We start from the raw sequence: 127541 nt of genomic DNA on the forward strand, positions 1-127541 counted from the left end.
ATGCCGGGAATCCGCTACAGGTGGCGCTCGATGGAAGCGAGTTATTTCCCAAGTCAATTACAAATTCTGACCGTTTTCGATAATAACAGGCACAATTCGCTTTGTTTTAATGTAATTTCGTTTAAGATTAAGAAATCGGTATATTTTGGCAATCATCGGGGGAAGGACCGAAAGAAACTCGCGACATTACCAAGGCCAATGCGATTGCGCCCAGCGTACTTTTTGCAACAACGGGCAAGGTCTCGCAAAACTTGCGAAACTTGAGCGCCGTTTTTTTTCTCTCTTCCATTTTACGTGAAAGGAACTGCGCGAGCGGACAGCGTGAAATCGTTTTCTAAATTAATTCGATGCGGTCTACGAATTTAGATAATTTAATTACGCTCTTTACCGTTGACGCGCGGTGACGTACACGAACGTACACGCGGAATCAAAAGTGTCGTCAGATTTGGCGTCGGCGGCCCGTGGTTCCGCAATGGAGATGCCACCCACGTGTCGGAAAACTTTTATTTAAAGAAATTCGGAACCCAGAAGTGTGGTAACGTTGTTTGGGCGTCGAAATCGTACGGTTCGTTGCGCCATTTTGGGGGATTGGTAAACCATTCAATGTCGGTCAGCGCAAGAAACGCGAAGTCTTGAATGTTTTGTATTTTATTGGAAAAGTGCCTTGAAAAAATTGCTAGTAAAATCAAATGTATAGACCCCAGATAGCACACAATCTCCCCAGTCAATGTCCCATTTGAGTCGCTTGTTCCTATAGATTGTAAAATACATCCCAGGGATATCCTCTGAATAGATGCTTTGCAGATTTACTGTACACGATATGCCACAGATATCCTCCAAATAGATGGCCTGAGGATATCTCCTTGCGTCATAATGGGAATATTAGAATAGAAACCTAAAAACTAAAAATTTTGAACAACTGAGAAGGAAAATATTTAGTTTTTTTAGATTTATTGTGTGTTTTGGGAGACATTTTATGTAGGATGTAAACGTAATATAAATAAAGTATAAGAAATATAATTTAATATACATTATGGTGATTGCTTAGTTGATACTTTCTTTAAGGAGCGATTGCTGGACCGAGTTAAGATAAAACTGACTTTTTTGTAACCTATACGTTTTTGGATTACATATGTTTTTTGATTCTAGAGTTCTTTTCGTATCTTATTGCTTAGTTCTTGAAAACAAAAATGAAATCCACTTTCTCTTCATGTTTTTTGAGCAGTTAAATTTAGGCATACAAAACTAAACTTATTTTTTATTTTATTTTATTTAAGAGAAAATCCCCCAGAGCAAAATTATGTTTTTAGTTATATAGTATACTTAGTATATTTTTTCTTAAAATGGATACAAGAATGACCTGTCAAAAAAAATATTAATTTTGGGAATTATCCTTCATAAAGTACAATTTTCACATTAAAATGTTTGCTGTGTTAATGCATGAAATTGTTTTTCCTATTTTTTTAAGGCTTGCTTTCATGGTGATAGTAGGTACCATACAAGCAAAAAAAAACTAGGAAAATTTTTAGGTAGTACATTTTTTTCTTAAAATGGATATAAGAATGACCTGTCAAAAAAAATATTAATTTTGGGAATTATCCTTCATAAAGTACAATTTTCACATTAAAATGTTTGCTGTGTTAATGCATGAAATTGTTTTTCCTATTTCTTTAAGGCTTGCTTTCATGGTGATAGTAGATAGTAACAAAAAATGTTGCATGAAAATTGGCCTTTACTGTCAAACTTATAAAAGTCATAGAGAGTTGGATAATATCATATATGAAACAGAGGGAAATAAGGGTCAAAGTGAATGGAATATACTCGGAACCGTTCAACTTGGGCACGCCCCAGGGAGGAATCTTAGGTCCACTATTTTTTCTTCTGTATGTGAATGACCTTCCTGAGTTCCTCAATAGCAACTGCCGCGTTTTTATGTACGCGGATGATACATCCATCTTCGTCTCCGGAAGTGGGACTACGACATAGATAGTGTTTGTAATAAACTGAACAAAACGTTTTTTGCAATGTTAATAATCAGAGATTCTTTCTTTGAAAGATCCTTGTTGACTTTCTATTACGCCTCAGCATACTAGTCTATTTCATATAAAATCGCAAACTGGGGACAAGCGAGTGATGCGGAGACGGTGCTCATTCAGCAAAAAAGGATACTTAGGTTGATTTTCAGACTGCCCCCGAGGCTATCCTGCAAAGATATATTTGTAAAGTATAAAATACTAACAGTGCCTTGCATATATTTATTTAAATTATTCATCATCGTTCATAAAAATAAAGGCTCTCACAAGAAACACACGGATGTCCACGGTCATAACACCCGAAACTGAGAGTACCTTCTAAAGCCCAGACTGAACCCCATGTTCTACAAAAAGTCGCTAAATTACGCAGGAACTTATTACTATAATTTGCTTCCTACAAGAATAGAAGCATTATCTACAAGACAATTTAAAAATTTCATCAGAAAGCTTCTGTCAACCAATGCTTTCTACGATCTGAAAGAACTTGAAACATATATTACTGGAGTGCCCTGATGAGTTTAGTAATATTTTCTCTACATTTTGTCCATATGTTTGTACTGTTTGTATATCCGTTTGTAACTGTTCTATACTGTACTGTTAAATGTGTTATCGTATTGCTTATATACATAATTCCATGTATTTTTATACTACTCTATAATGTACTCGTTTCCTGACGAAACATCCCCTGTATACATACTGGGCTTTGTGAATAAAACTATTTATCTATCTATCTATCATATTTGTTTTAGTTTTTTTTTTGCGCCCGATAGTACCTACTCGCATGAAAGAGATCTTACTGATGAGAGTTTAATGAGGTGTGTATTTAATGAAATGAAATACATAAATGTATACCCACATCATCGTGGAGATTAGCATCTAAGATCACTTTCTTGATCCACTATCAGCGTCAAATCAAGCCTTTACTGAAAAGGCGGATGTAGGCATTTTTTAAATCTGTTGTTTAAACATATAGGATAACAGTCTCGTTCTTTCTATTTTTTTTATAGAGTACAGATATATAAAACCTGTCTTTCTTAAAACTAATACATTTTCAGATGCGGATAAGAAGGCAAACTCATCATAAACATCAAAAGAATTTGAGAATTCAATGGCTGCTTGGCTGAAAAAAGCTACTTTCATCAAAGAACGACAGAAAACCTGTAAAACATTAGATATTCTTTTAGTTCGAGATATCTTACACTATTTTTTGGACACTTTAGGTCAGGTTGTTCTATATTTTTGCTACATCCTTAGTATGTCCTAACAAACATCCTACGGACATACGTATCTGATATACTGTGACATCGTATATCCTTGAGACGTCTTAAGGATGTTTTGTTTTTGTGCTATTTGGGACGTTTCGTCATTTTATCTTTACTTTGTCTTATTAATTGATAATTTTGTACTGCATACGCTGTAAAGACCCTTGCATACTTAAAATTTTTGATATTAATTTGTGAACTGGTATGTATGTTTTCCTTCAGGCTTCAATTACGATTACTTAATCATATAATTACGAAATTGGCGCCAAGATTTTGAGGGCAAAGCTGTCAAAGACCATTGATAAGTAACCGTGGCTATTACGTAAATTTTTATCATCTCTTATTATATAATAATCACATTTTTCAAACTTGTAGAAGAAATACGGAGAAATATGGTATGAAACGTTTGGACTACATTTGTTTTGCCTACGAATCGGCAACTATTATTTGACTCAGGAAGTGGGTTTTGCGTCTATATCTAATGCTTTCAAAAGGTTTTCGTTACTATAATGCCCGAAGACGCCAATTTTGGCCAGTGTTTGAAAGATATTGACATCAATATGTAACTTTTTGGATCAAAAAATGATAGTTTAAGCTGATAATTGCAGTTTTAGGTACGATATGTGTCGAAAAAGCCGATTTTGACTGGAATCTGTTTGAAGTGAGAATGAAAAACCTACTCTCAATCCTAGAAAGTGAGTTTTTAAGTAGTTACCTGTAGTTTTAATGTTCTTGAGTTGCGAGGTGATTCTCAAAAATATGAATTTAGAAATAGTCCTCCTGAAAATTCCGCTTCCTATGACTTGATATTTTCATTCGTCATAAATTTTCCTTTAAGATGATGCAGTACCATCAATATTTTGATTTATAGTTTTTGCGATATTTAACTTTTTAAAAAATTACCACAGTGACAATGTCTTTGTGTGCATATTCAGCAAGCCGTACCAACTGATACCAATAATTTGTTTCATCCTAGTGGATTTCGTTTTTTAATTATCATTTTCTTTGTTTTTGAAAATATTTCCCCGATTCAAAAAGGCCCTTATTCGTTTTATTATTCTCGATAACCGTTGAAGTATCTGTGATTTTTTATTTTTAATAGTCTTAGCCACTCTAACAAACATTCGGTACAGCGAATGAGCCAACAGTGGCACTTGTTAAATCACTGAGAAAATAGCAAATAATACCAAAACTATCACATTTATATTACCTAACACAAAAGACATAGGATCCATATCTATAATAAATAAAAAACCCAATAAAATTTTAACGATGTTGTTACCTATTGTTATGGGGTGAAGCCATTTTTACTATGTGTTTCGAAAGAGTTGTTTTACGAGAACATAACAATGTCGCATCGAAATTATTTATCGCTTGCTGGAATACAGGTTGTGAAAAATATATACGAAGCTTTAGTCAGCAGTGGACTTATTCCTCAAGAAGCTTTAAAACAAACGTATCTACTAACAAAAACGCCAATAGGAATAAACCTTGAACAAACTGAAAAAGAAGCTAGAAGAAGACGAAACCAATATAAGCCGTGTCACCCTCCATTAAGTTCTTTGTAAAATGGGATTTAAGTACTGCAAAATAGTCAAAAGGCAGGTATTAGTAAAGGAATCACACTTGAAGATTTAATTACCTTCAAGCAATTAAAAGATATAGGTTAGAGAAGAATATTAAGGATTCTAGCTCGGATTATCATGAGGATACAAGTGCCGAACTTTTCGAAAATTGGTTTCAAAAGAATCTTTTAAATAATATTCGCATTAACAGTGTGGTCATGTAGCGCAAGCTGCCACAGTCGTGGAAAAAAATTAACAACGAATACTGTAAAAACGAATATAATACAAGCAAGACATGAAATAAATAACTTAAGAACAACGCTTCAGAAACAATACGCTGAAAAGAAGTATAATGAGGCAAAAGAGAACTCTAAGAAGATCTGGAAGATTTTAAACGAAATAACGAACACCAAGGAAAACAAAACCAAAAAATTACGTCAAATAATTAATGCAACTGTATAACCGACTAACGACGATAAAGAAATAGCTAAAGAATTTAATATACAGTTTTAAAAAATTGGAGAAACTTTTGCCAACAAAATAAAGCAACATTCCAATACGAATTTTGAAGAAGAAGAAGTTGTGGCTAGCATATTTTTGGAACCAATAACGATCCTAGAAATAAAGGAAAAAAATATTTGTGCCCAGACATTGATGGTGTGACTTGGTGGTGGTAACATACAAATTGACAGCTGAAAAAATTCAGTACAGGACATTGTAAAAATTGAGGACTCGTACATTTCTATACAAAACAACTTAAACACAAACACAAAACGGCCATGGTGTTGGTTGGCGAGGCCAGGCTTCATTATGCGCCTAATCGCACTGACAAGTTATATTCACTCCTTCAAGAGGGACCAGAACCAAGTCCGCTGAACAAAGCCAGGTTGACCTCCATCCTTAGGGTTTTCAGGTGTAGGTACATCACCCTCTCGCACTAGCCCCTGCTCTGGTGGCTATCCTTGGGACCTAAACGCCTAGCGGATGCAGTGGGTGGTTAGACCACACTCGAGCTTATAACCAGAGCTCCGTTAGTCACCGGAGTCCAGCAGTTACCACGAGGAGGAGGGGTTGGCACTTGCATGGGGGAAAAGGAGTCTCGGATACTAGTTAAAACCGACACCTCAAGCGACCTTACAAAAGAGGGAGAGTCCAAGTCTCGGATACTGGTACCGATCGCGCCCCCACTCAAGCTAGTGGCTTAATAAGCCCCCACACTTTGTGAGTACCTACTTCTCCCCAACTAAAAAGCCTTTAAGAGAGTCATAGTTAGTCCAGCCTGGGAGCGTACTTGGTAGAGAAATATCAAAAACTCACAAAAAAGAGGCTTTGACCGACTAGAGTACGCATAAATTTAATCGCGAAGATTGTGAGCTAAATAAACTTTTGGTTGTTAAAAATTTGGTAGGAAATTATTGTTGGAATTTTTAGGTAAAGCTAGTTATAAATATTTCAAGGAACACCCGAGCTGGTCTGGTGATGGTTGAAAGAGGATCTAAAAGTGTACCTTCAATAAGTCCTAGCGAAAAAAAAGGCGAAACGATTACTATAATTGCCTGCTGTAACGCAGAAGGGGTTTATCTGCCTCCTTACTGCGCGTTCAAGGGAAAAAATTCTTGTCTGATGAAATGCCACCAGGCTCACGTGTACGTATGTCAGAAAAGTAAGCAAATCCAGACATTTTCTTGGATTCGCTGCAAAATCACTTCTACCCAAGGAAAAGGTTTTACTCATTGTAGACGGACACACTTCTCACACGACTAACCTCGAGACCTTACAATTCGCAGAGGACAATGACATTTTATTTTACTTGTCCAGTCACACTACGCATTATTCTTCTTCAAGAGCCTTAAATGGCATTATTACGATTCATGCAGGAGAGTGATCAAATGTAACCCCAATATTGGGTTAAATCGGTTGTAGTTCGGCAAATTATTAGGGGAGGCCTGTATGTACGTAAAATGCTTTATCGGCCATTCGGGCAATAGGAATTTGGCCTCACCATCCGGATCAAATACCCGATCATGCTTTTTTAACGCAAGCACCAGGTGAGGCTGCGGTACATCGCACAAAATGTATCCCTCCTCGGGGACGTGGTTCCTCTCAACCACACCCTTCCAAAATGCAGTTAGAAAGTAAGGTTTCCAAAGAACCTCCTAAAGGAAAACTAACACCTGCAAAACTACTTCTAACCAACACACATGACTCGTATTCGCTAGAAGAAGCAAAGACAAAATCAAGCACCTCAGTCATCTAACCAGAAGAAAGGAAAACCTTCCAAAAAGAAAGTGGTTCATCTCTCCTTCACGTTCTAGGAGAGGTGGGCCAATTTAAATTTTTATTATATTATTTTTTATAATTATTCTTTGTGTTAGATTAGCCAAATAAATAACCAAAGCTTATGTTATGCTTTTTTGCAGAGCCTGATTCGAATAAATAAAAAACTTTGTTGACTGCGTAGCGCGGAGCAGTCGCCTCGCGCAGCGACGAGATTGCGAAAGCAATCTTGTTACTTTCGCAAAATGAATGAAATTATATACGCGCCAGTCAACTTTTTCCAGATCTCGGAAACGGTTGGTCCTAGGGGACCGCCATTGGTACAGATCGACTCAGGGTCAAAAAAATTTTTTTTTGTCTGTTTCTCCGTTCTCCGTTCTCTGTATCCGCTAAAACCGCTATAACTCGGCAACCGTTTGAGCTAGAGGGCTGAAATTTTGACCCTTTTATCCTGAAAAAACAATATTCTGAAAACGAAATATGAACCTATACAAACAAAAAAAAATTATATCAACACGAAAACCTTTGAGAGTCCGTCCCCAACGTTCTGTCCTTTAATACCTACCGGACCTGAGCCAGCACGATGAACATTGAGACAGACCATACCAGAGGGGCAAAAACTTTCTTTACGGGTACAAAAAGAGGAAAATTAAAGCGAATAAAAAATTAAACAAATAAGCGATGATATTTTTTACGTTTTGTTAATAAATTTAAATTATTTTACGAGTCATATTTTTATTTTCCCATTCGTCGGAGAGTAAACAAACTGCGGCTAGGTGAAAGCTCGTCGAAGACGTTCCCCAAGAGGGACGGGTCAGAGGTTAACAAACACGAAAATAATTCCATTTTCGCGCCACTCTCGCGGAGTATCATAATGACCGTTAGGTAACCGATTTTCGGTGAGCTCGATCGGTGGATTACCAATCCGGGTTAATCCCGCGAAAGATGTTCGACGGTTGCGTTAGAAAAATTTTCTTTTCTGCGTTTCCGCGTTTCGGAAGACGCGTAAACAAATCACGAGTCCACAATAAAGCGAGACGTCTCCGTACGCGACTTCTCCGATTATGTAAGGCATTTTTTACGCGTAGGATAATATATACGCGGTTGAGAAACGCCGCGCGGCCTTAGGGTGCGTTTACATTGGCGTTACATATGCTACCGGCAAAGTCCGTTATCAGAAACCACAGACTAACGGACGTGTTTATCCAATTACACAGATTCCATCTTTATCAACGGAACGAGATCAACGAATTTGCAATTGTTTAAAATCATCACGTGCAGTTAGAAAACAAAAATGTTTTTTTTCAACTCCCGTGTGTAAAATACCTAATTACACATCGATCTAGCGTGCGGGAAGCGTCACTTTACACGTCAGTTTCGGATGTTACCGCATGGGTTTGGGAGCAATCGGATATTTTCGGAGATATTTTGACGTTCGTCAATTCTGACGGTCATGTCAGTGAATTTATTCTTGTTGTTTTGCGAAAATGTACCCCAAAACTAACGGTCGTAGAAAAAGTATAGTATCCAACACGTTCGGTAAACGTTTTAACTCACTCGTTTATTAAAAACTCGCGAATCAAATGCCGTTTGCCGCACTTGTTGCACAATATATTATTCTTTAATATATATAATAATGTACTTCAAATGTTATTAATTATAAATTACTATAATTTAACTCACGAGTTTATTTGACACGAGCAGAACGCAGCGGAGCGATCGTTTAATAAACGAATGACTTACACACTATACTTTTTCTGCAACAGTTAGTTTTTGCCTACATTTTTGCAAAACAGCCGTGCGGTAAAATCCCGGAAATGTCTAAAGCGGCTCGGATCAGTGCGACAAGAAAAGGGACAATAAAATCACGTGGTAGGGTGACGCTTTCCGCACAACAGATCCGTGAATGATTGGGTATTTATTATATTATATATTTTCTGTAATTGAGTGTAAACCTGTTGAAATAAATTTGCTTATAATTATTATCTATTATTTTATTATTTTACGTTCTGGAACATAAACGTTTTGCTATGGAGAAATTATGCAAAAATGATGAAGTTCCAATGCTTCTTTTTCTGGTTTTGGTTCTAAAGAAATGAATAAGTTTGGAGATGGGTTTGAGCTTCCATAATCTAAAAATTTGAAATGAAATAATCAAAACACACAAAAAAATGTCGCATATAGCAAAACTTTCGACTATCACATTTTCTAAAAGAATAAATAGTAAAATAATAAAAGTAGTAGAAAGGGGTATGGATAATTGCCGTATATTTTGCAAAACATTTAAAATATGAACAACGCTTGCAAATAGTGCAATTTTATTTCGAAAATAATGGTTCTGTGCGGAATACATATCGCCATTTTATCGTCGACAAAATCGTCCATCAGAGCAGTTAATTCGATTAACCATGGAACGTTTTCGCACCACGTTTACTCTTATTGATAACTCGCATCCCCAGAGACGCAGTACGGTGCGTACAGAAGAAGCTATTGCTGCTGTAGAGCATAGCATTGAGGAAGACCCGAATGAGTCCATCCGCCATCGAGCACAGGAATTGGATCTGTGTCCATCCACTTTATGGAAGATTTTGCGGAAGGATCTTGGTTTACGTGCTTACAAAATCCAACTCGTGCAAGAATTGAAGCCAAACGATCATCAAGTAAGGCGTAGATTCGTCGAATGGGCCCAAAACGAGATTGCCGTTGTTCCCGATTTTCATAAGCGAATTTTGTTTAGCGACGAAGCGCACTTCTGGTTGAATGGCTACGTCAACAAACAAAACTGCCGCATTTGGAGCGAAGCTAATCCTCAAGTGTATGTCGAAACACCGTTACATCCAGAAAAACCGACTGTTTGGTGCGCTTTATGGGTTGGTGGAATCATTGGTCCGTACTTTTTCAAAAACGATGGTGGCCAGAACGTTACAGTCAATGGTGATCGGTATAGAGATATGATTACTAACTCTTTCATTCCTGAATTGAATAACTATGATGTCCAGGAGATGTGGTTTCAACAAGACGGAGCAACATGTCACACAGCTCGTGCCACAATCGATTTATTGAAAGACACGTTTGGTGGCCGCCTAATTTCACGTTTTGGACCTGTGAATTGGTCTCCAAGATCTTGTGATTTAACACCGCTAGACTACTTTCTGTGGGGCTATGTAAAGTCATTGGTGTGTGCGGATAAGCCACAAACGCTTGACCATTTCGAAGACAACATTCGCCGTGTTATTGCCGATATACGGTCACAAATGTTGGAAAAAGTAATCGAAAATTGGACGTCCAGATTGGACTACATCCGCGCCAACCGTGGTGGTCATATGCCAGAAATCATATTTAAAATGTAATTCCGCAAGACTATCTTTCGAATAAAAAATATTCATGTCAATCGAATAATCCATCGTTGTTTTATTGCAACGTAAAGTTCAATATATCGAAAAAAAACACCTCTTATAAAAATCTGGAGTCTACAATTTGAAATTAGGATCTTGTCCCAAAATGTATATCATTCAAACAGGTAGAACATTTAGGAAACTCATTAACGAACATAAAAGGGCGTTTAAAAATAAAAGTTCGGATTCTAACTATGGCATTAATTTAAATTCAGAAATGCACAACTTTGACGATAATTTTGATACTTTACGCAATCATTCAAAAAGCATAAAACTAATTTTGTTGCAAGTTATGGAATTTATTACTTAATGACCAATTGGATTTAAATGCGTCGTTGGTAAATTTAAATTTATAACGCTGGTATTAAAAAGCTATTACTACCTGTTTTTATATATGAATATCGGAATATAGTCATATTTTGTATTTGATAAAGACACAGTGTTGCGGAAACAGCTGTCAAACTATTAAAAACTGTGAAAATCTGAACATTTTTTGTTCTAATTTAATTTGTATAAGAAGTTTTGTTGCATTCAATAAGAAAAAGTATTTGAATGATTGTATAGATAACGAACATTTTTCTGTCCACTACCATCGAAATCCAGCGATGCATTGCTTATCTCCGGAGTACCGCCGGAATTCGTGGTACCACCGCCGCGTTAAAGCCTGTAGAAAGTGATCATGCACCTACAGTCGACTGCGGACGTCAGTTGCGACTGGTACACTCTCGAGTACGTCAAGTAGTACCGGAGCAGCGGTACGACCGTCGATCATTCGCAGGTTTTTTTTTCATTAAAGAAAGCGATACGAATCATGGAGTACGGGTGGTTGCGGGGTTTGGTGTACGTCGCGGCTATTTGCAGCGTCGCCGCGACGGACAACAGCGAAGGGCAAGGTGAGTCAAGTCTGGCGGATACGGCGGCCGCGCCACTAACCAATTAGGCGGTTTCGGTAGTTTTTTAGAGAATGTTGAGGAGTTGAAAATATTAATATGAATGAAAAAATTGGGAAACTTGATTTTCGTTTTAATTAGATTTAGTTGGCCACTTCGGAATTGATTGGCACGCATTCGTGCTAATTTACCGCAACCCGATTATGTTTTCGGCATTTATGCAGATTTTGGATACCACAATCTCGAGTTGCATTGGCGTCCGTTGGAAATTTCAAACGGGCGTTTTAAGTTTCCATTGCCTATTTTATCGTCAAATTTCGGTAATGAACCAAGGACTAAAAAATATATGTCAACAATTATCTTTGTTGTTTTTTTTATGTAATTATGAAGCAAAACTTAAGAAAAATAATTAAAAAATAAATTTAATTGGACATTTCAGAGACGTGCTCGGTCAAAGGGATATAACATTATTTTATCCGCATTTTGAAATATCTAGATATATATCTTAATTATCTACAACAAATAGGCTCGCCACTGTTGTTGGACCTCATATAATACTAACTAACGAAATATGCCTCTAGAATATTGCATAAAACCTGAAGGTAGGTGTCAAAACAAGGCTGGACACTCCTGTACAATTTACAATGCTATATGGTATTCCTCATCTGAAGAAGTGTGTTCTTATTGTTGTTAAAGGATATACTATTTGATTAACTGTTAACAAGATCTTTCATTTTTTCTTCTTTGCTAACATGATGGGCTTAATCGAACAGTGAAAGCAATTTTTTGCCTTTGGGTGTAATTCACGGTTATATGGTGCATATTTTGTGACATCATCAACGACTCTGGTTTTCCTGAACTTTTTTCCTGAGGTTCCATTTCACTTGCTGTTCTGTTTTCATGCATTGATGTAATTAAAGTGGTCTTTCCATTTCCCGTCATCCTGCATACACTAAATTTCTAACATATCATTATGTATACTATATACAGGGAGGAAAATATACCAGGCAGTTAGTGAGAAACTTATCGCACTGGCTACGTTAAACACTTCCAATCGATCTTTATTGATCTATAAGGCTTCGTCCTCGAGCGCTCTATCACGATTTTCCTTTGTTTAAATTTAAATAAGCGAGTTTCTCGACCGCGCGGCATTTTTGGAAAAAACCCGCGGATCTTGAGGATAAACGTGTGAAACTATCCGCTCTGAAATGTCAGCGCATTCAAGGCGGAACAAGCGAATACCCCAAAGCGACAGGCTGGTTCGGCCTAGGTCAATGTCTCTCGCCGTTTACCAACAATTGCGAACGTTTTTCCGAAAAACGCAACCCGAATCGTGTGCACCAAGTCGAAAATAGTCCAAAAGTTAATCATTGTGACTACGGTTTAAATCAAAATAAAAAATACATTGAAGAAACAAAGTATTGATTATTAATGAACAGATCTAATGTTAATATTCCTCAAACCATAACATTTTATAAATAGTGTATTATAGATAAATAATATTAATATCAGTTTATTTATTAAAGCATAATGATACAATAAATTACCTTAATCATTTAAACTAAAACTAAAACACATACATACAAATTCTGAGCGAGCTGGCAGATAAGGTAGTAAATAAGAAAAAAATACAAAAAGTTTGCCACAAAGAATGATCCTAAAACCTCACATGCTGTGAACTTTTTTCAAGCTTCTTATGTAGTGTTTTTGAATTATCTAGCAACCCAATTCCATGTCAAGAATATTTTCATATTAATCATATATGGAAAGCAAATGTAAAGACATCTTTATGCTCTGTAAATCCCCAAAACTGACCTGGGTCCGATGGTTTCCTTTCGATATTTTTAAAAGCATGCCCCGATCTCCGTGAGACCCTCGCGTTGCTATCCTGGACTTTGGAAAATCGCCCAAGTCGTTACATAGTATTTACTCCAGAGCAGATTTTTTGTTAATCCTGAGAAATGTCATAAATTACCACAACTGCAAATTAAAAGTTATCTCTACTTAGATAATTATGTACAACTATGCTCTCGTACTCTTCTAACTCTTCAATTATCAGGTGTACCCGTACTTATAACACGGTAGAGGACGCGTTTCTGGATCTTAAACTATTTGCTCTGAGCTTTGAAGTCGTTAAACCACACTTAAGGTGGTATACCAATTAATACACTGTAGTAAAAAGCTCTAATTAGTTGTTCATCTCATTTACCTTGTGAAAAATAATTTAAACTGGTCCACTAAGTATCTTTTTTTATAATAAATAGCACATATTAAAATGTTAATTATTGATTAACAAAGTAAAGTTGGTTATAAATGTTTCGAATTCTTCAAAGGGATCCATTTCCGCACGTTCCATCTTGTGCCTTTATGGCAATTTATTGCAAATAATACTAATACTAATGTGCAATTTATTTTATATACGAATATGCTTTATTGCAGATGGTTTTATTGCAGATTGACTTGATTTTTGAAATAATTTTCCTGTGTTGTTTTCCCACTTTTTCTATGGTGTAAAAATTTAAACCTTTAACCCAATTTGACACTCAACGCGCTCTTTGTTTTATATCCGCTTTATTGCAGATTGCCCAATAATTAGTCATTGGTTAGTTTTCGCAATGTTACTGGAAATAACATTAAATTAACAATTTGTTATATATCCGTTTTATTTTGGATTGGCTAATGCTAAGTGCCTTTACTAATTTTTGAAAGGGGCTCGTTTCTGTTGTTTTCTTGACGTCTCTTTGGTTTGGCAAATAACAACAAATTCTGCAATTTGTGTTATATCGGCTTTATTGAATACTGTCCGATAAATAGACGCCGTCTTATTGCGTATTGCCTAATAAATATTCAGTGCCTTTACTAGCATTACCAGTTATATAATGATGATACAGGTCTACAGTGATTATGATGTTTGAAAGCTGTTTGCTTATTTGCATAATTTTGGGGGCCTTTTTTACAAAAAAATTATTACGTCTTTTTTTTATACGACTGTATATAATAAAAATGTTATTTTATTAATATACATTTTTATGACATAAATATTTTTGTTCCATGATTTTTAGGAAATTAAATATAATTTGGCAACACTGTATAATAAATTCCTCTGGAAGCAACTGAGTTGGCGCAGAAGCGTCAATACAGCCTGCTTATGCGCAGTTTGGTTGTATTGGTTGGCGTGCTAGTGTGTTCGCGGCTGTTGTTGCGTATTTCTAGTGTTGTAGAGCGTGTAAATAAGGAAACAAGACATTGTGTGAACAATCCAAATAAGAAACAAACTGTGTATCCCAATCTTACCTCTGCTATTCAGATGTACCGATACCTACCGCCCCAAAAGGACTAGAAAACGTCATATCGAACGGAATCTGCGGAATCTAATTCCTACCCAGATGGCCCAGGTTTCACAGAGAGTACGAAGTGTTTAACCAAGTTTATTGCACAATGCTAAAGAACTGGCCTCGGTTCCCGTTGCACATTCGGTACATTTAAAAGGAAAAAATTTAGAACTCCTTTTGAAGAAAATCAACTACCAAGAACAAAGTGCAAACTGCTGTAGATGCTCCTAGGACAACAGGGGGGTTATACAAAATTGCAATGCTTTATTTGTGAGTGGGATAGTCGGGAATCAAACAGAATGGCCGTCTAGAACAAGCTTTACACATGGAACCAAAAATGTACTAAGAGATAGCTTAGTTGGACCCCAAAAAAGTTCTACTGCCTTTTCTTCATATCGGACTCGACTTGATGGAGCAGTTTGTTAAAGCTCAAGACAAAAACCGTTATTCCGATATTGGTGCGAGAAATTTCCAGCCATATCTGATGCCGCAGATAAGAACCTTATAGATGTGCCCTTAAAAGCACACAGCCGACAGTCCGGACGACGCAGCTTTCTGGCAAAAAGACGAATATTTCACTCAAAGAAGTCAGAGTAAAGTTTTTTTTTCATAAAAAATTATTTTAGAAATGTTGTTTTCTTTTTCGTTTAATATTTTTAAATCAGCCTTCCAAAATTATGTAAAATCAGTTTTCAAAACGAAAACATCTGTCAAAAACTTTCATTGCATAGACCTGTGTAATTAGCGACTGACTATATTAATTTGTATAAAGGTTTTCTTATATGGTTTTCGTAATTTTTCCATTTTTCATGTCAATCAATTTGCTTGATCAACGTCTTATTGCAGATTGCCTTGTCAGTGGCTAATTTTTCTAATTTTTGTCATTACTTTTTGCTTACGCATCGCAAATTCAAATTAAAATTTGTTATTGACTGCACTAACTTTCTCTGCCTATTGGATACAAAATATACAATTTGTTTTATAAAAATGTATTTCCTTCTATGGTTAGGGTCCTTTCCCTTCTACCGAAGCGACACTATTCTGACGTCACCGCATTAACGTCGAATAGCTCGTGGTCTTCCAAGTAACCGCTCACGTATCACCTTGTTGCTCAACCGACGATTCACAACGCAACCGCGATTTTTTCTCCCTGTCAAATGTAAACAATCGACGATCGAAAGCCGACCGTGATCTGCCCGGAGTCCCGTACCACGTTGAGAAATTATCGTTTTTTTTTCCGGGATCGTGCAACTTAATCGCTACCTATACAACAATCGATTGTGTAAAATAATAGACGAGCGAGCGGTCCTCGAGACGACCGGATCTACGTTCCCTTCGAAAAATTTCGTCGACTGCGACAAACTTTCGAATCCGCCGCCTAAAAAAAAATCTAATCAGCCACCCGAAATATCAAAGCGCCGTTTTTGTCATACTCATTACCCGCAACCGTATGTTAATTTGCTTTCGCCGCCATTTTTCTATTAACAATTTTTAGAATCAGCGCACCAGAACGTGTTGCAACGCGCGCGTTTTTTTTTCTATTAAGAAAATTGCGTTCTTTATTACATTGACCTCGTTTGCGAGCGATCGATTGTTATCAAAATGGCGGTATTGTTTGGGAAGCGGTTTGATCGATATTGTATACCCGGTATACGAAATTACCTGTCGCGTTTCATACGTAGATGTCTTGTCGTTGATAAACGCCATCTTAGATGCCCGAAAACTTTATTCCTCAAACAGCGCGTACGAGGTGTGTTGAAAAAGTAAGGTGACTTTTGTAATCGGACAGGCTACGTAATTTCGATATTTTTTTTATGTTTTCCCTAACATATGTTCGTACTTAGGACAACAATATCAGGTCGAAATTTCAGAAAGAAAAAATCCCAGAAATTTTAGTGCAGAGACTAGTAATTCAGCATAACATAAGTATAAAACACAGAATAAGAGAAATAAAAATATAAAAAAAGGGCAACAACAACTATCATTATAAAAATAGATTAATTCACTTACGAATGTATAAGGAATAAAGAAACAATATACATTGGTTAGAGAACCAACTTCGATAGAGACTGCTTAAATGTAAGAAAGTGTTTGAAACAAACTCCAACATGTCAGATATGTGCGGGTGAACAAGGATTGCACATCGGGTGACGAGCATTCCTGCGTTAACTACAAATATGCTGCAATTAAAAATACCAAATGTAAACTACAAACATAGGGCGTACGATAGAAACTGTGAAGCATATAGAAGAGTGGTCGTAATGCTATGTTAATAAATTAACAGACATTAGATGTGTTTTGCGTGCTCGGCGATTTTCTGCTTTCAGAAAAAAAGAATTTGCACAAAAATTTTGTGTAAAAAATGGAGTATACTGCTGCAAAATGCTTAAAATGCTTGAACAAAAAAAACGTTTATAAGTAATACAAGGTGTTTCAAGATGGCCGAGATGTTGAAGAAGTGAAACAAATGATGTCGAAAAATCGTGGAATCACTATTAGGGAAGTGGCTGGAGATGTCAGCATCTCCACTGGATGTTGCAATGCAATTTTTTATCGAAGTTTTGGGCATTGAACGTGTAGGAGCAAAATTTGTTCCCATACCGATTAATTTTGAACAAAAGGACCGTCGAATGAGCATCACTCAAGAGCTGTTGAACGACGTCATGGCTGATTCTGATATGCTCAAAATTGTCATAACTGGTGACGAATCATGAATATATGGTTATGGATTATTATTGTTATATGGTTCTTATTATGGTTATGGTTATGGATATAAATATCAAGGGTTTGCTTACTGTTTTCTTTAATTATCGTGGCGTAGTACATCAAGAGTTCTTACCGTAAGGTCGTACGATGAATAAACAGAAGCAATACGAAGAAAACTTCCGGAATTGTGGGAAAACAATTCATGGGTAATCATGTCTCAGCCACCATATTCACCGGATATGGCCCCCTGCGACTTTTTCCTGTCTCCAAAACTCAAGAAATCCATGAAAAAAAGGAGGTTTGGAACGATTGAGGAGATAAAGAAATAGTCCCTGGAAGAACTCAAGGCTATGCCAGAAAGTGCTTCGAGGATTGGGGAAAACGTTGGCACAAGGAGGGGATCACTTTGAACCGGGCAACATTAATTTAGATAAATAAATAAATACTTTTTGATAAAACTTAAAAGTCACTTTAGTTTTTGAACACACCTCGCACATATCGATATAATATAAGGTTGTTCGGAAAGTCATTTCGTTTTTTCCCGTCAGAGGACTTAATTACGTTTTTTCGAAACCAACTTCACACTTAAGCCGCATAACCATTATATGTCTTGAGAGCTGATATTGCAAGGCTTGTGTGTGAAAAAGTTCTATTAATTCTACGCAGTAGTTTTTGGTTGGTGCCCTTTTAAATATGGAGAGCAATAAGCAACATTTTCGTCATATTTTACTTTTTTACTTCAGAAAAGGTAAAAATGCTGTCCAAGCGAGAAAAAAATTGACGGATGTGTATGGAGGCGTGTTAACAGTACGCCAGTGCCAGAACTGGTTTGCAAAATTTCGATCCGGCAATTTTGATTTCGAAGATGCACCACGGTCTGGAAGGCCGGTCGAAGCTGACAAAGATGCGATAAAGGCATTAGTTGATGCAAATCGGCGAATAACCACACGAGAGATCGGTGAGAGATTAAATTTGTCGAATTCGACTGTTTATGGCCATTTGAAAGGCATGGGCTTAACCTCGAAGCTCGATGTGTGGGTGCCCCATGTCCTTACGGAGCGAAATTTGTGTCGTCGCGTTGACGTGTGTGATTCGCTCCTCAAACGTCAAGAAAATGATCCATTTTTGAAGCGGATTATTACTGGGGACGAAAAATGGGTTGTATACAACAATGTTAAACACAAGAGGTCATGGAGCAGAAAAGATGAACCGACTCAAAGCGTGTCAAAAGCCAACATTCACCAAAAAAAGGTGATGCTCTCCGTTTGGTGGGATGTCAAAGGAATCGTTTTTTTTTGAGCTTTTGCCGGACAATACAACGATTAATTCAGAAGTCTATTGTCATCAACTGGACAAATTGAATGATTCACTTAAAGAGAAGAGGCCCGAATTAATCAACAGGAAGGGTGTAGTGTTCCACCAGGATAATGCGAGACCTCACACAAGTTTGGTCACTCGCCAAAAACTTTTACAGCTTGAACGGGGCGTACTGCAACATCCACCATATTCTCCAGATCTGGCGCCTTCCAACTACTATTTGTTCCGGTCCCTGCAAAATTTTTTGGATGGCAAAACCTTTACCTCAAATGAAGATGTCAAAAACCACCTGAACCAGTTTTTTGCCAGCAAGGACCAAAACTTTTATGAGAGGGGAATTATGTCACTGCCAGAAAGATGGCAAAAGGTGTTGGACCAGAATGGCCAATATATAATTTAATAAAATATTTATTCATTATACGAAAACTGTCTTTCATGTTCCCCAAAAAAAACGAAATGACTTTCCGAACAACCCAATAGAAAATTGAAAACATGTTTATTACCATATACTGGTTGTTTGGCGGAGGGTTCCCAAAACTTTTATTTGCTAAATACTGTTAGCAATTTGTCTTTATTACCGGGTGAAAGAACATTTAGGAGTGAAATTCTCTGGTTTGCTTTATAACAAGCCATTTTGCGTCACACATAAGCTATTTATGAATCCGGTAAGTAAAGCGAAGACAGGATTTCTGCACTTTCTGGATACGCAGTTGATCTTTTTCTACAATACGCGATCCGTATATTGCATCGCAGCGATGACCAAATAATCTTTAAAAAGAAGTTTTCTTTTCTTAAGGATTAAGATCAAAGTTTCTCCCACAGTGGATTTCAAATACAGGATTGCAAGAATTATCGTTAAGTTGTGCTTATTTAAAATTAAATTGTTTTAATCTTCTTTCGTCTTTTGCGTGAACCCAATTTTCGTCGGAAATGAGTATGAGTATCGGTGATCATCTCACCAAAACTAACCAAAACTAACCAGAACTAACCAACGCTATATAACTCGTCAAATTACCGGTGGTACGTGGAGAAGAATAATTTTCCGCCCAAAACAACAAAATTTTTATTATAGCCATATTTGAATTGAATTGAAATGATATATAACGTTCCTAAAATGGTCGCCATTAGCTTCTAAATATTTTAAAATTCGTATTCTCGTGAAACGCAACATGTTGCTCTTGAATGCTATTGTTATGCAGCTGCTTTTAATATTCTGTTCAACCTTAGAAATTATCCATTTCTTTGAGCACGCAGTATTATAATTAAGTTTCGGATGAAATTAAAGAACAACGGGCGACCAGAAATCGGCATAATAAATGTTAAAATGCAAACCAAGCCGGAGGCGCTACCAAAATATCTTATACTTGAGAAACATAAAAAAAATGCCTTTCGCATGTTCTTGGAAATAAAACACCTAAAAAGTTATGTTCAATTCGGTTTAATGTCCGACTTGATATTTTTTGCGCGGGAATTAGATATTTGCGAAACTCATGCGGAGTATAATTACTAGCATTACAATCGAGTTTGTGCATCTGGCATAATTTATCTCAGGCTGGGATAAAATTTAAATTAAAATTTATAGCAACTTTTACTTCTTGACGGCTGTTGTCATCGTCACACACTGAACATAACGCAACCATATAGTCCGGATTTAAACCCGATCGAATGCACATATTCGATGAGCGTCAACGCATACAATAGAAGAGCTTCGGTGCGGTTGGCAGGAAGAGCAAGAATATATTCACACAGAGTAGCACGCCAAGAAAAGTGCGGGCAGTGGATCTCTATTTTAATTAAAGGGCATGTGTTTGGCGTCCCAGTAATATTGAATAATATACGTGTGTTCAAAAAGTAAGGACACTTTTAGGTTTTACCTCCATCCTTGTCGTCGCAGGGGGGCATATCCGGTGAATATGGTAGCTGATTGTGATTTTTTTCTCTAAAAAGTTAAATACAAGCAACGATGAGTGAGCAGGTGCATTTTCGTTATGCAAAATCCATGATTTGCTTTCCCATAATTACGGACGTTGGTAAGGTTTTGGCGATTCTGGGTTCTTCCATGCTTCTAAACATTTTTAATCGTTTCTTCAATTTTTATGACAGCAGAAAATCGCCGAGCACAAAAAACACGTCAAACGCTTCTGTCTCACAAAAAAAATGAACATGCACACCGGCTTGAACTGTGTACGTATGTTAGGAACGTGTGTACCAACATAACAAAAAAAATATCGAATGTACGTATGCCCGCCCTATTACAAATGTCACCTTACTTTTTGAACACTTAAATTTGTTAAAAAAAGGGTTTTTGTTAGGAAAGGGTTGGCCAAATTGGAGACTGCTAAACTAATGTAGGTGTCTGGAGCTCCAAAGTTATAAGGTGTTTTTTAAAAAATGTGCATTTTTAAAAATTCGGTGTGACTTTTTGAGAATTTAATGGTTTCAATATATTTTTAAAACTGAAACATAATATATTAGATATTTTGCTCTAGTAGAGTAGCAGTAGCCTTTGGAAGAGGCGACCATAATATCGAAAACAACTGAATACTGGTAGTTTGGGTTAGTTTTCAAATAAATGGGATTTTATCATTTGTTTTTTGATAACGGGGAAGAGTGCAGCAAGCAATTTGTATTGCGCCCAATATCCTAAACACCTACATGAAAATTAGAAACACCAACAAGACTACCAAGAATTAACGTTAGATTAAATTTAACTGAGCCTTTCTTAAAACTTGAAACATTCAAACAAAACCTAGCATTTTTACTACTAAAATCAGAACCGAAATTTTAATTATTCCATATTTTTTTAACGCCATTTTGGGGTCTTATTTATTCACCAAAAATATACAGGATATCCCGTAAAAAATGGGTGGGCCATCAGGGGCCGGACATGTCAGGGCCGTTCAGGTTCACGATTAGATAACGGTTCGGAAAAAAAAACCGAAAATTTGATTTTTTTAAAATTAAATGCCAGACAGCTAAACAATATAAATGTATTATGGTTAGTATAAGTTGCTTCAATAAAAAAAAATTAAGATGCATACTTTATTTGAAAATAATAAAAAAAACAAAAATAAGAACTCTTTGGTTCACAAAACATTTCTGCAAAGCCAGTACACTTACTTAAAGGGGTTTCATCGTCAAGGTCCGAGACTTCGGAGAAGGAATCTGGTTCTGATTCCGCAGCATCGCCGTCCTGGATATTCCCAATTAATTCGATATCCATTTCAGCCCGCTGCAAAAGCGGAACTGGCCTGGAATCGTAGACAAATTTGTCATTTTCTTCTAAATTTAAGGTAGACTGAGTTGCAACAAGTTTTTGTACCTTATCTTGTGTCAGTCTATTTCTTTTTTTAGTATAACACCATACAAAGACCAGTTTCTTTCTGACGAAGCGGGACGATAGAGGTCCATTTAAAATTTTGGAAGCAATTGGCATAAGTGGCTGCGAAGTACACAACCCCTGCCACCATATAACTGGACGGGCCGTTTATTTTTTACTTATGTTTCGCGGAAATGTGTGGGGGATTCACCGGCAAACAAGTTGTCAGTGTTGTTACACTGTACTTATTTTTAAAAATATGTTTGAAAATAATTGTATTGAATAATATTTAACACGTAAACCTCTCTGAATATTAAAATGGTTTTGGATTTCGTTTCCAACAAAAATTCAATTTTTCCCAAATTTTCCGTTTTTTTTCAAATTTTCCGGGAAAAACCCGTTTTTTTTTCCGACAACCAATTTTTCCGGAAATTTTGAATCACTATTCACGATGCTGTAGATTTTAAAGTATTTTTGAATTACCATAAGGACATTTTTACGTTGGCTAGGGGTAGGGGCCTATAAATGTGTGTTACCCCAAGGCTCACTTGCTGCTGGCTAGGACAAGTTGCACAGTGATTCCATTCAGTTCATAATCGGTTTCATTCCCATCAAAAGGTGTAAACCCTACATATTTTGCCAAAAAATGAATTGAATGAATGAATGAACAATAATGGATCGTATGCATGGGAATCCATGACTCGTGTGCGGAATTAGCACCCTATTTACAGGGTGGGCATTTTATTAGGGGCCTGTACCTTTACTCATGTACTACTGATTTTAGAAAAAAAGTTTATACAAAAGTTTTATGGTTCAAATTAAATTTTAAATTATTTATTTTTATATATATATATATATATATATATATATATATATATATATATATATATATATATATATATATATATATATATATATATATATATATATATATATATATATATATATATATATATATATATATATATATATATATATATATATATATATATATATATATATATACAGGGTGTCCGATAAGTGCTGGCCGACATTAGCTTTAAAATTTTAAATGGAGCACCCTATACATTTTGATATTTTTAGAATACTTACCAAAAATAAATGTAACTTTTATAGAAACTACTTATTCGAATTTTGTGTATTTTAGACAGAAATTGAGATTATATATATGTTTATGCAAAATTATGTTCTTAGCAAATATTTTAGTAAATATTTTAGAATTGCATATCTACTTTATATTTTATTTAATTTTAATGATTGTTTCAACGATTGATGGGACTATTTATTAAGGTTACGCATATTTAAATAAAATTTTCATTAATAGTAAAAATAATAGATTATACAACAAGTGCGGTAAACGGCGTTTGACTTACGAGTTTATTTGACATGAGCGGAGCGCAGCGAAGCGAGTGTTTAATAAGCGAGTGACTTTTTTTTTTTTTTACCGTACGTGTTACATACTTTTTCTACGACCGTTAGTTTTTGAATGCATTTTCGAAAATCAACACGAATACATTCACCGACACGGCCGTCAGAATTGACAAACGTCAAAATTCAAGGCGTCGGAACCCGCTCGGTAAATCCCGAAAATGTCCGAAGTGGCTCGAATCAGTGGGAAACGAAACTGACGTGGCAAAGTGACCCGCCGCACACTAGATCTGTGTGTAATTAGGTATTTTACATAAGGGAGTAGAAAAAACATATTTAAGTGATTAAATTCGTAAACAAAAGATACACGAAACTTTCCATAGCATGAAGGCTACGGCGACCTTCTTTAGCAGGGGGAGTTTATCTTAAAAAGTGTCCAATTTTTGACACTCTGGGCGTAGAGTTTAAAATTCATTCGTTAATCCAACTTTAGAAATAAAAACACGCAATACGTCCAAATCTCTCGTTGTGCAAATCCGCAACAGCCGATTGCCGTAAATGTTTTAAATAAAGTGATGTCACCAGGAGTTGTACAATATTCCTTGCGAGATCTGTTCCGCATCGCTTGGTCACTCGGGACGTATTGTTTGTCAACGTGCGCCAAAAAACGAGTCTGCGATTCAGAATTGCGTTCGATTGTTTGCTGATCGGCGGCGGCGGTCACTCCATCTTGGCGTTCGTCGAACCAACCTCTTGGTGAGCGATATGGTGAGGTGAAAGTTTTTCGAAAATTGCGTTCGCTAGACGTAATTGGCGATTACAGGATATGACAAAATGCGATTGCCAAATACGTCAAATTGGTCGCATTTATAAAAATGATCAGATAATGACTCCGACAAGCCAGAAATTTAATAGGCATGTCATGTCGTCATAATGAAGACCCATTTATTTATGTCGGTGACGGTTAAATTTAATATTTAAATATTTATAAAATTCAACTTATTCGGTACCATCAGAATACCTCCCGCGCCTGGAGCCCATCTTGAAGCCTGCTTTATTTTCTTAATTCGTTAATTCCTCTTTTTTCTTGCAGCATAATTTTTCCTCTCTTCTCTATCAGCACTTATTCATAATAATCGTCCCACTCTGGCATTTTAATCAAGTTAACATTGAGTGTATTTTTGTTTTCTTGTGTCGTGCTATTTATTGGTTGCCCGTGTGATTTTCAATTTCTGTACATTAAATGGGTCAAAAAGTGATATTAAAAACGATAGAGCTGTCAGATAGATATAAAATTATTAAACCACTTTACAGGCGAAATAGAACTATGAATGGATGTAGAAACAACAATGTACGAAGAAAAGAAACTTAAAAATGGCAAGATCTTCAGAGGAATGGATAAAATAAGTTCGGAAAAATGTAAAGAGAACAGGAAAAGAAGAACAACTTTGCATGGATAGGAAGGTCTGGAAAAGAGGATGCGAGAGACGTCCAAAAAGATGTAACATATCCATTTGTACAATTTACGTAAAACGTCCATTAAAATGTGCAAAAAGGAATGACTTTACTTCAGTTTTCATTTTGATCGACGATATGATTATGATAAGATGGTCGCCAGGGTCCGATCGCGGCCATTTTTTATTGGCTTCTGTGTCTCATGGGCTGCTTAAAAGGAGCCAAATTGGAAGGCGGTCTGTTCGAAAGTAATGGCCAATTAATGCCCCGTCTACAAAGATGCGGAGAAAAGAGAACATAGAACAAACAAACAGACAAAAAAAATGAAAACTGTTCTTCGACGCTGATTCCATTTGTACCGACTTTGTACGACGCACGAGATATGAGTTTAGTTGCCAAACGCGTATACTTTCAAAAAATTTGATTTCATAGATTTTTCGAAAATAACAAGATACTGCATTGTTTTTTTATGTACATTTGAATGCGGATCGGTACGACTAACATATTTTTTTATCCCAATCAGCTGGCTGTAGATTTAATCGTCATTTCCTTTTCTCTGACCTTAGCAGCTAGTCGACTAACGCGACCAAGGACACCAGGTTGTGGTATCGCGGCTCCCTTATGAATGGAAATAGAATAAGGATAATCTCGATGCATACCAGGTTGACCAAATGAAATATTGATATTGTTTCGGTGTCATTATTAAACGAGCCATGAATGAGAGCAACAGAAAGATTAGAAGAGGAGGGACAGTAAATACAAATAATTAATATAAACATAAAAATCCAGCAAAAAATCTGCGGCGATAATTTTTTTTACATTATCCTCAAAAACTTTGATTTTAGTTAATACGAAATATGGTCATCATAGTAGATTTTCAAGAGCTCCAAGCGACAATACTCAACCGAAACTTTCGCAACCCGAATGAAATAATCGACAAGAGATTTGAATGTATAATAAGTTGGCAAATCTGAAAGTCTGCGGTGTTTATTTTGGGCACCGAACAACCCATAAATATAAATAAATTTTACATACATAAGCATAACCTTTTATTCTCCTCGTATATGGTACTACGCGTATGGGAGGTACCGTCGTTGCATTATGCATGGAGAGTAAACGCCTCTGCGCAGTATACAAGGAGGATCAAAACACGCCCGAAATTTCGGGTTTTATGAAGTTGGCCCTTGTTATTAAATTATTTCAGAGAACGATTTTTTGGTAAAGGACAGATCTACGAAGTTTAGAAAATAAAATTTCAAAAACCAAATGAAATTGTGGAATAAATCGAAAATCATGATCTCATGTGCTCGAATGGACTCCCAAGTCACGAGGCGTACCACCTGTTTAGCGAAAACGTAACGAAATTTCAACTTGATCGCTACCAAAGGGTAGACCTTGGCTTCCGAAATATTTCGCGATTTCTGCCGCGTTTCGCCGGCTTTTTGAAACGCTCTGTCGCGGCTCGACCTTGAGCAGGCGATAATGATTGTTAAAAATGTTATAAATCGCGTGGCACACGCATTTCATGCAAATGGCAGTCGTATTTTTAGCGGCCGGCGCGTACATTGGCTTTTGGTAACAAAATATTGAAAGCTGGATGCTGCAAACTGGCATACAACAACGAGAGTATACGTACTATCTCTATGAAGATATGTTGTGAATGTGCGAAATGGTTTTTTCTTTGACAACTTTTAAAATCTTGACATAATTTAATAAACATGTAAAATGATGACCACTACTTTTTATAAAACTTCTGGATTCCTCCTGCGTCGGTTTTTGTTTACTCGAACTCTCTAACGTTTCGCCAATCATCCTGTTGGCTTCTTCAGAGTTTGACTGAAACTGGCTCGCATTTTACTCTGTACCTGCTTCAGTTTCAGTCAAGCTCTGAAGAAGCCAACAGGATGATTGGCGAAACGTTAGCTAGTTCGACTCAACAAAAACCGACGCGGGAGGCATCCAGAAGTTTTTTAAAAAGTATTACAGTAGCCTGTGGAAGTTTCTTTGAAAAAATATATTACCACTAGTTTTTAAGGATATTAGTTGAAGACCTAAACCCATACTGCTTTAACCCTCTGCATGACTAACACCTAAAAAAATACTGGGTAGCTTTAGTCATTGCCTATTTATAATGGGAGTTTTTTTTCGATGTATAGAGCTTTAAGTTGGCATTACTGTTCAAGATGGCGACCAATTTAAGAGCTGTCAAGTGATTTATTCTCAGTTTGGTTTGGCAATTCATCATGAATATACTCACGCCTGAACAACGCTTGCAAATAGTGCAATTTTATTTCGAAAATATTAGTTCTGTGCGGAATATGTATCGCGCACTACGTCCATTTTATCGTCGACAAAATCGTTCATCAGAGCAGTTAATTCGATTAACCATGGAACGTTTTCGCACCACGTTTACTCTTATTGATAACTCGCATCGCCAGAGACGCCGTACGGTGCGTACAGAAGAAGCTATTGCTGCTGCTGTAGAGCGTAGCATTGAGGAAGACCCGAATGAGTCCATCCGTCACCGAGCACAGGAATCGGATCTGTGTCCATCCACTTTATGGAAGATTTTGCGGAAGGATCTTGGTTTACGTGCTTACAAAATCCAACTCGTGCAAGAATTGAAGCCAAACGATCATCAAGTAAAGCGTAGATACGTCGAATGGGCCCGATTTTCATAAACGAATTTTATTTAGCGACGAAGTGCACTTCTGGTTGAATGGCTACGCCAACAAACAAAACTGCCGCATTTGGAGCGAAGCTAATCCTCAAGTGTATGTCGAAACCCTGTTACATCCAGAAAAACTGACTGTTTGGTGTGCTTTAAGAGCTAGTGGAATCATTGGTCCGTACTTCCTCAAAAACGATGATGGCCAGAACGTTACAGTGAATGGTGATCGGTATAGAGCTATGATTACTAACTTTTTCATTCCTGAATTGAATAACCATGATGTCCAGGACATGTGGTTTCAACAAGACAGCGCAACATGTCACACAGCTCGTGCCACAATCGATTTATTGAAAGACACGTTTGGTGACCGCCTAATTTCACGTTTTGGACCTGTGAATTGGCCTCCAAGATCTTGTGATTTAACACCGCTAGACTACTTTCCGTAGGGCTATGTAAAGTCATTGGTCTATGCGGATAAGCCAAAAAGGCTTGACCATTTGGAAGACAACTTTCGCCGTGTTGTTGTCGATATATGGCCACAAATGTTGGAAAAAATCATCGAAAATTGGACGTCCAGATTGGACTACATCCGCGCCAGCGGTGGCGGTCATATGCCAGAAATCATATTTAAAATGTAATGCCACAAGATTATCTTTCGGATAAATAAAATTCATGTCAATCGAATAATCCATCCACCCCTTATTTACAAAACTTCTGGATTGCTCCTGCTTCGGTTGTTGATGAATGGGAGATTGTTATTAATTATTACTTGTATTAGTTGTATAGAGTTTAGTTTCGACGCAGAATCAATCTTTACTAATGTTCCCATTCCTGAAACTCTCAACATTATTTCAGATATAAAAAAATCCGAAAATCTGGAACAAACCTTCTCATCTGAGCTAAAATGTGTTTTTTAAATTTTTAAAGAAATTGCAGTAATTAACATTATGCTTTTTTCTATTCCCTCCTAGGGCACTCCCACATGTTTAATAAGTACCTACACCCATGGACGTCAAAATAATTGTCCAGCTCTATATTTAATTTAGCTAAAAATCTGCTAGAAATCGTGGCTAACAAAGACAACCTTATTTAGTAGTAGCAGTTGCACTGAAAAGTTTTTGGGCACAATCTAGTAGGGTGCACAGTATTCTCACATTGCTAGGGTATGCGTGAGATGAAGATGTGGCCGCCAATTAAGTAAAAAGTTCAGGATTATCTTTGTAGTAGTTGAAAACGTAATTTGCCTGGACTAAAACGCGGGGACACCAGCACAAAAATTTGAATTTTAGTCTTTTAGTAAATAGTTTTAGTAGAAGAGTCAAATTGTAACAGTAAACAGTAATCTACACCCTAATAAACGTAACGAGGTTAAAACGCATAACCTATAACTCATATAAAGTAAACGTATGTCCATAAATTGGTTTGTCTAACCATTGAAACGTTTAATGCAACGTGAGGCCATAACCTACAACTTACATAAAGTAAACGTAAGTAAATAAATCGGTTCATCATGGTGGTAAACTTTAAGTGCCTAATTTTTACAGAATTTCACCTCAAATTTAAAATTGATGCAATATGAAATGAACCGCCAGGTATATGCAAAATATGGCGGGAACCTCGCCCACTGCATAACCTCACAGTTACGTAACTCTGTTTTCCTGTCTCGCGTACCCCGCAAAAGGCGGGTTTAATAATGACATTGCAAGTTGTCGCTCCCTTTTTTACCGGCCGCGGAAGTGTCTTTCGAAGAAAGTCGCGCGCTGCTTATATTGTTAATAATCGATTTTTTCGCGATTTATGTATTTCACGTAACTCGAGTCTATTTAATTCGTTGCCCAACGCGTGCCCCGACGTTTCGCAACGGAAAATCATCAGCGATCGCGGAGGGTTGCTGAACGGCCGCGTTGCCTCACCGCGAGTAGCACGTCGCCATCGTGATCGTATAAATAAACGACTCTCGGGTTTTTTACATAATCCGCGAGACACACGCGACAAATCGCTAATTATCGGCTCTAATTACCCGCGAAATATTCCACTCGGCCGACCGTTGTTAGGATTAATCGCTGGCACTTAAGTTTAGCTATCTTCGCGAGCGACACCTTCTCCTCATCTATCGCGTTACGTAACGCGGTAGTTTTCACCTTGTCGTTGCCCCGAAATATTTTTAACAATAAATCCGACCGAGCTTTCTTTATAAGGTCAACGAAATATTACGCGGTTATTGAAAACAGGACCGGACCGACCGATCAAGAATAGACTGGCTTTTGCCCTCAATTATGCCGACGGCAATAAAACCTTAGCATTAAAGGACAGTCTTATTAAATTACATTATGACATTAAATATATACAACCAATTCATAGACCGGAATATCTATACATTATTACGTTTTTATTCTAGACGTCTAAATCTAATTCTGTTTCACTATCTTCATTGAGATGAATTATAATATTATAATTATAATATGAATTATAAAATTGGTATGCCATTAATTACATTTTTTTAAAATTTAATAACACTGGGACTGAGCAGGAGTAACATTTTCTAAATAAATAAGAACTAACTAAGTTCAGTTCATATTTTCACGAAATTATATATATTAAGAGTGGTGTATTAAGAAGTTAAAAGAGTGAAATGCAAAGTCATTTAAAAAAGAATTCAATTGCCTGTCCGTCCCAAAAAAGCAAGCAAAGATATCATCCACGTATCTATACCACCATAGAAAACTTTTACTTGAGGATGTTCTAGCATGATATTTTCAAAATTATCCATAAAAATTTCGCGTGAAACTTTAAAATATTTGCTAATTTTTTTTGTGGGTTTCACTGCTGGAGCCGTTACATAAGACACGACTGGCCTAATGGACATATCTTGTTAATGTAATTTAACTAAAGAATATAATTTCGGCGGTTGTGAATTCATAATTGTTAAAAAATACTTGTCTTTGCCGTTAACTAGTGTGGAGTTAGTAATTACTTCCTTGACACGTCTTTGATATAACTCGGTAGGATCGTGTTTGACACATTGGACAAGTTCTGGATAAAGACACGGTGTTGTCGAAACAATTGTCATTAGGAATATATATGATTTCGTGAAAATCTGAACTTTTGGTTCTTATTTATTTTGTTAAATGGATTTTCATCAAGTAAGAGCCACCTCAATTCAATTTATAACATTTTTGTACCCAAAAACTAACGGTCGTAGAAAAAGTATATTATGCAACATAAACATAAAAAATGGGTAAACTTTTTAAGTCGTTCGTTTAATAAACACTCGCTCCGCTCGTGTCATATAAACTCGTGAGTCAAATGCCGTTTACCGCACTTGTCGCATAATATACCATTAATCGTTAATGTATTAAAATTAACAACATCTTTTATGAAATTATTTTTACGGACTGGCAACTAAATCTTCAACAGGTTTTGATTTTGCTCGCGGTTCGGGGAAAACAATTCGTGAAATTGCAACTGAATTACTAACGGAACAAATACTGCGTTCAATATAATTAAGCAATATGATGATACTGTCATTGATGTACGCTGTTTCTCAAAGAGAACGGAATAGGAAACATACTACGGTGAAATAACATATACTGAAGAGATAGTGTGGACTTCCAATGTTGGTTCAGCGCCAAAAGGTCCCTCATAGACCAGATTCTAACAATCAGACAAATTATGGAAAAATACTGGGAATTCGGCAAATGTTCATTGATTTTAAACAGGCATTCGACAGAGTAGGGAGAAACGAAGTCAGGACAACCAATGCAAGCTTTCCGAAATACATATATCTCTGATAAAATTGTGCACAGAAGATTATAAGATGTAAAGTGAGGGTAGGGCAGAACAACATTGATTCCAACTTACTCCTGGCATTCGCAGACCACGTGGTGATGATTGGACATGATTTTCTTTTCTTTTCTAAGTATCGAAAAAGAAGCATTGAAAAGAGACAGAGAACAGAGAAAATAAATGAAGAAAAAAACCACATAAATGTGTCTCAATATGATTGCCACTTTGAGCAGGTAGAACATAACATATATTATCGAAACCAAATATTGATTTTGGAATTTTGTGGAGTTCTGCATAAGTACGAAAAAAGACCCATTTGCAATACAAACTTAGGACTGACCCTCGTAATATATTGAGATTAGCGAAATTTTTAAATAAAACCCACTGAATTAACTATTGATTAGTCTAATTCGTTCAATAGCTGTATTACTTCGCACTGTAAAGCAAATTCCGCTTTTCTTATTGGTCGTACTTTACTAAACAAATATAATTCATATGTCTACGCTCAATGGAATTCTGTATTTTTCATTAGTGGAGTTTAATTTAATTGTAGAGAAAAATGCCGGTGCTCTTATATCTTCTGCCAAGGCGTAGATCTTCCAAATAAAAGCGATTAAAATTTTAAGGGTATATCCGTGATGCCGATATATCTTCAAGAAGAAGAAGATTTTGTTTGCTAACGTTTCGCCAACCATCCTGTTTACTTCTTCATAGCTTAACTAGCTCTGAAGAAGCCAACAGGATGATTGGCGAAACATTAGCAAGTACGACACAACAACAACCGGAATCCAGAAGTTTTGTAAATAGTAATTCAGAAGTCTGTGGAAGTTTCCTTGTCAAAACACCAGGTACGGTTCTGATACGGAGGGCCGTCAAGAACGTTTAGTGCGTTAACAAGGCCGCCGCCCAAGAAAAAAAGCCGAAAGTGAAACCCGAAAGAAAGTTGCTGTTCATCATCGAGCGATCTTGATAGGAATGCAAATCGGTTTTAACTTATATATTTTGTCCGCGTGCACTTATGTAATTTGTTTACACGTCCACGTGTGCCACATGTAAATGACTCCCGATATAGTTATACGATATATGATAGTCTTAGAACGAGAGGAAAATCGCTAAGCTAAAGTGGACCAACAGTCGGGTCTACGCAAAAAAATTGTGAATTTAGAGTTAATAAGAAGATGTAATTATGACCACTTAAATTCCCAGCAGCAATTACAAGTCTTGAGACTTTTTTTTTAAATGCTCTCCCTCTCTTTAAAGTTCAAGTAAGATCATTAGAGAGATTTAAGGTCGTCTAAAACAGAGATAAGCCATTTGCAGCCAGCAGACGTTTTCAGTACTCCTGTTTCGGTGAGTTTTCTAATATTAATAGTCAACAAGAATGTTTACGAAAAATCGAAGGTGGGTGGGGCAAGTAGAGGGAGAAATTGTTTTCGTTTCGTGTTCCTGTGTCTTTCAAGTCTCGCCGAACTTCAATGTTACGACAAACTTTTTTTCAAATATCTCGCGCGCCCTGTATAATTGACGAAACCTGAAACTTTTACGATACTGTTCAAATCAAATTGTCCCATCTTTCGCAGTTTTTCATTTATCCCCGACACACCCTGTATATAATTCAAACCATGTTCGAAATAGGGGTTATAGCCCTGAATCCCCCACGTTTCCTGGAATATGATTTTTTCCAATGGAGTAAGTAGTTTTCATGAAAGTACTTAATTTCTGAAACCATGCAGTACATGGGAACAGTAAATGACGTCATGGCGCATGGATTTTTTCAAATATCTCGAAGAGCGTATGTGATGAAAACCGTAAATACAAAAATTATAGTTCTCGATGTGGTCTATAACAATGTTTATACCAATTGGTCATATTTTTCACTAATTTTGATTTAATTTAATAGCGAAAAGACAGATTTTCAAGGTATTTTAGATTTTTGTCTATAATTGAAAAACCCTGTATATAATGGCATAAATGCCTGAAATAAAAGTTGTGGTCCAGGATCTCCCGCGTTTTACGGTTCACAAATTTTGCCGATCGGTTTAATAGTTTTCGAGAAAATGTTTTTTTTCTGGAAGTCAAAATATTCAAAAAAAAAATTCAAAAATTAAAAAATGCTTTGCGAGACTTATGTAAGTTCTTTTTCAACAGATAAAATGCGGACTTCAACCCTTCTGCTAAACCTGCAAATTTAAGACAGCTGTTAATTTTTGCTTAATATCTTGAACATACTGTACAACAGGTGAACAACATAAATACAAAAGTTTTAGCTATTTAGGCGGGCTATATTGCCATGTAAAACGAACGACATCCGAAGCACCGTCTTTTAGTTATAGCTAATTTTTCACCTTTTTTGAATTTTGTACATTTTTGAAAAAATTTTAAGAATAAAATTTACGAGAAATGAATTTTTTCTTAGACCCTTGCAGACGCAGTTTTGAATGTTAGCAAAGTTTTTGTCGATATAGTGCAATTCCTAAATTTGAGGAGGCGATTATTTGGCAAAGTTTGCTCGTAAAATTGAAAAATCGATCAGGTTGAAAAAATCGTGTTCGGGCAGATGTCGTTCGATAAATGCATCGTTGGTTTTGCTTTCCATGTAATTACGCCGCGAAAACGCTTCCTTATAGAGATCTGCAATAACGATTTTCATTTACCGCCGGGATGCTATAAATCTAGTCGCGTCAAACCTATATAATTAACGCAGCTGTGCTACGACGCATACCGGGTGGTGTATCGAACAAAATATTATATAAAATATTATCTTAAAGTATAATATCAAAAAAAAAATTAAAAAATTTATTTTGCCTTTCATTTTAAGTTCATTGGGTAGTCATTGCTTTGCGGATAACTAAAAAATCCAAATGGATAAACACGAAAACTAAAAATATCAAAAAAGGGAGCCGCATTTAAAACTGCGAAGGTCACATGTCTCATCGACAGCCCTGTGTTTGACTGTAATAATATAGAAAATTAAAATGTGCCAGGGATAGAGCAAATAAGAAAACATATTCTGGATAGCACGAAAAGAATGAAGAAAAAATCTTACATCTCATCCTATACCTTTCCTAATCGTTAAAATTACCTTTAGCTGGTCGAAACAGAAACAAAGATTCTGAAAGAAATATTATAATAATAATAATAATAATAATGTGCTGTAAAACCAAAAAAGCCTCTATACATAGATTACCAAAAAGCTTTCGATAGTGTGTCTCACTCGTGGCTTGCCGAGGTACTTGAACTGTATAAAATCGATAAGCTCATTATCGACTTTCTTGCTTGGTCAATGACGAGGTGGAGGACCATGCTTATGCTCAATGCGGGCGATAAATCCATCAACGCTGGGGAAATAAACATCAGTCGGGGTATCTTCCAAGGAGATTCTCTCAGCCCCCTGTGGTTCTGCCTGGCTCTCCGCCCCTTGACTGGGATGCTTAACAACCAAAGAAAAGGGGTCAAAATAGCAGAATGCGACAAACCAATATCACATCTTTGGTATATGGACGACCTCAAGCTCTTCGCCGAGTCCAGGAAACATCTAGAGGATTTACTTACATGTGTTGGTCAGTTCAGCAACAATAGCAAGATGAAATTCGGGCTAAGTAATTGTAAGGTAAGCTCTATTGAAAAGGGCAAAGTTATACAGCATGAAGGGTTTGTGGTGAGCTCGCAAAGCCTTATTGCCAGCATGGACGAGAAGGAAAGATACATGTATCTTGGGTATGCGCAGGCTTTGGGAATAGATCATCACAGAGCCAAGGAGGAAATAAGAACCATGTACCTTCGGAGATTAAGAGCTATCCCACAATCACGGCTCTCTGCTAAGAACATGTCAAAAGCTATAAATACCTACCTATAGTTTCGGAGTTGTGCGCTGGACGGAGACAGAATTGAGGGAGATCGACGTCATCACGCGGACAGAATGCCGTAAGAACCGCGTACACCACCCAAGATCCAGTTTGGAGATATTTCACCTACCTCGGTCGCAGGGAGGGAGAGGTATAATGAGCGCCCACACTTCGCACTGTAAGCAAATTGATAGCCTTAGAAAATATTTTATCGGGAGGGCCGGTAGCAGCATGATTCACCGTGGGATTGTTCGTGCTGATCGACGTTTGACCCCGATTAATTTAGCAGATAGTGTATTCGACCCGTCCTCGATAATGACAACCGTAGCCCAGTCTAAGGCAAACTGGAGAGGAAAAGCGCTACGCGGTCGGTACTTTGAGGGTGACCGGATGGATACCGTCGCCTCTACGGCTTTTCTGCGTTCGGGTGGTTTGTTCCCCGAGACTGAGGGATTTATCCTGGCTATCCTGGGATCAGGTCATGGCTACAAGATCATATAAAAGCCGAATACTTAAACAAAACGTGGAGAGTGTGGTTTGGCGTATTTGCAGAAGGGTAGAGGAAAGTTTGGACCATCTAATGGCAGGATGTAAAGTATTGAGCCCCCCATTCCCACGGATTACCATATACCAAACAATATCCCGGATATAGTACTGGAATTAAAAGATAAAAAAAAGCTTTCATCATAGACCATTGCCTAGCAACATATCGAGGAAGTATACTGAGAAAAGCAATAAATACTTGCCACAAGCGGATGAAATAAAAAAAAAATGTGACGGGGTGACGGGGTGACGGGCGAGATCCCAAAAAGCTTACACGAAGGACTTCAAACCCTGAGTTTTGGAAACCAAAAACTTTATATACCTATGAAAAAGGCAGTGCTTCTGGATACATGTAGAATAGTGCGCAGGGTTGTTGGAGATATCTGAAACCGAAAGTGGTTGCCCAAGTTCAGCCATCTTGTCTAAGGACCGAGGTTGAATATATTGATCGGAGCAATCTGACAGTAGGGGAAAATAATAATAATAATAATAATATAAGGTTGTTCGGAAAGTCATTTCGTTTTTTCCCGTCAGAGGACTTAATTATGTTTTTTCGAAACCAACTTCACACTTAAGCCGCATAACCATTATATGTCTTGAGAGCTGATATTGCAAGGCTTGTGTGTGAAAAAGTTCTATTAATTCTACGCAGTAGTTTTTGGTTGGTGCCCTTTTAAATATGGAGAGCAATAAGCAGCATTTTCGTCATATTTAACTTTTTTACTTCAGAAAAGGTAAAAATGCTGTCTAAGCGAGAAAAAAATTGACGGATGTGTATGGAGAAGGCGTGTTAACAGTACGCCAGTGCCAGAACTGGTTTGCAAAATTTCGATCCGGCAATTTTGATGTCGAAGATGCACCACGGTCTGGAAGGCCGGTCGAAGCTGACAAAGATGCGATAAAGGCATTAGTTGATGCAAATCGGCGAATAACCACATGAGGGATCGGTGAGAGATTAAATTTGTCGAATTCGACTGTTTATGGCCATTTGAAAGGCATGGGCTTAACCTCGAAGCTCGATGTGTGGGTGCCCCATGTCCTTACGGAGCGAAATTTGTGTCGTCGCGTTGACGTGTGTGATTCGCTCCTCAAACGTCAAGAAAATGATCCATTTTGGAAGCGGATTATTACTGGGGACGAAAAATGGGTTGTATACAACAATGTTAAACGCAAGAGGTCATGGAGCAGAAAAGATGAACCGGGTCAAAGCGTGTCAAAAGCCAACATTCACCAAAAAAAGGTGATGCTCTTCGTTTGGTGGGATGTCAAAGGAATCGTTTTTTTTGAGCTTTTGCCGGACAATACAACGATTAATTCAGAAGTCTATTGTCATCAACTGGACAAATTAAATGATTCACTTAAAGAGAAGAGGCCCGAATTAATCAACAAGAAGGGTGTAGTGTTCCACCAGGATAATGCGAGACCTCACACAAGTTTGGTCACTCGCCAAAAACTTTTACAGCTTGAATGGGACGTACTGCAACATCCACCATATTCTCCAGATCTGGCGCCTTCCGACTACTATTTGTTCCGGTCCCTGGAAAATTTTTTGGATGGCAAAACCTTTACCTCAAATGAAGATGTCAAAAACCACCTGAACCAGTTTTTCGCCAGCAAGCACCAAAACTTTTATGAGAGGGGAATTATGTTACTGCCAGAAAGATGGCAAAAGGTGTTGGACCAGAACAGCCAATATATAATTTAATAAAATATTTATTCATGTTCCCCAAAAAAAACGAAATGACTTTCCGAACAACCCAATAATAATAATAATGGCACAAGGTTTACACAAATTCACTTACTACAAACTAATATAATTACACATCTCAAAGAGCGAAGACTAACTTAAGATCTTAATCTCAGCTACACAACATTAACCAAATATTACAATAATAATGAAACAACACGCTATAATAACGATCAGAGTCTAGAAATTCATTATCGGTAAAATACTGATTTGTTCAGGACAGACACTTTTGTACTTCCAATAAGTGGACCTTAAATTTCTTCCTAAATACTAGAACTGAGCTGGATGCAAAATATTTATTATAAAGCTTAATGACACTATAGCTAAAACAGCGTTCAAATTTATGAAGAATGCTGGGGCATATCCAGAATGCTTTTCATCCTTACAGGAGCATCGTGAATTTCATACTTTCTTTTTTCTAGACAATCTTTCTATCTGAAAGATTGTCTAGAAAGAAGAAAGAAACAGATATTTAAGTCATTTCATAGCAAATATTTTTTCTGGTGTACGATCAAACTTTCTCGAACCATAAACGAATCGGGTACAGCTGCTCTTTTTTTTTGTAACCTGGATTTATCAGCAACGGTTAAGAATGGATAGTATAATGGAAGGCAGTATATATCCGCACTAAATTAGTGTGGTCACTATATCTCAATCGAAATTAAGAGAAAGTAGGAAAATGGTCACAAGAAAGGCCACTAAAGCTATGGCGAGCATATTTATCCATATTAGAAAGATAAAGAAGGCAAGGATAAGGATTGTGCGGAGAGAGAGAAAATCGTAAAATAGTTAAGTGAGAAGAAGAAGGGAACGAACAAGTTCTAATACTCGACACCATGACAACCTAATACATATTCTAACACAATCATTGCGAAGAAGAGTTTTTCTAGTAGGTATAACCAATGTCGTTGCGACAATCCCAATTATTGCAAAACGTATAAATGAGTGCACGCGGTTAAACAATTGAACTCATGGGGAAATATTTTTAAGCTTAGCTCGTGTGGGAAACAGCCATTCGAAGACGCTCCTAAACGTTTTATGCGCATAATCGACTTGAATGACCAATTTGGGGGTATTTGGGGATCGATTTTCGTAATCTTTTTTCGTAATTCTTTAAAACTGGTAGTTTGAGGTCTATGACACTGACCTAGAAAACATGCAATTTTTCGAGGCGCGTTTATGTCTTCTTTTGGCCTTCCAGGTGATTTTTCGCCGATTTGCGTATCCCATGAATTTGTTATTTTTTATAACGTTGAACACGCTTCCTTCCAGACAATCGAGTTCGCCATTCACATTCATTATTTCACATAAACACAAGAAAATTAAGAACAATATTATATGGTTTGCTTGGTTGCTGGCCATTTTAGAGGAGCCCACAAATCTAGCAGATAGCAGAGATCTGGAGATATTATGGATACTATAGATATAAAATATAGAGTTATGGGCGAGATTTACAGTCTCTACGAAAATATCACAGCCACCTAGCGACCGTAATCCCTACTACATTATCTAATAGCATTTTTATTAGTTCTATATCATAGAATATATAACTTTGTGCGTACTGGTAGGTTAATACTTTGAACTTTGAACGAATATTCTGTGGAAAAGACATTTTCACAAGAATGCGACACACCCAATTATTAGTGATTAGTTTGAGAAAAAAAGGTAAAAAGGCTCAACATTATACCTTGTTAATCCTGTATCAATCAAGTAAGATCTAATATATTTTCATTGATGCAGTGGGGCACTTTGTATATTTTTTAATTTTTTTGCCTTCAATTTCTGATTATTTTTGTATAGATATGAGGAAGATATGCTTTTACCTATCTTTAGTTTGATCAAACTATAGCATATTTCAATTCGCACTCTGTAATACACAGAGGAACTGAAAATCTTCGATTATGGAAACGAACTTTCGTTTTTTCTTTTCAAATGAAACACATTATACCGTCATCTATTCCGAAAGACAATTAAAAACCCTTAAAATGTTACAAGAATCCTGTTGCTAAAACATGATGCCATTTCTGCATGTGTTTCTACATGTATTTTTAGTAGATAAAAATTGCCTATAAAAATGTATGCATCTTTAAATGGATTTGATTATTTTGGTGGAATTTTGTTTTCAAAAGTCGCTTTTTAAATTTTGACAAAATAAACTATGCTTTTTAGTGTCATATGGCTAAACTTTAGGTAAAAATGTTTTTGCGGCGTGTATAAGGAAAATCCATAACCCTAACACTACAAGATATTTGTTTGAAATGCTGAATAAATTCCAATATGTACTAATTATATTAATTTCTGTATTTTCTAAAACCAATTTCTGTACAATTCTCTACATTTTTTTAAACGCATTGTCCATTGGCACTTTTTATAATCATATATTTGCAATTACTAGATTGGAAGGTGAACAGGCAAGAACGCAAATTTAGTTAGTGAACTGTCGTGAAATGAAAATACCGTTCAACCACTTTGAAGTAGAGGCACATGCGTGGTAGAAAAAAATTCACTACAGTCCACTAACTAAATTTATGTTCTTGCTTGTTCATTTTTGGTCCTTCGAGCCGGATCATCAACAGAAGGAATGAGCGTTCTGTCTGTAGAAGGTTCTACAGTTGCTTCTTGCGGATTTTACCATCACGTTATTTACGAGAACCCTTTAAAAGTGTTCAATTTGGCGCGCCCTGTAAGTCGAGAGGCCTTTCATATCCGACGCACCGGAGGAGAGAAAGTATATACAAAAGATTCGCCTCGAGGGCAAAACGAAATGAATCCGTTCCTAATATCTCAATCTTCCTCCTTTCCGCTATCGCCGTGGCGTCATTTTAGCGTGCAAAAAATTAAATTAGAGAGAAGGGGGGGGGGCGGTCAAATTAGTTTTTATCGCAATTGCGAGAGACGTTTTAAATGGCAAGTCGCGTAATTTTTTTGGTTAACATTTGGACACGTATGCTCCAGAGATTTAATTTACTTTTATCGTTTTTCTTTTCGTAACTTTTAACACGCTTCGAGGTAATGTTTGTGGCATTTTCCTTTTGCGGTCGCCAAGAACGGCCAATCTGCAACGAATAATGACGGAATCTTAAGCGTTGTGGGCCTTTCGAGAATATTTCGAAATTTTCGACGAGTTCTAGGAAAAATTGTGTACAATAAAGTTGAGGGTAGAAGCTAATCGAGTATAAAATGTGCGGTGCGACTACAGACACTTTTAATTATTAATTATTAATAATATTGAATCGGGTTTGAACAAATTAAATTAATTTAAAAGCACTAAATAAAATACAAAAATCTAACTATCATGATGTCTAACGATATGCATGGTTACGATACTAGAGCTCCAAATAATATGGGTCAAATGTATGCGCTCAATCAGGTTCCAGAATAAATAGGAAACATTAAAAAACCTACACCGTTTGTTAAGCAAATTAAGTGAATCTAACTGTAGGTATTCTTAAGCCCAGAACTATTAAGCACAGTTTAGAGAATTCGGTATCATATTGGTGTAATGATATAGAAAAATAAAATACATTAACCATAGTAATGATATTTTAAAGGTAAGAAGAAATCAAATATTTTGGTTTATTCCTTTTTATTTTCTCTAGGAATTCGTAAATGCGTAACTTGACTAACTCCTGATCAAAACTTATAACGCAATTATGGTTGCATATCTCACCATTGAGACACGCAGTACAAAATTTTCTTAAAGCAAGAATAATTCTTTTTTAATTAACCGAATGTTTTCCAATTAGGGAGTTGTACTGTACATATACCGATAAATGATTTATACGGTGCTTGTATGTGCCAAATCTCGTACCGGGTGATCCATTTACCTGTAGAAAAAGTTGTTTGGATTAACTTAAAATATTATATTGATATATATACAGGACGTTTGTATTTTGCAAATAGATTGCCTTTGTTATATATTGGAAGTCAATTTCTTCATTTGCTGTTGTTTAAAACTAAATAAATACAGAGGGGTCAAAACTAACTTTTAAAATTTTAAATGAAAAAATTGTTATAAGTAATTTCTTTCAAATAGAAACACCCCATTTTTCTATTATTGTCGTCTTTATCGGGTCTATATTAGGTTGCCTATTTGATGAAGTTATTAAGTTAATTGGCCAACTACGAAACTACTGAAATGGCACTTAGTGTTTACCCTCATTTTAATCTTTAAAATTAAGTTATTGGCACAAAAGTTATCTAAACTTGTTGAATTTCGAAAAATAGAATAAATTTTGACATTAATGGAAAAGAATGAACTAAATTTAGGGTTAGGAAATGAATAAAACATTTTTAGAGAAAACGTCGTTTTTTGTGGTGTATGGTGTTTCCAATTGAAACAAATTACGTTTAACCTAAATTTTGTATATTAGCTTTTGATCACCCTGTATTTTTTTCAATATTTTTAGATCCTAATACTTAAGAAAAGATATATGCTATTTTTTTCCCAAAAGTACCCAGTGTCTTTTTGTTATTAACTTGCTTTGCTCCATATCATTCAACATTTTCATATTTATTTTTGTTTCTTAGAGGATCCGAGCTACTTGGAACAGCTCTAGGATTATTTTTCAGCAACATCAAATCGATCTTTAGATAGACACCAAATAGACGGGCCGCTAAATTTAATGCCCTTCTGAAGGGAAAATAATTCCCAATATACAGGATGTTAAAAAAAAACGATGCCAAACTTTAAGAAACGATTCTTTCCCTGATTTTAAGACGAAAAGTTCATATAAACATAGGTTCAAAATTGCATATTTTTCAAGATTTTTCAAAAATTGTTTTTAATTTTATAACTTTTATATCACTTTCGATATTTTTATCAAATTTGGTGACCATCTTTTAATTATTGAAAGGCGGTTTTTGATACAAAAGCTATATTTTTTTTACCAGTGGCGTCCGTGCGTGGTTTGAACTGAATATTTTTCTGAAAACAAAATTTTTTTTAAGATCCCCATTCAATTTGGAGCAAATTTGGTGTACGAACTTGCTTCCGTACGACGCACGGTTTTCGCTTAAAACAATAAAAATTTCTAAATAAAATTGCACTTGGTTTGTTTGCTCGTGATTTTGAAAAGTTTGTTTAACGAATTATTACTGGTTTTCAAAATTTATTTAAAAATTACTTGTTTGTTTTGGTGAAAATGGTTCAATTCACGAACCGTGAAATGACAGATATGCGCTTGGTGTGAGGAAAGGCTCATGGTAACGCTCGCGCCGCAAGACGGATGTATGAAGAAAGATATCTTAACCGTCCGCTACCTATCGGACAACTTTTTGTTAATATTCACTCCAGACTTGGTGAAATGGGTGCTTTAAAGAGGTTTACTACTCTTTTAGGGAGACCAAGAACAGTAAGAAAGGTTCAGATAGAGGAAGCTGTCATAAGTGCTACTGAAGGAAACCCAGAAACTAGAACGAGAAAAATTACAGCCGAATTAAAAGTTACCCATATATTTGTATGACAAAATTTAAAAGATCAACAACTTTACCCTTATCATATGCAACGAGTCCAAGCCCTTTTGCCACGGAATTTTCCGCTAAGAGTGGTTTTGTGTAGATTTACACAAAATAAGTAACTGAAAAATCCAAGGTTTTTATCACAAGTAACTCAATAATAAACTTCCATAACAATTATGTGTGGACCGATAATAATCCTCACGCCGTAATTGAAAACCATTTTTAAGAACAATTTTCGGTAAATGTTTGGATTGGAGTTATAGGGGATTCCCTTATCGGGCCTCACTTTCTGCCTGGCAGACTCACCGGTGAGCAGTCCAGACAATTTATTGAACATGTATTACCTGAACTTTTGGAGGATGTCCCGCTACAGCAAAGGCGTTGTATGTAAAATTATACTCATCGCTGGATTGGGCGTGGCCACCCGGGTCCCCTGATTTAAATTCAATAGATTTCTTTCCCTGGGGACTCTTAAAAACATTAGTGTATACAATACCTGTCCAAAGTGAGGGAGATCTAACAAATCGGGTAGAAGACTGTTGTACAGTCATTAGGAACGCCCCTGGTATTTTAGAAAAGGTTCGCCAGTCCCTAATAAGTCCTACAATGGCATGTATCGAAGTGGAGGGAGGGGTCATTTCCAGCAGTTGCTCTAATTTATTTTCTTCTGGGAGAGTATTGTTTGTAAGAAAGAGTTTTTTTTTTGTTTACAGTTCTTTAATATTATTTAATAATAAACGTCTTCGTGTTAGTAGTTAATTTATTGTATTTATTAATTTTTTTAAGCAAAAACCGTGGGTCTTACGAAAGCAAGTTCATGCTGGAAATTGAATGGGGATTTTAAAAATCATTTTTGTTTTCATAAAAAGCAGTGGCGTGCCATTTTTGTGTCAAAAACCGCCTCTTGACAAAAGTCTTGTGCATAAGATGTTTTATATCAAAAATTCTATTTGAAATTGGAAGATTGCCAAATCGTGTTCGCATTCACTGGTCTGTAAAGTCTGTTCATAGATATAAGAATGTGGCTAACTCACACGAATTAAGGAAAGAAAGGGGCAAGCTGTAAGAATGAAATATGGCCGAACAGGTCCATACTTTGCTTAGGATTTAATTATTTGTGGTTTTGATAGGAAAGATACTAAAAAATATTTATTTATTTATGTATGCACTTATGTTTAAATCTAAAATAAAATTACAAATTATTTTTATTACCTACTTAAATTACTTAAAATTATTCACATAACATATCATTATCACTATTGCTATCATCTCCTGTTCTAATTATTATTTGTTCTATATTATTTGCAATATGGATATACGATTGTTCTGCTTTTTCTATATGTTTAACAGAATTTTCCATACAGTTGATGTTGAAATTTTCTTCAATGGGGGCCGTTTCTTCTAAAGACGCTTCCTTGCTGGCACCACTTTCAATGAGAGTCGAATAAACATTGTTTATAACTTCCTTAGTCTCATTTGGGCGGGAGCATCTCTTGAGATACACTAGACTCGCACATATTTCGCAAAATTACTAATAAACTTAAACTAAGTAGTATACCAAACCAAGGAATATTAAACACAGGTAGGTACAAAATTATTTTCTATTACGAACCACAATTTTACCTGAATTTAAATTCCGAAACTTTAGGTAATAATCTTGTTGCATTGTATGTTAGTGACCATCAAAAGTGGTCACTTTCTTATATCTATGAACAGACCATACCTGCCGGCAAAGCCGGAATTCGAGTGACATTTTATCAGACCTTCGGCTTTAGAAAAACGAATCACAATAGACAATTACCGTCCAAATTAGAAATTTGCACGAAAGCCGACAATTTAACGCCAATACAAATCGTTACGACAACAATAATTAATTGTCTGTTGTCATTTTAATTAAGTAGGTGCTAATGGTGTCGAAATTATCCGCGTCGGATATGTTAATACGAGCGACTGCCTAAGTGCAACGCGGAATACCGCGAATGCTTTACAATGCGAAACGAAAGGGGACCACTTTCAGACCATAAATTAACAGGCTAGTTTAAAAATAGAAGAAGGCCTGCTCAGGGACCTCGTGGAATGCCTCATCGGGCTAATAAAGCGCTGGCAACATACGACGATGAAGATTTATAGAAGCTACAGGAGACCAAGAACAGGAGAAAAAGGTATTGTTTTAAGTGCATTTAAGTGAAAATGTTGTTAGTGCTCGCCAAACCTTAGAAGATTATGCACGTTCGCAGCGAAGATTGATTCCTAAAAGAGGGTTTATTGAAATTTGAGTCCTCTCGGACGTGAAATGCTTTTCATGAAACTTCTCGATTCCTCCTGCGTCGGTTTTTGTTGACTTGAACTAGCTAACGCTTCGCCAATCATCGTGTTGGCTTCTTCAGAGCTTGATTGAAACTTTTTAAACTTTTATATTGTTTGCGGTGGGCGGAGCTAAATGAGGGCTATAAACACCGTCTCGGCTAAGCGATTCTCTTATTGGTGACAGGTAGAGACCTGAGTCGAGGTTAAAATTGTTAGGTTGTTTATAGATTTCTCATAAAATTTTGTGTCCGGTTTCATGAGTGTGTTCCGCAACAACTGATGAACTTATTTGCCTTAGTCGTAAGCCTCTTTCGTGTTCTTTGAGTCTAGTTGATATTTTTCGTCCGGGCTCTCCAATGTATTTTTTGCCGCATATGCATGGAATGGCATCTCAAACGGAATTTTGTCTTTGACGGACCGAAGATGTTGAGAGATTTTTGGACAAGTAGTAAATCTGGTTTTGACGATATACTTCTTTAGATCTTTTGATATGTGGTCCGTGATGCTTTGAATGTAAGGAAGGACCACACCGGCAAGTGTGTTTTCGGTCTCATTGCTATTAGGAGTTTGTGGTAAAGTGTATTTTTTGATGGAACGCTTGATTTAGCTCCGCCCCCTCAAACAATATATAAGCAAATACCGAGTAAAATGAGAGCCAGTTTCAGTCAAGCTCTGAAGAAACCAGCAGGATGATTGGCGAAACGTTAGCAAGTTCGAATCAACAATAACCGACCAAGGAGGAAACCAAAAGTTTTATAAAATGTAGTTATTTTTCAGAATCATTCAAATCAATCTTTGGATATACACCAAAGAGATTAGCCAGCAGGACGCGCAGATTCGGTATGTATCTGCAACGGCTACGTTTACGCAACTCATTGTTTGCGGAGAACTCAGACACTTTTCTAAATATTCTTTTTCTTTCTCTCTCCGTCGATGCGATTCGCGGTATTTCGATTTTTTTTCACGGGTCAAAACGGCCGGCTCTGTCAACCGCGAATAATGGCGTTTCGTTTCACGCGCTATTTGCCCGGTTTTTGTGGCGCCCGACTTTACATAATTCTTTTTCTTGTTGCGTTCTTCCGCGCCGCCAGTCGAGACGGAGATTTCGCAAAATCGACGCCGCGCCGGTACATCCGCCCCCGGACTAACGCTCGCGTTTTACTTTCGTCACTTCGCGAAACGTATGTATAATTTACGGCCGATTTTGTTTGTTTGAACATCTGGTTAGTATTAATAACAATTATGTCGAAGTAGTTTGCTTTAAAGCGATCGCGAAATTGGACCGACATCGTTTCACCACAAATTAAGTTTCCCGGATTTTTCCGAACTACAGCTGGTCCTCATTCCTCGGACACTAGCCGAACAATAAATTTAAATAAACAAATAGTTCATAAAGATAATAATTCTAAGGTGAGCAACTATTTTTTGTGCAAAAAAGATACACTTTTCATAGGTGAAATAAAAAAGAAGAGGAAAACTTAAACTTTATTTTCTCTTCAAAACGTATTTTTCTTGAGCGGAATTTTTTTGCTCAAAACTTTCATTTTCATTTTAAATTTGACCGTTAAGACGGCAGATAATGTTTTTAGAGACAGTTGCGACTTCTCACTGCTCCAACAATCATTCCCTAGTGCCTTATACCGCCAACAAAAACAAGGCTGAAAAGATGGCGGACGACGAGACGGAGGAGAAGCCGACGAGACTCTGGAGTAGGATCATTCGCCTGACGTTTCGCCAAAATATCACTTGGCATCTTCAGAGGCCGCGCGTCCATGTCACTCGTACGTGTCCGCACTTAAAGTTTAAGTGTGAAGATGCCAAGTGATATTTTGGCGAAACGTCAGGCGAATGATCCTACTCCAGGGTCAAACAACGAATGGATGAACACCCGGATTACCGCCAATACATATATATATATATATATATATATATATATATATATATATATATATATATATATATATATATATATATATATATATATATATATATATATATATATATATATATATATATATATATATATATATATATATATATATATATATATATATATATATATATATATATATATATATATATATATATATATATATATATATATATATATATATGATGACACTATATTCCGGGATATCATCCGTTCGCTCGTTGAACTCCGACTGGAATCCTGCATCCGACTGGAATCCTGCAAATCTTGCATCCGACTGGAATCCTGCAGACGTTTCGCCAAAATCTCACTTGGCATCTTCAATGCTCGCGTTCCGAAAACACTTCGAACACTTCGAGTGTTCGAAGTGTTTTCGGAACGCGAGCATTGAAGATGCCAAGTGAGATTTTGGCGAAACGTCTGCAGGATTCCAGTCGGATGCAAGATTTGCAGGATTCCAGTCGGATGCAGGATTCCAGTCGGAGTTCAACGAGCGAACGGATGATATCCCGGAATATAGTGTCATCACATTTTTCCATCCGTGAATCAATACGTGAGAATATATATATATATATATATATATATATATATATATATATATATATATATATATATATATATATATATATATATATATATATATATATATATATATATATATATATATATATATATATATATATATATATATATATATATATATATATATATATATATATATATATATATATATATATATATATATATATATATATATATATATATATATATATATGATGACACTATATTCCGGGATATCATCCGTTCGCTCGTTGAACTCCGACTGGAATCCTGCAAATCCTGCATCCGACTGGAATCCTGCAGACGTTTCGCCAAAATCTCACTTGGCATCTTCGATGCTCGCGCTCCGAAAACACTTCGAACACTGGGAGGTTATCGGCGGTGCGTCCGGTATTTATACTCTGCGCCGGAGATGGTAACGGTGCTGCTTGTGCGTGGGGGGAGGTGGCTCCGCCCCCTGAATTGTCGCGTTGTTAATTTCGCCCGATCGTAGTTGCGATGTCCCCGTTGGCTGCTGCGCATCGCTCTGCTGTTTGATTATCGTTCTCCACGTGTTGGATAAATGCAGAGCGTCGTCTCTCGTATTGAGGTGTCCGGACTTTTCTATTTCGATGGCCTCTCGTATAATCCTAGTCCTAAAATCAGGAATATTAGCTATTTGTTTGCAAGTGCCGAAATCAATTTTATGGCCTGTCTGATGTTGGTGCTGAAACAAAGCAGATGTTGTTTGTTTGTTTCTTATGGCTCAACGATGTTCCTCGAGCCTGGCTGAAATCCTTCTGTTGGTCTGTCCCACATACGTCAGGCTGCACGATCCGCACGCTACACTGTATACTCCTTGGTTTTCCAGAGTAATTTTTTGTTTTGGGTTTCTTAGTATTGCTCCGATGGTATGGTCAGGTTTGTATGCCGTTGGTATGTCGTGTTTCCGTAATATTGGGCCGATTTTGTCAGTAACCCCCTTGATGTATGGCAGGACAGCGATCGATCTTCGTTGGGTCTCGTCCTGCACTCTCTGCTGCGGCTGTTGTTGTTTACTGATTGCCTTGCTGATTGCCTTTGGTATCCGTTTTGTCGAAGACAGGTACTAATTTTCTTCAGTTCTTTATCTCTGTTCCTCTCGTTTGTGAGCCTGAAGGACCGAGCAATTAATGTATTTGTCACTGCCTGTATCTGTGATGGGTGGTGATGAGATTTAGCGTTCAGATATCTATTAGTGTGTGTTGGTTTTCTATAGACAGTGTGTTCCAAGTGTCCATCTTCGGTCCTTGTGATGTGCACATCTAAAAAGGGCAGAATGTTATCCTCTTCAAGTTCTATTGTAAATTGAATCCTTGGGTGAATGGAATTCAGATGATCTAGGAATTTCAAAAGCTCCTCCTTGCCAAAAGTCCATACAACAAATACGTCATCAACGTATCTTGTCCATAGTTTTGGTTTCAGATTTGCCTTCTTTATTGCTTTCTTTTCGAAGTAAATCATAAAGAGGTTGGCAATCACAGGTGAGAGAGATGATCCCATTGCTGCTCCATCTATTTGTCGGTAAATTTTCCCGTTGTACATAAAATAAACGTTTTTTAGGCAATGTCTTGACAGATCCATTATGTATGGCGGAAGATCTTCGTTTTCTTCTATAAGCAAGAGTGCCTCTTCTACTGGAATACTCGGGTAGAGGGATTTGACATCGAAACTTGCCATAATGTCGTCCTTGTCCATCCTGAGAGAACCTAAAATCTGAGTGAAATGTTCTGAGTTTTTAACATAGGAATCTGCCTTTTCCACTATAGGCTGAAGCGCACTGGCCAGATGTTTTTCCAGCTTGCATAATGGTGAGTTAAAGGCGCTTACGATTGGACGCAGGGGAACCCCGTCCTTATGGATCTTTGGGAGCCCGTAGAATTTTGGGCAACGACTCGATTTTTCCCTGGGAATAAGTTTCTTCTTTGTATCCTCGTTTATTGATGAATCGAGAATTTTGGACTTAGTTGTTTTTTCCAAATATGTCGTGGGATCTCTGGTGACTAGTTTGTATATTGGGTCGTTCAAAATATCCTCCAATTTTGCATTATAATCCGACGTAATCATGACGACAGTGGCATTTCCTTTGTCTGCTGGCATTATTAGAATGTTTTCGTTTTTGTTTAGATTCCTTAAGGCTTGCATTTCTTCTCTGCTTAAGTTTGGTTGCGGTGGTTTTTACTGTCTTAAGACTCTGGCGACATCTTGCCTAATTAACTCCGCATCTTGTTCGTCTATGGTGGAAAGACTTGCGTCCGATATATCTCTCGTTGCACGTGGTGAGTCACGCGTTCTTCTCTCGTTCGAGGCTGAGTTGCCCAAGCGCGTATACGGGGCGTTGCCAGAAGTCGGGAGCGCAATTAAAACGACGATGCTCGCAGTTAGCAAATCGGCTACCGCGGAATCGGGGCGTGAAAACTGACCGCTCGCCTCGCAATTAGAATCGATTGTTGCGATTTCTATTATTTAAATTTCGTTATTTAACGAGATTTTTGTCGGTTTGAGGCGCTCCGTTGCGAGCAAATTAGGCGGGTTGAGTGACCGAAACAAAAAAAAGAAATCTGGACTGACATTGGCCTAATTCGGGAAAGAAGCTGACGAAAACGGCATAAAACACAAGCTGAATAAAAATAAGCCATTGACCACAAAAGGAAAAGCCCCGGAACCGAAATTCCAGGGGAATTTCAACTAATTCGAGAGGAAATTCGACAAAGGATTTCAGAGACATTTGTATCGCAATTCCAAAGTACTTCACGACGAATTTCAGATCAATTTCAACTAATTAAGCGGAATTCTAAAGAATTTCACGAAGCATTCAAAACGAATTTCAATTAATTTTAGAAGAATTTCAAAGAATTTCAGAGGAATAAGATTTCATAGAATTATCTTTACAGTTTGAAGAGTATTACTCTATTATCTTATGCAAAATGACACAACATCATATTTTTAGATGGAATCCCCTATATATTATTCGCTTTAATCTTATATCTTATTTTCCTGATTTCAAAAACATATAGTTTATTTACATTTCATTGAGCAGTTTTTGAGATATTTCAGTTTTAAAATAATTATCAATCGATTTCTGGACAATAGCCATATTGTTTAAAAATGGTCAAATCTGCCTTGATGGCAACCATATTATCTATGTTTGCAACAACAACAACTAATCAAAACTGAAGATCTACAGCGTAAGTTAAGTAACTTTCAGGCTTATTATAATAAATTTTATTTTTTAAGTATAGTCACAAAAAAATGTCACAAGGATACAGGTCGGGGCTGTTGGCAGGCCATTTGATAGTTCCTTGCCTCCCAATCCAAAGTCTATTAGATAATCGGCAACCATTTGGACATTATGTGGAGGTGCGCCATTTTGATGCCAAATTAAATTTAAATAGTTCTTAGCTGTAACAACGGTTCTATTTCTGTTGCAAGGAAATTAAAATATGTTTGGCCATTCAAGGATCGTTCGTATATAATCGGTCCGACCACCATATTGTTCAACATACCACACCATACATTAACTGACATCCGTCTTTGGAGTTTCACTGCCTGCATTTTGTGTGGATTATTGGTAGACCAGAAATGTTTATTCTTCCTATTAAATAGACCTGCTGTTAAGAACGAAGCCTCATCCATGTATATTATTTTATTTAGAAAATTGCCATCTTCTTGAGATCATCTATACATTTCAGTGCAAAAAAGACACTATTATTTACTACAAATCACTTTATCAGTCTGATATGCTAGTTATTTAATAATAAATAAATATACTTTTTTTTGTTTAAAATATATTTATTTAATGTGGTTTTTGAAGTGAGCGATTCAATTAATTTTTTAATGTGTTTGGGGGAAAATTTCATGCAGAAAAAAAAACAGATAACTAACATGTTGTTTGAATTTTACGTGGAACACATAGTTACGCTGGGAGACTCTCAGATGCCTATTGTTGTTTTAAATAACGGTTCCACAGATCAGTGTGTATAATGCCGATTTCGAAATAATATTAAGTAAAACATTTCTTGAATGAGTGAATATCAACCGATCTGAGAAATGGTAAGATCTACAAAAGTTTTATTCAACATTTTCTTGTCTTCACTTAATTTTTAATGTCAATTTTCATATAAGTCTACCAAATAGACAAGTAAAGCTTGTTTTGCTTTGTGCTAAAATAGAAGACGTTTAAGTGATGAACATGGTACTGTGTTGCCACGTCTCGATTTTTGTAAATTGACTCTGTTTTTTCGCAATTATCGATCTTTATATTATATATTATAAAATAATAATAACAATCTTTATTGAGACGTAGTTTGATGCAAGGATCGGATAATAATATCGGATTTTGACACAGAAAAACAGAATGATAACAAGTTACAATTTAAATTTGAACTGGTCAATTGAAAAGTCCTTACAATAAAATGTCTCCCAAAACACCACAAATCTAAAAAAACTATTTATCTTGCTTCTCAGTTGTTCGAAATTTAACTTTTTAGGTTTCTATTCTAATGTTCCCATTATGGCGGGAAGGGATGTCCTCAGGGATATTTAGAGGATATCTGTGGTGAATCCAGTGAATCCACAGCACGAACTTCAATTTTTTATTTTGTATTTTATACCTGTTCAAAAAAAGCTAACAAAAAAACCATTCACTTAAGAACTTTAATTCAATAACAAGAACTTTTTTTTTAAACTTAGTGCCCTTAGTTTTTGTGATACCGAGTAGAAAAAATATCCTCACCCCACGTCCTTGCGGAGTAAGTGTAGCTTTTGAACAATAAAATAAACGAATCCAACGTGTCGCAACGGCGCGCCTTGTGCGTATCGTAAAAAATATCGTTTAAGCGTCGAAAAAAAAAAACGAACGTTTGTCAAGAATAATGCATCATACATCATCCGAGCGTTTCAGATAGACCGAAGGATAAGGAACATAAAACATTGACACACTTATTAAGCTGCTCTCAACCTTGTTAACACCTCTTGCCCAATATCGTCGACAATTTGACCGTTGTTAGACATTGTTTTCGCGTTTCAGACGAGTCCGACACCTACATGGAACCTTTGGACGATCACGAACCGTCTTCTACGAACCTCCACGGTAACGGGCAGTGGTTCCCTTCCTTTGCTCGATTCGATCAGCCGCCGCTCGGTCACTCGAGGCCTTTCTTCAATACGTTCCAGCAGCAAGAGGGCGCTTTCAGTCAGCGATCGGAACCGCCGTACCAGCAGCAGGTGGACAAAGAAGTTCTCCCCCAACAACAGCCTCAGGAACGTGTCGACGCTGCCGCGTCTATCTTGGGCGACGGCAACTTTGGAGTAATCGAAGGCGGTACTTTCTACCCTCAAAAAGACGGCTACGACTCTGAAGGAGGTTTCGACGACTACAGCACGTACTTCCACAATGGACACGGCAGACCTTCGTTCGTGTACGGTCGAAAACCCAACCCGAAGGCTTACACTCACAAGCAGTTCGAGAACTTTCGGGATTTCGCTGACATAAACACCACACCGGATAGGCAGTACTCCCAGTACGTCGTCGTGTACACAAACAAGAACGGCGAGGAGCAACTGGCGAAGCAGCCCAAACAGCCCAAGAATATCATCGAAAGCTTGGCGATGTTGGAAGAAGAAGCAACTAAAGGAGCCGCGCCAGTACCTACGAAGAAGCTGTCAAAGTCGAAGATGAAACTCGCGCTGCTGCTTCCCGAGAAGAAGCACCGGGCCAGACTGCTGAAGAAGGAAAAGGAGACCAGCGAGCCGCTGTTAGCGCTGAGCTGAGATCACGACGGGGTGAGTTAGAGGTTTCAAACAGGTACTGGATGTGGGAAGAATTTGTGTTTTTCAAACTCCAGTTTTTTGGGGTCGTTAAAAAAATATTAAGGGTTAAGTTTGGACGTACCGAATTGCATTTTGTTTATTCTACGGTTCGACGTTAGTGTAACTATCAAACTCACTTTTATTTTTGTCCATTTACCAAATTTGTTTTGAAAGAAATAAATTAATACACGTTCTATAATAGAAAATTAGTTACGGGTTACCGTGATTTTATTTTTGTTGAAAAATTATTTTTCCTTTTTTTTTAAGAAGCATTCTTATTATTGAATAGAAATGATGAAGATTTTTCAAATCTATGTTGCTTTAAATCGCGCAAATGTAGTGGTCATAAGATCGGCCATCGTAATACCCTCTATAAACCTGATGAATTTATAAGCACCCACCCTTATCCCCAATGTCTTGGATATTTTCATTGTTATTTGTGCCTAGGCACACGTCGCAAACTATAGCGTAGAAAAAAGCGTTTGCTTCCTAGTTTTAGTTAGCCTAGTTATTACGGAGAAAGAAAATTGTTGTTTTTTTTATATTCAGATTTTATCGGTAGACATCTAATTTACATTACGAATGAATAATTACCTCCAAGTTTGTATTAGCGATGAGTTTTTTTGACTGAATTTTAGGCTAAGTACTCTTAGTTTTAAGTAAATAATTTCTCTCGTCCCGCATGTATGAAATCAACCCTATTTTTGTAAAAATAAATGATATTTTAAAACGACGTTTTTGTTTTATTTCGGACACAGCATAGATGGCCGGCGTCATAGTTTCCTTCTGGCAAATATTAGCCGAGAGGCAAACGGCATTTCCACTCGCCCGGAGACACAAACTTTTCCTACCGTCCGACAGATGGCCCTCCTTGCCACATTAAAGATTCGTGTAATACTTTTTGTCTAAAGAACGGCCTTTTTTATAGTTTTATTATCAAAACTAGCTTTAGTATTTTGTGATTATTTTATTATTATTCGCGCCCTGAAGAGCCGGTTATACATTTTTGTCCCCTCCGGAAGTAAGGGACTAAATAGCGGAAACAAAAAGTGCGGAAGGCGACATTTTCCGCGGGGCAAATTAGATTTTCGTCCCCGTAAAAATGAAAAACAACCCCCGGAAGAATTAAAACCGGAATTGAAGCCGTATTTATTCGTTAGCGCGGGTATAGATGGCGGCCGGGTTATGACGTCTTTGCCGCCGAGGGAATCCCTTGTTAATTACGACGTACAAGGGCGCTTCCGACGGACGGCGTCCCTCGACGGCGTCGCGGCGACTGACCATATTACGGGGCTCTTATTTTCGCGTATATCGCGCGGGACCTTAAAAGGGTTTAGCCGTTAATACGGTCCCGAGGGATGACGATTTCGTCGCACGTCCGATTTCGCGTCTGGATTAACCCGCGTTTAGTCTTCGTATTTGTACCTGAATTTTTCTACCAATAAAATTTTTTCTGTATTTTTGAAAAAATTTGAAGAAAGTATCACGTGCTTTTTTCTGGATTATTAATTGAAATAAAAAAACATGAATAGCGATATACTCTCTCCAGACAATCTTATTTGAAAAAGATAATTTTTTTAAAAATCAAATGTACCCAGCGCATCCGCCAAAATTAAAGAAGGTATCGGTTGTCTAGTGTTATTGGTTCTTTATACTTACTGAGGTGCCACCTCTAATCACGCCATTTCTTATTTTTTTAGTAATGATTAAACACCATAAAACAAAATCATTTAAAGTTTTTAGATTTTTTTTTGTATCTCAGGCGCGTTAGTTGAGAACTTGATAGAAAAAGTCAATTTTTACCAGCCCGCTCGAAGTTTGAAGTTTCATTCAATCAATAAGTTAATTTTTTGAAAAAAAAATGGAAAATTTGAGAAATTGGTATGCGAATGCGCATCTACCATAGCACCAATTTGAAATACAAGAAAAAATCGGCAATTTATGTTGCGTGGGGATTTTCTATAAAAATATTTCGAACAAAAAGGGCTGCAAGAAAGATTTAGTTTGGTGCCTTTTCGCTAAATCTTATATTCGTGCACCGGAAATGTCTCACAGAGATTGGTTTAAAAGGAAGTAATGAATATAATGAAAATATTAGAAGAATTAGAATGGAATTCGATAACAGCAGAATCATGTTTCTTGTCCACTTAAAACTGCTTTCTTTTCTTTTCTTCGTTTGTAGCAGTTTTCGGGAATACGCAAATGTTTATTTTACCAGCAAATAAGGAAACTTACGTGGAAATTGTAAAATAAATTCTCTATGCGAGACTCGCAATGCAAAATAAATAATTAGAATTAATACACAAAAACAATTTTATCGCTACCCATCCACATAAACACTTCATTGGATAAAAATTTTTGTATTATAGTAATTAAATAAATAAAAAAGTGAGGCTTTGCTCTCCAGAAATCGGCTGATAGTTGTGTAGACTGTTTTGAAGCACAAGATCAGGACGCTTCCGTCGGTATACCTGTTCGAGATCCTAGTAGAACTTAGAACTTGATAGTTAAAATATTACGAATTCGTCAGAGTGCTGTTAATAAACAATATATACTAGATTTTAGCGAATCGCTTTAGTAAAATCGACATTGAAATATGAATGTAAATATTGCTCACTAGAACTTATTTTATGTGTTTGCTACTTAGGTGTTTTTGCAAATATATAAGTACTCTATGCAAAATTTATATTTATAAAAAAAAAGCATTTATCTTTATCTTTATTGGATTTTCGGAAAATTCTATTAAACAAATATACAAAACTTTCCCACTTTTATCGAAACCTGTTAACATTCTCTTTAATAAATATCTAGGTCTCTCTTACGTCATTTTGCCAAGGTTTTTGTGGCTGCAATTTTTTCACTGCTGTTTTTTCTAGTAAAAAATTACGCAGATCCAAATCGACATGGTTTTTACAAAAAAAAATTCCATGCATATTGGTTGTGAGATCCAACGCTGTTACCTCGGATGTTCCCCAGAGATCTCATCTGGGCCCTTTATCCTGTAATATTTTCATTTGCGATGCTGGTTTGCCGATGATTTAAACGTAGAACAACAGATTTGTTCGCGCGTAACACACTCCAAACCTAAAATCTTACCTCGAAACGATTGGATTATAATCTATCATATTGTTGGCTAGCAGCGTTCAATTGCTTACAAACAAACAAAAATCTAACCGATGGAACATATTAGATCGTTCCAAGTATTAAAACGTACTGTCATGAGAAACGATTACTGATTTGAATACAGCATTTTAAACTGCTTCCTCCTTTATAAAATTTTGTGTTCGTTACGCAGATTGTTGGTTATTTTCGTCCCGCCATAAGGAAAATTACCGTCGAGTGAGCTGGAGCCGTAGGATGCTGCGGCAATGCGAAAAATGATTTTATGTTACAGGCATTGGGGACACTTCAAGTGTAATTAAATGAAAACACTTAAAAAACACCTGTAAAATAACAATTTTAAATTCTTACACTGGTTATATATTTAATTAATTACTACGACTCTGTCAATGTGTCATTTCATTTTTTTAAATTTTATTTATTTTATTTATATACAAGTCTTTCCTACAAACTGAAAAGGAAATACTTTGTCAGTGGATCAGTTTTTACCAGTTAAATCTAATTAAATAGTAATTACAGCTTTTTATTCGAGAATGTTAATTGGTACACCATCTTAAAAGTAAAGAAAAATGCTTTTTCCCTCCGAAATTACTTATTTTGTTGCACGTAAGAATGCATTACATGTGTCAAAAAAAAAAAAAAAACTCGAAACATACAAAAATATACTGGTGCGTAAACGAACCATCTGACCTTTCTTCCATTTGACAGTAGAAGCAAGCCCGTTGTTTGCAGAAAGCATACGTCTTCTTTTGAATTCCAGGGTTTCATCATCTGATGAGTTTCATTCAGGTTCAGTAGTTGATGAATTAGAGGACTCTTGAAGGACAGCTTTATCATTCGGTGTATCTAACTCGAAAGTTCCAACTATATCAGTTGGTTCCCCAAACTCTTGTAGATTTATGTTATCGTTCATATCTTCTTCGTCAGTCAAGGTATCCACGTCGGGTGTATGTTCTATAAATATTTTTTCACGCCATTTTTGACGTAAATTTACAAGGAATCGAATGTTACAATACATATGAATACGTAAATCGAAATAATACTTGCGACTTTCATTGTTATTGTCCTCATCCATCACGATCTCCTCCACAGCCGTCTCTAATTCATTTTGAGTCAAATACTTTGGAAATGCCATATTTTAAGAACAAATACTAAAGAACACGCTAATTGTTGGATGTTTCTTTTACATGCGCTGACTTGTCTAGACTTGCAATAACAAAGTTTTGTTTGACAGATAAAACCAGTGGTGCATTCACGCACCAGTAATATTTTCAAAAAATAAAGCATAATCAATATATTATTTCCAGTGAATGTTTTCTGCGATGTAATCTACATACTATAAACTTAACACAAATGGCAATATTTTTTTTCTATTTTGGATTTACTTGAAAATGTAACACACATACACATAAATTAACGATTTCTACGGTTTTATGTCCTTTAGTAGTTACAGTAAAAAAAATTCTAAATGGATGTGCAAAAATATTTCCTGGATGTGACAAAAAAAAATCATAGAATATGTGTTGCATTAACGCACCACTTGGAAAAAATGGGTTAAGTGTCATTTAAAGCTTTCAAAACTCAGAGCAAATAGATCAATATAAGGAAACGCGTTCTCTACCCTGTTAGAATTACGGGTACATCTGATAGTTGGAGTGTTAAAAGAGTACTTTGAATGATACAGCTAACATTTGCCTGTTTCAAAAAATGTAGGTATTACAACTAAAGTGTGTTAAGGGGATTCAATCAAATTATTTCGAACTTTATAAAGAAACAGTAAATCAAAATTTGGTATACGATTTTCCAAAAATAGGCTTTCACTCTAACTAAAAAAATGTGCCTGTCTAGTAAATATATAATATTTAAATTAGATTGGATTTCAGACTTTCGTAGCATATTCCACACGGGTCTGACAAGACTGTAAAAAAGTCTTATCAGTAGTAGAATAAAATCAAAACTCTTTAGAGTCTTTTTAACATTTTTTTCTACGTGTACTTAAAAAAGAAGCCCCGAATTCACTGTAATCTGAAAAGTCCAGTTTGTGTTCAATTGCGGTAATTTTTTTGTTAACAAAATACATTTCCCAGGGTAACAAACAATCTTGTCTTCCACAAAACTTTGACAAATCTCTCTGCAACAATACGTAATATGCCACAGAGTAAACCAATTTTAAAATTTTTAGATCATCTGCGTCTGCTTTCCTACCCAGTACGATCGCAATTATTTTCTAAGCGTCGAACTTCAGCTATTTAGTATCAGACTGTACCTACCTTTAATTAAAAATTGGCTTCTTAATTTAAGTAAACGATTTTTTTAAGCCAGGCCTAAAAAGAGTGCTTTTTTTCGATCCTATCAAAGACCCGCTTTAGCACTCGCGTTTAACCGCCCCCTCCCCGTCGCGTTCTACGCCACGTCGTTGGAAATCCGATTTTAACTTACCCGATTAATTTAACTTATTCGGCGGAAGGGGTGGGGCCACAACCGCGTCCCATCGTGCGACGTACGTCTTAAACGGCAGGTGAAATTTTGATTAATTAATACGCATCCGGTATGTACGCGCGGGAGATGACGTCTTCCCTAATTATTCAAGGGATAGACAGTCACCCCCTTCTGCAGGGTGGTGGCGGGATGTTGATAACCCGATTACGTCGTCGTCGAGGTTGCGTTTTAACGTTGTTTACCGACGATTTAATTTATAATACTTCAGGCGAGCGTTTTTCGCTTTTTGGTAGGGGGTCGGGGGTACAATTTACGCGTTCCGGTTCTATTGTTGTTCGACCGATGTTGCATTAAAAGAACGAGGAGGGGGAGAGTCGCTTACCGTGGGGGAGGACCCGCGGGAGGCGTCACGACACCCACGAGATCACCGTCGAACATCTTCTGTTAATGCGATGTTTTGCGATATATATATGTGTACGCGTTATCGATTACAATGGGGGTTTCTTATCCCTTATCGACCTCCTTGGAAGCCCGGTTTGACGAAATTATTATAGTGAAACCTTTGGGATGGTATAAAAGAAGTGAATTATAATTAAAAGGAAATTTGTTAGAGCTCTGTTGTTGTTTCAGGAATTAGAAATTGCGGATTGAATCTGATCTTCGATCGTAACGACGTGTGGCCATCCTACTTAAAGACTTTGTCACCATTTTTGTAATAAAAATGTTATCAAGCCTAGAGGGATCGATCTAAAACCTAACCTTTTGGGCGGAATCCTATCTTCAAGGACACTTTTTGACAGGAAAAAACACAAGAAACGAATTAAAACTGTAACTGTGCTCCGTGACTTCTAACCATGTATGTTAATTATCGATTTAGATTGGACGCTTTGTCGATTTAATTCGTTCAAATCGATACAAATACAATCGATTGACAGGACTAGTTTATTCCGTATCGTAATGTGGCTGATATCGATAACCGCAAAATTCAGATCGGCGGCAGTCTACCTGGCATGAGGTCTAGAGTGTCTTTATAAGCCGTCTTGGTAAGCTCTTAAACCAATAGAGACCTTATAAAAGGTTAAAAATGCATGTGCAGATTTGATTTCTAGTATTCAGTAATATTAGCGTGAAATACACAATACACATGGGTCACCAGGGAACTCAAAAAGTCTTTTCGATATTGAATATCCATTGAGTGAGTACCTGGTAACATCAATCACTCTGTAACTTTCACTTTGACTATCAATTTAGTTTGCACAGTTAGTATAGTTCGCACAACGATATACCGTTTTTGGAATATAATCCGGTATTTAACATTGGTAATTTTTTATCAAAGTCTAAACGCAGGCCTTTCTCGTTTGGGTTTCCGTTTGTAACTTCGGTACTTCGTGTATACAAATGCTATAAGCTGACGGATTTGTGTAGAGTTGCATCAGTGAGATTCCTCGATTATAATCGATAATGATTATTACTACTCGATGCAGTTGTTTATGTTTAACATAAATATAAATGAAGGAGTAAATTAAGCTTTAAAACAATGTTTATTTATGGAAAAAGTTATTCTACATAATAATAATAACTTTTAGCTCTAGTCGAGTTCTGTAAACATTTTTTTCTTCTATGACATGTACACATTTTTTCCAACTAGAAGCAGCTTTTCTTCTAGTTCACTTCTATTTAATTCTATTGCCCAAGAACTACATTTTGGAGAGGTGTTGTTTCTCAAACTGGGTTTTGAGCTCTCTCAAAATCAGTTCTATCGGATTAAAATTGTCCACGTGGTACTTTCTATCAAACGCTGCCGTCTTAATTTTCAAAATAAATATCATTCTCAAGCAAAAAATTCTGAATGACGACTTCTTTAGTCGATAATGAATATTGGAATATTTTTTCATGGTAGCCAACCTTGGCTCCTTTGACCTCTTTTGACATCTACCCAACCTGCTTCAGAGCCCGCTTGTAGTATGATAATTCGTTTGCCCCGCGAAACTGGCACATCCAACGAACATTTCCTGCTGTTACCATCAGTCCATCCTTTCTTGAGGGTTGCGTGGCTATCAAACCAGGTCTCATCTAAATATATAATGGGGATGTTTTTGGCACGATCTCTCAAATATCTTGTTCAAAAACCTAAACAACTCTTCATGTCAAATTTAAATTTGTAAAACAATATTCTCGCATCTCACAAGTAGACTTTTTGGAACCCTAAGATCTTCCCGCGTGTTTCTTTCTTGGACACCATTCAGTCAGTTAGGTAGTGTGGCATACGGTGTGGCTCTACTTTCCCCAAATGTGGATTTCAGAAACATTTGTATTTGAAGAATGTTCACCATCAATGATTATTACGTCATCGACTACAATCTCAACTTCTTCGTTGCTAGACATCGCAGGCGACTAACAAAATTGAATAATGTTAGTATTAGGTAAAAAATTAATTGTAATAGTCTTGAAAAACAGTTGAATAACAGTAAATTGGTATGTAATGGTATATCGTTCGACGAACTTTAACAGCTATCGCATTATTGATCTAATTCGCGCAAATCGATACATATAAGACTGATCTTCGATTTAATAGCTATTCTCGACGTACACCGGTCAATTTGTTTCGCTGTCGATCCGGAAAAGTTTCGACAGTCGGTCGCCGTATCGCCAAAGTCGATACGCCGCCGCCGTTATCGATACGCCCTAAATTGCGATCGCCGGCGGTCCACCTGACGTTAATCTTATTTAACCTGGGGGCCCAATTGGCAATTGCATCGCTGGACCGTCATTTGACGCATTATGCATACACAGTATACAGAGGGTTGCGGAATAATTAACGGCAATTGTTGGATTTAGCGGCAGTTAATATGATTTGTAGTCGCAGTCCGGTAGTCGCGTTGCCGCTATTAATTTCGTGCGCTCGAGGGGGTCGCCGAGGGGCGGCGTTTTTTTCGCCCTTCGCGGGACGGGCCGAGGGGGGGGCGGCGGCAAAAAAACCGCCCCTAATTGCCGAACCGCGGTCACCGGCGCCTGTCAAATTTCGTTACGGTCCATATAATGGCCTGTAACGCAATTGTGACTAACGAACGTCGAAAATTTGTTAAGCGACGACAAATTTGCTTGTACGGGAGATCTTACCCCAAAACAAAAGGGGCTGGGGAGGATTAGCGGCGGCAGCGTATACGAAAAATTACAGTTTTCAAACAACCGATATTTGCAACCAACTTCACTGGACGGAAATGCCAATGGAAAAAACATCCTTTTTTTGTGGCGTACATAATTGCTTAAAAATGTCTAATCGATTAAAGAATTCATTTATTCTTTCAGGTTCCTTCAGGTAATGTAAAAAAACACACGAAATGTACAGGTATTTAAGTTGTATTCTTCAAAATCGCCGACATACTGAAAAACTAATTTAATAAATTTTACTTGTAAGTATTTTGCATTATTAGTAGCAGCCACCCAAATGTTGTATAGTTTGATTTTTTCAACGTCTCTTAAGCATTTTAAGGCTGACCAGCCAAAAATACAGTCCACTTCGTAATAAATGTTATACCCAGTTTTTAATTTTATCTGCCAATTACGCCAAAACGGTAAGTCAGAGACCCGTGCTATGTTATATAAATGAAATTGCTATTACAGTGGCTATTCGAAAATCCAATAATGTACAGGGTGTCTCATTTAAGAAAATTGAGAAAAGTATCATTTCGAGAGACGTGGCAACGCCGCGTATTTTAAGAAAATATTTTAAATTTGAGAATTGCCTTCAGAAAAGCATTTTTTTTTTCGTAAAAATCATAGATGGAAAAAAGTTTAAAAAGTTAATAGCAACCCAACAATGATGGTTTAAACATAACCTTTGTGAAAATAAGTTCGTAACGGTGCATCACAGATCCATACATCGTTGAATTTGTCTTTGAATGTAACTCTGTTTTACCACCCTGGATATCAAAAAGGGACGATTAGGGAAATAAAAAAAAATAAAAGAAAGAACTTTTGTATTCAATTTTTTTGTAACATCCGTAGGTTTCGAAATAAGGTATAAGCCCTTCGTAAACGGGCCACCCTGCACAGTATCATCAAGAGGTTATAAAACTTATGGCACGAATAAAGTGAATTGCGTAATTTAGTCGTTTTAAGAAGAAAACTTCATACCTCCTAGGAAACCGTTTTTTTAGCAAATTTGGCAGGCATTTTTAGCTGCGCAACACCACCAGTGGCGTCCGTCAGCGATTTGAATTGCGTATTTGAGAAAAAAAGGTAAGTCATTAACCTTTATTCCAGGGACCTACAACCTTCCTCCTTCCTCCTTTCTTAAATAACACCCTGTATATTCAATTGTCTTGCGGTAATATCGAACTTGGTGTCGGATGTGGGGTTTCAAATTTTCCGTCTCATCTCTTGTCGTATAATATATGCGACGAAGACGTTTCCTTATGCTGTTGAGAAAAAAAATCCGCACGGCAGGGCGTCGTTTCTCGACGGCCGTCAGTCGCGTGTCCCCCGACGACGCCAAGCGTCGACCATTAGAATGCAAATGGCCGGTTTCAACGACGAAACACATCTTCGGAGGCAAAGTTTTACGGCTAGTTTGGGAGTTGGCGAAGTTTCCCCGATGTGTTTCGACGCGATAACCAGATGGAGAAACAAAGTGACAAACGCGGGCGACATCTACAGGGCGTGTCTCGCGTCGAGACGAATTATTATCCGCTTAAAAAGACGGAAGCCGCGGGGGGCAGAAATTAAATCGAAATTAGTCTTAAACACGACGGCGGAGTCCGCCCGCCCCCACGGGGGACCTCTTAAATGGGAAACGGATAGGGCTCTCGTCGAATACTGATCCAATTAGGCTCCTAATTGGCGGAATTGGCTTAAGAAAATTACGTTCGCCTTTAAATAAATTTGCATAAATTTCCTTTAATTCTTTACACCGGCGCGGGGAAACGTCTGTCAAATAGTGAAGCATCGATTAAGTTTGCACTTTAAAAATGTCGGTTTATATCCGCAATATAACAGGTGCAATAGAACAATATTGATCGATTTTAAATTAATTAGTCTGAGTTGCTGATAAAAAACAACAAATAGGAATGTGAGTTTCTTCGGATTAGTGAATCAATTTTTGCGATTTTCGAATAAACAGAAACAGTATTATTACATATCTCAATATCTCATATTCTTTTATATTTATACGAAAATTAAAGGAAGCTGTTTCGAAATTTGAAACAAACAAACAAACAAACGAACTTTACATCACACTTTTAAGAGTATTATTCTCATCCTTTCCTGTTGAACCGGAGGTGTTTCAAATTTAGTGCGTTAGTTAGTTAGTAAGACAGATCTCCAAAAATACACGTAAAGAAAAAAAAACACGATGGTTAAGGTCTCAAAAGATTTATTTGTAAAAAAATATAGAACAAAGTACATCGAGACCTCGAAACTTAAGCTACCCGTGAACTTTTCAAAGAAACTTCCCAAAATTCCTGCAATGCTATTTACAAATCATCTGGATTTCTTCTGTGTCGAGGTTTTCTTGGCAACATAACTGAAACCTGTTGGTATTCTACTCTGTACCTGTAAGTATATTTTGTAGTGAAACACTTAGTAGCTCTGTTAGGCCTGATTGTTTATAAGAGACGGGTTCGGCTTGTTCACTCCGGGTACTCAGAGTCAGTCATTATGCAATTTATTCGTTCGGACATTACTTATTGACGTAAATAGAATGACTTTCGGTTTCGTTTAGAAATTAAAAAGATTTATTACTATAGGAATTTTTTTTCAGTATTTGTGTTGAAAACTAGGAATAAAAAACTTTTAAGAAGCTCATCAGGGACAATCAATGTTGAAATATATATGAATATATCAATAATATCCTCGTTTTTTTACTCTTATTAAAAAGGGACACCTAACTCCTGCAAAATTTTTCAAGTTCTTCAATATCCTCGTCGTTCAGATAATTTTTTAAGCAATATTCATTACTAATAAAACGTAATGATAAAAATAACCTACACAAAAACTAGTTCCGTTCGGGAAGTACAAAAATAACAACAAACCAAAACAGCTGTTTGATATCTATATCTATTGATATCCATATCCATCTTTTACCAATTTTTGTTCCTTTGTTATATTTCCATCCTGCTCTTACATAGTTTTAGTTTAACAAAGAAATGGGAACGCGAATTTAATATTGCAGAAGGTTTAAAAAATGAATATAGTGGTATAAAAAAAATAAAAAATAAAAATCGGTCTATTGCGCTTCGGATGCGAAGAAATTTATGGCCGGAGTCCGGAGTTAGTTACGTCTATCTCGGTCCACCCCCCAAGGACCGCGTAATTCGATAAAAAACTCGGCAATTAGATCGAGGAGTCGCAGTGCAATTAAATGTCACGCCTCGAGTCGACTCAAAACTCCGTGAAAAAAATTGCCCGAAATTGCGCGGTTATTCAATTATACCACCATAGGGAACGCTTATTTAAGAGATATTTTTTCCGATGAATATAACCATACAGATAAGAAAGCTTTTGAAGAGCCAATCGTATAAGCTAGCAATGAGAGCCCGAGGAACTAATAGAGCAAGGAATTGGGCAAATCAAAAAATTGTATACATAAAAATATACCGGGCGATTCTGAAATTGCCACCCGGATGCGTAATTGGCCTTTTGGTTTTTTAAACACTTTTCCTGCAAAGCATTTTTAACTCTAGTTAGAATGAATGATCGTTCTACAAGTGATCTCGTTGAGGTTGTTTATCTTGCCGCCAGATGGCGTTTTTCTGACATAATCGTCATAAAAATGATTTCATTAGACATTCAAGTTTTTGACAAACTTCCAAAATATGCGGTGATGGAGAGTTTGACAGAGCAAGGCGTTGAAGGAAAACTAATTTCAGCAGTATAAGAACAGCACAAATTGCGTTGCAGCTGACAACATGCGATCAACATACTTCGCAGTATACGAGAGCAAATATTTCACTTAAATGTGGACGATGTAATGGTCTTAGTAGGGTATAGAGGTCTTGAACGAAAGGGAACCTGGAAATCTGGAACAACAGCCTAAATGTGAAAAAACCTAAAATGAACGAAGGAAAAACGAAAATTATGGTTACGTCCAAAACAAATAGAATTATGAACATCGAATTAAACAAGAAACGAATAGAGCAGTAGAGAAGTAGCAACGGGTGCCACCAAACAGAACCAAATGGGATAATAGAGAGTACCTCAAGACTATTTCACACTGTAAAATCAAGCTTCATACGACAGAGGGAAATATCAATTAAAACCAAAATAACTATATACAAGACAATATTCATCGCAATTTTAACATTTTGATGTGAAAGCTGGGGACTGACTCAAAAGCATGGAGATGAATTATCTACGAAAGGTCCTAGGTATCATGGAGAGACAGAATCCGAAAGATTGAAAGTACAACCAGTTCTCAAAGATATTGAGAAATGCCAATTACGCTGTCATGGATACCTATAAACAATGGACAAAAAGAGAGGAACAAAAGTGATCTGGGAAAGGAGAAAATCCAGCCGAAGGAACAAAGGAAGACCGCAACTAACATGGGATCAGAATATAGCGTATATGCTAAGAGAAGGAGACCTGGAGAGAGAGAGGAAAAGAAGCAGCTAAAATGGCACTAGATAAGAAAAGATGGAGGATGGAGTTGCAAACATTATGCAACCTTACTAATCTATCTTTGCTGTACTGTTGAATATAAGTGTGTATTGTTTATGGAAATTTTTACGCGAGTCAATAAGTGTAAAAATTCTGGATGTTCACCTGGACGTACAAATTTCAAAGTTCTGCAAGGGGTTATTGGATCAATGTAAATTGAAAAAGCGCACATTTTAGGAAGAAGAACCTATTTCGGGACAAAAGGTGTAGAGTTTTCCACAGAAGCAAATGCAAAACCTTTTGAGTAGAGAAAAGACAAAGTTTATAGGGCAAAGGATTTTGAACGTAATTTGCCGGATTTGCCGTTAATATGCAACATTTAAGGGACGTGTGCCAAATAAAACAATCCAATATATGATCTGGAATGCCACAGGAGATACGACAAAAAGTTTCGTACAAAAGCTTCTTGGACACTCCTGAAGATTTAAAATATCTTAATTTTGTTGATACGGGGTGTCCCAAAAGTGTTCCACCCGACAACAATTTTGTTATTTTAAATGGTTTTTTAATGGAATGGTATATTTCCAAATTTTTTGAATCCTTGGTTAATAAGTTCCGATTCGAATTTTGCAGATTTTAGGCAGAAATTGAGGATATGTGTTTTTTTTAGCTTATACAGGGTGTCCCAAATAGATGGTGAAATTTTGGCGAATTCATTAACAAAATCTCAAGATTTTCAAATGGAGCACCCTATATTTTTATTCAGAATCTGTTTTAGGACAAAAATAAGAAAAGCTTTATAATTTATCGTATATTTAAATTTTACTTACCTTTTGAGATATTCGAGATTTAAGATTATATCCGTATGAATCCTCGTTGAATTTAAGCTGTCCATGTTAGGTCACTTGTTGGCAATATTAAGTATTTTTTAAATAGCATAGACACGATATTACTTCTTTTAAAGATAAAATACTCCATATATATGAATAAAACCTGACAATACAGGGTGTTCATTAATTTGTGGCAATTTTGAAAAAAATCGACTCTATAATACACACTTTAACTGATTTAATAAAACTTCAGAATTTATATTTTAAGGAACATTGAAGTTATCTAGCCTGATTGGAAATAACTAACAATTTTGAATAAATAAATCTATTAAAAAAAGTAAACTAAAATGAGTTCTTTCATTCGGTTCATAAAGTTTAGTTAAGAATGTCCCTCTTACAATGCTCGTTTTATCTGGCATCAAAATAACAAAGAAATATAAAAATATTTTCAAATGTAGTTGGCGATAACATCATTGTTTTTCTTTTGGACGCGTTAAGGTTGTTTTTCATATTTCTATTTAAAAGTTCATAGTTGTCAAGTTTTTTGTCAGTATTTATTTTATTTGCATTTGAAATAAGTTTTAGTTTCTTGCTTAACCTGTAATCTGCAATTATTTATTTTTGTTTTTAGGTATTTTCAATCAAGCTAGATACTTAACTAATAACTGTTTCTTTAAATATGATTTCCAAAGTTTTATTAAATCTGTATTGTTACCGATAGGTGTTATTCGTATATCTGGAGTGTTATATCTCTAAAAGAAGTATCATCTCTTTACTATTTAAAAAATACCTGATATTGTCAACAAGTGACCTAATGTGGGCTGATGTAAATTCAACAAGAATTTATACGGGTGTTATCTTAAACCTCGAATATCTCAAAAAGTGCTTACCTTATTTTTTGTCTTAGAATTGATATCTGAAAAAAAATATAAGGTGTTCCATTTGAAAATCTTGAGGTTTTGTTAACTAAATTCGACAAAACAGCACCACCTATTTGGGACACCTTGTATGAGCTGAGGCGCATCTGTCAAATCGATTGAGTAGTGCATCATCTCCTTAGTCTGTGGCTAAATTTTCGTTGCAATTCCTAGGTCAGTATCGTCACAACACAATTTTATAGGGGACAATCAAAATATGTAAAAAAAACACATAACCTCAATTTCTGCCTAAACTGTGCAAAATTCGAATTGAAATTTCTTAAGAAAGTGACCTTTATTTTAACCAAGGATTCAAAAAAGGTCAAAATATACAGGGCGTTTTGTTTAAAATAACAAAATTGATGTCGGGGGGACACTTTTCGGACACCCTGTATCAACGAAATTACAATATTTTAAATCTTTAGGAGGGTCCAAGAAACTTTTGTACGAAACTTTTTTTCGTATCTTTCGTTTAATTTGTAAGTAATAAATGATGAGTAATATTAATAATTTTCAAAGGTCAACATTTTCTTTTTACAGTTTGTTGGTTATGTATATATAGATTTCAATTGCATTTTTTGCATTGTTGACTTGTTTTTTTTATCGTCGTGTTTACAACAATATTGAATAAACTAATTTCCAAAAATTTTCCCGACATTTCGTCTGAACGAGCGAACCGGATCGCGTAGAGACGGAAAACCACGCGTCCCCCGCGACTTAAATACCCCGTAGGATCGCTCGTCAATTATTTAAACGGCCCAAGATGAACGTAAAAACGCGAGCGTGCTGTAAACCAAAGTGAAATAAACAAAAATAAGGGTCGTAAAAGACAACGGGGTTCGCGGCTCGCCTTTATTTTGCACGCTCGAAACGTTGTAAATTCATTTCGGAATTCGTAAGCAGAATATTAGATAAATTGATGTAATGCCTTTCGGGGACGGGGGCGTGAGCGCGCGCGTGCGAGTGTGGGGGTCGAGTAAACGTTGAACTTTTAGGTTATCGCATGACGGTGTTTTTTGCACATTGCGGCAAGCTCGCCATTTTTGATAGTATACGTATGATATGTGATAGACGAAAATCGTAAATACGCAAAATTGGGGCTATTGATGCTTCCTACCATCTAAATATTTTTGTAGGAATTTTGATTTATAGCTAATAATTTATTCTGGGAAAGAACAATTTTCGGGGTCATTTAGATTTTTGTCCAAATAGTGTGTAAGTAACCGAAGGAACGTTTAAAATGAAAGGGTTATAGTTCCGAATATCCCGCATATCCTGGTTCAAGAATTTTGCCGATCGGGAAAATAGTTTAAGAGAAAAATATTTTTTTCTACTCCCGTCTGTAAAATGCCTAATTACACACCGATCTAGCATACGGGAAGCGTCACTTTACCACGTTAGTTTCGTTTCCCACGGATCCGAGCCACTTCGGGCGTTTTCGGGATTTTACCGCACGGCTTTGGGAGCAATCGGATGTTTTCGGAGATATTTGCCACGCATTGAATTTTGACGTTTGTCAATTCTGACGGTCATGTCAGTGAATGTATTCGTGTTGTCTAGCGAAAATGTACTCAAAAACTAAATGTCGTAGAAAATAGTATATGATGCAACACATTCGGTAAACTTTTTAAGTCATTCGTTTATTAAACGCTCGCTCCGCTCGTGCCAAATAAACTCGTGAGTCAAATGCCGTTTACGGCACTTGTTGCATAATATACTGTTTTCTATTCTATATTGTTGCATAATATACTGTTTTCTATTCCCGTCTGTAAAATACCTAATTACACACACACGGGTTTGAGAGCAATCGGATGTTTTCGGAGATTTTAGTCTACTAGTCAGTAAGTAAAGTGACATTAATAATTTAAGTATCCAACAGAAATTTTACATACCGTTCGCATTCAGTTTTTATATTAATATCTTATTAATATATAATAATAATATAATAAATCATACGATCTTAAAAATGTAATCCTCTAAACGGCCCTATGATCAATTGTAAAAGTTAAATAAACAACACAACGTTCTAAAATTGTGTTTATTCCGTTGTTTTCATGACATGACATGTTTATATGACATCGGAACGATAAACGAATGGTACGAAATTTAGTAATCCAATAATCTGTTATTATTTTTAGTTTGTTAAATTGTGATTTTTTCGTGACGGTCGTGAAAAAAGTATACAATGCAAGTACGCAATACGTTTGGTAAACTCTTTATCTCACTCTTTTATAAACTCGTCAGTCAAATGGCACTTGTTGCAGAATATACTATTTTCTAGAAGCAAGAATAACCAAAAAAAAAATAAAATTTTCCTGCCAAATCTGAAGTGGAAAGCTGCACATTCAAGACACCTACTATATTTTATATTATAGCACAAAATATTCCGAACACCCTGTACAATATGTGAAAATGGTTAATAGAAAAGTTGTAGGTATGACCATGTCTAAGAAACTGACAAACTAACTTCTAGTTATAGTCAATTATCTATAAAAAAAGAACCCATTTTTTAGTTTCTTGCAAATTGCCGACACAACCTGTGAATTTTTAATAAATCTTATTTTTAATAATTTTTTGATCTCGATCTCGTGCGTCTTTTCGTTCATAAATTTTTTCGACATTTGCAATCATTTTGGAGAATTGATTTTGACTTTTTTTAAAAAATACTTCACGGCCCCCTGATGCAATAGCTCCCACTAGGGCTGAACCGTGCCAAGTTTAAACTTGGTAGTTTTAAATTTCGGACACTTATTGTGTGGAATCTAGCGAAAAAAAGATGGACGCCAAGGTCTGATCGCAGCTATTTCTTATGTGATTATGTTTCCCGTGACTAACTTGTGCTTTGAAAACGTGCAAATCAATTTACCAAATGAAAAGTGTCTTAAAGAGAAGATATTTTAAACGGTCTTGTGTGAGAAATAACTTTTTCTGTATTCAAGGTTACGTGCTCACGATAAGGTCATAGCAAAATCGTAGGGCACATGCGGCAAAAGTATTACATTATTTAAAAAATACATTACACAAATATTAAATATTGTTAAAGTTTACGGGGGAACTTAGTGCCACCATAGCTTATTTAACACTACACACTAACACACAATTTTTGTTCACTAAGATGAATTAAAAAAATTTTTTTTTGTTAGTAATTGTAATGAAATGTAATAATGTAATACTAAATGTAATAATAATTATATATTACATTCATTACTACTACTACCACTACCAAGATATTTAATAATAAATTCGCAATTCTCTAGATGGGTAAAAATATGTATAAAAGAACTTTCATCCCCTAATGAATCTCCTATAATTGTTCTTTAATATATATTCTCGAGATATACACTTCATTATAACTGTAGAACACCCTTCTTTTTGAGTATATCAAGTAGTAAGTTGTCAGCAGCTTGATCATTGATTCATTTCACTTACGCAGGCCATAAATTTTCAATTATTAATTGGTTTAGTTCTTCCATTCTTCTGTTGTAACAAGGTACTCATTATCGTTCACTATTCAGTTTGTTATATAAAGCTGGATTCAAATAATCGAGCCTTTTGTCTTATATGCTGTTTTATATAATTATTTGACGACTTACTGATTTAAAAACTCTGTGTTCTAAAATATGTATACTTTATTTCTTAAATTCTACAATTTTTCTATCCATTCCGGATCCATAATGTGCATTTGTGGTCTAACAAAACAATAGGGCCATGAGACATTAAAATTTATTTAAAATGCTCTATGGCAAAAACGATCTAAGGGCGCATTCGTAAAATCGTCGTCCCTTATTTTTACGAAGTTTTTGTTATAATATCCCCTTTCTTAACGCAAAATCGCGAAGTCCGCCCCCCTAGCCCCCGGGCGACCCCCGAAAATTGTAATTTTCCTTAATAACGGCGTCAAATCGGGTGAAAAAAAATGCGAGGCGACGCCGACGCGGATGAAAACGTAAATAATGAACGAGACGCCGTTTTTACCGGAAAACTCCGCGTCTCATTGTCCGAAGTTTTTTTTTTTGTTTCCGCCCTCTTTCCCGGGGTCGACTTTTCCCGTTCCTTTTGTCGTTCGTAACGCGCGGAAAAACTCGCGACGCGGTCCCGCGGGAAACGTCCCGGTGTTTTAAAGGGACGCGGGTTCAGCCGAAGGGCTCGACGACCACAGTTGATTAATTGGTTACGATAAAGCGTCGAGGGCAAATTATGGCCGAGGTTATCGATCATTTCGTTTTAAATTCTATTACTGAGAAAATAAAATCCAAATTTAAAATTCGAGAGCGTGATAAGGCAAATGAATAAAATAAATCCAGTGCCGACTGTATCTCCTGCCAAAACTAGCAAACTCTTCTCTGATTTGGCAGCCTATTGCGTGACAAACTTAAGCATGTCTAATTTTTCAAAGGCTTCCATAGGCTACTGTAATGCTTTTTACAAAACTTCTGGATTCCTCCTGCGTCGGTTTTTGCTGAGCCAACTTGCTGACGTTTCGCCAATCATCCTGTTGGCTTCTTCAGAGCTTGACTGACACTGGCTCATATTTGATCTAAAACCAAAATTATAGAAACGCTACGTCGATGATACTTTTGTTATTTGGCCTCATGGTCAAGAAACATTAGTAGATTTTCTTCGACATTTAAACTCTTATTGGCAAATACCAATTCGTAAGGAACATCGGTATTTTAGCGGATTTTTATTTAATAATAAAACATACTATTTTAATGTTTTGCCTTTTGGTCTATCAACTCCGGTGGCAAGTTTTATAGGGGGTCCGTCCAAATTACTCGGACCCGAAGTGTTATCTTTTGCTGTTGTTTATGTTGATGACATTTTAATATTTTCATCAGATGTTGAAACTCATTTAAAACAATTATCTGTTATTTTTGAGGAATCTAATTAATTCTAATTTGACAATTAAGTTGCGAAAATCCGCATTCACTAAATCTAAAACTGAATTTGTCGGATATATAATTTAAATCGAATGTAAGTAAATCGAATAGAAGCTATTAAAATTTTTCCAAAGCCGCGAAATATCAGCAAACTTAGGTTCGATCGTAGGTGCCGATTCAACAGTTCCGTAAAATTGTTACTCAAAAGCACTCAATGGTTTTGGAGTAATGAACAAGATGCCGTTTTTATGTTAAGCAAGGATAAATATTTAAACATTACTATGGTGAATCACCCCGATTTTAAAAAAGCATTGTATATACAAGCGGATAGTTCGGGGAAAGCTGTCGGAGCTTGCTTATGTCGGATGTCGGATCCCAATGCGTATCACGGCAACACTTTGAAAGGTCCGCAGTTGAATTATACGGTTACGTTGTTTATAGTGGCCGACCGCAAAGCTTTATCTTATTTTATGCATTGTTCACTAAAAACATCTCGTATTACAAGTTGCCAATGTATATGGAAGAAATTGATTTTCAGAAAGTTTATTGCAAGGGTTAACACATTTATGTTAAATTTAACACAAGAATTTAAACTAATTAAGGACGATTTTAAAACTTTGCAATCAGATCAAATGAAGGATCCCGCGTTATGTAAGGTTATAAAGGGCTTAAATTGTAATCATTCTAAATGAGGGTTTTCATCAGCGGTATAAACTGCACCATAATTTACTTTTCAAGAAAAATAATACCAAAGAGTCAAATCCTTAATCTTAACATTTTGGTTATAAAAAGACAGTTGCGCACATGCAGTGCTCATTTTATTGGAAAAAATGCTTAAACATATTCGGCAGGTGGTACCCTTTTGTGAATTCTGTCAGAAAGCTAAAGTTTCAAAAAAACTAGTAGGAGAATTCAGCTCGATTAGTACTGAAAGGTCCGGGGATTTGACCTGTTTCGATCTTATGGGAGTGTTGCCGCTATCTCGTGTTGTTACCACCCAGTTGTTGGTTATAGTTGATAATTTTGCACGCTATTCTAGATTATATCCGTTAAGAAAAGCGTCTGCGCAAGCTATTGTGACTAAACTCGAGAACAAATATTTTACTGAAGTACAAAAGCCGAAAATGTTATTAAATGATAACGGGACACAATTTCATTCCCAAGTGTATAAATCTTGTCTTAGTCGGAATCAAGTTAAGCAAATATTTACCTCGATATATTTTCCGCAGGGAAACGCGACAAAGCGGGTCAATAAAGAAATTGGCAATGATTTGACTCAGTTTTGGATATTAGCCAAGGAACGTTTACTTTTCAAAAGGAGGAGCAAAGAGTTAGCTTTAAATGCAGAAATTAAAAAGTTTTTCCTATTACACGAAGATCCGTATAAGGTGTTTGAAAGGGAGGGGTCAAAATCTTATTTATTAGTCAACGATGCCGGACAATATTTGGGTCGGTATAATATGATAAATTTAAAGAAGTTTAAACCCATGCCTGAAGCAAATTTGCTACATTATCCACTAGAAAAGTAGCATCTGTTAAAACATATGTATGGTTTTAATAGGGGTGGTAATGCGGTGCGCGATTAAATGTTAAGTGCGGCATTTGCGATCCCCGCTAAAAAGTCAGTTGGTGAGTGGGGTAGACGGGTGGAAGACGTGCAATAGGACGGTGTTTCTCGGGATAAAGAAAGTCCCTCGGCTATTATAGTTTTTTTTTAAGTTTTAGTGTTAGTCTCAGTAAAAATTTGGTAGTTTCCAAATTCTGTGCCTTATTTACCGCCGTAGAACCCACGACACACTCTCATAGGCCCGGGAGCATTTCACGGTTGACAATGATTCTCAAGTCCTTGTCAGCAATTCCCGTTGTTTTTAGTATTAGAATTATTTTTTCGTGTTGCACTCTGTCGGATTTAGCAAACTCTTTTTTTTTCTGGGCATCTTGTTTGACAAATTTCAGCAATTCTCTATCCCTGTCAATTCTCTTTAATACCTCTCGATTCCTAAGGTATTCGTCTGTCTGCCAGTTTCTCTTAATACATCGTCATTTTTAACGTATTCTCCTTTCTTTTTTTCATTCTAGTTGCTATGGTTTGATTTCCGTTGTTTACCGTGTCGAAAATTCGAATCTGAGATAATATTTGGGTACGGTGCTGTCCGCGGAAAGTCCCATGAAATGTTTAATTTTGATTCACAGCATAATAATTTGCAATGATGCAATGGTTCAGAAGATCGTTCATAGACGTACATACGAGGTGTATTCAAAAAGTAAGGCGACTTTGAAGTTTTATAGACTTTTAAGTATTTCTTTATTTATCAATATTAATGTTGTCCCAAAGATATAATACACTTATGCCAATGTTTTTTCGAATCCTCGAAGCACTTCTGGTAATCATTTTCTGGTATTGTCTTCAGTTCCTCGAGCGATTTTTTGTTTATTTCCTCAATCGTTCCAAACCTTCCTCTTTTCATGGATTTATTGAGTTTTGGAGCCCATATTCGGTGAATATGGTTGCTGTAGCACGATTGTGGTTTTGTTTTTGGCCAAAAAGATAGACGCAAGCACGTTTTCTTCGTATTGCTTCTCGCAAACAGTGCATAACTTCGAGGTAATACACTTTATTGACCGAACACGCACGATAATCAAAGAAAAGAGTAAGTAAAACATTGACATTTGAACGAACTTGAGGTGTTTTTTCGGTTTTTAGAACTACTGGGCTCCGGGTCGTCAGTAGCATATCAGGATCATCATTGGCGTCGTTCAACAGCTCTCTTCTAAGCCATCTGGTACCACTTATAAACATTTTTTTTTGTCAACATTTCAAGTGTTTTGCAGAATTGCATTGAATTTTTTAAACAATATTTTATGCAAATGCACGTCTAACGCTTCTGGTTCACAAAAAAACCTGCACACTGGCTAAAACATAACGACTACAATAGTAACCAATTCACGAGTACTTTTTGAACACACCTCGTATTGTTCGTATTGCCGACGTTTGATAACCAGTTGTTGCCTGTACTAATAACTTATTGTTTCCTGCCCAAATCTGCACCTGATTTGGTCTATCTGGAGGCTACGCCACTGCCGACTTTATCTGAAAGGAGTATATAATGGGAAACATGACTTAAGGGTACTGTATAGTCAAGATGGCTGCTAAACTTTACATTTTATTGTTCGTAGGTGTATGTTTTGTGCTATCGTTGTCGTTGGCTCGCAGCGTGGATTCAGTTTATGAACACCTGGAGCACGAAACAAGCAGAAGAGAGAAGAGATTTGTGAATCTCTCCCCAGGGCTGATCCCAGCTAAAGCCGGTGGTGCGTCAGCTGTTGGTGCGTTAGCTGCTATGGGTACATTAGTCTTGGCGAGTTTGTTGCAAGCCTCATCACAATCAAAAGCATGGGGAGCTTATAACGAACCGAGATACAGTAAGTTCGTTATAGCATTTTCCTACTCCCTTCTTTAAAATACCTAAATACACACCGATTTAGCGTGCAGGGAGCATCACTTTATCAGTTTCGTTTTCCACGGATCCGAGCCACTTCGGGCATTTCCGGGATATTACTTTAATATTAATTTCCCTTTTAAACGCATTCCTATTATTAATTCGTCTAACAGTACTCTTTTCAGTCATTTGCAAGCGATGCAAGGGATAGGTTTATTTCTGTGAAGGAACATAAGGCATTCAAAAATATATAGAACATATAATGTTAAAAGTCCCATTTGTTTAAACACATTTCGGCACGTTTAATTATATTCAATTTTTCTAATTACTCTGATTACTCTTTTCAGACTTATAAAACAGTCTTGAATGGTACTATTTTTTCATTCTTGATTCGGAAAATATAATACCGTTAATTTTTTTTTTCGTTCATATGCCTACCATACAGACTGAATTAATTGAGTCGTATTGTGTACGCTGAGGTTGCCTATTGTTTCTATATTATACTGTTTAGTTCTGAAGAATACAGCATTTGTTTTGTCTGTGTTAAGAATTAATTTGTTATTCGGAGACATTTAGGAGATATTCGTGTCATCTCATAATTTATTATTATTTGTCTGGAACCTTCTTTAACCGTGTATATATCATTGATCAATATAGCAAACATAATGGGGCCTCATACTATTCTCATAGCTACGCCATGCTTATAAGAACAAACTTTTGATTTTTCATTCTGTCAATTTTTGTAAACTAACGATTTGAGCACGTTGGCTTAAATATGACTTTATCCATTTCAGTGACGAACTTTGTCCGCCATATCTTTCTAATTTTGTTAATAGCATCTCTCTCTCTCTCTCTAGGCAATCATATGCCTTCGATTAGTCTAAGAAAATTTCAACGGATGCTTCCCCTTTTTCAAAGTGTTTGTAAACATTTGTCTATAACCTTTTGAGTCCCTTCCCTTTAAAAATCCATGTTGATTTATATTAAGTAGATAACACTCATTCATAAATTTTTGTAATCTTCTACACATAGCAAGTTCAGCAAGATTTTTGAGAATCCAGGCAGCGGATTGGTTGTTGTATGGATACTTTTGAACATTTCTGGAATCACCGACACTAAGAACTGATCATATTCATTTTCTACTTTCTCAGCATTCACCTAGAGACCTACTTCATTTTTAGGATGGTATTTCCCTGTAATCTTTTTACCGACAGCCTACATACATATCATTTTATGATCTGAGTGAATTACCAGTTTGTCATATTTAATACTTTGTGCGTTCATTATATTCCTTTTTTTAGTTTCATAAGTATATATTGTTCATCGTTGTTACTCAATAATAAATCTAGCCGTTTCTTGCAATTTATTGTAGTATTTACCTTAATGGTCGTCACACGATCAAAAGACGTCGCTACTCCTACGAATTCAGAGCCCGCTTTATTTTCTTTAGAGAGTTCTATGTTAAAATCTCCTACTAAAAATACGTGTTTTTTTTTCTTTGAATGTTTTTGACAACGTCTGCTCCATCTTTCCTAAAAATGTTTTTATGTCTCCCGATGGCGGTCTATATACCATAACCACTATAATATTTTTCACACCCCACTGGTCGCTCATTCAAGACTCCAAATAGTGATAAACCACACAGTTTTATTCTGTTTTTGGCAGAAACACTTTGGTCCGTAAAAGTGGCTAGTCCTCCATGTTATCCCTCGTCTCTGCAAAACCATTAGGACAGTTTAAATCCTTTGATTCCTAATTGTTGTAATTATCCTTCACCTTTCCAGTGTTCTGATACGCAAAATATCCCACATTATGCATTATGTTCATTAATGTATCGTATCAATTGCATTTCCAAGAGACTGGTGTATTGTGCTAAAGGTCTTGGGACAGTTTTTCTGATTATTTTTTTTTCTGGTAATTGTATCGATTTTATGGTGTCCGGTACTTTATCGCCGTTGTCTATTAGATTGTGACCTCGTTTTTCGTTGCAAAAGCTTCAGTAGGGCTTCTAAGGTTTTCGTGAACGTTCCTGCTACCTCTACTATTTCCGTTCATCCTAAAGTCACTAATCTGTTTCAAAGTTTAAACGCGAAACCTTTATTTAAACGTAGAGCGACCCCGATGCACAACTACACGCAGTTCTACTACTACTAAAGAGGTTCAGAAGGGAATCAAGAAAACTGCGAAGGTTGAAACTGAATCGGAACGAAGGGAAAACAATGGCAGCGGTAATGACGATGTGAAGAAAGCGATACATTGTAACCCTCCGAGTTTTCAGACTGCTCCTTGCACGTCACTCATCCATCTGTGGAACAGTACTTGCCGGTACCGTTGAGTGCTGAACCACCCTATACAATAATCATCCCACGCAAAGGGCATATCCACTTGAGACACGGACAGACTTTGAATTTGGTGTGTCCAGGCGAGAAAAACAGGTTATCACTAGGTGAGTGCTTTTATCGAATTAAATATTTGCTAGTCTGGCTCTTTGTCTATTAAGATCCGACTGAGAAGATCCACGAGCCCCAATGTGAGAATTTGAGCATCTTAAAGCTCAACGGCATCAATCAGCCTCTATCCAACTTCAAATGCTCGATCATAGTTAAGGGCCAGGTGAACAAACAGCTTCGACCATGCGCTAGCGGGAAGGGTACCCTATATGACATCGGACACAAATTACCATCTGGTCAGTGGGTAGGCTTGATCACCGTGTGCCACGACTCGAACAGCGGCAGTACTTTCTACACCAAACATCAATTGATCGGATCAGAAATCGAATGTAAGTGAAAATCGATTAGCAAAATTGTTTTTTTATACATGTATTTCGCTGTTAGACGCTTCCAAGTCTACCTACAGACCAGAATTCAGCAAGGAAGGTTTGGGTATTGATGCCAGCTACATGTATCTCATTAGCTCTCAGAAGGAAGCATTCACCATCACCCTCAACTCCACCGATCTCGCGGATATTTACATCAGACAGAATTCGTTTTTGGTGAAGGGACACTTAGCACCTCACGCCGATTTCTTACTCGCCACCAGTCAATATTCCACCTACTTTTATCTAAACGCCGCACCGAAGTGGCAGAGCGTGAACAACGCCAATTGGAAAAGCCTGGAGATGGCGGTGCGGAAAAACTCCAGGAGTTACGGCACCGTGGACGTCTTCACCGGCACTCACGGTCTTCTGACTTATCCCGATATCAACAACAACCCACAACCCATTTATCTAGGGGGGAACGGGGTGCTACCGGTCCCCAAACACTTCTGGAAGGTCGTGCGTAGTCACAGGGATAATTCGGGGATAGCTTTCGTGGTAATCAATGACCCTTTCCTGAAGGATGTCCCGAAAGCCGAACAACTGTTGTGTCCCGATATATGCGCCGCTGCTGGATGGGCCAACCCCAACTGGGCCAAGCCCGAAAAAGGGTACCTTTACTGTTGTGAAGTTTCTTCGTTTAGGGAAGCCGTAAGCGTCGCGCCGCCGCTGGAGGTGGCGGGTATTTTGAGAGCAGTCGCTCTATAAGCATTAATGTAGCAATAAAGAGTACTGCAAAATAATTAAGGTTGCTTTAGAAAAATCCTCGCCGGGCGGGCAGGTTCGTAGCGCGTGGCGCGAAGCAGCTTTCTATTTCAAAAAGAAGCCGCTTCTCGGTTTCTTGTCCTAGAGGAACGCATTGTACCCTGTGTGCCAAATGAAACTATCCATTGTCTCTCCCCGACATCAAGTCTGTTATTATAAACGGAACACCTAACATCTTTAGAATCCTTGGTTAAAGTAGAAGTCACTTTCTTAGGAAATTCATAGTTCAGGCAGAAATTGAGGTTATGTGTTTTTTTTCATATTTTGATTGCCCCATATAAAATTGTGCTGTGACGCTACTTATCCAGGTATTGCAACGAAAATTTAATCACAGATTAAGGAGCTGATGCGCTATTTAATCAGTTTGACAGATACATACGCCTCAGCTTATACAGAGTGTCCCAAATAGGTGATTAACAAACAAACAACAAAAGTTTCAGAGGGAACCCCTGTATTTTTATTCAGATATCAATTCTAGGACAAAACATAAAGTAAGTTTGAAATTTATCTTATATTTAAATTTTAATAACTTTTTGAGATATTAGAGGTTTAAGATAACACCCGTACAAAATCTTGTTGAATTTAAAACTACCCACATTGAGTCACTTGTTGCCAATATTAGATATTTTTTAAATAGCAAAGATATGATACTCCCCACATATGCGAATAAAACTTATTGCTAATAATACAGGGTGTCCATTATTACATGGGAATTTTGAAAAAAATCGACTCTATACCTTAACAAATCTAATAAAACTTCAGAATTAATATTTAAACAAAAATTTAATAGTCAATTATCTAGCTTGATTGAAAATATCTTATAACAAAAATAAAACTAAACAAGGTAACAAATTTGAATAAACAAATCTATAAAAAAAAAAAACATATAACTAAAAAAACTTAAGTATGGTGATACTGTAATATATTTTCAATACATTGTCCATCTTCTGCAATAGACATCATATAGACAGTCATAATACTGGAGACCGCATTTCTAACCGCTTGTCTAATTTTTTAACCACGACATTGTTTAAACCACGAATATCTCAAAAAATAAGTAAAATTTAAATATAAGATAAATTACAAACTTACCTTAATTTTTTATAACAGAATTGATATCTGAATAAAAATATAGTGTGTTCCACGACACCAACTATTTGGGACAACCTGTATAAGCTGAGACGCATCTGTCTTATTGAGCAGTACATCATCTACTTAGTCTGTGGTTAAATCAGTAGCGTCACAACACAATTTTATATGGGGTAATCAAAATATGAAAAATAACACATAACCCCAATTTCTGCCTAAACTATGCAAAACTCGAATAAGAATTGCTTAAGAAAGGGACCTTTATTTTGACCAAGAATTCCAAAAATGTAGAAATACGTAAGGTGTTCTATTTAAAATAACAAAGTTGATGTCGGATAGACACATTTTTTTCTACGAAACTTTTTTTCGTATCTCCTATGGGTTTCCAGATTCTACAGTCAATCGTTTTACTTGGCACACGGTGTACAAGGAATAACGATTTCCAGTAATATTACTCCAAGCACCTCGTGCTCCCTGTATGATAATAATGATAAAACCTGAAACTCTCTCGACATTGTTGAAACCAAATTGTCCCATGTTTTATAGTTTTCCATTTACGGACACAGCCTGTACATAATTAAAATCAGCCGGAAATGGAGGTTATAACCCTGGATCTTCCACGTTTCCAAAGTAGAAAATAGTTTTCGAGAAAATAAGTTAATAATCAATGACGTCATATCGCGCCTTGACTGCGTCCCCGGAATAGTGATTTTCATATGGATTTTTTTCAAATATCTCGAGCGGTGTGTGTGATAAATACAAAACTTGTAGCTCTTGATGCCTACTGCGGTTAATAATTTACTCTGGAAAAGGATAATTTTCTAGATTAGATTTTTGGCCATAATTTAAAAACCCTGTACATAATCGAAACAATGCCTGGAATAAATGTTATTGCGCCGGATCTTCCGCGTCCGTTGGTTAAAGAACTTTGGTTATGGAGAAAAACATGTTTTCATGAAAGCGAAAATAATCAAAAAAAACTTTCAAAAATTTACATCGTCATGCAAAAGATACTAACATCTGAGGCAGTATTTTAGTCATATCCAATTTTAAATTATAAGGGGACCCATTTATTAACAATTATCAACTATAAAAGTTTACGCAGCTAAATCTTGTGCGTCTTTTCGTTGAAGAATTTTTTCTTAGAATCTATCAAACGCGCTTTTTTATTTTTTTAAACACTTCCCCCAATTTCAATAAGTTTCGTCAGGGGACCAAACTCTATTTGTTTGCAAAATATGAACTCATATTTCGAACACTTATTGTGTTTATAGGAATATCCAAAAAACAGTCGAAAATCGAAAAAAAAAAAGGTTGACGTCGCAGCTTTACCACAGCCATTTTTACATATATTATGCATCCCACGGGCTGTTAAAAACGAGCAAAATTTGAATCGTGTAGCTCAAACCGTTCTAAAGTTGTCGTCGAACAACCCTGGAACAGAGAATGGAGAAACGGAGAACGGACAGACAAAAAAAAAACGTTTTTTTTTACGCTGATTCCATTTATACCAATGGCTACGTTGTATGACGCCCCGTTATTGAGATTTCGAGTTTATTGAGGAGCGCGTATACTTTCGAAGGAATCGATTTCATCGATTTTTCGAAAATAACAATGTAGAAAGCAACGCAGTTTTTGTTACTTAGTGACGACCTTTTTTGAAGGTTGTCGAAGGCTATTTAATGTATGGTGTTTGGTGGGAATGCGTTTTTTTTGGAGCTACTGACAAAGAACGGATGAGGAATATACTGATCAGTTCGTCCAATTTTGATGTCGCTAAATACTTTCCTTCTTCTCTCTTATGGGTAGCGTTTTAGCGTTTTTCTATCGTAACACTCTTTTGGGAGGCTGTATAAACAAAATAATTATAGAAATTCTTGCCAGAATTCTACCAATTAGCCTATATCGGACTAGGAAGTTTTTAACAGCGGGCGATGGGGCGGGTGAGGGGGGTTATTCGCGCCTACGCCGCCATAAAGTTATAAATCCAGTTTTATGGTTTTACGGTCCTGCCGGGGGTCCCGGATCCCGGATAAATTGCCCGGAATACAGAGCGGCCCGTCACCTAAACGCGGGGTGGGGTTCATTATTCATCTCGCGGTTGTCAAATAAAGTACCGTGATTATTCGTTAGGTTTCGAGAGGGGGGAAGAACATCGAGGTTAGGTTCGCGACTGGCATTTGGTCGAACGATCCTTGTAGTTGCTGCCATTTGAAGTAATAAGAACGAGGCGACTGTTCGGCAGAGCGTATAACTAATTTTAAAATTTGGTTGATAAGAACATAAGCCTAATTTTTTTTGCGATGTCCGCTCCAACCAGTGTTCCAGGACTGCTTTAACTTCTTATCATTTCATTCTTAATAATGATTATAATTTTTTTGTATGATGTTTGAAGTGGTGGAATTTTTCAAGTCTGTAAAATAAGTTCACATTGTTTGCTGAAGTTTGAGCAAAGCTGTTCTTACGAATGCCCATTTGTATTGGCTTGACGGTCAATTGAGCACTGCTTAATTGATGGGTCAATTGACCACTTGTTAATTGTCTAGTCAAATTCGATCAAAATGTTTCAAATAACAATTTACAACATTAACAAACATTACGAATACGATTCTTAGCAATTTGGGAAATTCCAATAAAAATGCACAATGCACAATATAAATATATATAAATTTCATTGCATTTTTAATATAATGTCGGTCAATTGACTGTTCGATTGACTAGTCAATTGACAAAAGTGGAAAAGTTTCAACACACATAAAAAGATATGTTGACTTGTTTTGCTATTTGAATATATCTTTCTCGGAAAGGTCAATGTTGACCGTTGTGATCGATTACAGAGTGTACCTCTCCCACCCGCGCCAAACGTCAAAATAAAATAAATCCAACTTGCGGAATCAACCGCAACTCAGAAACCCGCAAGCTTGTCCCCCGGGGGGTAACTTTTTCATCAGCCAATCAGTAACCAGTTTAAAAGAAGCCGGGATAGCAATTATTGCGGCCACGTTAGCCCTCTCTGTCACTTCATACACTGAGAGAAATGTTATCTAGCTAACTTGTGTGAGGTACGCGTAGCAGCCAACCATTGCATCGATTTTAACACGAAAACCCTATTTTTGAACTAGATAGGACAAAATATACATTTAGTAGTAAAAATTTTGTAAATTGCCGATAACTTTTTATTTAAGTATTCGAGTAAACAAGTGACGCGGATTGTTTCTATAATCTTTGGCTTAAAAAAATGGTTGTTGGTATCTGTCATGAAAACTGGAAGATTTAATTTATTTATCAATTTCGGTCGAATTATCAATCAATTTCTCCCAAATGGATGGCCATTTGGTAACGATTTTGCTCTATATAGTCTAGAAATAGATTCTTCAGTTAAAATATTCGAATTCGCATTTTATTCAATCCTGCCTCCCCGTACACTCAACAGTACGAAATTGCAGCACCGGCATTCGATTATAGTAATTTATAAATAAAATTAAAACCAAGGGTCCTAGTGCGTAGCCTTGCGGTACTCCCTTGAAACAATTTAAAATTTACTTACATGTTCCTTACGGTTAGTTGTTAGTAGGGTTCGATTATTTGGAATGTTTTGTGTGATAGAATTTTGTATTCAAGTCAAGAGTTTGCATTTGGTGTCATGAGCTGCAAGTATCACGTGTAGGATTTATGAATTTATTCCTTTCCATTCGATATATGAGCTAGGTATAGAAATTGGTTTGATCTAATCTAGGTGAAGAAGGGAAGTAACAAATTAAAATATATAAAAGCAACTGCTCTAGCTTAAGAAGGTCCAAAGTACCATTTTTCTACTAAAAACATTTTCACCGATTTTTTAAATAACGAATGCTTAGGACTGAGGTGGCTTTTACTTGATGAAAAACCATTTAACAAAATAAATAAGAACTAAAAGTTCAGATTTTCACGAAATTATATATATTTGATAAAGACACGGTGTATCATGTGAATATATATAATTTAGTGAAAATCTGAGCTTCTACTCCCTATAAATAAGAACTAAAAGTTCAGATTTTCACGAATTTATATATATTTGATAAAGACACGCTGTGTCATGTGAATATATATAATTTAGTGAAAATCTGAGCTTCTACTCCCTATTTATTTTGTTAACGAAAGCTTTGTTGTGTAAAATTTAACTGACAGAGAATCGTACATTTTCGAAAATGTCAGGAGTGCTCTTCTAGTCTGAGATAAACTATATGATTTAATGTAAAGGTTGCCAAACTAATACACTTATTTTTATGTATACAAAAGACAGCGTCTAGGATTACTGAATGCAGAATATATTCTGTTCCCACGATAGGTTAACATCGAATTGAAAGCCTAAGCACTTTTAACGTTTTACATGCAGTGAAGCCAAGAGAATCGTATTTGGTTTTGGAGATTTAGTCCCAGTTTTTTCTGGGTACACCGTGCTCTAAGTCGGTGTACGCTTTCAATAGCTTTTGCTGAGGTGGCTTTGCTTCTATTCATCATCAAATTCTGACAGTTTGCCCACTATCCAGGACGTTGCCTTTCTGAACATTCTTTCTTTAGAACGCTGGAATTGAAAATGAGAAATCCACAAAATAATCGATATAATAATTTTCTAATAAGTGAAGAAATGGAAATGATAGTTGTGGCGTACGTCAAAGTAAATCCAGCTGCGTCGCTAAGAGAAGTGGCATTAGAATTAGACATCTCAAGAGAATCTGTGAAGAGAATTAAAAAAAAAACACGACTACCATTCTTGTAATTATAACCTTCATCAACATCTTTATGAAGCTGACTTTGTAAGAAAACTTCGATATTGCAATTGGCTGTTAGATAAACATGACGAGAATAATAATGAACTTGTCGAGAGTATCTTCTGCATTTTTAATCTTACCGATTTGACAATTAATAATGTATATAGTAATGTATTTATTTAAACCGTGTTTAATTCTCTGTTTTTTTTTCTTTCCTATAAATTTATTTTTTAACGGACAGAGCAGAAAGTACCGGTTTTAAAAAGTGTTTGTCCCCACTAGGGTGCTATTTGAAAAAAATTCTAAGAAATTAAGTTTCATTTAAAATTTTTCCCATGATCAGGTGACCCGGTAAATAGTATTTATTATAGTGTCCTAGACACAACTTTCAAAAATTAAATAAAAACTTAAAAAAAAAACAAAAAAAAAAGAGAAAAGCCATCCTATCCTACGCAGAATGGTCTTCTGAAACAAAAAATGCAAAAAAATATAGGTTGTGCCATTTAAAATTCGAAAGTTACTGTCATTTCCGCTTAAACCGGATTACATGTTAAATTGGACATCCAGCCCATATTAACCCTTCCAAATTTCAAATCGCCATCTCAAGCCGTTTAAAAGTTATAAAGTGTTCCCACTTTATTGCGGTATATAAAACGAATGAATTATATATAAAATGAAAATAAACAACTTTCGCTTCCATGGACACTATCTGACAAGTAATATGTGATCCTCTTGTACCAAAATTTTAGAGTTTCTCAGCAAATAGATCGTGATTTATGTCCACGTCAAACTTTCTCTCAGTGTACGTCGACGCTGCCAGACTCAATTTGATTTCCGGGACCCCGCGACCGTTCCCCGAGGAATCTAATCCCGTTCTAAGCTCCGTCCGGGTCACTTGCGGGTCGCGATACCAGAGGCCTTCGTCTAAAACTCAATATTCATCGAGTCGGAAACCTTATTAAGGGTGAGCACATACGAGCCGGAGGGTGGGGGGGCGCAAATAAGGTCCGGTGCGACGAGGCGTGACGTTTTTTTAATCGAAACTTCGACCATCCTCGGCGCGGGGTTTTTTCGCCCCGACGATCCGCCATTACATTAACATAAAACAAAGGAAAACACTTAAACCAGCGGCGAATAATTGAAACGTACTACCCCACCCCCCGCGAGGGGGAACAAATAGCGACGACGAATAATTAATGGCGTTTAAAGTGCGTTCTAATTTCGACGCCCGGGGGGCGGGCTTCGGCCCAGCTGACCGTATATCGAGCGTTTCGAATTCCCGTATTAAGAACTTCCGAAAATCAAGCGCTTCATTTTTAATTTCCTTTCATTTTTTTTTTTTGTTCCTACCAAAATTTTAAATCAAAGACTCTAGTTGGATCTGTCATTTTCATATTGAAAGTCATTTATATTATTATTATTATTATTACATTTTTCGTTTTTCATTTATTCATTTCATTTTCCATACTGCGTTCTCTTTTCTCTTTCTTTGCATATAATACTGTATTTAATATTTATCATGTTTCATTTTTGTGCATTACCTTTAGCCTTTTTTTTATTAATTATAATAATTAAATTATTAAAATGATTAAATTATCTCAGATTTTACTTCTTACTTTTTTATACATTTGTACATTTCTGATGCATTTTTAACGTAAAAGGTTTTTTTTTTTTTTTTGAATGATAAGGAAAAATTGGTTGAAAATGAGAAAAGACATATAAAAAAAATAAATTTTTAAAGTCGAAAACCTCCCAGGTACCAATTTTCGTTCAGATATTGGCTTTATATATAAAATTGTGAGGAAAAACAAATATCAAAAATTAAATTTTCATCTCGAATCTCAATACTGAGAAGCTACGCCGTGAAATAGCTGACGCCTATTAAATAATCCAAGTTTTTAGATACTTTGGTCCACCTTCAATGAAAATGAAAATTAAATGAGCATTTTGTAGTAATATACAGGAAGCCAACAAAAATAAATAGCGAAATAAATATGGAAAATACCCTGGAAATTTGGCCCCTCTCGTATGTCGCAGCCGCTAGAGTTATGCAATTAAACATACACGAGCGCCATGCGGGTTGCGTCTGATCTTCTTTACTTCTATCGGCCGTGTACCTTAGGATCATTCGATCTTCGCATGAAACTTTCTTTTTTTCTTAATCTACAAAGGACGTGGTGAAAATGCTTCGACAACAGTCGAGGTCGTTTTAATTCAAAGCGCCCCCGAGCAACTGCAACAAGGGGGAGACAAATAAGGGCATTAATTTTAAAACGCCCCGCCACTTCATCGATCCCTTAAGGGCTCTTCGAATGCATTAATTAATAAGACAATCCCGGCCGGATAAGTTTATTGTTTTGTTTTTTTCAATTTCGTTGTTTTTGCGACCGGGGGGAAAGCGGTCGGGAAGATGGCGCTAGCGGCTATGTTCGTACGCGAACGCAGCACGGCAGCACAGAAGTCAGGAATTAATAAGTGCAAAAAAAATATTTCGAAATGCTTGAAATATTAGTAAACAACTTCTTCTATTTATTATAAAACTTCTGGATTCCTCCTGCGTTGGTTCTTGTTGACTCGAACTAGCTAACTTTATAGAATCCTTACATCTATCATTAAGGCTTCTTCTCTATCAAACTTCGTGAAAAAATCCGTCATCCCTCATCACTCTAAAATTCCTCGTCTCTACGGACTCCCAAAGATTCACACACCGGAATTACCCCTTCGACGTATTGTTAGCACCGTTGGTTCTCCAACATATTCTCTAGCAAAATATCTAGCTTCCTAATTAAACCGCTTTACAGGGGGAAGTGACAGTTTCGTAATTAATTCCTTTCAATTTACTGCAAAAATAAAAATCATTACATTAGATGCACAAGATATTCCAGTTAGTTTCGACGTGGAATCCCTCTTTACTAAAGTTCCTATTCCTGGAACTTTCACCATCATTTCAGATATATTAAAATCCTAGAATTTGGAACCAAACCTTCTCACCTTAATTGAAAAATGCTTGTCTGGAACATATTTTTCTCATAACGGTCAAATTTTTGAAAAACTTCGGGATCAGCTATTTCTTTTCCACTAGCACCTGTCATCACACAAAAACATAAGTTTTACCATTGAAATAGAAACTAATAACAACCTTCCATTCTTAGAGATTCTTATCAATACAAAATCAGACCTAACATTGGGTCATTGCGTTCACAAAAATCCTTCACACACAGACCGATACCTTATTGCATTGTCACATCACTATCCGGCACAAAAATCATCGGTTATCAACTCTTTTGTTTACAGAGCCGCAAAACTATCTTAGTCCAAGTCATTGAACCCTTACCTCTGCTCTTCTTTTTAATAATTTCCACAATAAAGATATTAAGCGTTCCACCACAAAATACATTTCACCACAACCTTCCAATATCAATGAAAGCGAAAGCAATCCCACACTTGCAACTGTTGTCCTTCCTTATATTCAAAACATCGCTGACCACACATCAAAAGTTCTAAAGAAATATAACGTCAAAACCAGATTGACCAAAAATCTCTCAACATCTTCGATCCGTCAAGGACAAAATTCCATTTGAGATGCCAGGAGTTTATAGAATTCCATATAGAGACCCGACGAGCTCAAAGAATATGAAAGAGCCTAAGATTAAGACAAATAAACTCATCAGCTGTTGCCGAACACAATAAATTTATCAATTCTTCTACCAACGAACAATCCTAGAGTCTATAGAAATCTATAAGCAACCCAATAATCTTAACCGCGGCTCAGGCCTCTACCTATCACCAATATGGGAATCGGTCTTCCAAGACGATGTTTATGTCCCTCATTTAGCTCCGTCCCTTTCAAACAATGTAAAACCAGGTACAGAGTAAACGTTAGCTAGTTTGAGTAAACAAAAACCGACGCAGGAGGAATTCAGAAGTTTTCTAAAAAGTGTAAATTAGTAAACAATTATTGACAATGTTTAGCTCTTTGATATTATGCGTTTTGAATAAGAATTTTTTGACTTTAGAGAACAATTTTTAAAAGATGCAAATTGTAACTAAAGATATTTGTAATACAAATATATATTTTTTTTACTTATATTACTTCATTATTTAGGTCCCCAAAGTGGTCCAGGTTAAAGGCGGGCTTCGCAATTACATATACTCGAGTCTGACCCTTGGTCTCTCTCTGGTGACTCTTGTTATCTAGTTAGTGTTGCGTTTTTTTTTTTTTGCAAGAGTTTATTTGGTGCGAGTGCCTAATAAACCAGTGAGATTACCGAAAGTATTGCAACAATACTTTTTCCATAACTACAATTTAACGAATTTAAAATAACATTCAAACAAAATATTTACTAGTTGCGAGTAAACCTTTTCGTTGATCGTTCCGTTCAGTTCTGCTATTGTTGTCTCTTTTTAAGTGTATACCTTAGACAGACAGAGAGAGAGAGAGAGAGAGAGAGAGAGAGAGAGAGAGAGAGAGAGAGAGAGAGAGAGAGAGAGAGAGAGAGAGAGAGAGAGAGAGAGAGAGAGAGGGAGATTATTAGATATGTCATATAAGCAACGTAATAAACACAATTTTAAAAGGTTATGTTGTTTATTTAATTTTTACAATTGATTAGTTCATCATTGATTAGTTTAGGATAGAGCTTTTTAGAGGATTCAATTGTTAAGATTGTATAAGCAAGAAAAAACATGTCCTAACCTTCAATTTTGTTTTGTTTATACTGAGACACGGATATTTGAAAATGGTACAATTGGTCTTGGCAAGATACTAACATAAAAACTGCAAAAACCACTAAAGTTCATGCCAACGGTACGTACAATTATAAATGTCACTTTACTTACCGACCAGTCCACTAGGACGTAGTACTTAAATTGTCTGATAACAACAACACTAATACATTCACTGCCATGACCGTCAGAATTGACAAACGTCAAAATTCAAACAGTGCGGTAAAATCTCCGAAAACATCCGATTGTTCCCAAACCCGTGCGGTAAAATCACGGAAATGTCCGAAGTGCGAAACGAAACTGACGTGGTAAAGTGACGCTTCCCGCACGCTGGATCGGTGTGTAATTGGGTATTTTACAGTCGGGAGTAGAAAAAAAATCTTATATATAACACCGTGTCTTTATCAAATGACATTTGATAAAGACACGGCGTTGTCGAAACAATTGTCATGTCATAATATATAATTTCGTGAAAATCTGAACTTTTAGTTCTTATTTATTTTGACAAATGGATTTTCATCAAGTGAAAGCCACCTCAGTTCAATAGATGATTAACATATTTAAGCTCAGTTAAAACCTAATATTTCTATGATTGTATTCATCACCGAATAAATGATCATCTGTACGCTTTTCGATTTTAACCACGTTAAGTGAAGAGCGATAAATTTAGGCACAGAATAAGGTGTGAACTGCGCTTTATCTAAAATTTTCGTCGGTCACGAGCTAATAAAATTACGGCGAAATTGCCGCCGGCCAGAATAATCAATTAGCTTAATGAAATACGCGTCCTCTTACAATTCATATCGGTAATTAAAAAACGTTAATGAAAGTAAACAACGTACGCGGTCAGATCGCAGATTAGTTCGTGAAGTTCGCCTGGTGTAATTTACGCTTAAGTGCGCCAAAGGAGACGTTGCCATGCAATGTAATATAGACGTGGTACATAGAACAGAACAGAACTATTAAAGTCATATTATTATACTGTTGATGATAAATTGACTACTACGTGGTTAATTATAAAAGTTGAAAAACTTCGTCCCCAAAACTTTCGTAATTTTACTTTCGTCACTATCTTTACTCTTTAAAAGAGTAAAGATGGTGTAACTGCTTCGTAAACGTGTTCAAAAGATGTTTACTTACAACAAAACAGATTTGCCTATAACTTTATGAAGTATTTGGTAGAGGTCCCTGTAAGCAGTCATTTTAGCTACATATCTGTATTTGTTCTTATTTTCTTCATTTGTTATGCCAATTTGATCAAATTATTATTAAAGGTTTTAAAATTTATTAAATCTTTAAGGTACTTATAATTGCCCTCAGTATACGGTGACTAAGAAAAAATTGAAATGAATTGAAACTGCCCTCTGTATTAAGATTAAGATTAACAGTTGGCAGTCAGCCTGCGACCAAGAGGATCTATTGTGACTCTCTCCATAGCTATAGAGCTATATCCAGGTTCATCTCTCTAACCAGACTCGATAATGGCTCTCTGCCTCTGGTTTGGTGTCGCCCAGCAGATGGAAACGCACTCTGGCTAGGCCTTCGCAGTGGCACAGTACGTGTGCGGCTGTTTCCTCCTCTTCCTGACAGAATTTACATTCTGTGTTTTCTTCCACTTCCATCAGGCTTAGATGTCTCTTAAACCTGCAGTGGCCCGTCAGCAGACCTACTATTATTCTTACGGCTTTCCTATTGAAGCTTAGTAGGTCCGCTGTAAAATTGGCCGATGGACCCCTTAGGAATTCCTTGGCCTGTCTTTGTCCCCGCATGTCTCTCCACCATCGTCGGGATTCTCGGTCCATCCAAACCCTGATGGCTGTTTTTGCAACGGGTTTGGCCACCCCACAAAAGGGTTCTGGTACAATCAGGCGCATCGACGACCCTTCGCGGGCTGCGTCGTCTGCGCCTTCATTACCTTTGTGCCCTCCGTGCCCCGGTACCCATGATAGAGTAACTTTGTTCTGGCTTGCTATCTTGTTTAATGCCTTATGGCAGTGCAGAACTAACTTGGATGTTATTTTATTAGATTGCAGGGCCTTTATAGCCGCTTGACTATCGGTGTAAATTGCAATTGATTTGTTACTGCCCTCTGTATACGGTGATTCAGAACAATTGAAAAGAATTTAGACTTAAATAAGCTCCTGGACATGTAGCATCAACCACCATTTCTTAACAGACTGCGTTCGGACAAGATGTCGGGTAAGCATTTCACAGTTCTTTGCATTTTTATTAACCTTAATTAATTCTGTTAATCGTAATGAATACACTTAGTCACCGAGAATTAGCAGAACGTTTGTCGTGAATCGATGATGAAAATTAATAATAATGTATGCAGTGCAATTTCAATTTATTCTATACAGAGTGTTTTCTAATTGAATGTCCATAATTGAGAGGGCCATTAACTTTTAAAGTTTTAATGAAACAACATAACATCCGAACAACAATATAAATAATAAACGATTCTTATTAAAGAAAAAACTTCCTACTATTAATAATTTTAACAAAAAAAAATGAAAAAAGTCAGACATAGAAACTAGATGAGTTGTTGAAAGTGTGACATTCGATTTGAAAACACCCTATATATTTAGATTTTCAAAAAACTGTTTATTCCACAAGTTTTTTGTTATCCTGGTATCTTTTGAAATCAAAAGTACGTGGTCTCAGTCATACTATACGATGTTCAAAAAAAATTGCTGGCGATTTTGAAAGGTTAATTTCTATTTTATGGTCCATTCAGAAATAAATGACAGTTGCAATTGTTTATCGTCAAATATAATGCTTTAAATATTTATCAAATTATGAGGTATATATTGTATTTTTTTAAAAATATTTAGAAATATTAATTAAAGTTCGTTTCTAAAAGATACGGAATAATAGAATAGAAAATTAATCCATAAGACCATATAATTGGCCAAATTTCAGGTGTATACTGAAGTAAAAATACTGCGCAAGTTAAAATAAAAACGTTATATATACTACTTAATAGTTAACAGTAACAACGATATTAGTAAGATGACGTGTATACATTCTTTCCAATTAAAGGACGCTACAATAATTCTCCCTTTTACGTATTTGGTATATTGGTATTTTGGAACGAAAAGCAAGATAAGTCAAGGCAAAATCCTTGGCGAATCTCTATTTTAAAAATTAAATACCCACCTAGGTGGACCGGAAGTCAGTATTCAGTGTTGTCGAAGAAAATACTTAAAAAGCGAAAAGCAATGTCCCATGGATCAAAAAAATATTTTTTATCTTAATGAGAGCCCGATTGATGAGGATCATGCAATACCAAGAGTGCCATCCCGGTTCTTCTTCCCTTAAGTAAGAGAATATTCCTTTTTTTGCCCAGCAGACGATGTATGGAGGCATCGATCACAATCGGGAGCACTTTGGTAACCGTACTCCCGAGTTTTCCATCATTTTAATTGATACACGAAACCCCGACCTAATAAGGGACGCCGTAATCGGCCCTTAGAGTGCGCGGGATCGAGACGTGGGTAAGAAAAAAATTGACGTTCGCGACGTGTGATTTAGAGGCGGCGGTGGAGGTCGGGGGAAGGGTGAGAGACGCAACTTTAAACGAATTTTGTTTATTCTTCTTATCCAGTTGCCGGAGTTATTTTAGTCGTCGATTTGAGTAACTGGTGGCCTCCCCCGTGTGGTAATCGGATTAGGGGAGCGACTTGTTCAATTAAAATGCGAGAAACTAATTTCGAGATGACGTATAAAGCGGATTGACGTGTCGGAGGGACAATAACACCTTTCAATGTCGAACTATAGCTAAACATAATTTAACAAAGTTTAAGGTGTTCGTCAATGGTTATTCTACACACTGAGCAGCGCCCAATCATTTGAAACACTTAATTTATGTGATTCAATTCTTGTGGCAGCGGTGTCATAAAAGAAAGCGTAACATGTCCTGCGAAGGAGGAAAATTTATCTCTTTAACATTTTAATTGGTTTTTTGGTTTTTAGAGATATCAAGGTAAACAAAAAAACAAAATTTAGGGCTAGTAGCCAAGTTTTTCCCAAGTTACGTATAAAACAAAATACCTTAGTCCGATTAGAATGATGTCACATGCTTTATATTTTGGTCCACTCGTTTTTGACAAGTCGGCAAAACAAGGACATTTTTATTTAATTTCCGGGATCGCAACAACAACAATTATTTGAAAAATTGAAGTAGAACAAAAGCACTAAAAATGACAAGACACTCTACAGTAATATTTTTTCAACTATTCTCAATACTGCTGTATGTGACAACCATTTTCCTGATCAACTTGTTCCATACGCTCCAATTGTATGATCTCTTGCATTTAGTCACGTTTTTGAATTGTCTCTTAACTAATTCATTGCCTCTGAAATCCTTTGCCAAAAAATCCATTAATGTTAAGTCGGGGCTGTCGGCTGGCCAATCCATAGTTTCGCCTATGTTAAGAATTTTTTTTTATTTAAGTTACAGTCAATTGAAATGTTATCAAGATAAATTGAACGCAGTGTTGTGGGCCGAAAACCGAAAATAGACCAAAGGCACCTATGGAATTTAAGCAATTAAAAAACTGGCGGGATGTGTAAATAAAAGCGATACAGAAAATACAGTTCTGAGAATCATTCCTTCCTTGATGATACGCGGTTTGACACTCATGGCTCTCCACCCAAAGGGTGATTGTAGAACCATAGTTCCATCTAATAAGGCAAAATTTCACATATTGGGTCAGAAGATGGTTAGTCTTAGTTGTGAAAATATTAAAGAATCATGAGTTAACTAACATGAAGATAGAAGGCCATAAGTTTCTGAACAACGGCTCAAGGTTTGGTAATGGACAATACTTGCTATTAAGGTCGTATTGTATTGTCATACCACAGAAGTTTCCAGAATCAAATAATATAAAGCTGGAAATTCAATACTATAGTTCAAAACTTACTTTCAGATGTTTAAAAAAACATTCAGCACAAAAAAGTATATGTTTGTGGCTCGTTAAAAGAGAAAAAGAAAGATTACTGCTCCCACCATATTGTGTCATCAATCCTATACAGGGTTATTCAAGGTGAGTATCCCATTAGACGTTTATGCAGTGTCGCCAGATGTATTCGTAACGTATACCAATTTCGTTTTTTGAATGTAACACCCTGTATATTATTACATTTTAGAATCAGCCAAACATTCTGGATTTTTTTCGTATGTAACATGTACCATACCTATCTTGAACATTGTTGGAGATAAAAAAATCTTTTTAAGAAATTGGGCTACAGACAAACCGATATAAAATAACAATTTTTTTCGCAACCCGCGACTAGACATTTGAACTACACAAAACCGTTTTCAGCATTTGTATGGACGAAGTGCCGAAGTACGGTTCTGGAATCTATTTATTTAAGGTTACAAAGGGAAACCCAAGCGAGGTAGGCCTGCAGTTAGACCTTCATAACAATTTACCAAAGTTAAATACCGGATTATGTTGTAAAAACGATATATCGTTCGGAGAACTCTACTTACTTTTCTTTGCGTATATTTTAAGCTTTTCATTCAGTAACCGTAAGAAATAGGTGAAAAATCCAAGAAACGTAATTTGCTTAAAATTATTTTTTTCGTTAGATAAGAATAAAATGTTCAATGCTGAACTAATTGGAACTTTTAAAACGGACCCAAAGTAAAACTACAAAATCCCTTATTATATGTACCAAAAATGTAGTTTCCCACTATTTAACAATAAAAAGAAAACGAAAAAGATGATATTTCTTACTTTTTGTGTATATTGTATACTTACTATTTCATTAAATTTATTATAAAAATTTTATGACAGTATCATTCTTTTATTTCCGACACGGGCGATATCTATTTACATTGCTGATTTACACCATGATTATTAAGAAATGTTCAATAGAACAAAGAACAAAAATTTTTTCAGTTTTTCCTTATGCCGTAGGAAAAGTAAATTTTACTTTTCTACGCGCCTACCGTCTCCTCGGCATCGAGCATGTTTCCTTCACGTGTTACGCTATCAATTTCGTATCGCGTCGATATATGAAATCACGTGCGGGAATCGGGGGCGAAGTCTCCCTTATACCCCAGAGCTTTTCGGCAGGTTAACGGGATCCGAAATGATTAATGAACGGTACACAGTACAAATCCCAATCATTTATACACGTAACTACGTCAGTGCACCGCCTGCAATCCCGCAAGGGAGAAAAACGTTTGCATTAACGTCTTGACATGGGGTTGGTTGGAAGCTCGAGGACGTACCTCCTACGAGGTTAGGTAAATATGCTTCCGTTTCGAAAACTACTGCTGTTCTGCATTGATGAAATTTATTTTTCCGTAAAATGCCTAATTACAAATCGGTCTAGCGTGCTTCCGGGGATGATCCCAACTTCAGCCCAGAGATCGAGGGCTACGGTCAATATGCTTTCCAAAATATTGTTTGCACTGATCCTGTAGGAGGCAACAAAGCTATGCGATTACTGATACCACTGGTATGGATCCAACGATTGCAAGAGCATTGGCGTTTGCTGAACCAATAGATTTTTTTTCACTTTTTTTGACCAACCACGTAATACAAATTATGGTCGATGAAACCAACATATACGCAATCCAAACAATAGAGAAACAAAATGAAATTACCCCTTTTTCTCGTTCACATCGCTGGACACCAACTGAAGTGAATGAAATGAGACAGCTCATTGGATTGATAGCATGCATGGGCATAGTAACTTAGCAACTATTCGGCTACAAGCACAAGCGAGGAAATAACCAAATTTGTTTCAAATTGTAAGATTTCATTAAGATTACGTAACAATAAGCCCGAATTGCCATTAAAATAACATGAAGCATTGGAAAGACCTTGAGAAAAAAATAGTATAGATATAGTATAATAGAATACAGAATAGAATGTAGGTCGAGTTGATAAATCAACTATTTCAAACCGATGTATTGTAAGAAAAGGATTTTTTAAAGAGTTCTGTGTTATGATGTTGTATTGTTAGAATGCCTTAATGTGAGGTTATGTTACATTTTCTTCTTCTGAAAAATTCCGTAAATCAGTCATAGACAACAGTTAAGCAATTTTTGAATGCTAATAATATAATATAATATAAGCAAGCTCCGGAAGCAAAGGGCGTCTCGTGCGGGGGCCGGGGCGTCGAGTCCCGACCCTCGAATCTCACGCGCCAGCGGTCGCCTTTGAAAACCAAATAGAGAAAAGAACGAATCTTGGTGTTTGATCACGTCGCGCCGCGTCCTGTATCTTTATTTGTAATGGTCTTTCGGTCGGCCGGATTTCAATTTTTCTCGGCCTCCGCCGCGACGCCTAAACAAACACGCTTAAAGCCGCCGCTAGTCCTCAGATTCGTCGGTCCTTGTTTGATTTTAGAGGTATGCCGGCTTGACCACACGACATCAACCCAGCTGCGAGCATCTGCGCGGTTATTCTTCGTCTGCGTGACGTCGGGGGGAGGGGGAGACTTATTTCGTCGTAACGCGAGAGGGGGGCGCGTCCCCACGGGACCGACGCCGACTGCTTGCTTTAACAATTCAGTAGTTTTATTTCTTGCGCGGGTCCTAAAATGTAATAAAATTCAATACGTATGCGTCTCAACGGTCATTGTTTTTCCTCCTTTACTATCTTGTCTCGCGCGCTCGCGTCTTTATTGCTGAACTGCAGCATCTCCGTTCCCCAAGGAAGACTTTTTGACGCTTGATCCACTTCGGATCAGAGTCGCACTTACAATGACCATAGTCTTACTCTTCTGTTATCTGGTCATAGTGTTGGGTCTTGTCAATTGACCATTTTTCAATTGAATAGTCAAATGCGATCAAAATATTTTAAATAGCAATTGTAGAGTGTTATCTATCATTATTTAATAATCAAATTTTATATATTTAGTCAAAAAAAAACTGTTTCTCTGCATTTATTTACCCAGAGATAACCGCCATGTAATTTTTTTAATGAAGAATGTCTGAGACTAGAAGTACTTGTCACCACAAAAAAAAATTGTTTTTAACATATATCTCATTTTTAATTTGTCCAATTCATTAGGTTTTTTGGTCGGCCTGCTGATCAAAACTTCAAAAACAAGTTTTGAACTTTATTTATTTGTAACAATATTTTGTTTTCCCTCATATGAACTTTCTTTTTGATATTATGAACTGGGAAGTCCATTTTGGGATTATATTTTACAGGGTGTTTCAAAAAACATCTAAAGAAAAAGTATGCTGTGACTGTTAAATTAATTTAATTTAATTTATTAATATCTTTTTTACATATACTACTACTACATATAAAGGGTTTATGACATGATCAAAGATGCTTTTACCATAAAGATATAAACTAAATCTTTTAGCTGCCAATAGTATTGGTTTCTCAAGACAAGCCCATTGTTTTCTGTGTCAGTTAAAGTTCGACTTGCAGGTTGATTTATACGATAATATCAAACAAGGTGGTGAGGTTAACAATGGTTTTATAATGTCAACCCTTACTGAATATATTCCATGCAATATTCATTAGCAAGTGTTAAGTTTCCTAGATGGCGATTTGAGAAAGGTTGGGCAAAAATGTTGTCAAATATTTTAAAAGGCCCAAGAATCTTAGAAGTTTATTTTTATTTTTCGGATATTTTATTGTATATATTGTACATATTATTGAAAGCAATATAAATGCGGTGATGGCCATTTAAGAAGTTATATGTATCAGCTAAGCACCAAAGAAAAATTGTATATATGGAACTTTTTTTCTTGCGTATTCGCCTATTTAAAAGTAAAAAAAGTATGACAATCACACATGTTTTTTCCACAATTTTGTGCCAAAAAATGCAGTTTTTTTTCGTATTCTCAGATTCAAAGTTCTCTAATATATGTAAATGGGATGTAACATTTTCACGCCTTTTTGTCATTTTTTCGACATCAGCATAGTTAGTGACCAATAATCGCCTTCCTATTAACGTTTTAGGTTCAGCTTGTTCAGGTTGTGTTGTTTCTTCGGACCATACAAGTTGTCTGGCAATGCAGGTTCTTTGGCCACCCGAATTACTACGTCATGGTCCATCTTTAGTCCATATGATTCCTATGGTGTTGCTGCTCTCGCTTGTTCCTTTAAAGTTGGTGCGAGAACTTAAGAAATGGATTCCCATGAAGGCGTATCACATCGCAACCATGCGACCATCGGAAGCAATTTTAGTTTGAAGGTCACGAGAGGTCAACTCCAAGGTCACCGACAACTGGGGTGGATTTTTGAGTGCGCCGTTTCACGTGCTCATTGTGGTTATTCAATTTATCTGTCGTGGTTCTGCGAGTGCGTGAGTAACGGCATTGAACGTCGACGTAGTGTGACGGTGGTGACAATTTACACGAGGACGGCGTTAATTTTGGGGCTTGGGGGGGTCAATTATTCATCGGCGTCAGCCGACTATGATTTATTTAGCTGTTTGTTATTGGTATTTCATAAAGTGGGGGGTTAAGTTAGGCGGTTAATCCGAATGAAATATGTAGACCGTATAATGGATAGTTAGGTCCGTCCTGTCGGACGTTGGACGCTAATTAGCCCACCGATACGCGTGCCGAATCGTTTTTTCTCAATCTTTTTTACTCATTTCACTGTCAATTTTCTGAAAATCCACGTGCAGTGATAAACACAGAATTTTGATATTTTACATACAGCCACAAAAAGTAGAAAGTAAAATTGATTGGAAGCCATGGACATTAACAAAATGAGACATTCAAATGTATTGCATAACGATCAATTAGATTTAAATACTTCTCCATTATTATATATATATATATATATATATATATATATATATATATATATATATATATATATATATATATATATATATATATATATATATATATATGATGACACTATATTCCGGGATATCATCCGTTCGCTGCGACTGGAATCGTGCAGACGTTTCGCCAAAATCTCACTTGGCATCTTCAATGCTCGCGCTCCGAAAACACTTCGAACAAGTGTTCGGATGATATCTCGGAATATAGTGTCATCACATTTCTCCATCCGTGAATCAATACGTGAGAATATATATATATATATATATATATATATATATATATATATATATACAAACCAAAACTCCAGTTATACAGTTACAAAATTTCCCATTCGTCCCAAATCTGCACACCACAAAGCGAGCAGTTTTTACGTCGATTTTAACGAACATCGAAGCAGTTTAGGCGCGCGTCGAATCGTAAGGTGAGCGCAAACAGTAACGATCACGTAGCGTTCCAGAATTAACCGGAAATACGCGACGGTTGTCAGACATCAACCGGAATCAACCGTGATAGGAACTCCTGGCGGGCGCGAATTAGGAATTCCTCAGGCGTAGGCAATTCTCAGCCAAGTGGGAAATATGAAAATCAGTCTCGGACGTGTCACAAAATCGGATAACGAACCCTTGAGAAATTTTAATTCGACGTTCGTTTTCGTTTGTTTTTTGTTTTTGATGGTGGGCTAACGTCGTATTATTATTTATTATCAACTCCGTTACTACAGAGGTACAAAGACGGCGTCTGTTCTACTGTAAATTTTTGAATTTAGTATTTTTCTTTTTCTAGAAACTATTCACCTGACCCAAAAGATAAACATGCCATTTGCAAGACAATTTAATATGCTTTAGCATGAGTTTAAATTCGTCAAGAGTGCTGATCTACGGTTAACCCATTTTGTCCCAGTGGTGCTTTAATGCGCTACTTCTATGATTTTTTTTGCCAAGTCCAGGAAATATTTTTGCACATCCATTTAGAAATTTTATTATTATCACTACTAAAGAACATAAAGCCGTAGAAATCGCTAACTTATGTGTAAAAGAAAGATCTTATATATGACCTCAAAAGTTAACAAAAACGGTACATAAATTGGTATCACATTTTCAAGTAAATCCAAAATAGTAAAAAAAAATATTTTGTATCTGTATATCCATTTTTGTTAAGTATATAGAATGTAGGTTACGTCACAGAAAACATACTATGGAAATACTATATTGATTATGCTTTATTTTTTGAAAGTATTTACTGGTGCCTTAATGCACCACTGGTTTTATCTGTGAAAGAAAACTTTGTTATTGCAAGTCTAGACAAGTCAGCGCATGTTTTTTAGTATTAGTTTGTACCTTGTGCAGTGAACGTTACAGTTCGTAAAATATGGCATTTCCGAGGTATTTGACTCAAAATGAATTAGAGGCGGCTATGGAGGAGACCGTGATGGACGAAGACAATAACAATGAAAGTCGTAAGCATTATTTGGATTTGCGTATTGTTATGTATTCCGTTCCTTGTAAAATTATGCTAAAAATAACGTGAAAAAATATATCAATATTTACAGAACATATTGACGAGGTCTATATTCTACCTGACGTGGATACCTTGACTGATGAAGAAGATATGAACGATAACATAAGTCTACCAGAGTTTGGGGAGCCAACTGATGCAGTTGCAACTATCGAGTTACATATACCGAATGATATAGCTGTCCTTCAACAGTTCCCTAAATCATGAACCCGAATGGGACTCATCAGATGATGAAAAACTGGAATTCAAAAGAAGACGTACGCTTTCTGCAAACGAAAGGCTTGCTTCTACTGTCAAATCTAAGAAAGCTCACACACGTATATCCGATGAATTTAGATCTGGAGAAACTCCGCTTGAAATATTTTTTATGTGTTTTGATAACGAAGTGATTGATTTGATTTTAAATCTTACATTGCTTTGCTTTGCAAAGAAATCTTGCACCTGCCATAGATGAAGGAGATGTAGAATCTGCCACAGCTACACAATTTTCGTTTGTAATAAGTATAATGTGCATTTACATACTTCATGTTTGTAAAATATCACCAAAAATGAAACCGGGTGTTACCAGCGGTGCGCTCACGCACCATAAAATATTATGCGTTTTTTTGTATCAAATTAGGTTCTATTTGGAAAACAATCTACTTTTAGTTGTTTTCTGTCGAATTTGAACTTTCTTTTGTATAAATTATATGTTACATCTTATGTGCCCCAAAACATTATTTAATGTTTTTTCCCAATGGTTCGTTTACGCACCAGTATTTAATCTCTGACTTTCCAAGCAAAAGTCATTACCAAAAAGTTGAGGATTTTTTTACAAATAACTTTCACGCTATGGCTGGGTCCAGCTTTTGCTTATTTAATATTTATATTATTTTCGTCCTCTTTTGGTTACAAAGTAGTTGTAACAACTTAATGTATGTTTTTAATCGCAAAATACGTCGCGTCAGGGACACTCACACACTCGCACGTCGGCGATTAGCATCGTGCACACAAGCACACAGCCCCCCCCCACCGCCCTATTGTACCGTGCCAAAGTAATTAGCCGGGAACTTGAGGCGCGGCCTAGGTCATCATATTAAGGCCGAAAATATTGCTTTTAATTAATAAAAAAAGACGCGGGCATCTTATCTCCACGTGACATCGCGGGGACGCAAACGACAGGGGGCGGAGGGGGCGGACGCCGGATGACCGGGTTATGGATGGGCAGCGTACGCCTTTGTGTCATCGGTATGCTTTGGTAATTAAAATAGGTGAATTTTACGATAGGCGGTCGAGGATTGATGGCGTTTTTATGTTAATATGAAAATGTAGCGACGGGTGGGTTATGGGGAACACCACAAATGGCCGAAAATCCCGAACGGTGTTCGATCCAGTTTCGGAAAGTCTCGGTGAGTCTCGTCTCGTCTCTAATTTGACAGTCGATACCAGTTAGGTCTAATCCGAATACGAATTTGGAAAAGGGTACTTGTTATAAAGATACAGGTCGGGTGCTAAATCCGCACAGGGCACACGAATTCCTATGCATACGATCAATTACTGTTTCCAAAAAAATATGGATTAATTTTATCGAATAAAACTGATAGAACTGAATTCACTGTGCAATTTGTCCTAGCCAGTTGCGAGTGAGCCTTGGGGTAATACCCCAAGGCCCCTACCCCTAGCCTACTTTACAAATAAGATGGGGCATTTCCCATAGCCACATGAAAATCACATAAAAATGTACCTGGCTTCTGAACTCACGGCCCCAGAGCGGTCTAGTAATGTCCTTAATGGCACTACCAACTCTTTTGTTGTTGCATTGTTGTAGTAGAAAATATTTGTACTGATTGTTCTCTTTTATGATGGAATACTGTTGAAATGGGAGAAATGAAACAAAAATTTTAAGCACAAGCATTCTAATAATTACTCTCAAAACATAGTATTTCCGCCATAATTTTTTTCCATCCACATTTCCTTGTATTTAACATACAATCTTCAAGTAAAAGCCTGTAGTAGGAACATTTTGTATTTTTATGACAAAAGTAACCTCTACTTTTATACTCCTTATTAGGAGTTACTAGTAATTTTTTTAATAAAATTCAAAAATTACTAAGATAAGGGCAAGATAAGATAGGTCACTCGCTTACTCCCAGAACTCTAGTCAAGTCTTTCAGTTCTACAAGTAATTCAATTGCATCCACCTCTGCATACAGGTACGTACTGAGTTGAAGGAAGTAAGGCGTTTCCAAAATTACGTTAACATAATTGAAATTTATTAATATTTATAGAGTTTCATGATTATGTTGTCCTTTTCTTATGTGAATACACCATTCTCTTCAACTTTTTCTGATGCTTAATATTTTGGTTCTGTGCTTCTGAGATCTCGAATGTGCATATATTTATTCCTTCTTCTGTGTGTAGTATGTGCATTGATGTTATTAACCGTGTGAAAATTTCCGTCATTTAAAAAATATTCTACCGGACTTCCTTCGATCTAATTTTCTAACGACCGCTCCTCCCGTCCCCCTTCAACCGCTCGGGTAAAACCGTTCCCTGCGATCGTAGGGCGGGGGGGATGAAACCTGTCCCCCAGGGTGCCGTTACCGCGGGCAGGCCTCGTCTTTTCCACACTAAACTTAAATTGGATACTGGTCACTTTCTATAATTCAACCCCTATATCATAATTTAGGTCGCCGCGCTGGATAACCCGTTTCCTTTTTTCCGCCGCCCCACCTACCCCCGAGACCCGCTAAATTGGGGCGGGTCCGTTTTTTTTTTAATGATTTAGTAGGTGGTCCGAGTCCTTTATTTTTTTCAATTCGCCGAGGCGCATACAGGGCGTCCGGTTATCGGAACTTTAAAAAGGTCCGGGTTCGATTCCGAGCACTTTTTCGCCCCTTAAATCAAATAAAAGTTGTCACCTCGAATCGGCTTCGGAAACAGACCTCCTCCCCCCCCCCCCCCAATATCCGTGGATTTTAGTGAGGCGTCAAAGCCGCGCCGAAACTTCGGAAAGCCTTTGAGGTTTGAGGAAATCAATTTCCCGGAGTCCCTCGGGGGTTCCCGCAGGCGTAAAAATTCTGTTTATGCGCCCGCGGGAGGCGCGAGGGGGAGTGATAGAGAGTTTTTTGTTTGAATATAACGTGGAACATAGTTTGTGGCAGGACCGACATATTTCGCATGGCGAGGGACGTCATTGACCATCTCAGAAACTAGAAGCTCCGACATTATCAGGGAATTTAGAATAATTCTTAAATATCAAGGCATTTTCAATAACTCTCGTTGCTCAGATTAATATAGTCTGTCTCAATCTTCATCGTATTGGCTTCGACGGACCCTCCCCAATAAAACTTAACGATGTTATTATAATACTACCAAAAATATAGTGCATTTAGTGTTTTGATATTTTAAGTATTTTACAGTACCTTAACTGCAGACCTCTCGCGTCGTAAAACCCATCCCAACAGATGTTTATTCTGCATTAAGTAGATGGACCGTGACGAATATTTGAAATTTTTATTTGAAACGTTTTAAATTTGTTTGCTGTTTTCACTGGATAGTTCAAAGCGTAACTCTATTTATCTTACAGGCAAGTTTGAAAATAATCATTTTTGTCTTGTGTGCCTGTCGATTAACACCATTCTTTTTCTTCTATTTTTTGTATCTTGTATATGGTTCTTCGATTTGTAAACAACAGTGTTTTCAAGACTATAAATTATATTCGCCGTATATAAAGGTACGCCATAAGCATAAATATGTATTGGAAACTTACAATTAAACATTTTTAGAAGGTTCCTGTTTAAATGTGCAGATCGTGGAATAAAGCAGATGTTCCCCTATTAGAAGAAGACATGGAAAACAATGCAGAATTTGAAGATGAAGTGGAGACGGGAGTCGACCCTAATGACAAACGAACTACCTCAGCAAATAAAAAACGGATCCATTTGTCTTCGGATACTAAACAAATTGTTTCGAATGTTTACAATTTTATAAGAAATTCATAAGGGCAAGTGGGAGCACGTCCGTAAAACGTGCTCGGGATATCTATCTCTACTGGATATCTGGATCTACTGTTTCAGCTAGGGGACATCCTTAAAAGGCGTCAAGGATATAGGATGTTACTAACTGGAACGTCCACAATATATCAGATACGTATATCCTAAGGATATCCAGATTACTAGTTGGGACCTCGTTAGATCCTACTGTGAGGATATAAGATCTTATATACATATACCAGTGAACCTTACTTTAGGTTATCTCCAACAGCCTATGAGAAATACTGGAAAGGTCCAATAGGTCCAAAGGTCCAGTAGTCCAATTGGTTGTACGACTACAACCATTCTATATCAGTACTTCGTACTTGCGTGTGATGGAATTAACCTATTGGGTATGGCAGATATTGAATTCCCGCATTCTTTTGATGTTTGTGATGTGTTTGCCTTCTTATCCGCATCTGGAAATATTTTAGTATTGAAAAAGACAAGTTTTATATATCTGTACTATTGTATAAAAAATTAAATAAAAAGAACGAAACTGGTATCTTCTATGTTCAAAAAACAGATTAAAAAAATCTCTACATCTGCCTTTTAAGTAAAGGGCTATTAAAATGCAATCTTTTTAGTCAACCTAAACATTTTTTTGGTCAAGATGGTACCTACTAACAACAAAAACAAGTTTGAAAAGATGGCGGACGACGAGAGGGAGCAGCCGAACAGTGTTGTCAAATGGGACCTTATAAACAAATATATAATTTTTACGTTTTTGTAATTTTTTTAGTTAGGTTAATCCGTATTTTCTGTTGTATTTTTTTATTAAAAAAGCGTTTTTCCTCTCGTACGTGTCAAAAAAAATAAAAACAAGTTGATTGTAACGGTTTCATTCCGGTATTTTTTAGGACTTGCCAACACTGACGTCGATGTAGATGTGTACAAGAATGTTGCCAATAAAATGTCTCCCAAACACCACAAATCTAAAAAAACTAAGTAAATTCCTTCTCAGTTGTTCAAAATTTAACTTTTTAGGTTTCATTTTGTTGTTGTTGTAGTTTAGTTAGTTAAATACCTAAAAAAACTTCACTAACTCAATTAATATGTACTTAAAATGTGCCAATTTATTGCTATGACAGTGTGAAGGAGTGAAGTTGTCTTCTTTGCTCCATTGCGACCCATTGAACGTCCCGCAACTTATAAAAAAATTGTTATAGGCCGTTTGAAATGGCTCAATGAACCTTGCCCGGAGTTGCGGGGTTAAACAAGCGAGCTGATGGATTCTTGCTAGAGATTGCACGCACTTTTTACCGTTCGGCGGCATTTTTCCTGTGATCAATCTAAAGGTATCTTCCCCATGATACATACAAAATTTCTCTAGCAGCTTAACTGAATATAGGCCTTGCTGAATGGATGGTGGTGGTCCCAGATCAACTTCTTCATCTCCTTCTTCCTCTTGGTGCTCTTCCTCACTGGAGGAACACTGAGGAACTTTTGTGTGGCTGTTGCTTGTTCCTAAAAATGCTCCATAAAGTTCCTTTATGTTTCTTCAAAGCAAACAAACAGTGAGCAAACACAGTTATTCGAGTAAACAGTGAAAGGTAAGAAAATTGCATACATGTCTTTTCCTTATCTTCAATAACTTCTGCAATAGTTTTACAAACTTCAGGTATTATTCTACTAATTGACGGTAACGAAATTCGCTTGTGGCAAGGAATCTTAACGCAACAAGCAATTGCTCTAGTGGAGAAATGGCTTATCCAAAATTTGTTGCTTTCTTTCTTGAAGAATTGACCAACAAGTATGCCTTTGCGTTTTCTTGTGGTCAATACTGTATAAGCCGCCGCTGCTAATGCTATTTCGTCGTCTGCATCCATATTTCTACACTAGGTTGCAATCAGGTGGAAACGCTAGGTTGCACTGCACCGGTTACCAGAAACAACGTAAATTGTTTAGTCGACTAAGTGGCAACAAAAAGTTTACGTGTGTGGCTTCTAAGTTAAACATGTCTCAAGAAACAGGAACATAGGGCAACAGGAATGTTTCTCAATGTTCCCTCAGTGGAAACCTAGCTTTATAATGACTCTTGTGGCAACAACCCATTAAACGTTGTTACGATGTCGTTTTATATTTGAGGTTATACTCAACCGTTTTCGAAATGCAATCGAAACTTCGAGAGTATTTTCCCCATGATAGATAAAAAACTTGTCTAGCAGCTTAACTGAATATAGGGCTAGCTGAATGGTTGGTGTTGGTCCCAGATCAACTTCTTCATCTCCTTCTTCCTCTTGGTGCTCTTCCCTTTCTTGCTTGTTGGAATATGACTTCCTCTGTCAAGTTTGCTGTTGTAGAGAAATCTTGATCTATCACCATAAAATTTTGCAACTCCTCACTTGTAAATGTAATTGTTATTTGAAACTGCTTGTTATTTGAAAATCATACATTATTTTTCTCAGCCAACATGCTTCAGTTACTGCTAGACTCAACGCTATGTATTCTGACTCTGTTGATGATATGGCTACTGTTTGCTGCTTCTTGCTGGCCCAGGCGATAGTACAATTAAACATGTTAAATATAAAACCTGTGGTGGATTTGCGATCAATCGTATCTCCACCCCAATCGAAATCAACATATATTATTAACAAATTTTTGGTATCTGGCCTAAACATTAGTTTTAAATCTAGTGTGCCCTGCACATAACGCAAAACCCTTTTTAAAGCTTTGTATAAGTTTTCGTTTGCTTTGTCTTGAAATCGACTTAACAAATTAATGCTCTCACATAAATCAGGTGTAGACCCCATTGCGGCGTACATTAAACTTCCCACAATACGTCTGCATAATTTTTGCAATGCCAGGTCAACTTTTTCACATTTAAAAATTTTCAAATCTATATTACTGTCTAAAGGAGTGTTAATGGATTTACAATCCTGCATACCAAAACGAGTTAACACATTTTTTAGATATTCTTTCTGTCCTAATTCAGTAAGTCCCTCATTTAGTCTCTGTTTAACTTCTATACCTAAGTAATTTGAAATAACTCCTAAATCTTTCAAATGAAAATTTTCATTTAAAACTAGCTTTAACCTATCTAATTCACTATCTCTGTACATAATATTAAAAGATCATCTACATATAACAATACAAATTATTTGTTGTTTTTATTCAATTTAAAGTATAAACAATAATCATTCTGTGATCGGTCAAAACCTTGATTTCGCATGAAAGAGTCAAATTTTTTGTTCCAACATTTTGGAGATTTTTTTAGACCATACAGTGACTTATTTAGCCTACATACTGTATTACTATTACTTTTATTTTTACCTGGTAACACCACGAATACCTGTTCTTCTATATCTCCATACAAAAAGGCACCTCTCACACCCATTTGGTGTATTTGTCTACCCATCTTGCTGCTCACTACCAGTAAGATGCGGAAAGTTGTTAACCTTGCTACAGGAGCATATATGTCATACAACTCAGGATCACTTCTTTGTTGAAAACCGCGCGCAACAAGTCTTGCTTTATATTCTCGGTCACCTTTTTTTTTAAACACCCACTTACTATCTATGACGTTTTCGTTCACGGGCCAAGGCACTTCAGTCCACGTATTGTTTTTACGAAGCACTGCCAATTCTTTTTCCATCGCATTCTTCCATTTTTCACTATCTGTGCTGGTTATGGCTTCTTCGAAGGTCATAGGTTCTTTTGTTTCGGTGTAGAAGGTCACATCATAGTCTCTCATCCAGTCTGGTCTTCTAACTATTCTCTTTTCCAACTGTTCATTCTCTTTGTCTATTTAAAATTCTGATTCTTGTATTGGTTTATGTTCACTGTTTATGTCTGTGTCCAAATCTAACAAAACTAAGTTAACTTCATTTTTCTTCTCTTTTCGGTCAGCTTCCTCACTATCCGGTATAAACACTACATCTCTGTGGATTTCTACTTCCCCTCTTTGTGGAAATAAAATTCGATACCCTTTAGTTGTCTGTCCATATCCTACCACAATTCCAAGTTTGCTCTTTGAATCCAATTTCTTTCTTTTGTTTTTAATTATGGAACCAAATTCTTGAAACATATTCATGTCGCATTTTTTGTCAAACCAAAGCTCATAAGGTGTTTTGTTCGGAATGGAACTACATCCAATTCTATTTAACACAAAAACTGAAGTGCTATTATTGCTATTCAATAATGTTCTAGCGGCTTCTACAAGCCCTTCCAAATCGGCATGTATAAGCTCTCCTATTTTTTTAGCTCGTGACTCGCTATGTGAGAATGACAGCCTGTGCTGCTTTCCTGCCAAACAATCTTGACAAAATGGGTTGCCAACATCCTTGTATTTTATTTCATTCCTTCTCAATACCTTCTTTACTTGATCAAAATTGACATGGGCTAGTTTACGATGCCAGTTTGTCAGACTTCCTGTTATATTGCATAGTGACATACTCTCTATAGGTTTAAACTTCATTTGATATAGTCGTCTTTTTCTCTGAGCAACTGCCCTCACGTGTCCGTTTTTATCTCGGAACTCGCTCTCTTGTTTAGTAGACTGCATCATTAGACCTTTATCTAGAGCTGTACTCAATGAAAATAAATTTACCTCAAGGTGAGGTACAAACAAAACTTCACATAAGTTCATTTTTATCCCGTCATGACCGTTCCATGCTTGAACTTCTACTTTTATAATTCCTTGTACTTCTAGCAAAGAACCGTTCTCAATGTTTACATGTCTTCTTTCTTGGAGTTCTCGCATTTCTGTAAAACTGTCCTTATCAACACATATGTTCTGTGGCTCCGCTATCTAGCCACCAACAGTCTTTAATTAAGTGTCCCTCTTTTCTGCAGCAGTGACATATTTTCTTGGTCTTCTCTGGACAATTCTTCTTTATATGACTTTTTTTATTGCACTGAAAACATACTATATCTTTCCGTTGTCGTTGAAACTTGTTTGACTTAAATGTTTTTGTGACTAAAGCTGTTCCTTAACTACTAGGTTTGTTTCTTTCTTCTTCTACTAACCATCTTGACATCAGTTCTGACAAAGTTTGTTTGTCTTCTGGCATGGATTCCCACGCTGAAACAATGTACTTTAAACTTTTGGGTAGAGACATAAGTATCTTTGTGATTGCCATTTTATCGCTTATTTCTTCTCCTTGCAGTTTCAGATTTCCTTGAATTTTCGATATCAACCCAGCTATGCCACCTTCGCCATACTCTAAGCCAAAAAACTTCTGCTGCAATAAATGTACACTTATCTGAGATATATTTTCATAGATTGTCACCAATTTTTGCCACATTTCCGCTGCTGTGGTACATGCCATACACATGGGTAAGAGGCTTTTCTTCCAGTCTACACACAATTACTTCTTGAGCCCTTGCATCTTTCATAATCCATTCTGTAACTTTCTCATCCGTTTCGTCGCCAGGCGGTTTTACAGCAGCCTTGTTAACAACTTCAAACAGCACTGCCCGATCCAAATCTTCAAATTTTGGTTTTCTTAGTTTTTTACTAGAACTGAATGATTTATTCTTTGCACTTGCAAATCGTGGATACAGTCGACGGTGTAAGTCCGTATCGACGTCCCACATCACTTTTCTTTTCTTAACATAATCGTTTTTTACGAGAAAAACACTTAGAACGACCAGGTTCTCGGTAATTAAATGATTAGGGTATGGAATTATGAGAAGGTAACAGACTCTATAATTACAAGAGGACCTACATTCCTTACTTTGTTACCCGATGTGCCGTTTTTTCTTTCGTTATAGTGCGTGAGAAATTCTTTATACAGAGTGGATTAATACATAACTTTGTATGGAGTCTCGCTATAGTGAGTTTTCACTGTATTTTGTAAAATCACTATGGGGCGCTTAAGTAAATAACATCCTGTGTCATCCACTTAATTCGAATATTTTATAATATCATTGGTTTTCGAAATTCAAACGGCTAAAAAAAAACAGGAACCCCGTCGGAGGGGCGGCGAAACGGTGATGCCGCAAACGCGTCCGCCGCCGCCGCCCCCAAAGTTGGCGGCCCTCCGAATATCCGAGGGCTTCCTCTGGAGACCGAAAGTTCCGTCGCTGACAATTTGAAAGTTATTTTAACATTCATATAGAGATACCCCGCTTCTTGTTATACGTGCATATACGTATACGTCCCCCTTAATTTATATGTATATTTATTAGGGAGGAAACGGGTATCTTTCCGGGGGAGGCGAGAGCTGTTTCGCGGACCAGGATGGGGTTTAATCAAAACGAATGACGTGGAAAAATTTGCGGGTCCGAAAAATTTGCGAATTTTGCATGGGGGCCGAAAACTTTAAAATTTACAGGGTAATAGGTCATTAAATCGTAATTGAACTAAACTAATTATAGTACGACCAAAAATATAGTGCATTTATTGCTTTGACGTTTTAAGTATTAAGTAAGCAGACCTCCGCAGGACCGTGGTAAAACCCATCCTAAGAAATGTTTATTCTTCATTAAGTAGCTCTTGCCCGAGATGAACCGTAACGAATATTTGTAGGAACTTGACATTTTTATTTGAAACGTAAATTTGTTTAAACATTGATGCTGCGGGATATTTTCAAATATGTATCGTTCTTTATGTACCTGATTCTCGAGCTTTGACTCTGCGAGGTTGTTTTTTTTTTTAATTTTTTATTTGCGGTTAAACCAATTTACAAAGCTTTTACATTCATTAAAGGCAAAGAGAGAAAAGGGTCAAGCTTTAAACAGTTGCTTTCAGCATTCTAGTAAGGGGTGAATACACTCCATAATTAGCGCGATGGTAAGGATGGTAAAGTATTGAGTTCAGAATCTTAAAGAGAAAAACTAAATCACTCTGAGGTCTTCTGGTTTGAAGAGTATCTATAGTGAAGTCCTTAGCTATAATACTGTAGTTGATCTGATTCCCATTGCAGATATGCATATGCGCCTTTGAAGCCAAAGATCTTAAAAATACTTTCTGAACGGCTTCGATGTTATCTATATGGCAGGCGTAATATGGAGGCCCTACCAAAGACGCATACTCTAGTCTAGAGCGAACAAAAGAGATTTAAAGAAGTTTAACCAAAATGTGTCACAAAATGTAGTTTAGAATCGAAGCAAACACTTCTCTTTAATACTAGTGACTCAACGAACGACTAAAGCTAATACTACAGCATTTCTTTAAATTGAACTCGAGGCAAACACTCTCCAGGTCTCTCTGAAGCAGCCGAGCATCCTCGCGTGATCCAACCTTCCTGAATATCGTCAAATCGTCCGCAAATAAAAGACACTGCGATTCCAAAACCACACTAACAATATCATTTATAAACAAGTTAAAAAGGATGGGTCCACTGTGAGAACCTTGAGGGACTTCCGAAAGAATATCAATTTTACCTGAGACTTAATTATTAATACGAACCAACTGAGTACGACCAGACAGAAAACACTTAATCCATTGCACCAGTCCAGCCCCCAGACCCACAGCTCTCAGCTTAGAGACAAGATGCATATGACCCACTCGGTCAAACGCCTTCGAGAAATCCGTGTGGACACAATCCACCTCAAACTCCTCAAAGGCGTTCGATAAAAATAGTGGGTTGCTGTTGCAAAAGATTGAAAAGATGCGTATATCCCACTTGTTAGTGTGGGTAGATAAATTCCTAGGAGACGGTTCTGTAATGGTAACGGGTAAGGGTCTGCTCGGCAGGGTGTCCTATAATGTAATCACGGGGTCAGCTGGAAAAGCACTATATTTCTGGTCGAAGTATAACCCCCAAATTTTTTATTTAAAAAGAACCGAAACTTTCTTTTAATGTCGCAAAGAAAATAGTAAAAATAAGGTCAAGCAAAGATAGTTAAAAATTAAAATTAAATTACAAACTGGAAATAGATTAAAACTTTATTGGGAAAACGTATGAAGACTATTAAATTAAAATAAAAGAAACAAAAAAAGTAAATATAAAATGCTAGATCGTACGCTTTTTGAACGGTTTTATAGATTATTTCTTTCAATCTAATTTTTCTTACATTTTCTAAAAAACGCCAGTGTAAGGAGACAAAATAAAAAGAAAAAAATTACTAAAAAAATTTTTCCTTTTTATTTCATGTTGAACTGAAAAAATGTGTAATTTACCTTGATAAAAAATTTCTATAATTACGTTTTTACTAGATATTTGTTTGTCACAATCAATTTTTAAGAATTCAAAATACGCTTTTTAATGAATACAATGTAGAAATTCATAGAGTACAAAATTTAATAAAATTTCAAACGAATTTGGTCAAAAATTTCTTGATACAACCCTGAAACTTTTATCAAACCACTTAACAAAAATCACAATTTTTTACATTTTCTAATATTCGCAAGTGTGAGGGGAAGGGATGTACTCAAATGAAAAAAAAAAGAAAAATTTAACAATTTGTCTTTACTTTAATTACAAATTCCTAGTGTTAATTACGTTTTTAAACACCCTTCTTTAATTCAAAATACATTTTTCTAAAGACAATCATATAAATTGGAAATTGTAAATGGGTTTGATAAAAAACAATTTAATTAAAATTCAATAAAATGATGAAAAAAGGTAAATTTAAAATAATCCCAAAAAATTATTCAGAGAATTATTTTTAATTTAATTTATTTAACTGATTTTTTAATGCACGACAGTGTGAAGAGGGAAAGAGTAGAGAAATAACACAAAAAAAAAGAAAAAATGAGCAGCTCCATTCATTTAATTTTTTTGAAAATTTTCTACTGAAAATGTTCTTACTTACCTTGATAACAAGTTCCTAGAGATAGTTGGCATTTTTAAACTACCTTACTTTTGCTTATTATAAAAAATCATTAAAATTCAATTTTCCATATATTACGTTCATTATGAATAGAATTATAAATGACATAATTATTTTAAACAACAGCATTTTTTTCAGTAGCTTCTTTTCTTATGTTCTTTACATTTACTTTACTTCTGAATTTTTTTGAATTTTGAATTCCTCGACATGTTTTTTTAATAGAAACAACAGTTGAAGACATTTTATTCAGTATATTTCCTCCATTACTATTACAAATTACAAACTAAATTAAACTAATCTATGAATTTTTGAAATTATGGAAATCAATCATCGGCCGGTCGCCAGGACACTCCGGCCCTAGCACGGACGTCTTCAAAATATTAAAAAAAAAAAAAACATTGTAAGAAAAAGCACAGATAGGTTATGACGCCGTGGCCAGGAGGGCAAGAGTGTTTTAAGACCTGGACCTGCTCCGGCTCCTTGACTTTTTCTCTTCGGGACTCTTGGACTTCGACCTGGATCTGGACCTGGAGCGCGACCGTGAATGCGACTTATCCTTGAAGCGTTTCTCGGGCGAACGGCTGCCAGACCGCGATCGGGATCTCTTCACCGACTTCCTCTTCGATGGAGATCTAGACTTGGACCTCTCCTTCTCGGGCGACCTAGACCGCGACCTCGAACGCGACGACTTCTTCTCCTTTTTGACGGGAGAGTTCGATTTAGACCTGTAAAGAATTGGGCGCGATTTTAGGCGGCGTGGAAACATTTGGAAATTAACTTGACCCAGATTTAATCACGGGCAGACGAAAGATGTTTGCTAGTAAAGTCAAGATGGACTGCGGTCTACAAACGAACACTCAGAATATTTGCCACGATGGCGCATAGCAGATAACTCAATAGCAAAGTGAAAAAAAAATAAATTACTATTTAGCAATTATAAAAACTTTCAAAATTTTGCAAGTGATATTTGCTAGCTAAATAGCAAAAAAATTAAGAAATTTAAAAGCAAAATAAAAATTACGTTTTTGTTCTATTATTAAATACTAAAATTAAGGCAGTATTCTGACAATATTGCCGATACCCCTACTGTGATTCGATTGTTATCAAAACATCTTGCGTAGGTTAATAAATAAACTATTTAAAAAAATTGACAAAATTATTCACAAGTCTCTGTCATCAGACGTGTGTGACATCCAAGCCCGAGGTAGTGTCCTCCATAGCAATATCTCGCAGAAAGCCTCAACAACGTGGTCGAAAATGTCAGCCCCTTGATAGCCCTTACCGAAAGCTAAACACCAATTGTACGCGTCGCAATTGCATTGCCGGGCCACCTCCTCAAGGGGGGCGACGACGCTGCTGCAAAGTGGAGACCCGCCCCACCGCACAATATTAAGAAAAAAATATAATGTCGGAAAAAATACAAACAGAATGTAAGGAAAGTAAAATGCATCAACAGAAAAAAAAAAAATAACGTTCACTATATCATTACGACGGTCAGCCATCTTACCATTGGGCAGGCTTAATGGTCCCGCACACACACGCATTGCCCCGATCTTTTGCATCGCCCCCTTTAGATTTTTTACGTATTTTTTGGCCCTGTGCGGGATTGACTGTCTGTGCGCCATGTATTTATATTTTTTGGCGCGAACGTCTGTGTTGCTCGGTACTGCATTGATTGTCTAAAATTGCTTATAATTGGTCATTGGTTGGTACATTATGCGACACGCACGAGGTGACGAGGAGGTCGGTTTGTAACGAAAACGCTTTTTGGCCCTCGACACACTACAGAGTTCGTTATTTTCATTCAGTTTGTGTAAGGTAATTCATTGATTGCTTTACTGGCTGGTCATTGCCCAAAAGTCAATGTCCAATTCTGAAATCAATTATACGAGGATTAGAGTGGGTTCCACACGCATCGCGGAGAATAGGGGGGGTTGAGGAAAGATAGTGGGGGCTCGAAAAATAATTAGGAAAGCGCATGCACAAAATATATACACGGGGATGTCCCGCAATACTTGATTGAATTTTAATGGAAAACATATTTGTATCCCCAAAAAATCCCACCGAATTTTTTCTTATTTTATCTTTCAAAATAAACGGGCCGTGATCTGCGACGTTAATCGCGAGACACCCGCTACATAGAAAGTGACAACCATTACACAAACGAGCCTTAAGATAGTCGCGCATACAACCCACTTCCTGAAAAACATAAAATAATTCGCATGCGATACATTTTTAAGGCAAAGTGTTACAACTATTAGGTTAACACAAACAAAATTTACCCCAACCCTAGCGCAAGCTTATAAACAACGGACTTCGTTTTTAAACTTGCGCCACTACGAAAAAGAAGAAAAAAAAAGAAGAAAAGAAAACGAAAGCAACCTGGCACAAAGTTAATCGCTGCTGCAATCGATGTAAAAAAACGTGTCGAAAATTTTGAACCGATTCAAAAATCCCGCCGCAAAGTGTCACGCGGCCGACCAATCGACGCGCGCCAGCCGGTCGGCAGACGCGACCTACGTCACAATATGGCCGATCGTCATTACGCGCAGAAAATTTAACAACGATATTTTCGATAACCACTTACCTGGAGCGTCCGCGTTTTCTGCTATCGCCCGAGGACGATCTGCTCCTCGATCGGCTTCTGCTCCTGCTGCCCCTCCTGGCGCTCTTATCCTCAACCAAACGGATACGTCTTCCGTTCAAAACGGTGTCGTCAAATTTTCTGATGGCATTCTTCATGTCGTCGTACGACGCAAATTCGACGATACCCTCGTTCTTGTACTTCTTGTGGGCGTCGGCGAATGTAACTTCGCCGGCGGGTCGCAGATAATCTTTAAGGTCCTGCCAGCTCACCCCCGACGACAAGTTTTCGACGAAAATGCGGTAATTCGTGCGGACCGGGGGCCCTTGTCCGCCGCCACGTGGTCGATGATCACGGCTCGAGAACCATTCTTGATCGCGTCCCCTGGGTCTGCCTCGGGCCATTTCTACGCTGACTCGCATGCCCAGTAACTTTTTACCGTGCAATTCGTAAACCGCATCTTCTGCGTCACGATAATCGTCAAACTCCACAAATCCATAACCGTTCTTGATGAGAACGTCGCGTATGCGACCAAATCCTCTGAAGAAGTTTTCTAGGTCCCTCTCACGGGTTTCGTAGGGGATACCGCCCACGTAAACGCGTGAACTCATATTATACGGACGTTTCCTTCGGGGCGTCAGAGTGCCGCTTGGCGCGAACTTACTTCAGGTTAGAAATGCACGAAAACACGAGTTTCACGCCGAATCGGTCAGCGTAAATTAAGAAACGACAGGCAAATGGGTACGTTAAATCCCTCGAGAGGCAATTAGCCGCACTTCCGAAGCAATTACAAGCGATTTACCTGACTTAATGAACCGGACCGATCGGCATCAACACTCTTAGCAACATAACCACACAAAATGGACGATCGATGGCAGGGAGAAGAAAATGATTGGCGCGGTGGCAGCACCATCGCTTGCGTCCGAAAATCTATTTCAAATTTTGATTCAGATTTTATTATGAACCCCGTGTGGTTTTGCTTTTTGACAAACCCCGCACACTAATTTATTTTTTTTAAATCAATGTTGTAAGACTGCGACTGGGGGCTTTTATAAATTACGAGCGCAACTTTGAAAGTAAACGAGAATAATGTGCGCAAGTTGCCCAAGTTATTGCTTGCGATTTTTTGAACTTTCTGATAAAAAATTACAATTAACATGAACCTTTTTTGCCAAAAAAGATTAGACGAAAGTCTTTTCAATGGATTTCGAAGTTACGTACGATTTTTAGACGCTTTGCATTAATAATAAAACAAGCAGAGTGGCGCAGTGGAAGCGTGCTGGGCCCATAACCCAGAGGTCCGTGGATCGAAACCACGCTCTGCTAAGAATTTTTTTTCATTTCTTTCAACCACGAAATAAATGTATATTAAAATATGAAAAGGATCATTGTCAGTAATGATTTTCGAGGAAAAGTTAGCATTATTATAAGACCATTAGCAGTTTGTATTTTTAGTCAAAACAAGGATTTACCCAACTGACATTAAGTAAATGCCCACGGGACCTATAAGTCAGCCACAACCCGACTTTCCGGATGCTTTATAATTCAAACAAATGTTTTTCCTTAATTACCAAACTTTGTTTGCCTGCTTGTTGAAACGCAAGCTATGTGTCGTAAGATAATTTTGAAATACGACCTCCTTTGGTGAAATAATACCTGCCCGCCCTTAAAAGAATATCCCCTGCTTCCTTAATGTTACCACGGCTGCATGCCATCGTTAAAAAGCAATTTGAAGATGACAATGACGAAAATACGATTTATTTTTGTTTATTTTATACTTACCCGTGGTTGTTCCTTATAAAATATGTCTCTACGCCAATGCACGAGTGTTTATTTTCGGGCGTGGTTAGTCATATATTATTTACTCGCTGAAGGGGCAAAGAAGATGCCGAAACGTAAACGGGGCAAATAATAATAAATTCGGCGACTTTTTTTTTTGAGCGCTTTAACAAATAGGTTATGCCCAGGATATTCATGGAATTTTTAAATCGCTCGTGGGGACGGGGTGGAAAACGGGGAGATTTTCGCAGTGCGAACCCTCTCATAAACCACCTCGTAAAACGATATCCCTTTTTATTTAACGAAGTGGCTTTATTATTTTTTACATGAACCTGAAAATTAAATGTTTGCGCAGCCACCAATTTATCGTGAATATTCGAAAGTTTTGATATCGAAATTCCGCTGGTATCTGGACTCGTGGCGGTGTGGTAGAAAACTGAGGAAAATTTTATTTAAAAAAAGTTCACGAATGACCTGTTTTCAGTATTCATGTTTATCCACCGATACATCCTAAGTGGAATTGTTTATGCATTGTCATTTGGAAGTATTAATAATAATTTAACTTTTAAAAACTCTTCGAAAAGAGCGCATTTACAAAAAATGGCAGCATGTATTTCTTTGGAGTACTAGTTAAAAAAACATACACAAAATGCACACGTATTTTCCTGAACACAAGTATGTACATTTAATCAAAATTTTTGTTTTTTTGAAACAGGGAAAAATTTGAAATTATTTTCAAATTTTGGTGAAAATTGAATCAATACGGAAAGAATACGAAAATACTGATTTATTTTTCATTTCCAAATAAAATGTACAAGTTTATATTACCATGCCATACGTAAATGATAAAATTTAAAGCGATGAGTTATTATTTATTAATAAAACAAAATGAGATTATCTGAGGAATTGTAATATCTACTGGTCTGTGCAATTCATATTATGTTCTGTGACTTTTTGATGATCCGTGCCTGGCGGTGGCGTTACCCAAAGTTACTCAGGAATATACGTTTTTGCGATGGTATATGGATTATTACAATACTGAGCAACATAAGAATTAATTATTTTAAAAAATGTTTATAAATTAACCCCACCAGTAGAAGTAAATTAATTTCTTCACAAATTCGCGAAATAACAAGCGTATAATTGGTTGCCTACTCAGAGTACAATGTTCTCACAGGATTGAAGACACACGTCATAACTGCTCTTATAGTAGTAGTAGCTCAGCAAATAATTCGTAAATTTCTGCATTTCCAAAGGAGGTGGGTTAATGCTTGACTAGGAAATGAAAATAAAGGGCTGTTAGAAAAACGTTTAAAATGGACCCTGGAAAGCTTAAACAAACAATGAGCATAAATTTTCGAGATTTGATACACGCAGAGGATAAACGTATGGTAACTCTGAATTTCTTTCTTCTTGCCAAAAATTGAAGACAATCGTGAATTTGTTTGCCGATATCAAAGTAGTGCGGCAAATCTAATTAATTGAATTGCCTAATAATATTTCTTCGTTAGATGACAAAATAAGCTGTTGTTTGCAAAATTTTCTTCTCAAAGCGAGCCGTTTGCTATATTTGTTGCTGGGATAGGGGGCGGCACGAGTCCAATCCCCTTTCGAACGGGTCGGAACAGGTTAACATGCATTTTGCATACGCGTCACCTTATTTAACCGGTCCGGGGTTATTTTCCGGTGTCGCTATCCAATTTCCTTCGGCTGTTCGCGTCTCAAACTGCTGAGAATTACCCCGCGACTCATACAAAACGGCCGTCGTGCCTCCGTACGAATGGAATTTGTTTGGGTCGACAATCTAGACAGGGGCGCGCGTTTTGGATTTGTTTAAGGCGTGCGAGTGTTTCGCATTTAAGAGGAAATCTGAAAAGAAAAGATGATAAGCCAGTGTTAAAATGACCTAAGGTAAGGCAAGTGTTCTTTCTTAAATTGGGATAGAAAAACGTTAAAAAAAAAACAAAATTTATGGCCTGCTAGGAGGATGGAGAGAAAACTAACCAATTTATAATTTTAATATCCAATATCACATGCCTTGTTCTATACTTTGATGTTTTAAAAATATAAAGATTAAATATCATATTATATTGTATTTAGGTATAATAAAGTCTCATTAGTATCAATAGAAAATGCGATGACACTAAATACATACAAATTATTAATAATCACCTAAATAAGTACATCTAAATTTCTTTCAATCTGTGGCTCCAGAGTAATTTTTTCATGCAAATATAAGAGTCTCCAGTCTTTAAAATGTATTTGTACAGCGCTCAACAAGTACTAGTAAATTCATTAAATTGATTACATTTGATTTTCTTTGATATAGAGGAAGACGTACAATGCCCCATTTGTTCAGCTAAACTACCACATACATGTTGTTTTTAATAGCATTGAAAACTTGTTGAGCTTTTTTGTAACTGTATTTAATGAGAATCTATTCTTATTTCCTGGAGGTAATTAAATCTTCAAGTGTTCATTCTGTTTGAAGGTATTTAAATCCCATTTTACGAATGACTCTATGGCGGTAAGTTTTGGTAAAGAGAATATCTTGTTCAATAATTCACTGTAATTGTAGGACCAAAATTATAGTACATTTATTGGTTTGACGAGTTTTTTACAGTACCGTACCCGCAGACGTTCGCAGTACCGTGGTAAAACCCATCTTAACAGACTTTTGTTCTGCATTAAGTAGGTTTTGCCTGAGATGAAATTGAAATTTTACTCTTAAGAGTTCGTATATATTATGGAGGTATTTGAATGTGATCCCTCCAGTAAGTACGTGTTTATGTAACTAATTCTCGAGCTCTGACCCTTCGAGGCTGTTTTTACTGTATAGTTCAAAGGGTAAGGGTAAGTTATGTTGCAGGTAAGTTTTAAAATAATTATTTTTGTCATGTGTGCCTGTCGATTTTTCTTCTTGTATTTTTGTGTTTCCTACATAGTTCTGCGATTTGTAAAAAACAACAGTCATGTTTATTAAAATCTTATAATTAAACATTTTTTGAAGGTTCCTGTTTTTTAAAACTTTAAATTGTGAAGCCCGGGGAAACAACGCAGAATTTGAAGATGAATCTATCAAATCGTCGTTGCGAACTTTTTGAATTTTCAGTTCCCAACGTCAATTGCTAATGCTGCTAATTGCTAACAAAACAATTTCGACGGCAAAATAGGCCAATAGTATATTTAGTGTATTGAGATGATTTGGTCTAAGTTGAAAGTGCATATAAGAAGAAATAACACTGCATTAAAATTTAGTTATAGTACCATAAACTTAATAGGGCAAGAGGTAGCTAAAATATCAATACAAAGCTGGTTTAACTGTGAAATACCAGAAATCAAAGATCTTAACTTCCATTATGAGTTGAAGGTCGTGTTCCTTGTTCACTAAATGTTGAACTTTGAATTTGAAACGTGATCAGTCCATGGTATCCTTAATATTCTATGATACACCCATCAAACGCTTCCAGCTTATCCACTATGCTTACCTTTAATGTATATGACTCAACACAGGAAAGAAGTGTGAAGTGCACGAAGCATTTGACGAAGTTATATCTTTTGTGATTGCTAATACTGTTGCCGCACAGAAGGTTTCGCATCTTTAGGAAATTTGTTCTTGCCATTTCGATAAGTTCTCTTATTTCTACATCGGGATTTAGATCTTCACTGATCCAACTACCCAACTGAGACTCTTGTTATTGGTGTTCCATCCACAGCTTATATTCGCGCGTTGGTTTGGATTACGATTTGTATTTTTTGTATTTATCTTAAGGCCCATTGAGTCGCTTACTTTGGATATGTTATCTAGCAATTTTTGTAGGCCTTCAGACCTATCAGCAAGGCCACGAGGGTCAGATCTTCCAAAAATAAATGGACTTTACTATTGTTTGAGACTTTGTTATTTAATTCTGTTTTTGTTCCTTAAACCGAGATTTTCATATGTTGATTCTTTTAATGGTGATAAAAAACCTTAACCCATTTTGTCTTAATTTTTTTTTCTCATCCAGGAAATATTTTTGCACATCCGTTTAGACATTTTATTATTATCACTACTAAAGGACATAAAACAGTAAAAATCGCTAATTTGTGTGTAAAGGAAAGATCTTATGTATTACTTCAAAAGTAAAAAAAACGGTACATAAATTTGTATTTTCAAGTAAATTTAAAATAGTAAAAAAAAAATAATTTTGGATTTGTGTTGCCATTTTTGTTGAGTCTATAGCATATAGATTACATCGCAGAAAATATACATTGGAATTATTATGTTGATGATACTTTATTTTTTGAATGCACCACTGGTTTTATCTGTGAGACGAAACTTTGTTATTGCAAGTTTAGACAAGTCAGCGCATGTAGAATAAACATCCAACAATTAGCGTGTTCTTTAGTGTTAGTTTGTGCCTTGTGCAGTGATCGTTACAGTTCGTAAAATATGGCGTAATAAATTAGAGGCCGCTATGGAGGATATCGTGATGGATATTATTAGGATTTACGTGTTCTTATGTATTTTAGCATTCCACCCGACGTGGATACCTTGACTGACAAAGAAGATATGAACGATAACATAAATCTACAAGAGTTTGGGGAACCAACTGATATAGTCGGAACGTTCGAGTTACATACACCGAATGATACAGCTGTCCTTCAACAGTCCTGTAATTCATCAACTACTGAACCTGAATGGGACTCATCAGAGGATGAAACCCTGAAATTTAAAAGAAGACGTATGCTTTCTGCAAACGGCAGGCTTGCTTCTACTGTCATACGGAAGAAAGGTCAGATTGAGTACACTCACACACCTATATCCGATGAATTTAGATCATGTGAGGAAAAGCTCTGGAAAAACTCCGCTTGAAATATTTTTTATGTTTTTTGATGACGAAGTGATTGAATTGATTTTAAAATTTTCGGTAAAATATGCTCAAGACAATAACCGCCATGAATTCTCGTCGTCAAAAAATGGACTTTTAAGTTATCATTCATTGCCACATATTTAGCATTATAGGTCTACTGATGAAGACAATGGGAATTGATCTTATAAAAAAATATATGAGCCGTAATAGATTCCAATTGATAAAGCAAAACTTGCACTTAATTGACAATCTGTTGGATAAAAATAATAAATAAAAAAAAATCATTAGTTTGGCATATTTTCGTTCAACTTATCCATTGATGAACAAATGGTACCTTACTTTGGAAGCCATTCCTGCAAAATGTTTATAAGGGGCAAGCCAGTTCGTTTTGGCTTCAAGCTTCGGTGCCTTTGTTCATCTGATCTATTCACTTCTATATGGTGGTGACCTTATTCTGATCTTGGTCTTGGCGATGACGTTGTCATGAGTCTACTTTCTGTTGTAGATAAGCCAGTAAATCATCAAATTTTTGTTGACAATTTTTTTTCATTATTCTAACTATTTATACATTTAAAAACTAATGGTTATTTTGCCACCGGTAGTATCCGGGAAAATAGAACAAGCAAATGTCCAATGGAAAATTGTAAATCATGTGGAAAAAAAGACCGCGGATCCTATCTTTCAGCAGATGAATGTGAATCAAAAATTTTCCAAAGATTTCCCAAGTAGATTTTAAATCTTACATTGCTAATAAAGCCCGAAGGGGATGTAGAATCTGCCACAGCCACACACTTAATTACGCGATACGTTCGTAAAATATCACCAAAAATGAAACCGGGTGTTACCCGTGGTGCGCATTATAAAATATTATGCGTTTTTTTTGTATCAGATCAGGTTCTATTTGGAAAACAATCTACTTTTAGTTGTTTTCTGTCGAATTTGAATTTTCTTTTGCAGATTTATGTATAAATTATATGTCCTATGTGCCCCAAAACATTATTTAATGTTTTTTCCCATTGGTTCGTTTACGCGCCAGTATTTCTTTGTATGTTTCGAGTTTCTTTTCTTTCTTTCGACACATTTAATGTATTCTTAAGTGCAACAAAATAAATAATTTCTGAGCAAAAAAGTAACTTTTTTATTTTTTTTTTCTGCTTGGGATAATATGGGTTAAGTGATACCTAGAGGCAAATGCTTATCAGATTAAAATTTAGGAGACCTAAATTACACAGAATCACATATCGAAATCAACTTTCAAAAATTTAAAAATGTTATTAGTTGTTGGGTTTACCCCGTAACACTAGGTATGAACATAGTGCCGTAGTATACTTAAAAATTGTTTTGTATGTTTATTTTGATGTGTTATTGTCTATTTTTTCTTGCCTCTAACATTCACAACATGTTACATTCGATCCGATCCGATAAAAAAATACTGTTCCCCCCGTAAGGGGACGCTTGAATATTTCACCGGGCAATATTATCGTATCCCCCGGGGTGGGGGGGCTGGCGCTCGAAAGGTAATTTTTTAGACTTTACCCGGAGCCGAAAGTCGTCACATCCGGTGTTTACGGTCAGCGGAGGCCGTATCGATAAGACCGGAAATGGACGGCGCTCCCGAACTGATTCGAGCACTTTTACGACCCCCTCCCTGGGAAATCATCCCCCGGAAAAACGTTACGTACGGCCGGCAATAATTTTTCCGGGGCCTCTCGCGAAAATTAAAGGGTCACGCGACCGATTCCGGTCCCTATACGGGGCGCGAATGATAAGTTTCAGCAACCGGCGAGCCTAAAAATTATGACTATTAAAAAAAAAGCAGTAGCTGCTGAATATGATTTCTTTTTTTTTTTAATTAAAATTCAGTTAGCCGTTAGTGTTAGGGTGACAGAAATTATTTGGCTATTTCTTATTTGCTTTCCTTGGCAAAAAAATTGGAACAGTTATTTTTTCAAATCTCTCTGTATGGCACTTAAATATAAAAATAAAAAATTAAATTTTAAAATATTAGAGGTGCGTTTCGATCTTCAGGGTCAATGTCAGCTGTTTTCTCTCCACCAACGTAGATATAATATACGGCGTGCCTCAGGGGTCCCATCTTGGTCCAAAATAGTTGGTGAATTATATAGGCCATCATTTGGAGTCAGATTATTCACTTTTTGCAGGTGATTTAGAAATGTACCGCTCTATACGGTCAGTTGATGATTGTGAAGTGCTGCAAAGTGATACTAATTCGTATGTGCAGTGGTGCATTATGAAAAAAATTAAAATTGCCTGTAAGGTAACTAACTAATTGCTGTGTGGCTACTCCCGAGGACCGTAAAAAATTTATGGATTTTTGTTATGGCTTTCGAGTGATAAATGGTGTTATCGGTTCTCCTTGTATTTCGTCAAGTTTTAATTTTCATGTCCCTTCTATAGAATTGCCTTTAAATAATCTGGTCTCATTTGTAAATCAATACAATAGCATTGATTACATCGGTGTTTCTTTAAATAGCTTTGTAGTACTGCCATCTGAATGATGTGTAGTTTTTTACTATCCACAGTGTGCTATTTTCTTTTTGTTATTATATCTTAGTTTAAGTTGTCATAAGGTTATTAATATATAATATAATATTAATAATTAATTAATAATAAATTAATAAATAAATAAATAAATAAATAAATGTTACCAAAAATAAATACATATAACATGAAATCATTCTGGCACAAAGTTAATTGTTGCTGTAGTCAAGGTTGAAAAAGGCCGAAAATTTTGATTGATTTACAAAAGTTATTTGTTTATATTTTATTATGTATTAATTATTTTGTTTCGTTGTCAATCAGAAGTTTGTTAGTTTCTTTTTCAAACCTCGACGTAGTACGCTGGATTTGGAATCATTTAAAAAGAAAAAAGTTTTGGAATCACAAAATAAAAAAAAAATTATAAACCTAAATGATATCTGAAAAACTGAAAATTTTGGAGGATCCACCAAATAGTCATGAATTGGTGTTTGTATGATTTAGTTGCTAATTTAGCAGGTTTTTTAGACTTTGCAGAAATAAAGATTAACATTAAAGGTTAAACTCAAAAATTGACCTTTGCAGTTAATAAAGATATTAAGTATGTTGATCTATTCTAGAATAAATATCCCTCCTCTAGTGAAAATTTCTAAAATGTCTTGGATTTGGGGACAACAGGAAGTATATGGTATTTTGAAATTGATATATATATATATATATATATATATATATATATATATATATATATATATATATATATATATATATATATATATATATATATATATATGGATATTCCTAGATCTAGAATAAACCTACTTACTTCTG

At 36.5% G+C, this 127541-nt stretch overlaps 3 protein-coding genes and 1 non-coding gene across 5 annotated transcripts; 3 read left to right on the forward strand and 1 right to left on the reverse strand.

The window, feature by feature from the left end:
- The first annotated feature begins 11237 nt into the window (after window positions 1-11237).
- On the forward strand, window positions 11238-54325 carry LOC132702090 (uncharacterized). Its single transcript, XM_060670512.1, has 2 exons — window positions 11238-11425; window positions 52817-54325. Exons 1-2 carry the CDS (start codon window positions 11344-11346, stop codon window positions 53557-53559), a joined length of 825 nt encoding a protein of 274 aa, XP_060526495.1. The 5' UTR covers window positions 11238-11343; the 3' UTR covers window positions 53560-54325.
- A 22219-nt stretch (window positions 54326-76544) lies between these two features.
- Window positions 76545-80346, forward strand: LOC132702429 (uncharacterized). Its single transcript, XM_060671021.1, has 5 exons — window positions 76545-76806; window positions 78935-79051; window positions 79102-79269; window positions 79324-79602; window positions 79658-80346. Exons 1-5 carry the CDS (start codon window positions 76725-76727, stop codon window positions 80344-80346), a joined length of 1335 nt encoding a protein of 444 aa, XP_060527004.1. The 5' UTR covers window positions 76545-76724.
- A 34876-nt stretch (window positions 80347-115222) lies between these two features.
- On the reverse strand, window positions 115223-118439 carry LOC132702350 (serine-arginine protein 55-like). 2 transcript variants are annotated; one of them, XR_009618879.1, is made up of 3 exons: window positions 117586-118439; window positions 116506-116871; window positions 115584-115723 (listed from the first exon to the last, which is right to left on the reverse strand). XR_009618879.1 is itself a non-coding variant. In XM_060670931.1 (2 exons), the coding sequence occupies exons 1-2, from the start codon at window positions 118191-118193 to the stop codon at window positions 115453-115455; spliced, it is 879 nt and encodes a 292-aa protein (XP_060526914.1). In that variant the 5' UTR covers window positions 118194-118439; the 3' UTR covers window positions 115223-115452. The 2 variants fall into 2 exon arrangements, 1 of the variants encoding a protein (XP_060526914.1); XM_060670931.1 differs by lacking the exon at window positions 116506-116871 and having other exon boundaries at window positions 115223-115723.
- A 397-nt stretch (window positions 118440-118836) lies between these two features.
- Trnam-cau (transfer RNA methionine (anticodon CAU)) lies at window positions 118837-118908 on the forward strand. Its single transcript has one exon. It is a non-coding gene; the product is annotated as a tRNA-Met (tRNA).
- Window positions 118909-127541: the final 8633 nt, after the last annotated feature.

The sequence above is a fragment of the Cylas formicarius genome, unplaced genomic scaffold, assembly GCF_029955315.1.
Source record: "Cylas formicarius isolate icCylForm1 unplaced genomic scaffold, icCylForm1.1 PGA_scaffold_5__7_contigs__length_24384050, whole genome shotgun sequence".
NCBI lineage: Eukaryota > Metazoa > Arthropoda > Insecta > Coleoptera > Brentidae > Cylas > Cylas formicarius.

What these genes read in the sequence shown, in the direction of transcription:
- LOC132702090 (XM_060670512.1), top strand. Translation starts at nt 11,344, where the DNA reads ATGGAGTACGGGTGGTTGCGGGGTTTGGTGTACGTCGCGGCTATTTGC. An exon ending in GGACAACAGCGAAGGGCAAG is followed by an intron (nt 11,426 to 52,816) that starts GTGAGTCAAGTC and finishes TTCGCGTTTCAG; the next exon opens with ACGAGTCCGACACCTACATG.
- LOC132702429 (XM_060671021.1), top strand. Translation starts at nt 76,725, where the DNA reads ATGGGTACATTAGTCTTGGCGAGTTTGTTGCAAGCCTCATCACAATCA. An exon ending in AAGGGAAAACAATGGCAGCG is followed by an intron (nt 79,052 to 79,101) that starts GTAATGACGATG and finishes CCGAGTTTTCAG; the next exon opens with ACTGCTCCTTGCACGTCACT. An exon ending in GAAAAACAGGTTATCACTAG is followed by an intron (nt 79,270 to 79,323) that starts GTGAGTGCTTTT and finishes TTGTCTATTAAG; the next exon opens with ATCCGACTGAGAAGATCCAC.
- LOC132702350 (XM_060670931.1), bottom strand. Translation starts at nt 118,193, where the DNA reads ATGAGTTCACGCGTTTACGTGGGCGGTATCCCCTACGAAACCCGTGAG. An exon ending in AGAAAACGCGGACGCTCCAG is followed by an intron (nt 115,724 to 117,585) that starts GTAAGTGGTTAT and finishes AATTCTTTACAG; the next exon opens with GTCTAAATCGAACTCTCCCG.